The sequence below is a fragment of the Cygnus olor genome, chromosome 5 (assembly GCF_009769625.2).
Source record: "Cygnus olor isolate bCygOlo1 chromosome 5, bCygOlo1.pri.v2, whole genome shotgun sequence".
NCBI lineage: Eukaryota > Metazoa > Chordata > Aves > Anseriformes > Anatidae > Cygnus > Cygnus olor.
In genome coordinates, this window is record NC_049173.1 from 3,490,979 (window position 1) to 3,635,157 (window position 144,179).

Genomic DNA, 144,179 nt, shown 5'->3' on the forward strand with positions numbered 1-144,179 from the left:
GCCAGGCTCATCATCTCAGCCCCAAATTGTTTGGTCCCGAATGAAAGAAGTCAGAAGAATCCCCAGGAGTTTGTCTCCTCCTTGGTGAAGGAGGATGTGGTGCCCAGGGCCGAACACACGAGGCAGCATCGCATCTCTTCCCAGGGCGCGAGGGCCAGGAGGGACGGGCAGGTCTGCAGGCTCAGGTCCTCGGATGTCTTCAGCATGGGCCAATTCTTCTTCCAAGGGAAATACAGCCAGGGATTTTGGGGAAAGGATCCTGGTGCCACGGTGGGCATCCCTACAGACAGCAAGAGCTGCCCTCCTGGTGGCCAAGGACACATGGGACGAAGCTGGGGAGCAAGAGCTGAGACTGCCACAGCCATCCGGCGCGGTCCTTCATGCCCAAAGGTTACAAAACATCCCCCTGAGGCTGGAATAAATCCTGGCTTGCAAGAGATAGCTACTCTCCGATAAGAGACGCCGAGCCAGAGCGAGCCACCTCCTCCCTTGTTAAGCTGAGCCAAGGGTTCATCACCCTGCAGCTACCAAACTGCAGCTCCTCTCCGTGCTGCGTGTGCCTAGCATCACGCCGTGCCCCCGAGCCCATTACACGCACACCACAGGACCAAAAACCCACTGCAGGGCTCTTCATCCACTCAATCTTCTCTTTCTTTCCAGGAACTGGAGACATCCAAGCTGCTGAAGCCCCAGGCTGGGAGGTTTTTCTTCCCAGCCTCGTCCTCCACAATCAGCTGCGCACAACAAACAACCCCCCGGGCTCTCCTTCCCCGACCCGTGTCAGGCTTTAGTTTCCTGTTGACATTAATCCCTCTGCCGCCGTTTATCTTCTAGGCTTTTTCTATCACACGGCCGTGTCCTTCCGATGTTCCAGCTGCCAGGAGCGGCCCCCACGGCGTGAGGTTCCCAGAAAGGAGGCAACGTGCCCCAAATCAGGGTCCTCAGACGCCGGGTGTCCCTGAAAGGTCCCGAAGCACCCGCTGGACATCTGCCTTAGCCAGAGGGAGCTGTTGGCTTGGATCCACATGGTGGAGAATTTGGGTAAATCCTGGTAAATTCTCCCCAAAGCTAATTCATCCCAGGGCTAAAAAATGTCCCCCAGCTCCTCAGTCTCGCAACCGCTATGCCCAGGACCCCGCTCTCATCACGGATATTCCTCTGCCTTGCCCGTGGTCAGAGCCCAGCCTGCACCTCTTTATTAGGGGCTCCTATACCAGGTGGGCCACTGGACAAACGGCCTCCCGCCTGGCCATTGCCAAATTTTGCAACTTTTCCAGCAAATGTACTTTTCCCTGCCCATTTGCACCAGATTTCAGCCGGTGTTATCCTCCGGATGCTTTGCAAGGTGCTGTAACTTTGCAGGTGGTCGGTGTAAATCATTTTGTTAGAAACTTTTGGTGGAAGATCCTGTGTTTTGATGAGGAAGACCCCGAAATCAATCAGTTTGTAGAGATTTTGGCTAAAAGTGACTTCACGGGGTGCTTTACTGCCGTACTGATTTGCACTTGCCCAAGAAAAGGGGTGACTCCAGCCCAAATGTCCAAATATCTCTCCCCCCCTCCTCTCCCATAATATATAACACATTAAACCATTTTCTATTGTCCATCAGATTTTTGGAGCCTTTGTCACTCCCGTTCTGGCTTTTCTCCACCTCCAGAAGGCCTCCTATTCATTGGGCTTTACGAGTACAAAGTACGGGCTGGGAGGCTGAATTTATCTGGGGGAGCTGAGGCTCCGAGCAAACCCAAATGTCACGCAAGGCTCCCTCAGCAGCCCCGGAGCTGCCGACTCTGGGGTGCCAGAAGAAACACCCAGCATCTGGTGCTCGCTGCTGGTCAAGAACAAATGAAAATCCCGAATAATTCATCCGATGGCTCCCACACCATCATCTACAGAGCTGCCCAGAGAGCGGAAAGCTTGGAGTGGAAAGCGCCTGCTTGGACATGATTTACTGGGACGCAGCGGGGGAAAAAAAAAAAATCCCCGAATCACACCACCGATTATTCCCAGCAGCTTTTCGGGGCCTTTCAGGGCAGCTGCTGTGACGGGAAGCAGGGCTGCGGGAAAAGCCACCCCACACCCTGCCCGGTATGTGCAAGCTGCAGCCCCGCAGCCGGCGGCACCGTGCGCGCCCTGCCCCGGCGCTTCCCCTTATCTCTGCGGCCCCGGCTCTCCCCTCCCCAACGGTCTGGGGAGGCTGGCTCCCTGCCCGTGGGTTTTCCCTCCGTGGGTGCAGGGAGCAGCGAGGCCAAGCCCTGTCCTGTTATTCTGTGTTTGGGGATCCACAGCCGGGGCATCCCTGAGATGTGCCCGACCGTTCCCACCTGGACGGATGCGCTCTGGAGCGGGTGGGAATCGATGGGAGCCGGGGACAAAGCCCAGCAAGAGCAGCCCCATCTCCTGCCCCATCTCCTGCCCCATTCTGGGCTTTCACCACATTGTTTTTTCTTCGCTCGAATCCCCCCAACCCCGTGCAAATTTTGCAATGAGCTTCCCAGGGCACAGTTTGACCCCGTGGCATTGCAAAAATCCCCAAATCGTGAACTAGGGCAGCAAATCCAGCCCTGGGAAGTGGCTGTCTGGTGGTGCTCCAGAGATACAAGGATGGGGATTCACGGGGATGATTTTCCCATTGCAGAAACCGCAGCCTGGGCCACCCACCTCCTCTGTCCAGTACCGGGATGCTCGGTGCTGGCTGCAGCTCCAGCCTGCCTTGTGCCAGTGTCCCGGTCCCCACCCTGCAGCCCCAGAAGGATGCTCTGGAGATGGATTTATGCTTCCTCTCCCATCACCCGGGGGAACAACGGCAGCCTGGGGTGGGCGGGTAGGGAAACCCAGACCCCCCGCTGATGCTGAGAGCAAACATCCATCACCCGAGCCCCAAATCATTCAAAGCCTGAGGAATTAAGGACTCGGAGCCAGCCGTGCCACAGCGGCGCAGGGAGCAGGGAGTTCCCCAGCGCTGCAAAGCCCCAAAGGCCAAACAAGCAGAGCAGCAGGCCCATAAATCCCACCCGTCCTATAAATCACACCCTCCCCATAAATCCCACCCCTGGCCGGGAAGCTCTGCAAAGCTGGCTGCGAAGGCTGGCGGAGGAAGGAGGGCGCCGAGGACGGATCCGACGGGGTTTGGCCGCCCTTGCTCCCGCGCTGCTGGAGAACAAAAAGCTCCCGACTGAGTGCTTTTATCAGCACGCACGTCACGGAGCTGCGAAATCGGGGCTGATAACAGGCGCGTGAGCAAAGACACAGGCGCCGTGCGAGCACCGGGGTGTTTGTGCCGCAGAGAGGTCGGCTGACGGAGCCATCGTGCGGCTTCGCCCTGCAGGAATCACCCAAATTTGCCCCCAAACCCACGCTCGGGGTGCAGGGGGAGCAAGCCACCATCGTCCTGTGCGACTGCTTCACTTGGGCACCCCCAGCGTCCCCCAAACTGCCCTCCTGCCTGGTTTTTAACCAAGCACATCCTGGTGGGTTTGGGGTGGTTGGGAAGAGCCTCCCCGGGCACGGGGTGCCGAAATTCCCTGGGCAAATCTGGGCACAAACACCGCAGGCAAGGAAGCCGCAGGGATTTCTCCCATTTTACAGAAAGGAAAACTGAGGCTGGAGGCATCCAGGGCTGGGAGGATTTGGAATAACAGAAATAACAGTAGAAAATAACACAGGTGCTAGATTGGGATAACAGTAACCCCAAACTGCTTCCTTTTGCAGGGAATCGAACAGAAAACCAACACACCTTTTAAAGAGGATTATTGTGGGGACCTTTCACTTGCCTCCTGGCCACCCCAGGTGCCCGGTGTGGCCGCAGCGAGCTCCAGGGCTGGATGATGCCGAGGCAGCTGGATGGCTTTGTGCTTGCTGGCTTCGGTCCTCGCCGGAAAGGTCAGCAGCGATCGGGGCGGTAATGAAGTTAGCGCTGGAAAAATAGAGACAGAGCAGATCGGGGCGGTTTAATAAGGTGGGCGTTATTGAATCAGCCGGGTGGGATGAACTTCACCTCCGGGCAGCGCATCTGAAGCGCCGGCAGCTCCGCAGGGAGCAGCGGGGGGCGTTCAGCGGGACCGGGCATGGGGGGGAGTTGCAGGGAACCCACCAAAACACCCCAAAACTTGACCCACCAAAAAAACCCCAAAACTTGAAATTACAGTGGTCTGCGAGCTCCTAGAAGGTGCACAGCGGTGCATAGACGTGGGGAGAGGAAGTCCAGGGGCAAACCCCATTTCCTTCACCTAGGGCACCGTGGAGGGACTGTGTTTCCATGAGGTTTCTGGCACAACCCCACAGCTCTGTGAATCCGGGACACGGAGGGACCTGTGCTGCTGGCTCATCGGTGCTCGTGCTGAGACACAAGGGGGACCAAAGGTGAGAGGAATTCAGGCTGTTTGGCCCAGAGAAAGAGAGCCTCGATAATATCTTCAGGCAGATAAAAGAGGGTTTACCTAAAGAAGGAGGGAGGAAATGCTTGGTTCTCTTTTCCACAATGGAGAGGCAAAAAGAGAGGGGAAAGCGCCCAGAGAAAGATTCAGGTGAGCTCCTAGGGGAGTCTATTTTGTGTATAGGGGGGTGAAGGACTGAAGGGGGTGGGGGGCATCACCATCATCAGAGGTTTTTAAAGCTAAGCCAGAAACCAGGTGTTTAGCCTGGCCCAGGCAGCAGCTCTGTGCTGATGGGACTCTCCCACCCCAGCCCCTTTTCAGACCAGTAAACCCTCCCGGTGGCTCCCTGCTGAAATAGGAGGATGCTGGGGCCGCCGTCCAAGCTCCTGAAAGAGCAACAGCTTTGTCCTCTCCAAAGACAAGCTCAAAACCATGGCCCTCACAGGTAAACCTCCGTGCTGAATCCAGCGCTGAGGAGGCAGCACAAACCCTTGTGACCTCAGGACGGAGAGCACGGCGCTGCTAAAAAAACCACCCCCGGGGCCAGCCAAGACACCAGAGACGCAGCCTGGAAGGCAGCAGAGCTACAGCAAACGCTCGGGGGCCCAGAGACTTCATCGTGCCGTGGGGAGCTGCTCTGGGAGCGCTCCCGAGGTGTGGCAGGGCGATGCCGATGGGATGGGTGGTGAGGGCAGGCGGGTGGCCGTGTCACGCATCTGCTGCTCCCCGGGGAACGGAGAGGCCGGGGGGAGATGGCGCCGCGTGCGCTGCAGCCCGGTGAGACCTACCTGCAGCTCTCGCACAGCAGGCGGAGGTCTCGGTGCAGAGTCAAGCGTGGTCACTGCGGGAAAGGGCAGAAACCAGCTGGGTCGTGGAAAAAGGAAAAAAAAAAAAAAAAAAGCCACCAGAAAATCAGGTCAGGCTCTGAAGGTGGCTCAGCAGGCTGCGGGGAAGCTGTCGGGAAGGAGAACAGCACAATGCCGTTGGGTGAGAGGTGTCCCCGGCAGAGAAGTGGCTGGGGTTGGGGTTCCCCTGTGATGGACGTCATGGTTTCAAGTAGGACTGCGGCACAGAGGTGCCCCAAAACAGCCCAGGAAAGCACTTATCCCTTCTCTGGCTCCCCAGGGCTCTCCACACCAAGCACCAGCTGCTGTTGGGAAACCCCACCTGCACTCAAGAGCCCAAATCCCAGCTCAGCTGCTCCATCCCCATCCCCACCACCGGTGGCTGCTCGGGCAGGGATGGGCAGGTCCCAAACCCGGCCTCACAGCCTGGGCAGGGGACGAGCAAAAGCAGTGGCGCTGCCCCACGCCCAGATGGAAGCGCTGCAGCGGCGTGCCGGGATGCGCAGAGGCAACAAGATATTCCCAGGACCTCACTTGTTTTCCCATCCACACAGAAACACGGAAATGGAGAGGAGGAGAGACCTATTTTGGCCGTCTGCTGTGCTTTTCCTCCCTGAGGGGTTTTAACCGAGGTCCTGTGAAGCCAATGCTGTTTATCCCGGGCTTGCAGCCTCTAGCCCTTTATTCTGCTCATTTTTAAATAACACAAGCGTTGGGCTCCATCAGATCCTCTGGGAGATTTTATTTTTTTTTCCTTAAAGGCTGAGTCCAGGAGATCTGGCTGCCAGAGGATTGATTTTTTTCCAAGCACAGAGGCCCCTTGCCTCCCTCCAGGGCTGTGGTGCAGCCAGGGTCTGCTCACATCATTCCTACTTATTTGGGGTGCTGGAGATGCTGCCGGCTGAGCAGGCAGGTCACTGCAACATCAGTTCCCTGCAGAGAAGCACCGCTGCCTGCCCTCACCTCCTGAATGATGACACGGAAGGATGTCAGTGCCTGGCCAGGAAGAATAGTGATAGCAGCACTGGAAAGAACAAGGAAAAGGAAAATCATAGCAAGAACCCGAAGTTCAGCAAATCCCTTGGAAAGGAGTCAGTGCCTTGCAGGAGCCACGGAAGGATTTCAAAGGACCTGTCGCCAGCACCATGTGGACGACCAGCCTGCAGAGGGGTGGCCATAAGTGACGTGTCCTCCCCAGAAGGGACCCAACACGGACACGGAGCCCCCTGTCAAGTGGAGACGGGGGGATCCCAGGATCCCTTCCTGCGAGATCCTGGGTCCTGGGAGCAGGGCTCGCATCTCAGCTGGCGCAGGACCGCCACCTTCTGTGCCCAAACGGCCCGGGGGCAGAGAGTCACAGAGCCACAGGAGCTGGGAGAGCTCCCTGCCTGGGTCAGCCTGGAGTTAACTTTCCAGGCAAAGCTCTAGGAAAGGAGAAACGCTCAAAAGGCCAGCGCAAAGGCTGGCGCGGCGCTGCTCTGCTCCATCCCAGAAAGCCAAACAGATGGGGCTTGTCCTGCCAGGCAGAGCGGTTTGGGGGGAAATAAAAAGGAGAGGGAGATGCTTCCCTGCAGAATAGCTGTTCCAGAGAACGTGGGTGACATTTCCAGCAGGGCAAGGCATGCTCCACGGTCATGTCCCAGCTAATACAAGGAAGATATGGGCCCGTCTCCAAGCGCTCTGGCTTTGGGCCAGCCGCTTAACTCTTGGCATCTCAGTTCCTCGGCTGAAAAACAGGCGAGCTGTTCTGCCTGGCCTCTCCCTCAACCCCTGGGATCCTCGGGCTCTGGGGGGTGAGGACAGGAGGTACACCTACAGCCCCACACAGTGAGGTGGCCAGAGCAGGGCCTGCTGGACATGGCGGAGACACAAGTGATGGAAAACAGCCCCCAGCTGGCTGTCAGAAACCCCGTCCTGTGCTCGCAGGTGCTACAAGCCTGATTTTGGTGAGGTCAGGTTCAGGAAGCATCATCTGGGTGATTTATGGGTTGCTTTCTGGGGAGCTGTTTCCTCCTGCTCATCCAGTGCTGGGGACTCCCCAGTGCTCGGGACGCTGGGCTCCGGGGCTCAGACACGACCCCATGCTCCTGACCCACCTTCTCCAAGGGAATTTGGTGTCAGCAGTGAAGGGGATAGCACTGAGAGCTCCTGGGACAGCAGGAGGCTGCCTCGGGGAGCTTTCCCTTCTGGATCAGGTGAACAGGCAAAATGCCAAATTCACCACAGGCAGGGTGCGAAGTGCCCAGCTGGACATTGGAGGGGACCACGAGCTCCTGGGCAAGCAGGAGAGCTGCCAGGCACGGCGGGAGGTGACGTGCGGGTGGCCAACCTGCCACCCCATAGCAAGTCCCCTGCCCTCCTTGACCCCATCCCCGCCAGGGTTGGGGGATTTGGGGGTTCACGGAGGCAAATCCAACTGCAAAACGCAAAACCTTATGTCAGGAAGAAGTCCCAAGGCATCCTAAACCAGAAGCATATTTGGGGAGTGAGTCAGTGGAGGGGGGAAGCAAACAGAGAGTTGCACCCTTTGACTTGATGAAAAAAGCATATGGCAACAGCCAGGATTGCGAACAACACTCCCGCTCCGGCAGCCGAGCCAGAATGCAAAATCATGACTCAACCATCGGGTTTGATCCAAATCTAAAGGAAAATCTCGTTCAGGAGGGGTATCTGCAGGGAGAGCCGGCGGGAACCGATTTAGCAGGTTCATTAACTAAATTGTTTGGAGGGAGTAAAATGATTTTGCAGACGCTTTTAGGCTCATTTTAAAGCCCTGCTTTAAAACACGGCTTCAACTGTGGAGAAACAAGTGCGCTGTGCCTGCGTACATAGTGCACGGAGTACATTTACCCGCGTTACATTTACCCTCACATCCTTTTTCCAGATACCGCCGACTCAACTCGCGAGGACCTCAGCGCTTTACCCAGACACAGCTTGCAGCCAGAGCTCCTGCTTCCCCCAGAAGTATTCCACAGAAGGCTACGAACACGTCACCGTAAATCGTAAATCCAAGAAGGCTGCGGATGCCATCGTGATGACGACACGCAACAAAAAAATTGGCAAAACGCTCGCTGCAACATCCTTACACTCTTGCTTTTCCTTGGGCAGCTGGATGCTGCCCTGAAGCTAATTAAAAGAATAGGAAGCGCTGCAGAATATGGGAATAACAGGACTGCGCCTGCAGATGTTTTCAGGCACCGCCACTTGGCTCGGGCCGCTCGGAACCAAACCTCACCGCAGGGAGGGCAGCGCGGGGCGGCGAGTCCTCAGCGCTTCTTTCCCAAGCCCTCGTGGATGCAGATGTCAAAAGCGCGACTCGCGGTCAGCCCAGCGACTTGGGAAGGGAAGGGAAGCGATCCCTAGAAAGCAGCCCCGCGGTGCCGGGTGGGAAGCTGGCGGGACGCAGCGGTCCCTCCCTGCTTCAGCCATCAGCATCCCAATTTATGCAGCTCTGGTGAAGGAAGAGACGCTTGTGTGCTGCTAGGGCAGGATGGCAGCCCCACTGCTCCCCTTGGGAAGGGGCAGTGCACCCGTAACCATCAGGACGGGCTGAGAAGGATGCTTAGGGTCCCTGGGGACCCCGCAGGGTGCCTGCTCCAGACCTGGGACCGAGACCCCCCCCGGTCAGGCAGCTCAGCAGCTCCCTTCCCTCCGCCTTGCGCCCACAGCTCCTGCCAGGAGCATCAAGCTGCGACGTGTTCAGCACGTGCCGGCTGATAGGCATCAGGCTGCTGCCAAGCCCTGCCTTGATTTCATCGCTGCCGCTCCTGCCTGCTGCTTCTCCTGCCTGCCTCCCACCGCCGGCTGCAGACGGGTCCCTCCCCGGCACGAGGAGGTGGCAGGTTTCTTCCGTGACAGCAGAGCAAGCATCTTCAGAGGGAACATCTCTGCCCTCTTTTTTCTGCAACCACCACAAAGCAACCCCCCTCTCCTTCCCTCAGTGTGCTCCGGTAAGACGGCAGCGGGGAGATGAGCAGTGTTTGTTTTGGAAGTGACCCGTCCTCCTTTGCAGCTAGGTCTAACCATTTCCGTCCTGAAAGCACGTCTAGCAAGGCTGAAAGTACTTTCAAGGTTATTTTTAAACGCAAGCATCAGTTAAAAATAATTACAGTTGTGAAAATCATTTCTGACAGGTCCCACAGTATTTAATATTCTGGGAAGTTAGCACAAGAGGACGCTGGCAGTTTTAGGCTGGAAACGTGCGTGCTGCTCGTCTGGCCCTTTAGCACAGGGATAAAAGGTGGAAAGACAAAACATTTTCGCATGTTTCAGAGGGCTCATCTTCATCTCGCAGAGATTTTTGCCATTTTCAGGGATTCTCAGTGGGAAATGCGCCCACGTGGGCAGCCGGCATGCCGGAGGTGTTTATTCCACCACCTAACACGATGTTAGGCACTCACCCAGGCACAGTTACGGGGACTCGGAACAGGATCCCAACGTCACCGAACCCGAGGGCAGCTCTTTGTTTCAGCAGGGCTGGGAGCTGGCTGGTGGGGACGGAGCATGGGCAGGACCACACGGGCTGCTTGAGGTGGCCTGCCATGTTACTGGTGATGTATCAGGAAAAATCTGGATTCATAAGGCACTTGGTAAAATTCGATCATTTCTACTTGAAACAGATATTATAAATTCAAAACCCAAGCTAAATGATACTTCGTATAAACTGCAGAAAGCAGTTAAACCCCCAAAACTGCGATGTTCTGGTGCAGAAACACGCTTGAAAAGCCTGTTTTAAGCTGGAAGTCAAAGACCTTCTTACCAAGGGGCATAGCGAAACATCAACACTCTAAGTACAAAGTACCGGACTACCCTGAGATGAGGTACTGACTTCCAGAGAGAAACTGAAAGAGCCCTAAAACCAGCAGGAACAAATCAGATGTGGGGTCTTGAGTGTGTGGTTACAGCCACAGCCCGATGAGAAGTTTGCGCATCCCCTCTCCCCTCTCCCTCTCCCTTGTCCACGCTTACGGTCGATGAGGGACCAGGTACGGGCAGAGTAGCTGAAAGGAATGGTATTTTATTTAAGAAACAGATTTATAACATATATAAGGACATACTTAATATCCATATATATATATATTTATATGTCCTTAATATGTAAGGACATATTTAAGGAGCAGATCTGCGGCAGATGCCCACAGAACTGTCAAATGAGAACTCTCTGGGTAAGTCACTGAAGGTTTCAAACCCACAAGATGCCTCCTGGGACGCCTGGGGTTTGCTGGGGACCCAGGGACTTTTTGGAAAGAAAGGACTGCAGCTGCCGCCTGGCAGATAGGGCGGTGCAGTGGAAACAGCTGGCGTTGGAAATTGCTTTCTAAAGGGCCCAGAGAGCACTGGCCTCCAGGATGACCCGAAAGCTTGACAGCCAGGCATTTCTGCCCATACATTAGACGTCTCCTCTTAATTCCTGGGAAGAGGAGGCCGTGTCAAGGCACTGTCAGCGTCAGAAGCCTCGCATGCCTTTCTAAGTGGTTCTGTAACAGCATGTGGAGCAACACAGAACTGTGACATCTATACAGCAAAACGGGGGCCCCAAGGGGGAAAGGGGAATCCCACCAAGTCTGGGGAACCCCTCTTTGGAGAGGCCAGCCTCGATCTGCTGCTCACTGGCAGTGCTATGAGGACAAATGCTGTCAGGCCCCGAGCGAAGCTGACTGATGGCAGTGACGGTGAGGGAGAACACGCACACCCATCCTGAAAGCTAAACACATCCATCTGTGCTCTGCTGACACTCGGCTTTCGGAGAAGTCTCCCAGATCATGACAGCAATACGTGCCCCTGGGATTTCAAGCGCGTTGCAAAGCTTCCACGGCGCTTTTAAGTCCTGAGGATGCACAGGCCATGCTGAGACAAGCACTGCCTCGAAGCAAGCTTCAATTCCAGGGGACTGAAATCGAAGCAGAAATGAAAACGGAGGGCTTCTGAAGAGGTTTGAGAGCAATGAGTAGGAGACAAACTGTACTAAAAAAAAAAAAAAAAAGAAAAAACTAAAAAGCCCAACAAAAAAATAACAACAACAACAAACAGAACAAAAAACTGTGGAAGAGGGAGGGGAAAAAATAAACCAGAAGAGTTTGCTTTTGTGGAAAATAATTATCAAATTTAGTCCAAATGCAGTGTACAAAAAGAATGCCAGACTGATGTCCATCCAATAAACCAGAAAATAATTGTCACACAGGTGACATTTGGAAGATTTTTAGGCTTTTCACAAGGTCAACAAAGACAATAGATGTGGACTCCTTGTGAAATAACCAAAAGTGGTCACTACGATTGCAGATGAAGAGCAGCCAGTAAGATAATGCTTGGAGAACTGAAAATGACGTATGGAAGCATGTTACTGGGTCTTGGTGTGTGAAAGCTTCCTGAACCCCTCACCGTTGCTGAAGGTGCATGGTGAGGAACAGGGACATGGCCCTGTCTGACCCCACTGCCGCTCGGTTCCAGCCCGGCTCGAGCAGAAAAATGTGAAGGCAGAAACCTCAGCTCCAAGCTACCAACAGAAAAATGGGAAATGGAATGAAATTTGAAATAAATTCCCTAGGCAGAGGGCGCACTGATAGACATTAACTATCTAACTGCAAAGAGTTGACAGGGATTAATGAACTGAAAAAAAAATAATAAATAATTCCCACCCATTTAGCTACGGGCACATTCAGCTCTGCTGACAAGTGGCATGGGAAAGGAGCACCAGGACAACCGAGTCATAAAGGAGGAAGAGGCAGCAGCCAGGTGTGATATAGACATGAGAACGGGACACATCTTTCAGTTCAGCCTAGTGCTGAAGGTAGCCAGCTAGACTGTCACGGGAAAATAAAACAAAGGGTCCCTGGCACCAGAAACAGTGGCAAACAAAGAAAGGGGAGCGTATACAGGGGATGTGATGTTAGGGCACAGCCACGGCAGTAGAGTTAGGAGGAAAGGGATGGAGTCCAGTGCTAAAAAAAAAAAAAGCGCTGACCATCTGCAAAAATGACCTCGTAGCAAAAAACCCTCCAAGTGTCAAATTTGGACAAAGAACTCAAGGACACTTTTCGGAAAACAGCTCAGTATCTGTCAGAAGACGGACAACAACGCAGTGTGTTTCTTTTATCTTAGTTTCTCAAGAAAAAGCACCAGTCAACACAGCTTGTAAAGCTAAACATCGTTCTTGCAAATGAAAACAAGTCAGTAATTGGAAGCCAGGACATTCCAGCTCTATATTATGCTGCGGACCATCTGACCAGAAAGCTTTAAGCATGAAATTTAGACTCTAGCATGCAGAGACGTGACTCTACTTGAATGTGTTGCACCGCAGAAGAGAAACGGGGCAACCTTTTTTCGAACGACTTCAAAATTCAATTACCATACAGCATTTCATCTTAGCAAGAGGATAAGAGATGTTTTCCTGAGAATTAAAAAGATGAAAGTCTGCCTACAGCACGCTTAATGTGTTCGCATGCACTTTAGAATAGATTCCCATTTATTCTTTAGGTATGCTTTCTCTTTGTAATTAAGCTCAGAGATTAGTAGATGCTTCATGAAGTCACAAGTTGGAACAGAATCATAATCCACTAAATCAGAAAAAAATGCAACGCGATGAACAGGTCCTGGTCCTTCCTTTGCCTTCTCGCAGCAGCTCGTGGGGGACTTTGGGGGACTTCTCCCTGCTTTACCCAGAGGTGCACAGCAGGCACGCAGGGATCTCACCCCTTATAGGGAGAGCAGTGAGCAAGCACCAGCACGTCCTGATGCGGGGGAAACTGCTATCCCATAAATCTGAAACACGTTCTGGACAACGGCAGAGTTCGCACAGACCACAAGCATTACAGGAATTAAGCCCCTTTTGTTTACAGCACTGAAGAAGAGATCTAACGTCGATGCAGTGCTATAAGGGGATAGCACAGCAGTGACATTATCCAACTCAAAGTACTGAAGCACAGACTGTACACATTTGGAAATGTTTTGCGTGCTCTAAATATAAAAGGAGATTCTCCTTTTATGTTCGAGTTCTCCTATTTAGGAAGAGTCAATTAAACAACTTATCTGGAAAACCAGTAATGTAAACAAAAGCCTGCTTTCTGGAGCAGAGGTGTCAATCTTCCCTCTCTTAAAGGGTTGATTTTAATTTTTAATGATTACTCATCAACCAAGGTAAACGTGCCAGACACTAGAGTTACAATTCACCGAGGCCAAAAGGATTTCTTTCCAGAGTTCCACACTGATGCTTTGTCCTTTACAGCACCCAGCCACCCACCTTTGTTCAGTTTTATTTCACTGCATTTATGGTAGTGCTGTTTCTGTCACCTTCTCTCCCCCTTCCCCTCCCCTTTTAGTCTTTATCTCTTTATAATTATTCCTAAATCCATACCCTCAACACACAGGCCTAATTCCTTCCCTACTGCACCATGGCCTGGGGCAAGAAACAGCCTGAGCAGTATTATTTGGGAGAACAGCCGCCCTCTCCCTCCTGGATTTCAGAACGGGAAGCCTGGGTGGTTTCCACATCTCTTAACCGCTGGCTGAGGCTGTCTGCTGTTTTGGGCTGATGTTAGCATCTGTTTACATTGAGAACACAGCTATTCACCAACACCACGGCCTCATTTTTTTTAAACATTAGTTTAGATTCTGCAGCTTCTAAATGTGCCATACAGATCATAAATACCTGAGCCAGAGGCAGCTCTGAGGCCGTATATCTGACACTTCTTCTCCAGAGCCTCGCATGTTTTTAAAATCTCAGCAACGACCTTTTAGTGTTTCATTTGGAGATTATTTCCTTTCATCACGACACTTCTCTCTTCACAACTCCTGAATTACTTTCAGATACAAATCTAATCTAAGTTCTGGTATTCTCAGGCCTCACCAAGTTTATTTTATGCTGCTCTCTTTCCTCTCGATAGGTTCCTTGTACATATATATACACACATATATGCATACAACTTTATACAAACACACACATATGTACATTTAATAATGGCAGGCAAAAGACAGCTGGATCCTCTGCACACCAAGGCTAATGTGAGGTCAAAACCTTCATATATTCTGGAAAAACGCTTGGAGCCTAAAAAGCAAAGGCCTAGCAAAGCAGTTACTTACCTTTGAGAAGAAGGTGACTAATGTCATTTGTGTGAAACCACAAATATTTATTTTAATGAAAAAATACTTAAAGTGTGCCACAGTGTCCATATATTCATTTGAATAGTAGTACAAAGATATGTATTTCTGAGAAAAAGTCTTAACACTGTAGAAAATAAATGTGGTTCTTAAATTATGTCAAAAGAAACCAGTAAAAAAGTAATGTTTTATACACTGGAATAAAATGAAACAGTTAAGAGATAATAAATTATAATTACAGTTTTTCAAATATTTGCTTCATGCTTTTTCAGCATTAGTTTCTAAATGTGTCACGTATAATATGCTCTCAGAAGCCAGCAGTCAGAATGGTCTTTCAATGGTAATGTGGACAATAGGATGTGGAGCTGAATAAAGTCCTAGAAAAATGACACCACCGTTTGTTATTTACTGATACATAAAACATCAGAACATGGCAGTTTTAGGTTTGTAAGGAACGTATATTTTGTTAATGGAAATTAATTTAGTTTTTTAATCAACTTATCTTTTATACTTCAATGAACTAAACAGCAATTATGGTCATTAACAAGTATGTCACCCAAGCACACTGCACAACTGTGCTTACGTGATGCTACACATTGTATCGGCTCTTTATACAGTCAAAGTTAACAAGAATTTGGAATAATTTCAGGTCTAATTAAGCACTGCAAAATGTTTAAAACTATAAAGTGCTTTTAAATACAAATCATTTTTGCTCTTTAGAAACAGGAAAATATCCAAACATGCACTTAAACCTGAAACCTCCATGCCATATATACTGCAGTTTAACAGTAAGACATCAGTTTTGTGCCATTCGTTTTAAAATTTCCTTTCCCATCCCTCCCCATACCCAGTCAAAAATTCAAATAGCATCTAAATTGGATTTGTCGGTATCATCTTGGTCGTGCTTGTACATGAAGGTTAGAAGGAAAAGAGCAATATCCAGAGATGACCAATAGGCAGTGTGTGATGTGACTGCAGACCAGTATCTGCTCTCCACAAGACCTTCCCTGAGCTCGAAATCAATCCTGTGCTCCAGTTCCACTAGAAATTGAACGAGAAACAGAAATGTTGTTAGAACTGTATGTCAGTGGAAGAAATCCTTGCATATTTTTCTCTCAGACTTAGGTTCTGGTTTTGCTTGCACACAATCCCTGTGTTCACATTTAACAGTACGCTCATATAAATCAGCTGCAATTTTTAAGAACACATACATACATTTTAATGTACATGCATGTAGCACAAACCTGACCTATGAGTGGTGCTTAGTTCAGGAAAAAAACAAAAACAAAACAGAAACCAAACCAAAAGCTTGGAAAAATCCCGTGTTTTTTTTAAGTGTCTGTTTTCCACATAGTAATGATGGAAATACATTTATTTATGCTCCTTGGGATAACTACACCGAAGTATCCAGGAAATGTTGGGACCCCCTTGGGAAACTTTGTCAGAATGTGGATGGCTCAGAACTTTCAGCAATAAACAAATTTTCTGCATCTCTAGCAGCTGTACAGGGAGACTACACGCAATACTACATGTCCTTTCTGAAATCGAGCAGTTCCTACATTGCACTAGCCCTTTTAATTTCCAGATTATTCCAAATATATTTCAGCAGTTATCCTTTCATTTCAATGGCTGCTTTGATTAATAACACATTCAAAGTAATTTTCACTGTGTGTTTAACTGGGCCAATGGCTAACCTATTGTGAAGGCACTTTAGTGGTTAGAAAATCTCTACAAGGAGCAATAGAATGAAAAGGACAAAACTAAAAGCCTGCTTAGCTACAAAAGCCAAAACCCCATATTGAGTAAAAAATGTAGCTATTTATCAAAGCCAATTTCAAGGAATTTTAATTCTTGGCTCCAAGACCGCATAAATGGAGCATCACACAAGTGCTGCCTCCGCAGTCATGGCACAGCAGCATCAGGGAATGACAGGCCTTCATATTTTCACAGCAGCATTTCACTGCCTTCCAAACGCAGCAAGGAGAGGGAGTCGGAGCCTTTGCATACCAGGAGACAACCACAGTCATTTCCACTAAGATGCGTGTATTCAAAATCAGTCTCTCTGCAGAAAAAACACCCCGACCAACCCTGTCTCCATTACAGAAGCTTGGGAGGAAGCCAAACCCCACTGCAAGCCGCGCAGCCGCTCTCTCAGAAGCGAACACTTTGGCTGTGGATTGCATCATTCTGCTTGCAGCCTCGCTGGCCTCTGCTCCACGTTCTCCTTCTATGGAGCAGGGATGGGGCTGCAGCAGAGAGGGATGCAGGAACTGTGCAGAAGGCCCTGAAGTGCCACCCCTGCAGAAGGAACTAATCAACAGCTCCACAATACTCGCTGTCACGTTGGTTTAATTTCCTTAAGTTTAAAACAAAGTTTCTGTCCTCAGTACTGACTCAGGAAGGTTATCTGTTGAAAGTAGCAGCGATCAACAGCCTGCAATGTATCATGTGAATGCTATCACAAGATACAACAGTGCTAATACTTGTGACTGCTTAGATTGCAAAAAGCCCCTCCTTGCAATGAGAAGTTTAAAAATAAAATCAAGTATGAGTGTCTGTAAAGGAAGTACCTAAATTTTTCCAAAAAAATGCATCTGCTAAAATTGCTCGCTATGTTCCGGGTGGTTCAGGCTAGGATAAGGACAGCCTCTGTTTCCAGTCATAAATGCCTTTAAATATAGATTGCTTCAGAATTGCAAATATATGGGCAAGCTTAAATAAAATCCATTTCATGATACATGGTAAGTGGGATTCTCTGCAGGAATAATTTTGCTTTCCCTAGTGATAGTCTAGGAACTACTGATGTACAGATCTCATCAGCTATAACTCATACACACATATATGTGTGTGTATAAACAACAGACACAAACACATAAACCTCTTTTAAGAGGAAAAAAGATAACAGGGAGAACAAAGTCAGTCCTTGGACAGCCTTCATAGAATCATAGCATGGCTGAGGCTGACAGGGTTCATCTGGTGTACCCCCAGCCCCAGCAGGGCCCCCCTGAGTAGGGTGCCCAGCCCCACGGCCAGGCGGCTGCTGGAGATATCCCCGAGGAGCCCTCAGCCCCTCTGGGCAGCCTGTGCCAGGGCTCCGGCACCCGCCCGGCCCAGCAGTGCTGCCTGAGGGGCAGGGGGAGCCGCCTGGGCTCCGCGCTGGGCCCGTGGCCTCTGGGCCTGGCTCCGGCCTCTCGGCTCCCTCCTGTAGGTGGTCATGGACATTGCTGGGATCCCCCCGAGCCTCCTCCTTTCCAGGCCGAGCAGCCCCAGCTCCCTCAGCCTCTCCTCACAGGGAGATGCTCCAGGCCCCTCAGCACCTCAGGGGCCCTATGTTGGGTTCTCCCCAGCATGCCCGGGTCTCTCTTGTACTGGGGGGCCCAGAACAGGACCCAGCACTCCAGGTGCGGCCTCCCCAGTGCTGGGCATGGGGCAAGGATCTCCTCTCCTGACCTGCTGGAGACACTTTGCCTCATGCAGCCAAGAAACCATTAGCCTTCCTAGCAACAAACGCACATTGCTGTCTTAAGAGATTCAAAAAGAACAGACTCAATTTTTATCATTTTAGAGCAAACCAACAAAATTAAATAGAGGCATATGTTATGGCATTTCCAACCTCCCACAACACACACATGCAGCCCACTGAAGGTCTTGTTCCCACAGGGTATGTAAGGGGGACTAGTCACTAACATGTGGGTTCGAGAAAGCCTGAGCTGCTTTGTGAGAAAGGCGGCGTTCCAACAGTAGTGGCCCTCTTGTCGTCCCCCTCTGCTCCATCTTTCCCGGCCTCAGGTGTCTGTGAGGTGGTTGTACTAGATCGACCAAATCTTGAAAAAAGCATCCCTCCAAGGCCCTTCCCAATGCTCGCAGCTCCTGCATTCACCAGGGAGAGAAAAAAAAAAACAAAAAACACAAACACAAGCACAAGAGCATCTAAATCAAACTGCAAATTAAAGTCACTGTAGCACCCATCAATTAAGAGCTGAATGACGGAAAACACTATTCATGCTTTTCTAGGGTGGGAACAGCTTATCTGACTTAAGCGTACACTGCTTACCATGAGACTAATCTAGTGTGCAAGCAAAGGCTATAATTTGGAAACTGTAGTTAAGGGAACAAAAATACAAAATAACACTTCTGAACTTTTTAAGGATGTGTTGTAATTCCTCTTTCATAAAAAGCTGAAGACTAAGACAAAAATGTTTTATAACAATGGTAGTACTTTCTGAACATAAGGATCCCATCGGGACATTTAAGACACTCCTTTCGGTAAGGGGTCTTATGTTGACATAACCCTTACAGAGATTTAGAAATGCTATATCATCCTTCAGAAGGACTATTTTGGTTGCTCAGGAAGAAGGGTATAAAAGTTAAGAACAAATCTGTGTTGTTTTCTCCTGACTTTGCTGCCACCTTATGGACAAGACATTAAAGTTACTATAGTAAAACAGCAAAAAGCAGTGTACTGTGAGAGATCACTGCTTTGGAACATTGTGTATTTTTACTTAAGGACTAAACTGCTTTTATACACTCTATTTATTAGATTAGAAAGATTCCTTGCACTAGGTTATGTTAACCTTCTTCCAAATCTCACATATAGAGCTAAAGAAAGTCCTTGAGTCAACAAAAACTGCAAGTGTGTGCTCAAATATAAGCTCCAGTGAAAGTGAATTTAATCTCAACTAAATCAGAACTTATTTTGAATCAGAAAGCCAGAAGGGGACAGACTTCATAACTAAGCAGCCTGAATTTCCCTTGGTAAAATGATAAATTAAATAGAACTGTGATACTTTATAAGGATTGATTTTTCTCCTATTTGTCAATACCAGAACATGTAGTCACAAAACAAGCTTTAAAACATTTTTCCATGAAGTACAGTGCAAACTATTAAACCCCCAGGATGTTACCTCAATAAGCCAGACAACAATAAGGCGGCAATAGCATAAACTCCCTGACCCACATCCTCTCCCTGCAAGGCTTGACTCCAGTGTATTATGTAAACTATCTTTACTTCAAAGTAAATGTTAGTTTGGATTAAAACAAGCAATACACCTACACAGAACAAACACTAAAAATAGCCAGGAATAGCTTGCTGACAGTTGCACCTTAAACACCACACCACAGAGCAGTGAAGCTATACAAGAAGATGCTATATAAAAAAGAACATAAAAAGCAATTACCCAATATACTGGCTTTGCCTATGTTTGTTATAGACTCTCCATAGTGGCGTCGAACCATGACTGGTGAAGTAGTTGGGCTTGGTACAGTTGAAGCACTTTCGCCATCAGTTACTGAGGTAGGTTCTTTTGTTGGGTTGAGAAAACTTGGCTTCATATGCTCATAAGGTAGAGGGTTTGCAGTGTTGTACCAGTGGATCTGGACAGGTGAAATGTTGCTGTAGTGTTTCAGAATTAAAGGTTCTAACCTATAGGCCTGCAAGAACAATTCAGAAAAGAAAATTCTGAGAAAATACTAAAGAAAATTCCCATACAGAGTCTTCTCCAACCTCAAATCCAAAATATCTGTAACAAGTAAAGCTTAGAAAATGACAGAACAATGGCATTATATTCTGGTTCACTTATTTTCACCGCCTGGGAGATACATTAGCTGCCCAGTTGCTTATACACACACATTTGCATATTTTTCTGCAACAGCTTTACTACCCATTTACTGACACAAAAACTGCTATTAACAGATGTTTGTCATTATGCTTAGAAAGACCAAACTTTACACAAGTTAAACTGATCCTGCACAATGAAACAGAGTGGAAAACCAACTATGTGAACATTTTGTTTGATAAATCTTCATTGATCCCTGTGCAAACCATGAACTGGAAGGGCGTTTGTATGCCTATTAAAAAGTCACTTTCTATCGATTCTTTGTTTTTCTTTGTTTACTTTTCTTGTTTACTTAGCTATAGAAAAGGGTTCTGCATTTATTTATCTTAGAACTAAGCAGAGTTACTACTTGCAGAGTGGGCCTGCTGACTGCATCCTGACTAGTCATCCTAGGTGTCCCAAGAAAATTCTGTTTTTGGAGTTGCTAGAGCTGAACAAGATCAGATGAGCAAGAACCAGTGTGTTTGGAGCTGAAAGATATCCAGCTTCAGGTAGAGTTTAAAACCAAAAGTATCCCCAAATTACTATTCTACAGTAAGCGTGAAACTCCCAAATCAGACTTCCATCAAAGAAGTTGCCGAGGCAATACAGATCAGAAGCCCAACATCCTGCCTTTGATAACAGCGAATACTGTCTGCCTATAGAAGAGCTTAAGGACAGGGCAAAACTACACCAATACTTCCTTCCCAAGTCCTATCCCACCCTCTAACAATCCGTTATTATTCAAGGATCCCTTGGGAAAACAGTCTTTGATTTTCTTCAGTACCTTGTAAACTGCTTGTGTGCGTTTCTTTTAACAGCAGTAGTCTCTTAAGACATATGACGTTTAATAGAAGTCAGTAAGTTAAATAAAAGTTGGAACTAGAGTGAGAAATTTCATGTCTTTGCAAAAAACATTGGGTATTCTCACATCTTACCCTTATTAATATGAAAAAAGAGGCATATATGATATTTAAGGCAATTATTTGTAGAAAATATTCAACAGTTATACAATACTAATTAAGACACAGTCCTGTGCTGTAACATACTTGCGTTGATTCACATGCTTTGAAGATCACATATTACCACACAGCTGATGCTTAAAAACACTCAAGGCAAAAGCTTGCAACTGCAATTACAACTCACCACTGGATCTGTTGGATGAAAAATATTTAGTAAGCGGTTACAAATTGTTCTGGGCAGAATATGATCTTGACTACCGCTGTTTCCTGGACGGATGCCACGCAATGCCAAAAACACTGCTAATGGAGATCCCATACAGAAGAAATTCTCAACCTAAGGAGAGATTTCATCTACATTAATAAGGGAAGTAATGCTTTCTAACATGGCTGGATTTGATTTCTGTTTTACAACCAAGAGACTTGTACAGTATTAGTAATTCAAAACAGGGAAGAGCACTATAACATACATAGTGTAACATAACAGGTTAAGTTTCCCATTTCCCTTTGCTGTCAGAAGAGAGTTATTACATGTTGTGGTGCTGCATAGTTCAAAAACTGAAAAACAAGTTGGATAATTGAACTGAAACAAGTCTACCAACACTGGAAGGGGTAAAGTGAGAAGAATTTGGAAGACACTAAGGAAATGTGATGAGTTTCACAAGACCGAAGTCTGATTTCTCTTTCCAAAGACTACCACAGCTCCTTGATCTTACCCTCACCAAGTATTCCACGACACATTTTGCTACATACACCATCAAGGAAGTAGAAATGCAAGCTAAACTGAGTATTAAAGACAACACACAGAATTCTCATGGTAGTCACACACACATGTGCAGGCTGGTGCAACCTCTTAAAAATATCTGGTGTTCAGTGAACAGAATGGTGCTTGTCAAAAGTGCCACCACATCACGCGTTAGGAACCACTACCTAGGTACAGCACGCCGAGCTACCCTGCAGGCTACTCCCCTGCTGTCCAAAGCTACTGTGACTTGCTCCGAAAGGACTGCCTTTAGCACTGAGAGGCAAGCTGAGTGAATCCGGACTGCAACCACTAACCCATCTGACAAAGGTCACTGAACATGCATCAGTGGTAACGACTTCTGGTCACTACCAACCTGGGCCGGGATTCAACAGTGACCTAGAGGTGAATGGCTTCGTATCCCATTACCAATCCTCAGACATCGTCTCCTAGAAACATCAAATGTAAAACTCTGTAGTCAAAAGTATTTTCAAAAGTCAAAGATACTTTTTAACCTTTAGAATATTTTCTTATACGAGAGATTAATTTTACCATTATCAGAACTTCACTGTAACTTTCCCAATAGTGCCAGTTTGCAAGGCACTACAACCAAGCAACTATCAATGCACTGCTGCTGAACTGGCAAGAGAAATGACTTAATTCCCGCTAAGTGCACGTGGAGAATACTTGGATTCCCACACGCCTTCACTGTACGTCAGCACATGGAGCGAGGGTGTGGAAATAATGGTCTGTTTCATCTATCAGATTCCAGCCCTGAACAAAACATTCTTCCTCCTCTTACTTGGCACTGGTACTCCACCTCTTCCATCCAAAAGAACGCACAAGTCCCAATTCAATAGAAAAAAAATCTAGGTCTTCAGTAAAGCTATTCAATGTCATATGCTGCAAAGCACTGCTCATTGTCATCTATATTATTACTCTAGCCTAGTTCAAAGCAGCTCTCCTTTCAATTAAACTTTACAAAGAGCCTTACATTTTTGCAGTTTGGACAAAAAGCTTTCTCATCTTTAAATACAATAGGAACAGACATTCACTGTGTAATCCTTTAAACTGAGTAAGTAACTTCTAACCCGGTCCATCTGATATGCCTGTATACTGCATTTGGAGTACACGATTACGGTCTTTCTGCTTCAGAAAGAAATCAGAAAGTGACTGCCACCTTAATGCTTGCTAGGAGATAGTTTAAAGATGTTTTCATGAATTCACCTTAGGCAAGTACAGACTAGGTGAGAATCTCAAAAGGTAAATATTTGCAATGGTTACAAGGTACATGGCTTTTATTCCATTGTTTCTACTGGTAAACAGAAGATTAACAGCACCCACAGACAGATGACATTTTCTTGGACCACAGCGTTCTTTGCTATGTATTTTCTTACGTGTGCAAGCCTTTCAACGTGATCTTCCAGCTCTCTTATTTCCTCTGGAAATGTTTACAAAGACAAAAGTACCAAGCGGAGGGTACTTTAAGGGGTGGCAACAGATCAATACCAAAGCAGCACACACTAAAAATCGAAAGTAAGTCTTCCAAAAATAAAGTCCTTTAAATTGCAGCCATTAGACTCCTAGCACTGTTGCAAAGTGGCTGAAGAGAAGACTACAATCTGATGAAACCTGCTGGGAACAGAGGACTAAAATCTTTCTAGAAAGCATCTATTAATTTTGATGTTTCTCCATGAAGCAGGAGTGAGGCACTTCACATATACTTCACTGTAAATGTTTAAGAGCAGAGAAGCAATTTTTAAGAACACGACCTTTCAGGATAGCACTTTTCTGCCGGTTATGATTCATAAGCAGAAGTCATAATTAATTTTTATGTTAAGCAGAAGCTGAGCCAAATACTCAGCCGTTCAACTTAAGACTGACGTTTTTTCAGAATGAAAAGAAAAATAAAATAGCTGAATGAGACAACAGAAGTGAGACAGCTCAGCCCTTTTGTGCATAAATGAGTGTGGGGGTTAGATGAACATGTTCAGTGGTGAAGTTAAAACAGAAGAGACAGAAGGCAATTACAGTTCATGTTTATGTTCTGCCTTTTAGCCTGGAGGATCCCAAATTTCTTCACACAGAGAGGAAATACAGACCTCTCCAGCAGTCTCTACCCATTCCTTTGCGCGGGAACATTCTGCAGCCTTAACAAAGAGAACAGACTTCATCAGTATTACATGGGGAATTTGACTGGACAGTTGCGTGTTGAATTACTCTGGCACATTTTTATATTCAGTTTAAAGTCTTCCTCCTCTCCAATAAGGTTGCACATCAGCATCCTATTAAACACTCATAATTCTTGTACAGGTGGTAAAACACTAGTATCTTACATAAATTTGTGATTGTTTTTGTCAACATTGACATCACTGTCAGATGATGCTACATAAAAACCACTGGGTGAAGTACTAGCTGGAGCTTCTTCTGGAAGAGCTTCTGTAACCATAGGTGAATTAGAAGTGCTAAGGAATCATGAATCACTTTGGGCCAGCACACTAACAAGTCCAGATTTAAATTAATTTCCATCTCAGTATTAGGGAGCAACTGAGGTACATCCTGCTCTCCCCTTCCATATGGTGACTGAAAATCGCCTTACAACACTGTTATTTTCATGAACCACAGAGTCATAAAGAGGTAGGTATTGCACCATTCCCCACGCTTTTATTTTCTGGCTAATCCTTTTCATTACAACCATATGTACCCATTTGGTTGTGCAATACAGCCTAAGGAGATCAGGGACCAAAGAATCCAGTTGCCTGCATTGCACGGACCAAAGTAATTTGTGGATCAAGCATTTGCCCTGAATAGTAGTAACTCATGACCATCTAGAGCTCAGGTCTGGCACGAAAGATCCAAGGTGCTTACTAGTCAGTACCTCCAAAGCAGTTCCTTCTCTTTCAACAAGCTAGTCATCACCCTCAGTTAGCTGGACTGGCTTGCTCATGAGCAATCAATCATTGTTCAATGTCATCCTGTAGAAATCCTCCCTTGGCAGAGGCCCCTTGCCACAGATTCATAGAAAGCCTCCTTCTTCTCCTGGAGGTCTCCTCGCCTCCCCTTGAGGTCTGTCTCCAGCACAGTACTCAAGCAATGGGAGTCACCAGTGTAAAGCACTGCTTTACACTAGGAGCACTAGCATAAAGAAGTCAAACGTCTTTCTTTTAGTAAGGGTAAGAAAAAAGGACGCATAGCGTTGGAAAAATACCTAGCAGCAATTTGGATTGATACAGTCTTCTCTTCTTCCACCTTTCTTTTCCCCTCCCTTCCTACTCCCTCTAAAAAGCATCTGTTCAAAGAAATCTTCAGTTTAAGCAGAGCTGAGTGAAGAGTCTTCTTTGCACAGAGCTAAAGGAGTATCAGTCTGGCTCCAGCTTGTTTGATGGTAGAGATAATAGCACAACATGTGTTTTTAAGCCGTGATAAAAATGAGAAGGCTATGACAAATTGAATTATGGTTAGTTTCCTCTTTTTCATGGCTCAGGATTGACCTTGGCTTCTGGAAGTGCTTCTGAACTCAGAAGGAAAGAAAAATGGCAAGTTAAGAACAATGATCTATTTTCTTCTCATCTATCATGTGACATTTTTATAATTTAATATTTTAGGATATAGTAGAGCAAATACAAAGTGTTGCGTATCCCACGAAGAAGCTAGAAAATGTCTTTTCCCGGTGACATGAAATCCTAGCAATTTACAGAGCCGATTAGGAAGCAATCTATTTCATGAGACTAAAAGTAACTTGTCCTAACTGTCAGACCAGAGTAATTTGGAAGGAAAATCCACTGCTGGAGGAAATTCAGTCAGATTTACTCAGAGGTGTGACATGTTAGAAGTAGTCCCCAAAGAAAATGGGTTAGTTGACAAAATAAAACTGAAAATTTTTAAGATACGTGATTGTTGTAATTTGCCAAATGACTTTTACCTTCCCACATGGTTGTGCGTGTATGTAATGTAACAATCTATACGTTGGCTTATGTATTTACATATAAACATATATATTTGTAATAAAATGTAATATATGAATGTAGTAACATGTTTACACACATCCATACACATTCAAACTCTTCTACCAACATTATGTCTATGGACGTGGAAAAAAAAAAGGTAGAATAACTCAAGTGCACTTTTAGTACAAGCAAAACATTTAGTAAAAACCTAGACATACATACCTTAAATTTTAAGACAGGTGTTTTCGATATGGTAGATGCCTTTAAGCCTTGTAACCTCTCCTCTATTTCTTTCAACCTAGAAAATAAGAAAATCTTTCTGAGATACAAAAAATAAAATAAAAAACAGCATTAACTTCTCTGATCCAAACAGGCATTCCTGGAGGGTCCAACAGTTTCATCTGTTAGGAAGAGAGTGACCGTGCTGTTTGTTTTTTCCTTTGAGGCAGTCCAGTCGATTAAGATCAATGCTTGTGAAATCCTGTTTCTCTGACAACAGGAGGAATCAATCAAGACATGACAGTTTCCTTGTTCATCACCCCCAAGAACTTGGCTATCTGCCTTCCTCAGGAGCAGGTGTCTCACGTCCTGCTTCCTTGGTGGTTTTGCACCCAAATCAGCTGGTTTTTGTTTGTTTGCTTTGTTTAACCAGAGTAACAGGAAACCCCATGGCCCAAGCATTATGGAGTTCTATATTGTGGTGGAGTATCTGGAGGACAGCATCCCACATTTTCAACTATCATGAAAAAAGATCATTTACTTGTTCTTCTAGTCAGCATAAATTCAAAAATAATAACAATAAAAAAGAGCAGCTACAATATAAAAGGCCTCCTATATAGGTAGAGCATTATGCCCTCTTCAGAGCAGGAAAAAAAACAACCTCTTCAAGTTCTCCTAAAGCATTTTACAAACAAAAATGTTAAGCTTAACCTCTGTCATCCTGATTAGGAAGAAACAAGTCTGGAGCTAAAGCTTTCTGAAAAGTGGTACTCTCAAAAAAGTTAGTATGTTTTAATGAATACTAATTCATTAAAAAAAAGAAAAATTTGTTAAAAAAAACTAATTCATTAAAAAAAAAAGAAGGCATGTGGAATTCTTAACTATTGTGAACTGCTGTCGAAGGGTTCCAATAAACAAACTCGTATGCTCTGTGTATGTTATTCTACAACGTAGAATATTTATACATGCTGTCACACACCCTACTCAGGCATAAGTACTTCCAGAAATCCATTACATATTTGACAACCTTACAACACTAGATATCCAGAAGTCAGAAAATATAGAATTGGCATCCTGTAGCAGTTAAGACTGCACGACGCTAACGTGGTTCATGGACAGGAGAGCCACTCTTATCTATTACAGAAGTGCCTGTGTGAAATGGTACTTGAATTACCACGGATGAAACCTGAAACACTTCAGTGAACGCCTAAGGAGCTGTAAGTGTGAAAATGGTAATTTTTCACTACTCACATGCCAGTAATATGCCTGAAAGCTTGTTTTACCACTAGGCAAGATTATTTGGTCTCTTACTTCCCTTCTCTCAGAAAGGTTGCACTTTATCCAGCCTTGCAGCTGTTAAGAGATGTTCTATACCAACCTCTAATTACACGCATACTGATTTCAAGTACTGCAAGAGATCTGATACTATATTAATGCTTCCCAAGTGCCACCAGTACTAAGATAGGTTTCAATAAGGCACCAAAAAGAACCGTGACCATGATTTATCCTCGCCTTCCCACTGAAAGACTGAAGCTCAAGCTCCTATTATTAGATTCTCTATTTACAAGGGCCTCATAGCACCTTGAAATCCAGGTTAGAACAGGGAAGGGACCTTAACACTGTGGAGACATCATGATGATCTACAACGTCCCCTAATACGGAGAATCCATACCAACACTTGTAAGGCACCAAAACCAAGATCCAATCTGCCACAATGGGCAGTGCTGCTTTGCATGCAGAACTGCATTAACCTTTCCAAATGGTAGCATGCAGAAACTGGTAAATGATCCGCAGCAGAGCAGTAATCCCATAAGCCCAATCACAGTAATCACAACATCTGTAATCCAGCTGGTGGAGCTCAATTTCCAAGCTGAGCTTTCCTTGGAGAAAACTTCTCATTTTCCTCTAGAAACATAGGAATTTCACTACTCAGCTTGTGAGTATTTCAGCTCACTGTCCACCTGCGAGCTACTTTGCTGTGTTTCTCAAGTCTCTTGAGGGCTAACGGCCTGACCGTCTCCTTTCCCTCCCAGCTAAGAGCAGCTCCCAGTGCATGCAGGCAGTAAGCAGCAGCTACTTGTTTGGTTTTGGTACAGCCCACAGGATATAGGTTCAGAGCTCTTATTAGCAGCGCCACTATCTCTGACTGCTTAGTCCTGAGTTTAGCATTTACCACTGCCATTCAGCATCATCACAGGAACAGCAGCCACAGAAGATTAACAGCCATGGTAGGTTCTGGAAACACCCAAAGGACATCATTTAGAGATGTGGTTTTTTTTTTTCCTTTCATAATCAGAAGTGGATGCATTACCGTTGTTTGGTTATGTAAAGTTCTTCAAGTAAACGTTGCTCCTCGTAACTCATCCAACTCTCTTCGAGCTCCTCCTCCTCCTTCTGCAGCAACTGCTCGTAAAGCCTGACGGGGTTCCAGCCAGTCATGATGTCATAGGTGATGACACAGCCCAGCGAGTGGGACACGATTGAGACTTTCCCTCCTTTCTCCTCAAACTCTGGATTCCGAGAGCAGAAAAGCGTGTAGAGCCGGTTCAGCTCCTGCTGCAGCCCCTTGACAAGCTGTTTTAAGACAGTAGGGGAAGAAAGTTTAACAACATCATCGTATCACTCCTGTTCATGTATGTTGAATGCTACATAGACCAGCTTCTTGAGCATGCAGATAGAATAAGCATGATGGTCTGTTTGCATAGGTTCAGGAGGTGAACAAAGCCTTAGGGTTGCTTCAACTCTGTTGCTGTTCTAGAAACAGCCCTCAAAATGCCCACCTGCAGAACAGAACAAATGAACCTGAGGGGCACCACCAAGCCATGTGCCAACCCTAAAACTGCTGCACTGCACAGCCCGAGGCATGATCACAGAATCCTTTAGGTTGGAAAAGACCTCTAAGATCACCAAGTCCAACTGTTAACCTAGCACCACATCACGTCCCTAGGCACCACATCTACACGTCTTTTGCATACCTGCAGGGATGGTGACTCAACCACTTCCCCGGGCAGCCTGATCCAATGCCTCACAACCCACTCTGTGATATTGAAATAAACCCTCAAACGAGTAACAGCTGTGCTTGAATTACTCCGCAACATCCTCACGAGATAAGCAATAGGTCTCTGTTTTCACTAGCAGTCCATTAGCAAAGCAGTGACTGCTAACACACCTGTATTTCCCTCACTGCTTGTTTCTCCCCCTGTTTCTCCCTCTCGGCAGTATGTTTCTCCTCTGTCAGAGGTTCAGCTCCTTTTCTCACTTAGGAGGCTGGAAGGAGCCTGGGCCATACGATCTGGAACCAGCTTGCATTTCTGCGACAAGCCCTGCACATAACCCTAGACCCATGCTCCCTTCTCTATTCATCAAAACGAAGTAACAGCATTCCTACCTTGCTGCGAGGGACTGGGAAGATAAATCCACTAAAACTGATATGCTCAGACACTAAAGCGACAGCCTAAATGGGTTCTGGGAAAATATCCCAAACTGCTTTTGGATCTTTGTAAAGCATACTTGATCTCATTCAGTCTTTCATTATTCTGCCCACTGCCTATCTACAAGTAGGCTTTCTATCTTACTTCTACTCCTACCATACTACCCCCAATGTATTTTTTCCAAAGGAATCAGAAAGAAATGATGCTGATAAAGAACAAAAAGCCTCATCCCAGGCAAAAGGAAGATAGGGGAGGAGAAAGAGCACAAATGAGACAGGCAGAGCCAGAATTTGAACATTTGATATAAACAATGCTAAGAAACCGAGTAGGTATTTACTGGTTATAGGCTTTTGGGAGATTGTGAAAGAAAAATAGGAATGTAACATAGTTCTCAGACATCATAAAGTAATCTTACGATACTACCGAAATAAATACATATTGGCCCTAAGTTAATTGAATATCCCAGAGGTTTATCTGCTTCAAATCCTATACTAGTGTACATATGCATAAAAATGTTAAGATTCACAGAAATAATTTTTAAAGAAAAATGTAAAAAGCCACAAGATTTAGAAATTTGACAAAAAAAAAAAAGGCAGCTTTACTTGTGCTATTCAACATGGTAACTGAGAAATGCTTCCCGGCTGTGGCACAGAGGAGGACAAACAAGAAATTGCAAATCATTTCCTTGTTAGCAACAGGAAATTAGAGCTATAGAACATGTAATTTGAGCATGATTTTTCAAGTGTCTGAATCATTACTGAATATAAATATGAATGGCACTAGGACTGTCAGTGTCTGGTGCACTCTTTACTGAGACAGAAACCACACAAGCCCTATCCCTCAAAGCGTTGTGAAATGATTAACAAAGCCTTGTGACAGCTCAGAGAGGAAAATATCAACATTCCCATTTTCAAGTCTTTTCACTGTGATGCGTTTGGCACTATGCAGACTTTGGGTGCTACTTTCACACATGAACAAACAGGCAGAGGTTTTTAGCAAGAGCTGAAAATAGAAATCAGGACTAGCTTTGGCTGGCTGGCATTTTCTCCATTTAAAAAAAAGGTTTTGATTACAATCCAGAACAAAATAACAAATCTGTTGAAATCAAAGCGGTTCAGGATTGTTGCCAGGAGCTCAGAGATAAGAGGGAATGCTGCTCTCCAGTGTCTGTGTGGTCGGCTGTTGTGATCCTCCGAGGGAGCCGACACACTTTGTCCTGCCATCGGGGACCTCAGCAGGGAGCCCAGGACCCCCAGCCACACAGCAGGTGCTCTGCCTGGAGCATGGGCTCCTTGTTTCAGAGCAGGCAGCATAGAAATGCCAAGCAGACTGGTGCTGGACTCGTGGCTTCCAGGCACTCTGTCAGTATAGGGGGAGACGACTAATGCCATCTCATTTTAAAAATCCTACACCATCTAAACCTGAAAGTCCTAAGCAATACATGCCAACATGCAACTTTTTTTTCTCTGATGGGAAGTTAAAAATAACAACTCAACTACTTCCCTGTGTTGCTTGTTGCATAAAAGCTGTTGCTCCCAGTGCACTGCCCAGCTTACTCAATTGTCCTGTACCCTACTCTCCTCTACCGTAGTCTTATTTCAGAGGAAAAGCAGATACCTTCCAGGAAGGATCTTCTGTCGGCCTGCCCACAGCCCATAGGCACAGAGAGCACAAGTAACCTGCTGGCATCACGGCATTTCTTTATAAAGGTTTTGTTCTCTTGCCATTTTGAGGCGTAATACAGCAAATTCCTGGAAAGTCCTGGTCGGACACAATATCTAACCTTGCTTTTGACCGTCCTGCTCCTTAAAAACATGCTGTTACTGAGGAGATAGGCAAAAACATGGACAGCAACGAAACTGTTCGAGGATTTCCAAATAGCAGTATATTTAAGTTTGCAAGCCAGAGTACAAGTATTAAATTCAAACTAGATCATTGGCCAGATATTGTTTCTAAACTCCAAATCACCGGTTACCTAACTTTGTTGTATAATAGATCTGCTGTAGTAAAGCCTCCAGGTTTTGAAGCACTATGTATGAATGGTTTATTTTTCTGCTATGACAAAAACAACTCTGATCAGACAACTGATCCTTTTGATACACAGTAAGAAAAAAAAAACGACAGAAGGAAAAGAAAAAGCAAATTCATTTTAAGTCCCAGCTACAAAATTATTTAGTTAAGCAGTCTATAAAGTTAAGATATTATTTAATCCTGAGCTGCTTTCTTAGTCTTAAAAAGCACACAATACCCTGACCTGTAAAACAAAAGCTTGTTTTGAAAAGGGTTTTAGCCTGGCAAGTATAACATGAAGTGCTTTCAGATCTGTTTTGTAGTTATAGCCTGAATGTATCCTAACCCACCATTAAAAATTATTTCTATAAATATCAATTGTCCTTATCAAAATCAACATTTCATTGTAATTAAACACGAACACAGCCACCTATTAAATTTTCTCTCCTAAACTGCATCATTGTAAAGCTGACTTTTTCCCCCCCATCTACAGCTGGTCATGTTTTTTTCCTCCCTTTAAATGGTTTATGGGAATCTGTTTAATGAAAAAAAGAAAAAAATAAAGAAAAAAAAAAAAAAACAGGTCCCCTTTCATCCAGCCCCCCCTGCAAAGCACAACACTTGAGTGGCTGCTGCATGGTCTATACCTCGCTGTCAGGTTGTAAGCGGAGGGTGCATCGTCCAGAGCCTGGTCTCCTGCTGGCAGAACTTCTCCTGCTCACACTTGAGCTATAACCGATGGCCTCCCAACACGGAAGCCCTTTGCCCTCTGCTTTCTCCTGTGCTTCTGCCAACCCTAAGCCTCACTGCCTGTTGCTCCATGCATCCATTATGTGCTTAGGAAACACCTGCTGTTTCTGCCTGAAAACAGGAAAGTAGGAATCATCCAGGAAAAAAAAAAAAAGTGAATAGTGAAATGCAGCATGAACCGACCCCTCTCTGTTTCTATCTCCCCTCTTGCCTCCTCCCTCCCCGTTTCCACCTTATTTTGGTGATCAGTGAGACTGAACATTGACAAAGAGCCATTTCTGCAGCCCCTGCAGTACTGCTGTTCTTTGCCAGCCCCCCCAGAAGGGCTTTTAGTAAGGTTTTCCCCACAAAAAGGCTAGAGTTTCCTTGAGTTTTTGCCCAACCTGTATCACCATCTCCTAAAGGCTTCTTGCACAGACTAAACAAGCTCAAATATCTCACACAAAAGGATAAATGTGGCAGCAGCCAAGTGAGTCAATTTTTTTCCATGCAGCTGCTCCCACAAACCTTGCTGGCTGCTTTGACTGCTAATCTGCTGGCTGCTAAGCTCTGCGTTACCCTCAACTCTTCCAGGAGGGACCAGTGAAATGCAGCAGGCTTACGTGTCTGCTATGAGCAAATCAAACCATTGTAACAACGGGAACACTTCTTATTTCTTCATGAACAGCCACATCAAATCCCTTCATCCCAGCTGAACCTTCCACCACATCAGTTTAGCATCAGCCTGAGGACACTGCAATATTTGAAAGAAAGGTACAGAAAATCTTCCAACGTTCCTATTTTCCTTTCCAGAAAAGTCCTTTCTCTTTGTTCTGATTTCTGGGGAAAGAAAACCCGAGCACATTTTGCAGACTGATCGTTTCAGTGCAGACTGGTGCAGGATTAAAATGCTATGAACCTTGCAGATGCATCACTGCAAATGCTCACGTATAACCAGAGAAAATAAAACAGAAATAAAGAAGGACTTTACTACACCTGAAGCCTTTAATAGAGTCAAATTTCAAAGGCAGATTTTATAGGCAGTCATAATCAGGCAAATTAAGCAACCCACAATCCTCAGACTTGGTAGAGCGCCCTTATGTGTCATTACATTTTCAGACCTGCAAAAATAAAGACACTTGAGACACAGCCTGTGACACAGCTTGACACAGCAGTATCCAAGTCATGGATGCATTTCCTAGATGTTTTATTCTGCTCCCAAAAGGCAAGAGAGAGACCTGATTTCCAGTGGTTGAAGATTTCAGTAACACAGGGTGAATGGAGAAAAACACCACAGGACGACTGAGCAGATGCCGCATGCTGCTACTGCTCTGCAAGGCTCTTTTGGGAAACTATTTTATTTTTGCTTCGTGAAAAGTAGATCGATTATTAGCTGCCTGGAGCTCCCTTTATGAGCTGAACTTGTGCCAGCACATCTTCCGTGTAGGAAACTTAAGCTGACAGGATCAAGTTGCTCAGAAGTCATCAGCTTATATGCTGACAAACTGAGGTTTAAGTGCTCTTCACCCTTTGCAAACTTAATTAAAAGCCAAGCAAAGAATGGTCTCTCTGCATACGTGTTGAGAGCCAGAGTGACAGTCATGCAATTTGAGGGGAAGACAAAGCTGAGACTGACAATCAAGGCAGGGAATGGGTCACTGGGCCTGCTCTCATCTGGCCATAAATCCCCTCTGCTTTTCTGCTTTCCAATTACATGCCTGTCTGGCATATCACTTCCAACACATAAACCAAACCAAACCCAAACAACCCATCCCAACCGTTCAGGAGTCCTGGTGGCAAGGGCATGTGCTTGTAAACACAAGATGGGAGCCTCGGCCAGACGAGACACACCACTGCCATCCCGGCAGAGGAAGGTGCTGTGGCAAGACTGACCGTATGGGCAGAAGGATCACGTCTCTAATCGCCTCTTGGACACTTGGGTACGCCTGGATTGCTGAAGCATGAAGGGCAGTAAGTAAATGTGTAGGCAGTGAGATATGCAGAGCTGCTGTCTGTCTCAGCTGAAGCCCCTCTGTGAAGGGCATTAAGAGTGTCCTGTGCTGAGCTGGAAAAAAACAAGCCTCTAAATCCCCATCACCAGCATCCAAAACAGCTGTTCATTCCTCTTCTGATGGAAAAAAGCCTTGCAAGACCCAAGCGTAGATAAGCATGCCGATTTCTTGCAAAGCAGAAGGAAGTTGGCTATGTGTGTGGCAGACAAAGGCCTGGACCACCCCGAGGAGGCAGCAGGAAGAACTTCACCTCCCCTGCATGTCCTAGTGGGCAGATTACTGGGGTAAAAGTGGGCTTTTCAGTGCATTCCAAAAGTACCAGGGTAGAAAATGACATTTTCTGTCAATATTCAGGAAATTATTTTTTTTTTTTCCAGGAGAATAAGGACTACAAACCCTCTGCTGGCACCCTGAGCACAGAAGTGACGCAGAGATTGCACTGTTCTTACTCAAATCCTCAATGGCCTGCTCGTGGCTGAAAATTGAATATAGCACTCTAATCTCAACCTCTTTGATCTGTCAAAGACAACAAAAAAATTGCCCTTCTCTTGGGCTCTCCTGATTGTCCTCTCCTGGCACTGCTCTCAGCTCTGAGCACCCCCTTGTGAAACTTTCGGAGTGCCTTTCTGTCCTCTCCACGGGACCCTCACCACTGGACATCTTCTCACATGAACAGCTTGAAGCCCAAGGGAAAAAAAACACAACAAACAATAACAGATAACTACATATTAAAAGGGAGTGCAGGAAACCTGACCTCTGCACCACTCCAGCTTGAACAGCATGAATGTTTCTGTAGGCTTCGTGGGAAAGGAATCTGAAGCAGATCTGAGAACTGTGAGCTCTGTGAGCAGTTCCCTCCAGACGTCAAGAGACCTTCAAGAAGAAAGTGCAAATTTGTACAAAATTCAGCAAACAGGCAATAAGAAAGCGTGTGGGCCAACTGAAGGTGGAAGAAGGTCTTTAAAAGCCAATGAAAATCTGAAGCTCAAGGATAGATTGTAAAGGAACACGAAAACAAAAGCAAGGAGCATTTGCTTCACATGAACAAAAACATGCCAGCACATACCGCAGAGGTGGGGAGGCTGCTGACCCTCCAGAACACAGGAGTTGTCATGCTGCCTGGCGGCATCACGGATGGATGCCAGAAGAGTGTCACAACAACAGATGAGAGGCCAGAATGAGACTTAACTGTGTGAAAAGACAGGAACGGCTTCGTGTCTTAGCGACGTTACAGATAAAGGATCCACAGATCTGCCCAGACCCCAGTCTCTTTCTCACTACCCCTCTTTTTGTTGAAAAGCTGAGCCCAACCCATTTCTAGCCAAGTCACCGTAGTCAAAGCTAAGTTTAGGTTCTGGCAGATCCAGTAACCTACCATTTTATGAAGCTGACAATCAAATGAACTAAGCAACCTGTGAAAGTGCTGGCAAGCAGCTCCCTATTAGGTTCAAGGGAATAAGCAAAACCAGTGTTGAAATAGTCCCAGTTAAAAATCTCCTGCCTCACATCCCTCTCCTTCTGAAACATGTTAAAAAAATGCTTTTTACTGCTGAAAGGAGTGAAGCAGAGAAGAACATTTCAATTACAAAACCTCTTATCAAAGAGGGATGAAATCTCTAGTAAAAATTAATACTAGTTCCATCTTTGAAGAGTACAGTCATTAATCCCCTTTCTTTCGTAGGTGTGTAAGAGCAAAGTGACAAGCCACTTCAAGGTGGACAGTGCAGCCTGCCCAGGGGAGCAATGCTATGTTGACTGCATGTCACTGCATCCCCTGGTCTCCTAAAGCCTGTAACACTCCTCCACGTCCCTGACCCTTCATTTCCTCTCGCCAGCTGGTGAGAAACATTCAATGCCCATTGCATTCTTTCCCCTGCACGTCGGCTGTGGCGGAAGTAATCCATAAACATCTACTGATCTTCTGAGGCTATTGCAATATTTGAACTAACATTTTAAAGGTCTTTCAGTGACGGATGCAGATAATATTAAGCCTGTATTGCAGGAACTTTCTGCCAAGACATATCAATAATTCACAGCATTACAATTAGCCTGGAAGTAAGCAGAGTGGAGATCAGTAAAATAAGCACTTAACAATATAATGAAGGTGACAACACTAAATTTGCTATGCATCAATTAGGCTTTTTAAACTCTGTCAGAACCATTTATTATTAAAGAAACACAGAACCACAGCAGCACAGATGTGACACAGTCACCCACTGGACACACTAACAGCCCATATTACGTTACCATAAATAGCACCAGCAAGATCAGAATCAGTGTGAAATGACTGTTCATTTAGAAATAGGCATGCGGGCATCAAAATATCAACTTAGTTTCTTTTGTTATTATGTCTGTAATGTTTAAACAGGGACTCTGCTTTCCTCATCACGGAGCACCACACAGACGAGGAGCTGCGTAGCACAGTTCACTTGCAGCCTCACACAAATGCCACAATCAACTGGGAGGGCTACAAACAGCCCCCACACTGAACTCTGAGACCAGGCTGTCTGAGATGTTCACTGAATTATTGATACGTGTCTAGTATCACATTACATGTCAAAAATCCAAAAGGTGCTTCTGACATTTTCCTACCATGCTGCAGAAGAAACAATACCTGCAATCAGAGAGGGGGTTATCCACCAGGTTCCCGTAATGCCTCACTGAACAATCCAGCTGCATCCGAAGCAGCTGTCTGCTGTCTCATATGAAAGCTGATATGACAAGGTTTTTCCTTTTTTTTTTCTTTCCTTCAGTGGTTATCCACTCGCATATCCCTCCGCAAGAGGTTTAAAGAGCAGTCAAAAGCTTTAAAGCAATGGCCACATTACTTCCAGATGTGGGGAGAAATCCTTTGAATTAGAAATAAAATTAGTATCAAAGTATAGTTAAGCGTTGTCAGGTGGATAACAGCTTTTGTTCTTCTCTAGGGTGAACTCACTGCATTGTTCAATTCATTTCATGGGGCACAGCAAAGTTTAATTAGCTCCTTTTGAGACACTTCTAAGATGTTTGGATGGAAAGCTTTAGGAGCACCAACAGCATCCAAAGACTCAGGTTGGTGTTATAAAGTGGTGTGCAGGAATACTAATTCTGAGCAACATGGGACTATGTGAATACTTGAAGACAAAGCTTACTTCCAAGCTGGAATGAATACTCTGAACAGAGTGACCACTGAACATGGTGGGGAGATGGACACCACAATGCTGGTTTTCCACAGGAATGCTCAGCTTGAGAATACTGTCCTTAATCTGTGCAAAGTCAGGTCACAGGAAATAAAATGGGATAAGAAGGAGTAACTAAAAAATACAAGTCTCATTTCTGTAGCTAAAGGCAAAATAAAAGGTGAAAAGACATACAACTATTTAATGACTAGGGGTTTCCACAACTCCTAGCTAAGTGAGCAGGGATGTGATCAAGAGGTCACATCCTTGACAACTCAGTGGCAGCACATGAACTCTGTAGCTGAGCAAAGAAGAAAAACTGCATCCAAATATTTTGACTACAACAAAGATTCATTTCAGAAACCTGTTCTTCAAGGTTTTAACATTACACCTGTAAACAGTGCTTTTTGGACAAATGCTCGCAATTCAGAGTGTACAACTTCGCTTTGAGAAAGCTGTAACATTTATAAATGCAGACCGAATAAGGAAGGGTAATGATCAACCGGGGCGTATTGTTGGGGTGAAATGTTTCAAGAAAATTCATAGAATCACAGGATGGTTTGGGTTACCCTGGCCCAGCTGCAGGACCTTGCACTTGGCCTTGTTGAACCTCACGAGGTTCTCACAGGCGCATCCCTCAGGCCTGCCAAGGTCCCTCTGGATGAAATCCCTTCCCTCCAGCACCACACAGCTTTGTGTCGTCAACAAACGTGCTGAGGGTGCATTTGATCCTACGGTCCCTGTCATTAATAAAGATATTAAACAGTACCGGTCCCCATACAGACCCCTGAAGAATGCCACTTGTCCTTGGTCTCCACTTAGACATCGAGCCGTTGACTGTAACTCTTTTGAGTGTGACCATCCAGCCAATTCCTTATGGGTTATAGGGTTATGTTTCCCCTCTTCCAGTCCACTGGGGAATTCAATGGACTGCCACGACTTCTCAAATATGAAGGATAATGGCTTAACAACTTCATCTGCCAGTTCTTTCAGGACCTGTGGATTCATCTCATCAGATCTCATGGACTTGTGCATCTTCAGGTTCCTTAGAGGGTCTTGAACCTGATCTTTTCCTACCGTGGGTGGTCCTTCATTCTCCAAAAATTCACTTGATTTAGTGAAGAAAACAACTTTTGTAATCAGATCTAAGTATAGCCACAGCAGTTATTTGTCAATTCTCATACCTGAGGGATGGTAATATACCTGCAAAACTACAGCTCTTCTGGGCAATGAATTCAATTTTTCATGCATCGTTGGCCAGCATACTTAACCTTTACTTGCTAATCCATTTCCCATAAGATGCCAGTAGGCATGCCAAGCCTCTAATGCACTTTAAAAATCTATTTTCGAGCTGCCAGAGAAGTTTTCTTCGCTTGCCACAGAAGTTCACACTGGTCTCAGTTCCACAACAGACAAGGAAACCTGATACACAGCTGAGAACCCAGGAGCCCTGAACAATGAACTTTGCATTAGCAAGCAACAAGAGAGCACAGCTTTCATTACACTTATTTCTAGTGTTGGAAGCTTAAAAGGCTCATAGCAATTTCAAAACCACTGCTGCTATCAGGAAAGTTATTATTATTAGGAAGTTTAGGTTTTACAATTACGTTGACAGTCTAAAGTACTTAAATGTATTTAATTTTAATGAAAGGTGGCATCAGGTCCTCTGGTAAGCTTTGAAAATACCTTCCACAACCCCTAGTTTAACCACGCAGACTGAGCATGAAAGCTGCAAAAACACTACCACTGCTCCATATATAATGCAGTCAATAAAGAAAAAACTATAATTCCTATAGAAAGTAATCCTAAAACCTCCCTACAGGGCTTTTCCAGGACGTGTGGCAAACAAAGGATGCTCATGGGGTGATGCAATGTATATGTTTTACAGGGTACTTTGTCATTTATTCAAGGCTTTTCCATTTGATGAATGGGGCCACACAGATGAAAGCTCACATGCCTATGCAGACATGGCAAGAATAAACAACAGCTTCCAGTATATGAACAGTCACCTAACAAACAGGTAACCGTCCTGCTTTTCTTGCAAGGTCAAGTGTATACCTCTATCAAAACTGGCTTGGGCATGTTTACAGATGCTGCTGGCCCCATATGACTTCACATGTGACAGAAATTTAATGACGTCTACAGATTTTGCAAGAGGTAAGAAGATACTCAGCTCTATGGAGTCCCATTGCTCAGAATGTGCAGATGTACGAAAACACTGTAAAAAACCCTCTCATTTCTAAGCTGCTGATTTCTGCTCTAAACAAACTACACTGATTGAAGTTTTTGCTGTTTTTCTACTTTTCTCTCTGTTAAAACTCTGTATTTTGATTACCTGAAGTGTAAATGTTATTTTTTTATGTTCATAATTTCTCTAAAATTACATGCCAAACTTAGGAGTCCCTTAACAGCAAGGATATACGAGGATCATCCTGCTGGATGTTTTCCAGATATTTTACACACATACTGATAGGACAAAAGGAGAACCTACTATCCCTAATTTTACAAAATTAAAGCCTCATGTCTTTCAGAAATGTTGAAGCTGCTGGTTACTCCTCAATGATACTAAAAAAAACACCGTAAAATATTATATGCTTGCACACATGGTAATATTTCTTATTTTCTACTGTAGAATAAGAAAAGACATTTCTATTGCTCATCTGAAATAGATGCCTGTCTGCTCCTGTCTCAAATCCTAGGACGAACTCTGCCAAATCCTGGTTATCTTCTCACAGATAGCTCCCAACAGGAAAACAAACCTGAATTTTGCCTACCCCTTGGATACAAGGCCAGCACTGAACTGGAAACTTTTCCTGTCTCAGAACCAATAAGTGAGGAGTGTCAGGGGTACAGAAGGAAGATCCCAGAGAGCTGCACTTGCTGCCCACGCAATACCAGCAACTACAGGTGATCTATACTTGAAAAGTTTTAGTATTCTTTACTTAGTGTCTCAGGAAAACAAACAAACAAACAAACAAGCAAACACTTACTTCATCCCTATAAAGAGGACTTGTGTAGTACATGATATCCATCGCACTGCTGTTCAGCATGTCCCTTAAACCTCGTACTTTATCCGGAGTAATGGAGTCCACAGTGTCTGAAAGAAAAGAGACTTGAGTTACGTGCAGGAGAATGATAAAATCCAAACAAGGCACATGCAGAGAACACAGCATGAAACTTCTGGGGGACAATTTTGAAGACTGCAGCTACTGGAATAACAAAAGAATCAAGTAATGTACCTCCATCCAGGGTAAGTTTTGACCTCCATTCAACCGGAAGAAATTCAACATGGGTTGCAAGATTGGAAAAATACTTCTCTTCTATTTTTCTTGCAGTATCTCGCATCCTTACAAAAAGAAAGAAAGAACATCTTCCTGTTAAGACTACTATTGGTGCACTTATCAAATAAAGTCAGTGCATCCACTCATTTCTCGCATTGCTACTTTTACTATAATGCATGCTTATTAACGTAGGTAAAACAAAATTGTGAGGTGAAGTAATTCAAGTACTTAAAGTATCATATAATGGAAAATTATGTGTATTACATGCTCAACAGAATTTATGAACTTTAAATGTATTTTACTATGAGCCTAATAAACCGTCCAAATTCAATTGAAAGACATCTGTTAACGCTGGTTGATTCGGGCTAGAATGTGATCTAAAAATTAAGAATTCTATCACTGCCTTGAAATCCTGAATCCACTGAAATCAACCATTTAGTCCGTTATGTAAGGAAGACAATTCAGTGCTTTTAAGCACAATGAAAACTATTAACAATATTGCCTGAAAAGTCAGAATTTTAATTTCTCATATCAAACTGGAAAGCTTTAAAAGTTCTCAGAGCGAGAAACGGGATCACTCATTAGGATTTCAACTTACAGTAGCAGATGCAGAGACTGTGCTTTTAAATGACTTTTCATTTTTAAAAGATATCTCAACATGCACGTTGGTGGACACATCTCTCTGAAGGGATATAAGAAACTTAAAAATACCTCAAAACAAAATATATCTGAACCTCTCTGCTGTCTGGGGGAGAAGGGGAATACTGGCATATTATATTCCTTTAAAAATGCCACTTTACTACTGAGGCATGAAAGACCCATCAGCAATGGATGAAAAATAGCATGAAATTCTAGAAGAAGATAGTAAAAAATCCATGCACTCTATCAAACACATTTAACAACCAGAGGAAGCGTTGTATTTTCCCTTCTTTCCTTTATACTATACTTAGGTCCCAATGACATTAGCATTTCTGAAGATGAGCACAACAAACTAAATCTGACCGAGGGGCAGCAATGCTGAGTTTCCAGCAGCTGGTTCCCAGTTAAAAATCAGAATTTTGTTTTGAGGCAAAACCCAGAGTTCCAACATGTTTTATTCTATTTTCAAAGCAAACCCCCTTCTAATGATTGCTGCAACCAAATGCATGATGACATTAATCTCCCATCAGTACTTCTGCAAATCCAAATGTGCTTCAGGTAAGTTTCACCCCCTGGCTGAGACATGTTCCTTGAATATATGAGTGCTCCTGTTCTGCTGCAATAGAAATGCAACAGTTCAGCCTAAATCACTACCAGCACCTGAGACAGTAATCGCTTCAGCTGCTCTGTTTGATGGGCAAAACTGTCTGCTCTGAAACGGTATCAGCACTACACAGGGATCCTGTACGGACAACTCGTGTCAAATTCCCGTCCTGAGTTTAAATCCATCCTTACGTCTTTAAAATAAAGCCAGCAGTACACAGCAGGTAGCTGAGACATGAAGTCGGGAGCTGCTCAAATCTCTTCCACAAGGTTGCCACAGGAGGTGACAATTCAGATGAAAAGGAAGAAGCACTGACAAAAGTCATTCTGAATTTCCCACTATAGCTGTTGCCCTACACAGATCCGGCTCACTAACAGGATTTATGTCATGCAGGAAAGCTGAAAGTGGATGTGGCCAGAGGAATGGACGCAGAGAGGAATTTCAGCTCCTACCAGCAGCTCGTGAGGGCTGCAGAGGGCTGTCACGGTGGCTTTGGGCGAAACACTTTCTACTTTTTAACTTTAGCCACATCAGCTTCACAGTGTGGGAGAACACGCTTCACCGAGGAAGGGTTGAAAGCCAATGCCTTGCAAAAACATTTTCTACAAAAATAATTCTTATTTTTTTAAATCATTTTTTTTTCTTCTCCTCAGGTAAGGAAAAGCACATTATGCTAAGAAAAGGCAGGTCTGTGACATACCAAATTTTTAATTGAAGTGGGCAGTCAAAAACATTTTCCCATCAAAAAGTAGGTGTTGGTTATGAAAGAAGGGAAAAAAGGGGAGTATCCTTTGACACACTGTGTTTCAAAATAGTTGCTGATGGCGTGACCAAGCAGTCAAGAAATGCAACCAATCAACATCTCTATTATTAAAGCCTGGTTTGATTGCACTCCTAATTTCCTAGCATCTAGTCCAGTGAGATGGCAAAGGTTTACACACAGGATGTCCTTTCTGTATAATGGGGGAAAAAAAAAAATCAGCAAGAAGACCTGCTTAAATCAGGGCTGATGAACCTCTTTGCTTAGGGCTATGCAAGCTTTTTTGAATATTTTTTGCATGTCATATGTAAAGCAAGCAAACAATAAATAAATAATATAAATACACACACACACATACGTAGTGGTGATTATGTACATCAGATGAAATAATGAGTCAAACCTCACCTAGGGGAGTAGATCCTAAAAAGGATAAAGGAACAGTGCTCCTTTGCCCTAAACAGAGCTTTCAGCGCTCCTCACGAGCAATTCCAGCATGCCTTCCAAGCAGTGTTTGTACAGGGAGAGTGACTGGTACTGGCTTAGGAAGGGAATTGTTAACATTTCTGTGCAGGTGTGTGTGGGGACTACACAGGCACAAAGTGACCCAGCCCTGCAAAGCACAGACCAAGCTGCCCCACCACCATGCACACAACGCGCCTCTGAGGACACTTTCTCGAGAGCATAGCTTCAGCTGCACAGATTATCAAGAAGATAAAAAATTCAGTAAATATATATATTAACATTCGTGGAGTCCTTGTGTAACCGAAACAAAAGAAAAACACACCTGTTTGAATAAAATCAGATAATTGCTCATACAGGGAAACTTAGGGACCTAAAATCCACAAGAAAAGTATTTGGCAATGTTGTCAGTTCTTTAGTATTGCTAAATCTGCTAAATTTTCTGTGCAAGAAGAAGGATAGTGGCCAGCTAACATGAATTCAGAAATAGCAAGTTTAACAGTAGATCAGCAAATGAGCAGCAATCTAAAGCTGCTAGACTTAAAAGCATTAAAAGCACAGAAACTTTATATGAATAAAGCACAGATTTCTACACTGCAGTGATTACTTCGAATGAAAGAACTTCTGCGTAACTTGGTCCTAACAGTTCAGGGAAAAACATGTGAACTATTTACCCATTACTGGCTGCAATAAACATTATGAAGAAATAACTATTAGAGCTATTTACAATCCCTGCTTCAAATACGATGGCCTTCTTTTATCCTGCTGGTTATTAATCTGCTGATTTGAAGGTTTTGTTTTTAAACACAGATGGGCGGCTGTTAGGTAATTAACCCCCAAACCTCAGGAGGCTACGGGATGGCGCAAGTCACCATCAAGCTGTGTCACGCCCAAAGCAAGGAGGTGGGCAAACTGGAACCCTCTATCAGGAAACAAAATGTTCCCTGGAGCTCTTTGCCATGGAGTTTCTTCCTGTTCCAAAGGGCTCAGGTCTTACTAAAGCTGTTCATGGGAAAACTGATGGAGGATTTTTAACTGAAAGTCTTATTTCTAAAGCTAGACATAAGAGTTTGGAAAAACGATGCAGCTAAGAAATTCTGCCAAAGCTTTTGGGAAAGCTTCAAGTCTCCCCCAAAAACTGGGCCAGTTTTGTGTCCTTTAGCAAATACAATATGCGATTTTAACTTTTACCCTCCCACATCTTGATGGTTCCCCCTCCATCAGCTGTGGTTGCCCAGACATGGTGCATCCTTTGGCAGAAGGGTTCCAAACTTCGGCTAAAACAGATTATGGACAAACACTCAAATGCACTTGGGGCATACTAGAAAATCAAAAGACAACTCTGTGTGCATCTTCCTCCTGTCTCGCAAAACACATTCTAGCAGAAGAGGTGGTCTATTCCAACAGATTTCTGTTAGCTGCCACATCACTGATGTCAGACCAAGCATTCAGCAATTCCATCTCAGTGCTGGTTCAGGTGTGCTCCTCCACTGCGGCACACTGCACTGCGTGTTAGCCTTAAGGAGCTGGTTAATACTACAAAGTCCTGACTGTTTTCAGATTACAAATTATACGGTTACTAAAAAAGTTTAATTTTTTTGCCTACCACTAAAAATTCCTATGCCATCCAGTTCAGCATTACTAGCCAAATACTGTCAGAAAGAGGTGCAATTATTCTCCCCCCCATTATTTTACAGCGGCAATATCACACCCATCTCCTGATCCCAAGAGTCACAGAGGCATTAGAACACATTAGCAGGACAATTCCCAGTGCAGCACATCTCATTTACAGGGAATGGCACTAGACGGCATCTCCCACTGATTTTCATCAACAGCTTTGTATTTCAGATTTTGACCAAAACTGTGGTGTAATTGCCAAGCAGTGTGGCTGTGCTCACATACAAAACACCAGAATATACACCTGCTATATATAAGCACATCTGTTTTGCTATTAAGTCTTTTTTTTAAATACCTTCTTCTGGCTTAAAAAAAAAATCAGCTATTTTATTAGATGGCAAGTCCCTCCAGCCACTTGCTAAATTAACAGGAACCGAAGTGATAAAACCTCATCTAAACAGGCAGAGAATTATTCCCCTTTCCAATACAAACAGAAGTTGAAATATTGACCCCAGAGCAACAATTACTTAAATATATACATCCAAATGCATGGTAACAACTAAAATTTATGATTTTTCTAAGAGAAAAACCATTCGAGCACAGATACAGTGCATGCCTTGGAAAGCGTTATGACCTATTGCTATTTTGCATGCAGGAAGTAATGGTCTGAAAATACTTTGAGACTCACGATAAATAAAATGTGTTTGGCTGCCTATCTCTGATTAAAGCAATGTACTAATACTCCCATATTTTCATAGTATCCATCCTTATATAAGTATAATCCAAGGGTGAACTAACATATTTACAATTATTGCCTTTTTTTTTTTTTTTTTTTAACTCTTACGCTACTCATTTTACTGCTCCGTAGCATTCAAATAGTACATAAGAAATTGAAGAAATCGGAGAGCTACAAACAAGTTAGCTTCGTCCAGTTCACAAACTTTATAAAATCACTTTGATATCTGGTAATGGAGCAAAATAACTGAAGGGTTGAAAGTGTTACTCATTTTATTTCTAAGTCATCTTCGCAAACTCTCTTCAGGCAGAAAATCTAAAGCCGAGAATGACGGAACACTCCTGAATTCAAGAAGCTTACACCAGCCAGCTTCTTACTCTGAACTCTTGATTTAGGAGCTAGGGCAATGGGCGAATGGCTGGGAAAAGAAAAACCTTGAACAGTTTTCTTTCCTCTTTTCAGTGTGAAGGAAATCCATGCTCTAAATGTGTGTACTCAAAGTAAAGCAGGAATAATACATAATTGTATACATACTTTTATGAAAATTTCACAAAAAAAATCTTTACTCCCAAAATGTTACACTTCGCATTTCTTGTTCATCCAGGACAGAGATCCCCTTAAAGTATTTGTTCTGCTGCTAACCCAGAAACAAAGCAAACTAAAGCCATTCTTGGGTCACACACCTGGTAAATTATGCTCAAAAGCATTCCCATACTGGTTTCATTACTCTGGAGCTCAGCACAACAGAGCACAGCACTCCCTGCCTCTTTGAGGAAATAATATCACAAGTTTTTGAGGACACTTGAGGCTGGGTTGAACTAAATTTGGTAAATTGAAGCGAGTAGTGGGCATGAGTAATAAAAACTGAGTTTAGCTCAAGCCAGAGGAAATGAAAGGGACGCTGTGTTCAAAAGCTCAGCCGTGTCTCAGAAATGCAAACTCGAGTTTTATTCAAGGCAGATTTCAAAGAGCACCTGCAAGACATGTGTTGTCTTCTGCCTCTGTTCGTCAGGGATTCATCTGCTCTCGGGCCTTAACTTACTCAGACCGCTGCTCTAGGATATACGGAGACTCATTTTACTTCAGAGGAAAGATGAAAATTCTAGGAGGCAACCAGAATGAACATAACCATGATACACGCTTCATGCTCTTCAATAATAATGGGACTCCGGATGACCAAAAGAACCCAACCTTCTTGGTTATGACTATGGGATCCCCAGGACAAGACTGCGGAGGTCCAGGTCCTCCAAATGCAGGTGCCCCCCTACCCAGCAGCACAGCTTGCCAAACAGCAGCAAGGATGTCCGTCGGTGAGATGCCGCCTTTGGCAGTGAAGCAGATCAGGCACTCCCTGTTCCCGCTGCCATACCCTGCCTCCTACCCTGTCCATCCCATCTTCCAGATGGGGTTCTGGGTCTTTGGGTAACTGCAGCGATCTGGATTACGATGGGGCCGTACAGTCAGTTGTGCTGCTGTGGGTAGGGAAAGTGTAATGCTGGGCAGAAAAGAAGGCTGGGGAGAGGAAGGGAGCAGGAACAAATGCAGAGATGCGCATAAGTCCCAAGCAGGCTATTGTACCTTTGGTCCAATATGCAGTTGTGTTAGATAATTAATAAACATACACAGAACAAGCTCTTACAAGAGTATTAATACCCTAACCATCACCTTTTACCTCTTGGGCTGAACTCATTTACCTTCCAAAGAAAGCTCAAGTTGAAACCGGTACAACAACAGTTACCACCTGCATGCTTAACTTCAGAGGAACGTGCAATTATTGCCAGCACCGAAGAATGGAAGACAAACACGTAATATGTATGTAATGAAATGCTAGCCTTTAAATGGAAAATAACCAAAACTACCCAATACGTGAAAAGCTAAAAACATAGAAAACGTTCTACTAGGAAATCTTGATTTAAGATTCAAGCAGCAAATATTTAATGCATTGAAAGGCCTCTGAGAGGCTCTGCAAGGGCTTGTGTACCACTGGAAATTTACCAAAACAGCTATTCTGAGGTAATTATAATGATAATCCACAATTAAAAAGCTTTCTAATGGGGCTTGCAATAAAAATGTAATTGGTGATTATGGAACGCCAAGATGATGTGCTTGTGCAGACAGCGATTTTTGTGCTACGAGCAGCAGCACAGGCAAATACAAATTTTGAATCAAAACAGAAGATTCAGACAGAGGCAGACAGATACCAGGGTTGGACAAAGAGCAGCCAAGAAGCAGCACAACATTACAGCTATTATGGAAATACACAGAACAGTTACTCCATTCATTTTTTAAGCACAGGAGTTTATAAAATTGAGAGGGTCAGCTTCTGGTAAAACAAGAGGATTTTTTTTTAAGGGAGGTTGGAAACATGGATAGCAACATTCCTAAATTCTATTTAGTATATTTAAGGACACCCCTCTCCACCCCTCCCAACACACACAACCTTAAAGCACAACTTCAACAACATGAGAGACGAGGCTTCAGTGCAAAAATATTCCATTAAGTGTGAAAGTATGTATGATTAAAAGATTATCTTCAAATTATCATCTTTTTAAAGTTAACATTGTACCATACCAGAAATCTAATGTCAGAATACTGCATCTGATGGCAAATCAAAAAAACTTTTCATATGACATAGAAATACAGAATAATTTTTTTTATGGAAGAAGATATAATAATTCCTTTTCTTCTGGAGCATCTCACAGAGCATTATTCTGTCCACGTTAGCTCAGCTGAATCATTGATCCAGCCTGGAGGAGGTACTGTCTCTTCTCAGACGAGTTCTGCTGTTAATATCAGCACTGACAGGAGCAGCTTGTTGTACCAGCTGCTCTGCTACATTTAGATAATAAATGTGTTTAACTTTACTGTGAAGAAACAAAATCATGTCACATCTTTTAAAGACCTGTTCATTCAAACATTGATAAAACGCATCTTTTCCATTTACCTACTTAGAGGACACCCTGCAACCCTAGCATCAAACCACATTAACAAGTAGACTGAACTCCATTTCTTAATGAAATTAGCGCATGCAATTTTAAATTACCCTGGAAGCAGGGTTCTGTTTTCAAGTCTGTGACCAACAGTATCTGCCTAATGATGCAGATACATCATGAGCTGTACCAATTCCTTCTTGAGGCAGTAATCTGAGGACAGCATATCAAGTGAGCTCTGGTAGGGTCTCTCAACCCACCTGGGTTACAGAGAGAGTATTCCGTGTCTGGGTTCTCTTTCTTTTCTCCTTCTTTTAATACCACTTGTTCAAGTGTGACTATGGTTTTATGCTATGAACTGAAGCGTTGCTCTCACGCAGGCTGAAATAAATGCAAAAGTTTTATACCAGGGTAGATCGAACCAAAAGGAAGCAACAATATAGGTACATAGCAAAGATGAAATGCAGAAGAGAGGTTTTTAAGGGTGGGAGAAAAGGAAGGAACCCGAGCAATCAATCCCCATCCAGAGATCCTCCAGTCCCTCCAAGCACCATACCAAAAAAATGCAAGGCGTTGTGGAGTTTGCCTCTTCTTTCTACCCACCAGACTACTGGAATAACATAGTTTACAGCAGGCTCTACATTTACTTGCTTATTAAAGACACCAGACAGACTTAGAGCAAAAGCAGCTTTCTATTTCCAAGGGACACACAATGACTACCCCAGGGTTCCCACACAGGTAACATCCATTTCTCAAGCGACACACAAAGCTGTGTGCAGCCCAAGACAGTGATGAGCTCTGGGGGCTGCTAATGCTTTCTGCCACTGCTGGTGGTACCCAGGTATTGGTGAAAGAAGAAAGGAGGGATGGTGACACTAATGGGCAGACCTAAGGCTTAAGTTCCAGATTTAGCATGGCTGCAACTACAGGCTTCCCATGAAAGTCTGCCTACTTGAAGCAACACTGAATTATTTTCTCTTTAGATTCTACTTTAAAGGGTCAAAAAATACTTCTGCCTGTCCTTCTTATCCTTTTTCAAAGGCAACATTTGACTTCTTGTGTCCCTAATGCAAAAGAACATTAAAAAAAAAAAGCTAAAAAGAAACACACACACACACATCACAGATGAAAGTGCTAACAGAAAGTGTTAGTACGGCTTGTGAGAACTGCCACTGTGTCGGCCTGGCAGACATTTCTTCTAAAATCTCTTCCTAGAACATATGGGATCTTCTCCACCGATAAGTTTTAAGCTATTAGAAAAAAAGATTTCAATCTAACATGATGCTTTCATTTGCAGATTTTGTACAGACTACACAATTTATGCCAATAATTAGAATTTTAAAAGAATATGCAGTGCTGTCTGGTATTTCTTGAGGGTATCTGAGACCAGAGTGGAATTTACTGAAGCACAAAGAGTCTTGCTTCCTTTTTAGATAAAATATTTCATAGAACGGGCTGCCAATTAAAGTGGGACTTCTTATGGAATGGACACCTATGCACTGTGTCTTGAGCTGAAATTAATCCACACATACAAACCCTGTATGTATTTTCAATGCAAAATGGGGTAGGAGGAAAGAAAAAGACAAAATGACTCCAAGGTGGAAGTTTTATTTCTGGTAGCTGTTAAAACAACAACTTATATTTAGGATGTTTGCATTACCAGTGTAATTGGCTCCTACAAAAATGTAAGTTTTTACATTTATCTTGGTGACTAGTTTCAGATTTTTATCAAAAAAGGTTTCTCTCTCCGGTTTTGCTTGCTTGCTCTTAAACACCACAAATGTAAGAGAAGCGAAGTGCTACACAAGGAGAGTAGGGAGTAGCAGGTTGTTGCTTTGAGATGACAAATGACACAGCAGTGAAATCAAGAGGCCTAATCTACTGTACCAGAGGACACTAGAGTGGAAAAACGAGCTGAATGAACACAAGAGCCTGCTGACACGATGGCACACACTAGAGAAACGGCACCTCTGTCACTCGCGTACTATTGAAACGGCACCTCTGTCACTCGCGTGAGTACTGACCTACATAGTCGTTCATTTGCCACGAAATCAGCAATCCTAGTTCTACATGTGCCTTCGCAGGAGTCACTGGGTGTGTTACTATTGCTGTTAACTTTGATGGAAAGTGGAACTATTTGGGGCACACATACTAAACCACCTGCACAACAGAGATCTGCAGTTAACACTTTTAGCCTCCTCTTTCAGCTAATGAAGCATTCCTTAACACCACCTTGTTCCCACAGTGCTGTCATCAAGACTTTACAACTCCTTCTAATATTCAACAAAGGTATTTTCAGGGCCAGCATTCTCAATAACTTGGGAGTTTCTCCTCCTATTCACCAGCACTCTGAGTGGCCTTCTGAATTAGCTCGGATGTCAAATCAAAAAACATTTGCAAACCAAGCTTCACAAAAGACTTTTAATGAAAAGATCCCGTAAGCATTTAATTATGTTATACTTTCCATCAGACTTCTGTGTTCAGAACTCAGTGAGTAGACTCTCAGCAGGAGCTTCCCACTGTATTAAGTAATTCGGCACTGGTAGGAATGCCAACATTCGTTCTAGCTCCTCATTTTCCCTCTCTTACCAGCATGCATTTCACTTGCTCACTGTTCTGACAACCAGCAGGAGCAATGGAGATTCCACTTCTTTTTGATCAAATGAAAATCTCTCCCCACCCAGTTGGCAAAGTCACTGAGCACCAGTGCTAGAAATTCACTGACCGGTCCCCTGAAAGTCATAAGCATTGGTCATGAAAACTGGATGTATCTTTGCTCTTCTGGCTTGCAGCTACTCTCACTAGGCCCATACAGTTGAACTGACATAGGAAGTAGTGCACCCACAACATAAAGACTAATGACTGAGGGAAAGAGGGAGGGAAAGGAAACAGGAAGAGATACAGCTTAAACCGAAGAGTCTGCTGTCATTTATAATGTCAGCGTTTCATTCAGGCTAGAGTTGCTACTGCAAATAGTATGAAGGACTCACATAGCTGTATTTTTGATGATCCTTCCTTGGTCCATTTTCTGCCCAATACCATGCACAACAAACACAATGTGACTAGTTTGTGGTGGCTTGTCTTCTAATGTAGCTTCTTCTACATAGCCTCTATGTAGCCTTGTCCCACTACTTGAAGCTGTAGAAAAAACATTATCCTAGATCAGTTAAAACATTATCCTAGATCAGTTACATTCTATGAAGTGCAATGGTCTTACATGACAGATGCTTAACTTGTCTCAGACCAATACATTAAAGTATTCTGAAAATACAATTATACATAAAGAATTAGCATGTACTTTTTAATAATCTGCAGTTTTAAACTCCTGAGAGATTTGAGCAACTAGGTGCAATTAACTGTATCACTCGATGCATTAATAGGCTATTTCCACTGTAAAGACAACCAATTTCAGAGCTGTTTTCAAAAACAGCTTTTGGAAAACATTTGTATAATTGTCCATCCACTTTTACGACACAATGCTCTTCTTCTATGTACCTCAACCATTAAACTTCCTTATATTTCCACCTTATTTCTACAGTGTGAACTATCATTGAAATGTCTTGCCAGACAATCGATATGCATTGTCACTCTTTCTCCGACCCCATTAAGAGAATCGGCTGAAAAGCTTTACAATTTTTCACTCTGACAGGAAAAAATCTACATTTTATTCCAAGCCCATCCATCCTCAGATTTCCTCACTCATTCCCCAGCTCAGTAGCCAAACCAAAAATCAATTATGCTGGCAGATATGGGCATCCTCTCGCTGTCCTGCTGATGGCTTATGAAACCCACTGGCACAGCGTGGCTTCATCCCCCTCTAGTGACAGACCCATATAGAAGGCAATAGCCTCGTATGAACGCTGGCTGTGCAATGGGAGAGAAGTATGAATCCAGCAAGCCCTGCAGATGGCCATACAGAGGAAGAAAGCATCATTCCTCACGTGAAAATCTGAAACGAAGAACTTGGTTTTCTTTTAAGGAGGAGGAAAACACAACAAAAATGCTAAGGGCGGTTTTTACACAGGACAGATTTATCAAGTGGGCTTCTATTTGATATTTCTTACCCCAAACTGCTTAGGACAGAGGTTGTTTATTATTTATTACACACTGCCCAAATCGTGTTCTGGATACAGACTATTTCATTTCTTCCGTACTTTTGTGCAACAGCATTGAATTATATTAATTCTTGGCAAACATTAATTAAGTATCCACCCAAGAGCCCTGTGGGTTAAGAGGGCATTAATTACAGAACAGAGACACGAGATTAAAGCCATACCTATTACTTGATCTTGTCTCTTCAGAGACAAAGGAAGAAAACAAAAGGAATTTGTGTATTTTCTTGTTTTTGTAGCTGTCCAGCACTGCACAGGAACGCTACTGCAGAGAGGACAAGTTCCAGATTTCCAGATTGGCAACACTCTGCCTTTCCTTTGAGGAGGAACATCTTCTCTTCCAATCTTCTCAGTCTCGCTGGCTTTATAACTGGTAATTTTGAGCTAAACTAGCTTGGATTTGTACTGAAAATACCTTCTGTCTAGGTGTAACTGCTCACCCCTCCTCGCAGTTCATAGGTCTGTCTAATGAACTGAAAAAGGCAAGAACTGGCAAGAGGGGAAGCTATGATCATGTATTTAAGGAATGCATCACAGTATGCAAGTAATACAATGGCAAAGTTGAGATTGCAAAGGGAACTGTGATTCTTATACTGTGTCTGCTAGTCACTGCCACTGTTGTATTATAGTAGTAAGTATGTGAAAACTGCTGCTTCTAAAATAATAATAAGAAATGTAATACAAATATGCCACAGACTATTCATGTATAATTACAATTATGCACAACAACCCAAGGCACCTATTACACTCTTCTGCAAAACTCCAACAGCAAAAATGGGCCAGTCACATATTATAACTTCAAACTGGAAGTCTCCTTCTAGTCTTAAAGTAACAATCTTAAAATACCGGTATTTAAAGTATTCTTTACAAACCCCGAGAAGTATTACCTTTGGAAAACCCCAACTTTTGTGTAACAGTTCTTGCAATTTTAGATGTTGTTGCATCACTGTAAAGATACACTTCATCCACACTGTGCCAGTCCACATGGTTGCGACTCAACTTTAGACTATGAATAGCTGCAGCAAAAAGGAACAATATTTAATTTAGATGGATAAAGGGAAAACAAAAGCCCATTCAAACACAGAAAGAAGGGTAATTCACACACACTTTAAAATCTAGATCTCCATTACGCCTACATCCACACTACTTCTTACCTTGAACAGTTTTTACATTTCGGATTAATCTCACCAAGACAAACAGCAATTAGGAGACCCTCTCTGAGGACATTTCACATTATTCTCCTGCCACCCTCAGTTTGGGCTGTTAGGCTTCCAAAATATATCCTTAACTGAAAACAAAGAACAGAGGGGGCAGGGAGATGCACCCCAAAAATACTGCTGGCTGGTGTGATGACCAGGTAGCTGCCCCATGCACTCTTGCTAGAAAAGCTCAGCTGCACTCCTATTTTCTCTGTCCTGTGACTGCTCAGTGGGATCCCTGGTTTTGACCAAGGTTACAGAGCACTACAGCAACACAGAGGCTTTCAAGGCTCTGTTACTAGAAGGCTCCACTGCATCTGCTAGCCTTTCAGAAACGTCTAGGAGATGGAAATGCAGTTCAATGAGAAAGCCTCTGAATGAGTAATTTCTGGCACCGAACAGAATCTAGCTCTTTCAAAGGCCACTAAGAGCTCTATAGAGCATTTGTGCAGTTCCTGTGTTTTCCAGATTTGGAACTGATTGAACTCTGGGACCAACCTCATGACACACTGCCTGATTGTCGGATTAAGCACAGCAGGCATGTTATAATGCAAGGCAGAAACTCTCAGCTGAGCTTGGAGCTCGAGTGAGCAAAACCGTATCACAGCTCTATCACTAGCACTGCAGATTTCACCTAGGTTTGGAAATCTGCTGCTTAGGTCTCATCTAACGTGGGATACGCAATACTTGGAAAGCTGACAACTAACAGCAATAGCCCTCTGACAATAAAGGGTTATTTAACTATGTCATTGGTCTTGCTAAAAAGTCCAAAGTCATGGAAAACACCCAGAGGGATTTTATTTTTTTCCATAACAAGTGGAGCTCTAGCCTGTCCCCTACTTGAAGTCACTTGTATTATTTGTACTCTAAAAACATTCTGAGAACACTTGAGCCATCATGGTTTCATATTTTAACTCTCTTGCAGCACAAACCAGCCACATTAAACTAAATGTTGTGACCTTTCTCCTATAGCATTTTTCTTTGCCTAGGCAGACAGAACTAACAGTGTGATGAAAAACTAAATCAAGTCTCTAAGAAACAAGGGGATTAGAAAAGGATGACCCCTTCTGCCACAGTAAATAACTGCTACACAAAAAGTAACTACAACTACATGGCTGTTTGACACTGGCAGAGCAAAGAAGAAGGGAAAACAGCCTGACTTTGCAGAGCAGACACGTCAGCTCAGGCTGATGACTGGCCAGAGCAAGAAGCAATCTAGTGAGAACTCAATGAATGAGCAAACTGTTTCCTAAACACCCCTACAGGCAAAGAGATGAGTCTATGTCCAGAAATCTCAGTTTAGAACTGGAAAGGAAAGGAAATTCCCAACAAAACTTCCTCTTTCAGGCTTGGAGTCAAAGCATCAGTCTGTGATGTCCTGAGAGGCAGGGAGTCCAGTGGCAAAGTGACTTCCTTGCAGATATGTCTGCAAACTCCTCTATCCCCAAATCCATGATCGCTGCAGACTTCTTATGCATCATCCAGCAGGTCTTTAACAAGCTTGTTCCGCTCACATTCTATGAAATCACGCAGTATGTTCCTGGGGTAGCTGACAGAGGAGGGCTGGAAGCATGATGCCTTTGGAGATCACTGTGTTCAAGGTCCAAACCATGCCCAGCAAGAAGCAGAGAAGCCTGTGACTGAATTGCTTATTATCACCACTGGAAACGCAGTGGTTTGGGGAGGAGTGATCCTTAAATGCTGTCTGCAGTCAGGGCTGGTTTGTTTTTTTTCCTTTTTTTTTTTTTTTTTTTTTTTACAGCACTTGGACTCTGTATCCTTCCTTTCCATCTAACACCAAAAATAACATTTTAAAAGGTGTTTTGTCTTGAAAATCAAATTATTATGAAAATAATGATTCTTTTTAAAAAAAAAAAGAGAGAAAAAAGATGCAAACCATGCTTCCCAGGTATGGGATACCAAGGGCTGCCATCGCTATTTTGAACCTGAACATGGGTAAGAGAGAATTCTTTTTCTGAAGATAACACTGATTTACATTTTGTTTTCAGACACAAAGGCTGACTGCGATGTAAACCTCTTGCATGTTGCAGAGGTAGTTAAAGTGACAACTCTGGAGCTGTTCACACCAAGAAATGTCACAGTGTCAGAAAGTCACCAAGGCATGTCACAGTTTGCCTGAGGAAGCAGAGGGTATCAAGCTGCAGAATTCAGATTAGGCACTGAGTACAGCACAGGGGAATGCTCTTCATGCTCATTCCTCTGCCTTCTGGTCCTCCAGCAGCACGCTTGCTGTGTTTGTGGCTTCATTCCAGGGCACCAGGTTAGGATGTTGCTGAGCTTCACTGAGATCTGACTGTGGCTAAGGCATCTTTGAAAGGCAGGCACAGAAGACAAAGAATCTCCTCGTAAAACCACAGGACAGGAACCTCCCTCTGGATCTGACTTCTTGCAGCTTTGTTTTCACATGAGCTACTTCACTGACACTAAGAAGATGCACAGCTTCCTTAGCAGGAGTCGCTGTAGATGCACCTTCCCCAGTCGGCAAAACCCCTAAGCAATCTGCACGCTGCTCAGTTTTCTGGTTTGGTAAAAAGACCAAGTCCATAGAAATGAGACCAAGTTTTGGTTTCCTCTGTAGCCGGAAACAAAACTGTTTTTTCAGGAATACCAAGCAAGACAGACACCTAGAGTTTGAATACACAGAAGGCACAGCCCCACTGCAGGTGCAAGACAGGCTGCTGCTAGACAGAGAGAAGCAAAGGTGAAGGGAGATGGATTAAGAAAGGCCTTCTCCCAGCTGAAAATATCGCTCTTTCCTATCACAGAAATCTCCAGTTTCACCAAGACAGATGAACATAGATGGAAAAACCCCTCCACAAAGTTTAAATATGAAAATGGAGAAACAAAAAAAAGAAAATACAAAGTACATATGCCTACAGCCTTGAAGAACCTGGTCTCAATTAGACAGCAGAAACTCATCTGGAGCCAAAATAGCAGGAGAATAACTGAGGAGCAGGAAGCTTGCACTGTTTTTTTCATGCCAATAGCACAAAATCCATGGAGAAGCTGGGGACGTGCACACTGCATGTGCACTGCCAGTGCAAACAGCGACCTGGCTCCAGTGCTCGAGGAGCTGAAGGCTTCCAGCAGAAAGCACTGGCAGACAGGCACTAGAAGATGCCATTTCACAGAGCCAAGAGTTTTAAATTAAATATCTTTTAAGGTAAGCACCTGTTTTTCACTCGGTGCTTTCATCTACCTGCCAAGACTAAAGCACGGGGTGATTCTTTTCTACCAGTTTCTATGCTCACGTCAAGATCAATAGAGGAAAGCATCTTTGAAGTGCTAAGAGCCCCACAAAGGCACTGTCATTCCAGTTAGGGCTAAAGACCAGAGAAGGGATACACACTGTCTGAAATCCCTTCCTGCCTTCCCTCCTCCTCCGAATTTATTACTAAATAAATCCGTGTTGCAATCAGCCTCAGTTTCTGCATAAAAACTGGCCAGATCATACACGTAGCTGAAAGCACAATTTGGCCACTGTTGTTCTTTTTTAAACAACTTTGAAGTTCTGGTATGTAAACCTGAGGTACAGTTGTGGACTTTAAATCATTCTTTTCACTCAGTACACAAAAGCACATGAAAAAGGCTGTTGCTTTTAATCAAATTGGGCTGTTTCACGTTGCTGTCCTTTTTCTATGGCACTTTACCACCTCCTAATTCATGAACACCACTAATTGCTATAAAAGCAACTTTAATTCAAGCCCATCCAACAATACACCTGAACATGATTTGGTGAAAAATACATAGAATAATTTCAAAACTACAAGGACAAACTGAAAGGCAGAAGTCTTTTCTTACTGTTTAAGACAGAAGTTATGCTATTCACCTTTAACAGATCTGAGTTCCATGTGTGAGAAGAGGCAGGAAGAAGTTGACTATGCACCGTGTGGATTTCAGGCATTTGCATTTGGACTCAAGTTACCAAAAAATATCATTATAGGAAGTCAAAAGGCAACTATTAATGCATGTCAAAATAAGTTCTCATCCTTCAATATATTCCTAGGAACTAAAAGAATATATGGTATGACAAGAAGATTTCTAAACCTACCATGTGCATTTACATTTTAAATCGAAGGTGCAGTTTTCAGAAGTCTATTTCCACAGTCACTAAGAGTTTAATCTTAGTTTAAGCATTACCATGCTTTAACGGTGCCGGAGAAAGATCAGCGACAGGTACTTTTGAGCCTCCTGCAATCATTAATGGCTCTACTCCCACCTTCTGAAACAAATTTGCACATCAGCTGCTGCAAAGTTCACAGTTCTGTGACACAGCAGCCTTGATCATGTATCCTGTACAGCCTCCCTTTTTTATATCATGTGTCCAAAGTCTTATTTCATTTCAGTATACAAAAGCTGCAGTAAAAACAATTTACAATACAAAATTAAAGACGCATGCATTATTCAAAAAGTGGCAAACAAAATATTATCTAGTATAAAACTCTTTATTCAGTTCAATCCCCCATTCCTTCTCTGACATAATTTACCTTAACACCAGGCCTGTAGAGATTCTCAAGAAAGTTGCTTGTAGGTTATTGAAAAAGCCAAACCACATAGTAAGAGCATAAAAGTTTATAGTTTTTATCAATCACAAGCAATTATAAAAAAGACTATAGCATAATACTGCTAGCATCTACTTTCTCTACGATTCACAATGCTGCTACTTTTCTTCTAAGACTCATGATGCTTTTTCCTTCCCTTTTGAAGGAAATGGCATGAGCACAGCTCAAGACATTGAAGCATGTAATTCTAACACATTTCACTGATATGAGCAAACTAGAATTTAAAGCTTCCTAAACCAGGAGTACTACAAGAAAAAAAAATAAAAATCTACAATTACTGTACCTTGGGAACGCTTTCGCTTAAGACATGCAGCATCTGAATTCTCCTTATATCCTCTCCATTTGAACAAAGAAGGGAGGGAGAAGGGAGGGAGGTAGTAGAGAACTAAAAGTAAAAACACTGAGCTTCAAAGTAAAATTTTTAAAAGGGGTGTCATTTCTTTCATTAGTGTTAACATTTTTAGAAAAAAAGTTGGTGCATTTATTGAAAAAGTATATACATTTAAACTGGTTTTGTAGCAAAATTGTCAGGTCACATTAGCCAAATTCAATTTTGTCACTCTTCATAAATGGTTACAACATCACAACAAAGCTAAAGGCATTAGTAAAAGAAAGCTGTGACACAACACAAGCAGTCTCCCTGAGTGCCTTTGCATTAACATGTACAAAAGCAGAAACACACTAGTTGGTACAGGGTAGAACACAAAAACCCTGAAGTATACTCTAAGCATTTAAAAACAAACAAAACAAAAACAACTCAATTTTAAGCACAGCTCTATTATTTTCCCCAAAGAGTGTAAGAGGATCATTAAAAGTTAGATTAGACAAAAAATCCTACTGTCCCTGTTTTGTAAGTCCTCAAGAAGCTGCCTGCAGCAGTGAAATGCAACAGCATGCACTTTGCCTCCGACAGCCCTCCATCTGCGAACAGGAGCTTCCCCTTGATGGTAAGGCAAGTCCATAACTTTTATTAGACTTTCAATTGTCTTATTTCACTAAGAATACTGAAATACTGCATAGCAGACCAGAAGATTCATTTTCCTGGACTTACCTTCACATCAGTGCTGTGTGATTATGGAAGAAATACTTTAATGTAAGTGAAAGCTGCTGCTGAGCAAGTAAAATTATGTGGTCAGGAAGCTGCTTCTTTTGGCACTTACACAACAGGAGAAAAGCCCTCAGTTATAACAGATACCTTTTACATCTTGGGGGCTTCCTGAGCAAAGCTGACAGTGAGGTCCTACAAATCTAACTCTTCTGTGCTAATGCTCTGGGATCCCTCATACAAATAGCCTTACATCCTAAGCAAACCAAGTAGTTTCAAAATGCTGTAGCCTCAAAAACCTAACGTAGTCAAGAGGGTGTGCTTAAATCCAATGAGAAATCAGAGTTTCCAGTTGGGCTTCTGAATCCATGAAGTCACTAAAGCTGCAACAACTGGAAATCAGTCAGCCTGCTGGAGAACAGGGAAATTGCAACTGAAATGACATCTGCCCTTACAAACATCAAGAGTAAGTAGTACTCTATAGTCCAGCAGCTTTCACCAGTGCCAGTGGGTGATATTCCATGTTTGTGTCAAGGGCTTCTCATGCTTCTTCCTACCCTCAGCTAACAGCTCTGTCAGCAGATGCATTAATACAGATGCAGGTTAAGTATATTGCTGTTGCACATCTGTTTTCTACAGGAGAAGAAAACTAGGCTCATAGTTACTGCACTTGGGACCTGATGGATTAATTTAATCTACAGAGTATTTTACTTGCTCTTGCAATACAACTCACAAGACGAATACACACAGGAAATTCAAGTCAAGTATAAGAAAGAGCTTTTTTTTTTTTTTTTTTTTTTTTATGGTGACAGTGGTAAAGCATTGGCACAGACTGCCCAGAGTTTCCTTAGATGGAGATGATCAAAACCCCACTGGAAACACTCTGAGCAGCCTGCCCTCATCGGTCCCGCTGCTTTGAGCAAGGGGGTTGGACTAGATCTCCACAGATCCTTCTGATCTTGACGACTTTGGCTCTACAAATAAGACTTTCCCTCGTAAAGGTTAACTTAGTCAGCTGCAACAACAAAAAAATGCCTTTTTTTTTTATGAACAGGGAAAAGCGTATTTGAAATCTAAGGCAGAACGGAGCAACTACTCCAAATGCAATTTTTCTATTTTTCGTGGCATCTAACCACACACTGAAAATCCATAACAAAACACAATAAACTTAGGCACTTTCAAAATCAATGCATTATAGAATTTGTTCTGATTCTGACTCATGGGATTTTTTTCTACATTTCTTATAACCTAACATAGAATCGATCACAGAGTAACTTCCATGGAAAGGACTCGCTGGGGGTTGTCTGCTCCAATCCCCCACAGACAGGATCCACTTTTAAGTTTAATCCAATTTCAAATTTGGATCCGGTTGCTCTGGAGATTTCCAGCTGAATTCTGAGCATCTTTACGGATGGCTATTCCACAGCCTCTCCGTGCAAATACAATCATCTACATCTATTCCTATCTCACTATCACATACATGAAACTTTCAGCTTCACTTCATCCTTATTAAATGAACACATCTGAAGATGACAGGTACATAACTGTACATGACAGCTGATCAAATATTCTTTAAATATAGGTAGCAAACCTTAAAGCTGCTAGAGAATATTATTTATAATAGGGACCAGTCTATGATGCACCCTTAGAAGCACTGCTCAGTGGCCTTGAATGGAAGAATCACAATTAGCTGCCACGCTAACCTAGTGCAGTAGGAAGCAATGCCTGCTCTTCCTTCCCCTTTCTTCTTGCTGAGCACCTGCTGTCCAGCACTGTCCCCACTGTGCAGCAGACAAGATTGCAGTTTTACCACACACCAGGCAGCTGTGGGTCCCATGGACTGAGCCTCCGGCTGAAGGTCAGCCTGCTCCGTGTTCCAGAAACTGCTCTTCCATCCCTGATCACCTCCCTGCACTCGGGCAGTGGGCTGCCTGCTGACAGCTCCTCTGTGCCATGGGAGCTCATAGCGAGGGGCACGTGTGCTCTGCCCACACAGCAAGGCAGGAAAATCAACCCTTACGCTGCAGAACGTCACTGCCTTTACTGTGGTTGGATGTTGTTAGCAGAACACGTAGTCTAAGAAGCTTTGAGAACCTGCCACGATCCAAGTGCATGGTCTTGTTTTCTCTTTCAGTGGCCTTGATATCACGAAGTCACCAGAGAATGCTGCTCCTCTCCTTCTTTGGAGAAGTCCTGAACTCATCAGCTGCCTGAGCACGCACAAAAAGCAGCTTCTAAATCTTACATTATTCTGTGCATTTTAAGTTTACTGACTGCTAACGAAGTATTATGATACCCTTTTTGGACTCCCTTCTAGATGCTTTCATCTCAGTTACTGCTTTGCAGAACAAGTGTTATAATATTACAATACAATATTTATCTCAGAAATATTTATAGAATTATTTTACAACAGTAATATGTTTAAGTATTACAACTGGGTATATGCAGTACAAGAAAGGTCTGTATTACTGCAGAAAGACAGAGATATCTATTATCCATTCTCAGTGTGATCAAATAAACACCCCAGATATTTTCATATTTTAAGTGTCGATATTTACATTTTAAATTTTGAACCAAAGATTTTAGATCAAAACATCGCCTTACATCTTGTGCTGGTATTAATTTACATCTGTTTGATGTTTTTAAACATTTTTAGAAGTAAAGTTAATTGACTTAAGTTGGAAGTTTGAAGAATGAGTCTTCCTTAAGAAAGATATGCAAAGCTAATAACATAAGAGAGCCTAGTGTTACCTGGATGAAAAAAAAAAAAACAAAAAAACAACAAAACAAGTACTAGATAAATGAATTTGAGAGCCAAACATCGTCTGCCTATCAACAGAGAGGCAAGACAACAAATCAGACCTGGAAGCCTACATATACTGTTTCATCAATGCAGCATCTCATTTAGGGGTGTAACGTGTCAGACTCAATCACTTTTAGCAAATTGTTGAGCATCAAACGTCAAGCTCTACTCCCCACTACAACTACTAAATGACAGCTACTCAAAAAAAATAATTTAAAATTCCTTAAAGTAATGAGAAGCCAGAAGATACTTTCCTGAATCTGCTGATATTATATTTGTGATTTGCATCAACTCCAACATAGGCTGCAGACATTCGTTTTCACAACAGAATCGACAGAGAAATGCAGCCAAACCTCTGGTGCTCATCCTTAGCGTGGTTTCTTCTAGCTGTATTGTATTTATGTTTTGTATACAATTTTGCATTTTCTCTTTTCCTGTAGCTGTATTGGTTACCCTGTCTTACAAGACAGAATAGCAATACCCCTTCCTGTATCTATCAACTATTAAACCAACCCTTAAAACTGAAAAACACATCTGGAGTTCGGCCAGGATTGAAGCAGGCTCCAGGGTGATGAGATGTGAAACAGAGGGCAGTCAAGCTGTGGAGGAGGGAGGTGATGCCCTTGCAGCATTTGCTTCCACTGGTATTCTGGTAGCATTCCCCTGGCCTGGTTTGAGGCATCTCAGGGGGCAGAACGTCCTGCATAGTCAAGGAGGAGAGAGAAGCTCGTGCCCTCACCATCCCTCCTCAACGTGCACACATCTGCCTGGTCTGTGGTGCCTGGGGAATCAGCTGTCACATCCCCACTCCTCACATGCACGGTGCACTTCAGAGATCTCTGGTAACTGGCCCCTCAAGGCATTACAGGTGCTAACACATTCAGGGCTAAGCATCCCTCCAGAAATCTCAGGAATTTGTCTCATTTCTATAAGCAGCAGGAAGAGCTCTGGTACCTGGGAACCTCATCTACAAACTCCCACAGAAGATAACTTTCTGGGAGCCAAATCCAGGCCAACTGGATATGGCAAAACTAAAGGTCACATTAATCTGCTTGGACAATGCCAAGAAACAAGCACAGGCAACACGCGTAGTGCTCATTGCCACTTTTTGCAAAGCTGAACTCATCTGTATGGCTGATTCCACGCGAACAAGGGAAGCAGCACCACTCAGCCTGTGCTTAAACGGGGTCATTCCACTGCCAGCGATGTGCTAGCAGGCTACTGAAAAGCTGAGGGTGCTGAACACCTGCTAAACTTGCTCACAGTCCTGTTCTCTCCAGGAAAGGATTTCAGAGGACCAAAAAAAAAAAATGCAAACGAACTGTACACTGAATCTTAAATGCTAGCTTACAGGATATTGTATGCTGCCCCAATGTAGTAGGCTGAAAAGGATTATCAAAGTTATCCAAAGCAGGAGCAGCAAAACGGGAACCTTCTCCTAGCTTCTCAGCCTGCTGCCATTGGTTACGGCAAAAATTGGGGAAAAAATCAGGAACCACCAAGTTTGTCAGCTGAGTATCAACACCGTTCTCATTGACAAGCTAACTTTTCATTATTTATGATGCAAAGCGGCATGTTCAAATAATAAAGTAATTATGTGTAAGTAATAAGAGGCTTTGTTACAGCAGATTGCCTTCGCTTTTGCTGAGGAGTCACGTAAGTTTGCTGTTTTTTCACCATTTACAATGTTTTATCACAGCATTGTGAACAGCCATTTTGCCTCCCACTGGTATTTACAGATCTATTCTAACTTTCATTAGTCATAACAGCTCATAACAGCTACATGGAAAATTTGGTGGGACCAAATGTGTTTAATACAGGATGCAATTTAAGGAATTTAAGCTGAATTCAGCACTTCAACTAGTTACGTTTACTTCACCAAAGACCACGCAAGTCACGAAGCTTCTCCCAGTGCTGTGTGCAGATGGCAATCATAGATGCCAGCTGACCAGAGATGTTTTTAGAGGTACATCATCATGACAAAATCACGTTTCACACTTACTGTTTAATAATTTTTCTGCAAGTCCCCTATTACTACAAAAAATCTATTGAAAGGTTTTGGTGATGTTACACATATTCTATTTTCAAGTGACTCCATACAGAGCTGTTATTTTTTACTTTAGTATTACAAAAGGCTCTGGTGGCTGGAGTCTTTCTCTGGTCTTTTATATTTTTGTAAATAACAGGGACTGTATCTTTCTCACTCCTTTCCTCAATCTCTTCTACCTCAAATCTGAAAATTTCTGTTCCATAAGCCAGACTTTTGCTGAAAAAAGCCCACCTGAGTTCCATTCCTTACACACTGAGGTGCACCCAAGTGCAAACAGACATTATTCCTTCCTCCCATCGGAAGTTAAGCTACCAAAGGCTGGAAGCACTCAGCAGCCATAAAGATGTGCTTTCCAAGCAAAAGCACGCTGCCCTACCAGAACAGCACTGCACTCACAGGGAGGGTACAGCTGTAATAGCAAAGCTGAGCTTTGTTTCAGTACACTGAAACACTAAATATTAGCACATTTAACAACAGGTAACAGTGCCCTTCAAAAGAGGGTTTTTGCCGGCACAGTTCTGTGGCTCAGGGGTCACACAATTTCATGCACCTACCTGACAGAGCTGTTAAAGCAGAAGGCTACTGCAGACTTGGCCAGAGGGAAAGAATTTTTGAAGTGGTACAAATAGAAAAAAATAATTCAGAGTTTTTGCTAGCTTTGAGGGGAGTTAGGAACTTAACTGCTTTCTGCATTACTAACAAATCTCTTTAAGTCAAAAAACACTCTTCTGGTTTTCCCTACAGTTATTAGAGAAGAACCTTGAATACTATCTTGCTTCCAAATTATTAACAAGGTTTTCCTTGCGTGGTCGCACAGTTCCCACAGAACTCCTCCATGTTCATGGCCAAAACACGGCCACTCCTCCATTCTCTAAACATTTTGTACAAAGTTGTAGTTTAAAGAAGCTTAAACATAAAGCTGCTTTGTAAAGAATAACACAACCAAAAATGCTACTAAAGTGTACTGGAAGGGCTCTGTACTTGCAGCTCTTTTTTTTGTGGAAGTGGAACAAGTGACAACCAAAACACAAAAGCAAAGTGTGAAAGCCAAAAATACTGAGCTTTTGCTGTGCTACACTTACCCAGAGCAACCAGTTCAACTGCATGCAATAGACAGACAGTAATTTCAGAACACTATTCTTAAAAATGTTAAATGCATTTGACTGAGATTCCCAAGAACACTAACTGGGCATCCTCAGCCTGGTCATTAAAGTATAAGGACTTCCATAACAGTATGAATGCCTAAGATCTTCTATAGCTGAAAACTACTCTAATAAAGTCACAGATTGAACTAGAACAGAAAATGATCCACAAATGTGATCTGTAAAACTGATGCTCCCTTTAGGGCAGAATTAGGAACACGGGACAGAGAGCTAAGAGCCAGTCTGCATTCAGACACTGACACTCTTCTTGGCCCATAAAGAGTTTTCAGTTTGAAGTAAGATTTCAAACACTAACCACAGATACGAAGCATTAAGCAAAGTGGGAGCAAGAAGTTTATCCATGAATATAATTTTACGGTGTTCAACATGTGTGCTAGCAGGAAATCCTACAACATTAAGATGCACTGGAGAAGGGGACCACAAACTGAAGTCTATAATACTGCTCATTACATAGGACGGAAAAACCATCACAGATCATGCTCTTATGTAAGACCCCAGCTGTCCAGAAAACATACTACAAAAGTGATCTTACCTTCCTTTCCATCAACAGGTTTTGATACTTCCATATCAAAGCTCTCCTGCAGCTGCTGGCCTCTGAAGCGGTTGAGATGCTCCTGCTCTATTAGGTTACTTTCCTCCTCTTCCAGAGGCTGCCACGTACCGTCAATAAACCATTGTCCACGCATTACAGGAATCTTTTCTGTTTCTAAAAATCAAACAAGAGGTTCTTTAACGCTACAGATCACAAACTGAGAGCAGATAAAAGGGAAAGGGAACTCGGTGGTGTTTTGATGAAAAAGTTACACTCCCTCTGCTGGGACCCCTAACAAGGTAACCACAACTGCCTTGAGAAACACCACTTCTTCCCATGGGGCTGAGGGGGTTTGAGGATGTGAAGGATGGACAGAAAGATGTACATTCTGCAAAATTTATTCAGGGTTAAGTTCAAACAACAGCCCAACTTTAATGGGATTATACTCCTCTGTACCCAGTTGCCCCGTATTTAAAATGTTTCTCCATACAATTTGACTGATACGAACCAGGGGTTTCAAAGTCATAAGGATGATGCAGAACGAGGAGACAAAACCACACAGCTTACCCTGACTGCATAGAGCTTTGCTTCCTTTGGGAATTGCACTTAAAATAACTCAGTTCGCATATCTTAGCATAAAGGATGTATTTAAAGTTATTTCTTGATGAAAATCAGTCTTTCGGTGAGGGTCGTTTTCAGTCCCTGTCACTCTAGTTTCATTTTCAGCACTCTGAACAAGGAAGCTGGGTGCCAAGCATTTGCTGTCCACGTGACAAGACAGAAGTCTCTCAAAAAACACATTCTGGTATCTATTCTTCACCAAACCATGACTGATGCCAAAACTAAACACTGGGGCTGCGGGGAGCAAGAATTCTCCTATTACACGGCTCCCTGCAAGTGTTTTGAGACAATACTATCCATTTTAGCTAGCTCAGCTCAGAATTTCTCCTCCTATACCTGGAAAATAGAGCAGAAGTGCAGGGTGTTTGCACCATGGCCATGTACCTCCAGCCTCGTGGGACTGGCACAGAAACCCAGGGGGCTGGCCAAGACCCCTGGGCGATCCCACCACCGATTTCCCGTGCACACTCACGTGTGCTGCTGCATCCCTCAGACATAAAGGGAGACTCAGCCAAATGCAAACATTTAGTGTGTGCACGCTAATGCACAAGCTCAGCTCTCCAAAGAAATACTCAACCACAAAAGGAGAAGCTTAGAAAAGGGGATGGGGGAAAAAAAAGCTAGGCTTTACTGCCCAAAGAACTGTTCCTACTTGGAAGGTGAGAACAGCTGGTAACAGCTGAGAGAGAAATAGATGCAAAAAACAGTAAAGGAACATTAGCTGGGTAAAATGCAAACAAAAATCAAAACCCGACCAACCAAAAAAGTCAATACAAAGCACAAAGACTTCATGGTTCCTGAGCAAAGGACAGAAAGCAGAGATGCCTGACCTGGCACCAGGCTGGCAGGAGCACAGCAGGGCTCAGCAGAGCTGCCAGCAGATCTCTCACCTCCTGAGCCTTGTGGAGCACCACGCTGCGATGTCCCACTAAGCTGGATGTAGGGTTGCTGGATGCAGGTTCAGGAGCCTCTGCACTGCCCTCTAATACAGATATACCCCTAGCATGCCTTGTGCCCGTGGACGCTAATACACAGCACAAGTATTTCAAGTATTTTTCATGCCAGCTGCTCACAGGTGAGAATGTGTAAGTAGCAGAGATTTGCAAGCACCTCTGAATTGTTCTGAACTCTTCGTCCCTTGGACCACTGCATCTATAACCTACGAAAGCAACAGGAAAATCTCCTTGCAATAATCTCCCCACATGGCAGGAACGCTCCGAATATTCCAAAAGCGGTTTCAAAACCTTTCCCGTAAAAGATTTACAGGCAAACAGCATTTCTCCAAATGCTGTTCAGATGTTGCGACCTCCCCGCATCACCAGCTCTGCACATACAACACAGACCACAGAGCTGGTTGGCCTGACCAAAACGCAACCAGAAGCAGCACAGGACTCGGTTCTGCCATTCAACTTCTGTTTCTCCAGCTAAAACAGCTCTTCCCAATAGGGCTGAATTGTTAGGCCCTGAATTTCTAACACTGAATTTCTAATTTTCATATACTGATGATCCAACCAGGTGAACAAAAAGGACGGGGTGCTCAAAGGGCATGGTTAACAAAAATGAATCCAAACCGTCAGAAAAACAAGAGGTGGCTTTAAACTGCGGAAATTGACAGTCACTACAAATGACACAAATTTCAATTGTCTATGAAAATTTAAACTGGTTTTGGAACCTACCTCAATGAAGTGTGAAATGTCAGTATTTGAAATGAGCTTTCTCGACGTGAAAGCTTTAGCCACAGCAATGTTACATTGAGCTGCACCAAGAACAAAAAATGAGTTTAAACAGTAGCTGCTCATCGTGTGCTTGTCTTAACCTTTGCTGTGTCCCCCTACATTTTACACCTGTCAGATATCCACGTTCTTCAGCAGAGCTAACACACACACATCCAGTTAGGCTGCTCGTACAACAAAGCACTGTCTATAGCAAGAAATGAAACGCACATAGGATGCGAGTGCATATAAAGGATCCCATTGTTGCTGAACCAATGACACAGCCATGTCAGATGTTGATCCTTACTGGGAAAATCTGCAAGCAGTTCCTTAATTCTTGACTAAGCATTCTACGAGGCTCCATTCATTGAATCCATAGAAAGATTTTTTTAAAAGCCACATGAATACTATTTTATACTCGGCACCGAATGAATACAAGACGCCTCTTTTTCATTTTTGAAGGGTTTCAAGGTTTTCACATGGGAATTTCCACCTCCAGATTTCTAAAATTCTAAGCATTAGCAATTAAAATAGACATTTTCAGGTTATTTCTGCCCAAGAAACTTTCCCACAATGGTTCTGTAAAAAAAAAAAAAAGTAGATGTCAGCATTCAACAGCAACTCTCAAATAATAGATGGGCAAGAGCCTCCTCCAGAAAGGCTCAGCCAGGAAAAAAAAAAGGCATGATTGAAATAAGAAAGAATTTATTGTAAAATCTTTACAGTATAATTTAGTTTAGGAATAAACTAATATATCTGGCTCTAGGGCTGGAAAGGGCATTTATCTGGAAAACACTTCATCTATAAATCACCCTCAGATCCAAAGACAGATTATTAGGGAGCTTTGTTTTCAAACCAGAGCTTTAAAAACTGAGTAAGGTTATTCGGCAGTCCAAAGCTCAGTGGGATTTCAGGGAGACCCAGGAGTTGCTGCCCCGCTGCCTTTGAACTGTCTCACCCTGCACCTGCAGCCACGGTGCCTCGTGCCTCGTTCCATGGCTCCGGCTGGCTCCTGCCATGGTGGCAGGTTTGATCGCTGCTCTCCTGCTGGGAAGCCTCCGCTGGAAAACCTCTGGGTGCAGGAGGCAAGCGAACGACGCTTCCTTCCATCAGGAGCATGGCTTGGTCACTGTCTGTCAGAACCGAAATCACCAAATTTATCGCAGACGACAGTGAACTGTTCCGTATTACCTTTCGTTAGAAATAGGGAAGAACAACTTCCCATTAATATCTGGGTTTTGAAAACTGAGCAATGATGGCTATACCACAAGAGTAACGCCGGATTTCGGTTCGGATCAAACTAAGGGGCACGTGAGCTACAAAGCAAGAGCACTGTGCTAAAGGCAATCCCGTTGCATGCCCTGGCTCGGGTGGGGAAAGGAGGCGATTACAACACAGCAGAGACTGCTCGCTATCAGCTGCTTGGCTGTGGGAAATGGCAAAGGTGCGCCTCGGTAAACAACGCTGCTTCATCTTGGACAGGTGCTGTTATTTAAAGATTACTCTGATTCCGCCAGTGAACTCAACGCAGGCTATTACATTAATCACCATTAGAAAGTGATGTACCAAAATAGCCGGTTTGAGGCCCAGTTTCACTCATTCCTATCCACCCTCCATAAATTCATTCGTCTTCAATATTCAGATGATTTTAGAAAGCTTAAGCTAAAGTCTCTCAGTGCTTTTTTCTTTTATGGAAGAATGAAGTGAATGAAATACAAGGCTATTTACATCATAATACGATTTTTTTTCCCCCCACCAATACAGAATTCAAAATCTGTAAGATGAAATGTTATTTATCTTTGTCCCTACAACCTTGATCCCTAGGAAAGGATTTGCCTTGATTTCTTTACTGCCTTAAGTCTTACGCCATATAATCTGGAGCTGGCGACGCTCCAAACTGAAAGATACCGATACCTTTGGCTGGTTAGACACTTCTTTACACAAGGAGTCCTAAAGAAGTTTGAATGGCAGAGATTAGGAGCTAATGAAAAGCACTTTATTTTAATTAGTCATACATATTTTACCACTTCTGGAGAAAAATAGTTTAAGTGACTGCAACAAAGGATTTTTAAACGAGTCCTTTTTTTCCTGAAAAGCCAAATACAAGAGCTGTAATTATGTGAAGAGACAAGAACACATGCAATTTACACCCTGAGAGTCACCTAAATCCTCTTAAGAACAAACTTGTGTGGAAATAAAAACTACATGCAACACATAGTATACGTGCAGTAATCTATATACGTTATACGCCAGCTCTTCTTTTTTGTGAAGATCTTTGAATTGTGTGACCACCACCCAAATATCAATTGCATGAAAAAAGCTATGTAAATCCTTCAGGATACAGTAGGAAAAGTAATAATGGAGCAGATTTTGTCTGCTTTTTTCTTTTTGTACTACTTCTACATGAACATGACCATTTGTATTGCTTAAAATGGCAAAATAGTAAAAAATACCTAAATTTAAATAGTGTACAGCATGAACTTTGGCTCATAAACCTCTTTCACCTCACCTGATGAGAGCCAAGAAAACCTGCAAAACTAAGACCAGACAAGCTTATAACTAAACGTTCACAGAGCTTAAACAGGAAAACAAGAGGAGGTCTGTTTCAGAAATATCAATACAAGCCAGCACGCAACCTGGAGATGCACAGATGGAATGAAATCAGAAGAAAGCAAGATGCAGTGAGCTTTGTTTTGTTGCTTCGAAGCAACTTGTTCAGGTCTGATGGCAAAGTCAAGGCACTTCTAGCTCCATCCACACACCAGGCTCCAGCCAGCTGTAACAATTTACCCACAAATGAGATCTAAAAGGTTAATATAATCTTCAAAGGCTAAAAAATAAAAATTTACATTCTGCTGAATAAGACAAAGCCAAAGGGTTGGATAAGTAACACAAGTTCATAAAGCGTGGTCAGCTCGATATGCAGGACTTCTGCTTTCCAGCGCAGTAATTTCTGTTCCTCCAATTTGGCTTCCTTGCTACCACAGTTGTGATCTGCAGTGCACGAGGATCATATCTGCACAAACTGAATGTAACTGTGAGGCTACAATGTGTGACATCTCAGCTGAAAGCTATTGAAATAATGAAGGGAGGTGCCCACACACTAAGGAGGGAAAAAGGGAAAAGAACGTGTTTTTTGTTTGTTTGGTTTGGTTTTGTTTGTTTGCTATTAACAGTTCTTTTGAAAAGTGCTGAACATTGCTGGGAGTGCTGCACTCCAAGACTTGCAATGTAATACATATAGGAACCTGCACGTTGACATGAGCCACTGAAATAAATGTATTCTACAACAGTATCCACGATGCTATTCTGAACTTTTTAGTATTTGCTATTCATTCCTACTTTATCAGGCCTTAGAAATATATTTTAGGCACATTAACTATTGCACAGCCAATTAGACTTCTCACTAGTGTGAAAGAATAAACTCTGGTATTACCCAAGCAGCACCAGCATACATCCTACCCACTCAACAGCCCTCGCCACGACTGCCTCTCCAGTAGTAATGATGGTCCTACTTTTGCTAATGCAAATGCACAGAGCACAGTTTGCAGGATAGTAGCTCTTCCTCTTACTTAGTTCTCCTGAAGAAAAAAAAAACATATAATGAGAACAGGAAGCTTTATTAGGAGAATAGATGGTTACAGAAACTGCTCATGAGATGGAAGAGCCCTGTGTTTTACTGCTGGTGACCAGACTGTGCGCACGGGGTGAACAAACAGATGTAATAAAAGACAAAAAAATAGAATTTTATTATTTCCATAATCGCTAGGTAAGGGACTTTTTGCTACAGCTTAGTGTTCTATAGCTTTCTAGCTATTTCCCAGTATATCATTTCAGAACAGAGCAGGCTCCTGATATTTAAATAAATGGAACCATTCTTTAATCACGGCCAGGATGACCTTCTTTTGTTTAACTCCAAACACAGCAATCTGCTCTGCTCTTCCAGAAGTAACAACATAACCTAAAGAGGAATTCAAGGGTAAAATCCTGGCCTCAGAAGACTTAATAAATGTAGCTACATGAATTTACAGAGACAGAATTTTACTGAGCATCCAGATCAAACGAGACTTCATTTGCAGAGTGGTAAAGGATATTATTCTGCTGGTCCATCAAATAATTCTAAATTGCTTTACGGAGCCAATTTCAAGATTACAGGTGGAAGTTACTTTTGGGTTTCACAGAGACTAAACATATTAAGAGCAATCTGATTGGCATAGAAGGGATTTTCTTTCCCGACTCTGATCTGCAGAGCAGCTACACATGCAAGCTTCTGCACTTGCTTCAATGTCAGGCTCTGCTAGAGAGGAACATGGATTTTGCTCAGCTGTGAACGTGAAATCACCGCTGTTTTATCAGGACCACACAAAGTACTCAAGCAACAGCTTGTAGTTGCTTTACCCTGAACCATTTTTAATCGGTTTACACTACTGAGCAACCCAAAACAAAAAAGAAAGGCTGATTTTGGGGCTGGTTCAAACAGCAAGTACAGAAGAAACCCCTCAGAAAGAGATGAATACTTTCAAAGTCACCTCTCATCTTGATCGCTGTATATTACCCCAAACTATAGGGTGTACCATGTTTTTCAGGAAGGACTTTTCTGTTTTTATATAGCAGTTTCATCATCATCTCTGCAATCACTCTTTACACAAACTTGAACCCAATGGCTTAATACGAAATCCTAAAACCCACCTCACTAGCCATGTCAAAGATGTGCAGGAAACACTCATCAAAAAAATTTGGACTGTTGAAATGTGAAACAGGGTTGCAGTTTGAAGTTCAGGGTCTTATTTTTATTGAATCCTAATCCATTATAATAGCTTACCAAATTTCAGTGCTGATACTCTGAAGTGAGGCGCTTCCACCAGCAGCATTTGTTGCTGCAGTCAGTACGTTGTAGGAGCTGGTCCCTTACCAGCCCTTTTCTAACCCACAGCAGCTTGCGTTTTTTGAAACAGCACGAGGTGAAAGCTAAACTGAACCGCAGAAGAATGACTGTGCCACATGACAAACATGGGAGTAACTCCTAAAAGAAGAGCACATGCTTGAATCCCACTGAAAGTCATGGGACTTTTGCACAATCGCACCCTCAGCTCTAAGTGTACGTGCTCTCCTGGGAGGTGCTCTTCAGTCTGTCTTTGTTAGCAAGCTCTCTAGCACCAAGCAGCAATGATTATGTACGTACAGTTTGAGCAAGCAGGTTCCTGTACAGGAATACCTTTAAAAAAAACATTAGGATTTTTCCTGTGCGTGCCTGAGACCTACCAGTACCACTAATGAACGAGACGAACGTATTCAAGGGCACACTAACCCTTTCTCTCAGCTCCTTCCCTCTTCCTCCTCTGCAGGGATTTTCCTTCATCTCAGAGCTCACTTGCCATGCAATTTACAAATTTTACAGTCTCTGTGCATCTCCATGCCAAGCACGCTCCAGCGTGGCTTCAGCTACTTGCAACCCACACTCAAATACCTCACACCACCCTACTGACCTTCTCTCTGGCCAACCATTACTTTACCTACACCTTTTTCAGCCTTACGTACCACTGACAGAATTGTTCATGCTTCTAATTTTTATTTCTCGCTCTTCTGCAAATTTTTCTTCCATCAGTTCTTCTGCTTATTAACTCCTATAGTGTCAGATCCTACAGATATTCTCTTGCTCCTGTCAGAACTGGAGCAGGCTGCCCAGGGAGGTTGTGGAGTCTCCTTCTCTGGAGATAATCAAGGCCCGTCTGGACGCCTACCTGGGCAGCCTGCTCTAAGGAACCTGCTTTGGCAGGGTGGTTGGACCCGGTGATCTTTCGAGGTCCCTTCCAACCCCTTCAATTCTGTGATTCTGTGAGAACAAAAAATGAGCTCTGTCCAAGTTCTTTTTCCCCCTTAACGTATTTTTTCTCCCTGAACAGCCTCTCCCTCTCACAGACATACACACAGAAATTCAATCCATTTTTAATCTGGTCCTGGCACCTCCAAATTAGGTCCCACCTTATTTCTTTGATATCTCTACAGTTGAGTCAGTACTCAAACCTAAATGAAGTCAGAACGGAACTCCTGATCCTTCTCATCCTAAAAACGTGTTCTGCTTTCTCAGTTACAGTGGATAACACCCTTCTGTCCTTCACCAAGAACTTCTAACCAATGCATTCCCAGCATCTCTGCCTTCCTGCTGGAGGAAAAGTGATGAACAGCATTGAAGGGCAAGCACAGCTCACTCTGTAAGCTGAGTCCATCCTTAACAACTCAGCTGTAGTTGATACCATCCACCAGAGAGTGGTTCTGGTCATCTATGGGAGTAAGAGAACAGATTTTTGTTTAAACAGTGCTTGCAAATCACAAAAATAAAACCTGCAGACACAAACGTAGCTTGTTCTCAAAGACACATCCAAGCGAAGTGCCAACATCTCCCACCTTTTTTTAGAAAAGCATCCTCGAAGCCCCACGTTACCCCTTTTGAAAACAGGAAAGGCACCAGAAACCAGAGCATATGTACACACAAATGTACTTTGTGATTTGATACAAATTTCAGATCTGCAGTACTCAGTGTTTCATCAGCATGTGTTAGGCCTTCTGGGCAGGAAGAAGCTGGCTGGACCTAAGCTAACAAAAACTTTTGGAAGGAAGGTGCAATGAAGAAAAAAGGCGGAAGAGTAGAACCCAGGAAAGATTTTGATGAGCAAAAGTAGAGCTTTACCTTGCCATGTACACTATCAGTATTTTATTAGCAAGTGAAGAGTAACATACCTGGGGAGAAAAGCAAGAAAATAGTATTCATGTATTCACCCTTCAAATGAAAAAATCCTTTACATAAAGGAAACAGCAGCCAACTTCAGCTGGCCAACACACCAAAAGCAATGTTCTAAGCATGCTATAAAGCAACTAAAAAGCGTTCAGCTGCTAAAAACAGATTAAAAAATAAAAACCACGTACTCATATGAACCACTCTTGGTTCCAAACCCTCAATTTTCATCTTGCCTCATAAATCTGTTTTAATACTTTTTCTGTGTTTCGGAATAGAAGACAAAACCCATAAACCAACGACACAGCCTCAGAACAGCAGGCATTGATTAAAGTAGCCAGGCAAGAGGTCTAATGGGACCCGTGCCACAGGATGGGTTCAGGGTTGCCAGTGTGGAAATTTGTGCTGCCGGGGGAAGGCACAGCACCCGGCGCTCCTGCCCAGAGCAGGCAGCAGAGAAGCACTTCGCAGCTCCAGCATGGTGATTTTTAGTGTTGGCAGCGCAGTCCTAACAACGACCAGCGGCTGAGGTACAAAAGGGTTTGTATCTTGCTGCTGACCTCTACCTCCTACATCAAAACAAGCACATCAAAAAAATCTGCTAACAAAACAGTCTTTTGCAATCATCCAACGCCAAGCATTAGCTACCGTACTCCAAGATTTTTCAGTGATCCTGATTCTAGGTTCAGAGGGACGATAACACTCCCCTGGCATTCACATCTCATTTTGCAAAAAGCTCAACTGGCAGAGGCTTTTTACAACCTGCGAACCCACTACCTCTTCTTCCAATTTACAGAGCAGCTCAGAGAGAGCTCACAGAAGTATACAGTTCTCAGAAATTTCTTTCAGCACAAGCTCAAAGGCATCTGAAACAGTTTTTAGCCTGCCCAATTCCAGACTAAGTATACAGATTTTAAAATCAAGACCAAATGACCCCCCCAGCACTCACAGAGGGGCTAAGCCCTGTAAAATCTGTGTTTAACCAGTACAACAAAGTTACTCTTACATCTCCAGTCAGGGATGATCCTCGTGAACCTTTTTTTTTTTAATACAGTAAGTGGTTATGCTATTTAATAGACTTCTTCTGCAACTATTAGGTATGAAAACATGCGTGCTATAAAAAATAACAAACAAATCCCTTACCAAACCTGCGTGCAAGAGGAGAGTATTTTATCCTTCCCTAAAAGACAATCATCCAAAGAATCCCCAAACGGCTGTAGAGATACACATTTTGTTGTTGCTTCTCCCCACATACCGACAGATTTGGACAGAAGTCCTACTTCAATTTTAAAAGGTACCACTGCATGACAGACATCAGCCGAGGTGATGGGTGTCCCCAGCACAGTCAGAATTCAAACTGGAGAACACGCTGGGATGGAGACGACTACCTGGAGAGTGAAAGCGGACTAATTTATAAGAAAACACTGCCAGAACTAAATACATGCAACTTGACAATGTAACCATCAAAAAGCAAGGGGAAAGCAACTACCAGACAGGGCAACAGCCGCATGGGACAAACTTGTGAGCCAAGGACAGGACAGAGACACCCAAAAGTCCTCAGTTTGTGGATTAAACAGAGTCACCCAGGCTACGTAAATCTAAAGAAAAACAGGTGTAAAGCAGCCCTCTTCAACTGGGAGGGCAGAAGAGGTCTGAATAATGTAAGATGATTCACACAGAAGACCCTCATATAAAATATCACTTATATCCGCAGAAAACAGGAAGTCCAACTCCAAGCTACTCACTTATCTGGAAGCCTACAGTAATAATTTCAGTCCTCCTGTGCTGTCTTTGCAAGTTTTACAATGCTAATTAAATAAATCCCAGAGGTCACAAGGTAAGGATAAAATTCTCAGTAATTAATCTGCTCAAATTGTAACTCAGTCTGATATTCCTGATGTTACAAACGAATCCTGTGACGAGCTGAAGATTTCTGAAGAGTGAAAAAAATGCTTCAGCAAATGCCCAGCTAGAATCAACATCTTCCTGTCATTGAGATGACACAATAGAATTGTCAGGGCATCCAATATTGTTGCTGCGAGATAGCAGCCCTCCCTGAAGTACGGTACACATGTGAAACAGAACAACAAAACGGGCAAGTATAAAGATAAAAGCTTTTGACCTTTGCTCTGAACCGAAAATGTGAATCAGCAAAAACAGATAGCAGTTTCTGTACCCTTTAGCGTGCACCTCAGCGTATTTTAAGTCAGTTGTACTCATTGTTTTTCATGCTCGTGCAATCAGAGAGCATGTTCCTCCTCCTTTACTCGCAGTCTTGTCTAGTGTGAGATCTGGTTATGCCATCAGCACCTCCCGCCCATATCACAGGGAACCAATATAGGAGCTACCCTTTGGATCCAGAACTGCATGCACAGTATCAAAGGGGAGTCATTGGGGAATAACAGCCACACCAAGGTCTTCAGAAGCGCGAGATGAGACAGAATCCTTGGGATCTGACCTTGCCGTCTTCTCGGGCCTGGGCGCAGCAGAGAACCAGGCAGAGAGCACCAGGCAGCAGCGCAGCAGAGCCACGCTGGCCAGCTGCCTACGGGGGCACGCAGCGCCTCACCTGGGAGGAGAGAACGGGAGAAAGGCGAGAACTCTCACATATACAGGGCAGAGGCAAGGAAACGTGCGAGCAAAGGAGGAGTTAGGCCAGAAGACGCTGACAGATCCCTGAAACACCAGAAGTTTATCTTAGCCTTGCAAATGAGCGGACCCGATAAGAAGAAAAGACTTGAGCACTCTTTAATCAGCTTTCTGGGGACTAAAAAATATCCCCTTCGTTAGTCTTCTCGGGACCATGAGTTTGTTTCTCTCCTGCCTAGCACTGCTTCTGGTGCTAGCCTTTGGGGATCTCTGCTTCCAAGCATCGCCTCTGCACAGCACATGTTATTACTTGAAACATCTGCTCCTCGGGCTTAAGGAGACTGAATCAGCTTCCAAAATGGACGAAGCACAGGGTCAAGAAATTAAACCTTTAAGCTGCTGATGAGTACAGCCTCTTGCTCTCATTAACGGGAGCAATCCTGCCTCACCTGACGGCTCTGCTCGCTCGCTCCCCTCTGTCCCTGTGGCACAGCCAGCAAGGGGGACAGCAGCAGTTTCTTCATCCCCTGGATTATCTGCATCATCTCTTCCCAGTAACTACGTGGCAGATGCAGCAAGCACCAACAGTTGGGACTTCAGGGTGGTAACACAGAAAAAAGCTGCACTTTCCAAACAAGGAGCTGTGCCCAGGCTCTTTTTTAACACAAAACATGCGTGCACTGGGAGCTCTGCTCACTCCTTGAGCTCATTATCCATCTGCTGGGGCAATGATTTGAAAGGCAAAAGCGTCACACCGCAAGTGAATTGTACCACCCGGTATTGTCTTTTATGGTCTCCCTTCTGTAAAGATGCTGAGAAAGAAGGAAAACAACCAAAAGCCCTGGTTTTCAGATCTGCACCTTTGAAGCAGTTCTGCTGCTCCTCTGTGATTCTCCTGTGAATATGCAGAGGGGACCAGAGAAAACTGCCTTGCCTGCTTCCAAGTCCATGCCAGGACAATGTCTATTGCTTGCTCGGCCAGTCCGCATCTCTCACCCTACTCCATAACATTTCCCTTGGCCTGGAAGGAACACAGTTGGAAAGCAAGTCCAGCTGTGACTCGGGGACAGAGGGTAAACGGTGTCACTGCTCATCTGCTCCAGGAGAGCAGATGCATGCTTGTCCAGCAAGACCTCAGGACACATTCCTTCCAAAGGAAGAGGCCGAAGAGCTGAGGTGCCTGCTCATTCACCTGTTCCCCTAGGTCCCCTCTCCTCCAGCAAAGGCGACAGATGAATGCAAGGGACAGAGCCTCTTGAGGAAGCGTGACAGAAGGCGTACATCACCACCTCCTTTTGAAGCTGAGGTGGTGAAGCAAACACCCCTCTGTTGGAAAGATAAGAAATAAGAACTGTGCATCTGAGATGCCTGTTGCATCCCCTTGAAGCAGAAAGGAGAAGTCCCACGTCATGCTCCCTGCAGAACGATGCGCTTGGGGGAGACAAAGCATAATACTGTTACTTTCCTAGCAGAGAGGATGAGAGCAGTAGAGAAGCCAGGTGTCTCTTCCATCATTCTTCATCAAAGAAGAGGGATCAGAAGCATGCATGTGGCGGGGAGACTGGACAAACAATTGCTCATTTTCACCCTGCTCCTTCTGAAGAGCGGGCACGCATATTGAAGGATGGGGGGAGTAGCGATGGCAAATTTCCACCCTCACTCACCCATTCCCATTTAGGAAACGGGAAGCATAAGCCAGAGGGTTCACAGTCACCTTCCCTCCCACTTTCTTCTGTACGTGTCAAGAAACAAGAGGATGCTCAGATCTCCCATTCCACCATCTCTGTATGCCAGGGTGTGCATGCCCAGATCCCCCTTTCCTTCAGATGCTTGTGCACAGTGGGGAAAGAGAGGGAAAGATCCCCGGATCCCTTTTCAGATGGAAGTGTATGAAAAAGCTCCCAGTGCCCTCTCTCCCCCATGAGTTTGCATGCGGCATGGGGGTCACCCCCAGTGCCTCCTGCCCTCTGGGTGCTTTAGGGGGATCCAGTGCCCCCTCTCTCGAGTCTGTGTTGAGTGGTACCCAATTTCCAGGGGCATCCCGCCCTCCGCACTGTGTGTCCAGGAGGGCGGGATGCCCAGCGCTGCTGGATGTCTGAGACTTGGCCTCCTCGCCCCACTATCTGTGGGACAGAGCGGTCCTTTCCCCCCCATCCCTTGTCCCCAAATGCACGTGGGTATCAAGCAGCACCCATTCCCCCTCCTTGTGTGACAGGGAGCACTCAGACCCCCCATTCACCTACGTGCGTGTGTTGTGGGGACAGAAGGGCCACCTGGTAAACCCAGCGCCCCCGTGCGGGCAGGGCATCCCTTTTTGGGGAGGACAGCGGGCAGAGGCAGCCCTGTCACCTCTCTTCCTCAGGTGTGGGGCAGAGGGGCCCGGTTCTTGCTCCATGTGGTGTCTCTTGGGGTGGCGAAGGGTCTGTGGCTCCCCAAAACGCGCATGGGGGTGAGGGGGCTACGTCTCTGCTGCGTCCCCCACCCCCAAGGGGCACCCACGGTGTCTGTGTGCGAGGTGTCCCCTCCGTGAGGACACCTGGACCGTGTGTGCGAGGACACCTGGGGACCCCCACCGGTCTCTGTGGGGGACACACGGTGACAGCCCCCACAAAAAGGCCTGCGTGAGGGGAACCCCGTGAGGGCCCCGTCCCCCCCGGTGACAGGGGGGACCCCGGGCCGGTCCCGGCCGCACTCACGGTTCCAGTAGACGGGGTAGCACTCGGCGTTGGCCACGTCCACCTCGTACAGCCCGCTCCGCACACACACCGGCTCCACCGCCTCGCCCTCCCGCGGCTCGGGGCCGAGGGCGCGGAAGGCCAGCTCGATCCGCAGCGAGTCGTAGCCGATGAAGGGCTTCCACGTCTTGCGGTCCTCCCGGTAGAACCAGCGCACCTCCTCGGCGCCCAGCTCCCGCACCACCTCGTAGCGGGGCCGCCCGCCGCCCGCCGCCGAGCGCGGCCGCTTCCTCTCGGGCAGCGCCGAGGCGGCCAGGGAGAAGCCGCTGCCGCCGCTCTCGCTGCTCGCCAGCCCCGCTCCCTCGCTGCCCTCGCCGCCGGTGCCCGTGGAGTAGCGCAGCGAGGCGCCGGACTCGGCCGAGTCGAACTCGCCGCCGCCGGCCGAGTCGCTCAGGCTGAGCTGCCGCGGCGGGGCGGCCTCCGGCTCCCCCTCGGAGGACGAGGTGGAGAGCGCGGCGCGGAGCGGCCGCTGCTGCTGTTGCTGCTGCTGGCGGTGGTGGTGGTGGCGGCGGGGCGGGCGGGCCAGGGGATGCTCCACGCCGCGGCTCTCCGCCGCCGCCTCCTCCTCCTCTTCCTCCTCCTCGCCGCGGGCCGGCCGCCCGTAGCAGCCGCCGCCGCCGCCTTCCCCGGGCAGGTCCCAGGCGCCCTGCGGCTCGGGGTAATCCATGCCGCCCGGCGCTCGCCTGGCTTCTTCTCCTCGCCTCACCTCGGCCGCCCCCGCGCCGCCCGGCTCGCGGCTGCCGCAGCCGCCGCCGCCGGCTCCGGCTCCGTCCGTCCGGGGGCGGCTCCGCATCGTCACGCGTGCGGCGACGCGGCCGGGGGCGGGCGGAGGCCTGAGGCGGAGCGGGGAGCACCGGGCGCGGCTTGGGGGCCGCGGGGCGGCGCTGCCCTCAGGCGCCCGCTGGCCCCCGGCTCTGCAGGCGGTGCTCTGCGCGGCCCCAGGGCTGTGGGGCTGTGCGCAGGGCTGGGTGCCCGTGCAGCAATTCTGGCACCCTCGTCAGGGGGTGTGAGGGGCAGGTCGCAGCCTGGGGGTGGGCTGTGGGGCTCGCTACTACTTGCTGGTGTTTGCCCTGTGTCTGTGGGGGAGACGGTGTATGTTTTTTGAGGCCCTGGAGTGTGTCCAGAGAAGGGCTACGAAGCTGGTGAAGGGCCTGGAGCACAAGTCCTGTGAGGAGCAGCTGAGGGAACTGGGGGTGTTTCATCAGGAGGCTCAGGGGAGACCTTATTGTCCTCTACAACTACCTGAAAGGAAGGTGTGGGGAGCTGGGGGTCGGACTCTTCTTGCAGATAACTAGTGATAGGACTGGAGGGAATGGCCTCAAGCTGTGCCAGGGGAGGTTCAGGTTGGCAATGAGGAGACATTTCTTCTCAGAAAGAGCAGTCAGGCATTGGGACGGGTTGCCCAGGGAGGTGGTGGAGTCACCGTCCCTGGGGGTGTTCAAGGAAAGGTTGGACGTGGTGCTTGGGGACATGGTTTGGTGGGTGGTAGTGGTGGTAGGGGGGCAGTTGGACCAGATGATCTTGGAGGGCTTTTCCAACCTTAGTGATTCTATGATTCTATGATTTGTGTGAGGACCCTCCCCAGCCATATCTAATGGGGTGTTCACCTCTGTGTGTGCTTGGGGGGGTCGCACCCCGTGGCAGCAACCAGACCCTGCAGGCGAATGGGTGACAGCCACGCTCAGGGAAATGCTGCGTGAAGTGTCCTCATGGGGGATGCATGTGCAACCGGGGATCACCTTCGTGCAAGGCCCCAGTCCTCCAAACGCTAGTGATGACCTCGAAAATGGGAGGTGTTGGGGCTCACCTGCGCTCATTGGTGTGCCCCCAGTACGCCCCTCACAGTCGGCTGGAGAGGGGTCCAGATGTATATGGGTGCTGCATGATAAAACACCGGGCAGCCTGTGTCAGGAACAAGGATGAGGGAGGGTGCCAGGGCTTCACGCCTGTCTGAGACCACTCCTGGCGACCAACACACACCCATGGTTGGATCACTTCTCTGTGTGCAAGTCCCCCCCCATCCTTTCTCATGGCCATTGTGTGGGTGAGAAAGGGCGAGACTCCCAGAAACACACCCCAGCTTACTGGGGTGGGGTCACCTGTTTATGAGAAAACCCCCTTTTCGCAACACACCTGGGAGCAACAAGGTGGTGCGAGGGTATGTGAGCGATACTCCTATCTCACCTACACCTCAGAGGAGGAGGGAGCTGATACCTGTGCTGTTGTCACATCTGTGTGCACAGAATCCCCCGCTGCCTTACACACCCACCCAGGCATTACAGCCAGCAGGTCACCGTGTTGGTCTGCAGCCTCCAGCCCTCTGCTCCCAGCAGTCGATCAAGAACTACCCCCCAAAAAAACAAATGCTGGTGTATGTGTGTGTACGTGTGTACACGCAGCCAGTGTGCAGGCAGGAAAGTAGTTGGCAGAGTTTCACATACATCTCCGTGCCCCCAGCCCTAAATCTCTGCGTGTGTCATTCCCCTTCTTGATTTACAGCAAAACCTCTCATAGCCCTGCACATCGGTTGTGGAAAAACAGGGTACAGTACATGTGTTCGCTGATTCCCCCATCTCCTACTGGAAATGGGATTTCACATGCTTAATACACCATTCCCTTCTGCTTGGCTCCATCCTACAGTCTCCTGCAGCAACAAGGGAACTTCTGTGTATTGCGTGGCATTGTATCTCCCAAAATAGGCTTGTGCCCTACCTCCTACATCCGCTGTCAGCAAGGGAATCCTGTTAATGGAGTGTGATAAAACAAAGAGAGGCCAGATTAAGTTCAGGAAGGACAGTTGAAGCTTTTAAAAATGTTCACTGCGGGTGAATGCATCTTGAATGCATCGGCAACACTTTTCAATCCTAAAAGCTCCAAGAATTTTGTTAGCATTCAGGAGCCTCCACCACAGGAGCTTTCTGCGTGCTTGTTCTACCTTCTCAGATGGGGAAAGAGGAAAGAGAGGAGATAAACAAGGTACAAGCAAGAAGTCACCAGAGGAAGCTGTGCTAGGGCATTTGACTTCCCATCGCTCTAGCTACAGGGATATGATGTTTGTTTAACTTACCGTCTGCATTTCTAACGAACTCCACAAGGTAAGCTCTCCATGAAATCTGTCCCAGATTTTCCTCTGCAGTTGGGAAGAAGAGGGTAATGCTAGTTACCTTGTAGATTGTTTTGAAGACACATCTCATAGGATTCTCTTTTCATGCTTTTTTCTGCCAAAGCCAGTGGGATTTTACCATCTTTTGTCATTCAACAAGTGTTTCACTCTTCTTATGTCATCCTACTCAAATTCTCCCTCCTTTTGCTTCTTGTCTGAGACAACAAGGAAAGATTGCCCAAATGAGCAAGGGGCACATTAAATGTTCTTCACCTTATTGATATAATTCTTTGAGATGATTTGATCTGTGATTCCGTGGTTTATTTCCTGATATGCATTTCTGGAGGTGTATGTCTGCTCTCCCTATGCAGACTATTTTCTTGTGCATAGTGCCTCTGTAGACAGTAGGCAAAAAGACTTTGTTCGTCATCATCAAGCTGAACCACAGCATCGAGAGTTGCAATTTGACTTTTCCATTACAGCCATCTTGGAGATCAATGGAGATACATGGCCTGAAAACTGGTTTATCAAAGTGCCATCAAAGACACACACAAAAGTCCCATTATTGTTCACTTTGAATTTGTGGGAAAGGTCTTGCAGGGGTAGGCTGGTGCGAATGGAAGTTGAGAGCCCAAACCTCTCTTATTTGAGCTCAAAAGAGGATTATTTTCCTCTTTATGCTGTGTGCAACTCTCAGCTCACAGGCGTAGAGTAGCGTGAAAGCTTCTGACATGACACAGGACTCAACTTCCATCACCACAGATCTACATGAAATAAAAAATAAATGTATAAACTTCCTTTATCACGAGAGGACAGAGGTTTCCTTATAGTGGAATAAATGTAGTAGAAGAATGTATCTGTCTATATGGAAGTTTTAAAGCAAAGGTGCATTAATTTTGAAGTGTGATTTGTATAACACTGTGAATTTCCATGCAGACTAAAACCAGTGGATGCTGTGTTCGCTGTATCATGGGACCTTCACAGAAGGCTTCTGCAGACTGTATATGCATACATATTTTCTTTCTGCAGAGTTCATACAGTTAGCAATTTCCATTGAAAATATAAAGCACTGCAAATCACCTCTGAATATCCTCCAATTTTAAAAAATTACTTTAAAAAATATGCACACAAGAACTGGACTTTGAATTTCACCATCAGCTCCACTAAAAACAAGAGTCACATATGCTGCTGCTTTCCAGGGTACAGACTAAACAAGAAGTACTTCTGAATTTACAGATTAGGTCTACATGGTCCTGCACTGTGCTGGATAATTGTTCCTAAGCGTATGACTTTGCACTTGCCTGTCCTAAGACTTCCTTTAACTAACCTCATTTTACCAGGTAGCTTGGACTGCTTTTGTCACTCTGCTGTCTTTGTTTTCCTGACAAGCTACTCCTGTTAATGCAACTTTAAACAGGGTAATCAGTTTTGAAATTATCGCGGTTCACAAATGATGCAATCATCCTGTGTTTTCTTCCAGATCCTAAATAAAATACAATGAATAGCACAAGTCCAAGTGCTTGCAAGAGTCCATTAGAAACAGTCTTTATTCATTGATGAATCCTTTATAACAAAGCCATTTTAAGGTCTTTCCATTAGCTATTTTTAAGCCATTTATTATGCACTCATATTGATTTTGTATATATTTTTTTCTTCAAATCTGGATACAGTGCAGCACTGAGTCAACACAGTTACTGCTATCAACTGTATCCGTGATTTTATTAAGGAACAAGGTGAAATTTGTTCTTTGACAGGAACCATTTCCCATGAAAACTGATGATTACCTTTTCATTACATCCCCACTCTCCATCTCCTTATTAATTGGTACACACCACTTCATTATACCTAGGTCAGGAGAGGTGTCTGGCAAACCAACATGAAATTACGTGGGCTTGCCTCAGTCACACTCTTCAAATATTGACACGACACTGATTTTCATCTTAGAAATGCTCTTCTGGCCCATTTCTAAACTCTCACATTCTCACCCTGTGTGAGAACAGTCGCCTGAAGAGCCAGCTCTTAAAACCCTGACGTGCAAGTCCTCTAGACCTGCTGCTTTTAAAATGTCAGTTGTGCTGTTTAATGTTCTTTTTTAAGTTGCTTGCCTGGGAAGCATTTCATCATCATTATATAATGTGGAAATGGCATTCAACTTTGTCCCAAATGCAGGCAGGAAATATTTATCAAACACTTCTGCTTTTTTAGTTTCACAGCTATCCAAATATATTTGGATACACTGAGAGTGTTAGTAATTGGACTCTGCTAAAATATTGTTCATCAAATTAAGCAGGCTTCCAAAAAATCTTTGCTTACAACATGATATTGTCTGCACAGGGGACATTAACTCTCTGGCTCCTTTAGAAGGGACGTTGGTCAACTGAGCTAAAAATCCCCCTTGGCAAGAGTTTTGTCCTAGTATCAGACGCAGGAGGCTTGTCTCTTTATGTTTATCTTTTCCTTGAACACCAGCGGGTTTGGTACAGCTCCTATGCCAAGGTCAAATGTGCCTTTCTCTAGATCTGAGATGTTCTTCCAAGGCCACGGCTCCATGTCACTTTTTCCGCTACTGCAAGCAGCAGCAGAATATCCTGCTAGCTGTAAAAGACAAGAATTAGGGGGCAAGGAGGGGGTCATTTCTGAGACATCAGACACTGTCTCTCTCAATGCAGCATTGTTCAATTGTATTGCCTTTTTTTTTTTTTTTCTTTTGCCTTTGTTCCAGGGTAAACAAAAGGAAGAAAGCAAAGTAATGACCACTGGCAGAAGTATTTACCCTTTCAGACTTTGTTCTGGCAAAGTCCTAGTGCATGCTGAACGTTAAGTGCTCACCTGTGCATTGGTGAGACTCACAGAAAGCCGTGCACAGGCAGATTGCTGGCAGCGCTTGCAAAGAAAAGGCTGAACATGAGCTGTGCCTGAGCTCAGCGGCTACATCTCCTCCTGCCTCCTCCTTGTCTCTTCTTCAGGGGTACAGATTTTGCCCTTCATACAGGAGTGAATCAGAGCAGGGTGAGTGCCCCATCCCTGGCAGTGCCCAAGGATGGGGCTGGGGGCAGCTTGGGCTGGTAGGAGGGGTCCCTGCCCATGTCAGGGGGCTGGAATGAGATGATCTTTAAGGACCCTTCCAACCCAAACCATCCTGTGCTCATAGAAGTGGATAGAATGCCTCACCCAGAAATGTGATTCCAATCCAGATGCATGTCCTGCACCAGAGAGAACCTTTCAAACCCAGCTTCTCCTCCTGGATCTTTGGACTTCATGATCTTGAAGGTCTTTTCCAACCTAGATGATTCTATGATCCCTCATAGAGCACTGATGTAGCCCAGCTCCACGGCTGCCAACAGCTACCTCCGTGTACATGCTGTCCTGTAAATGATGCCATCTCATTTCTAGGATATTTCCCTTCCTCCTGGAATATTCTTCCAAGAAAGTTTGTTTTGCCACATGTGCCTTTGCTCTGGGATTTGGGCTGTTGCCAGTGTTAGTGGGGTCACTGAATTTCTTTCTTCGTTGCTAGAGATGGTGAGTAAATGGATAATGTAGAAAAGGTAAAGGTAACTCGGTGGTGTTTTTTCACCAGTTATACCAGGATGCAGAAAGTGCCCAAAGTGTGGGCACATGGGAGACAAGTTGTTTTTTTTATCTCGAAGAACAATAACGTTGACAAAGGTATTTCTGACAAAGATTTATTTTGGGGGAAGTGGGGGGTGGGTGTTGTGTAACTTTGTGGTAAGCATTGACAGTGGACTTGACCAGACCAAGGCTGAAAACAAGGGCTCTGTTTTCATACTGTGCCAACCACTAGGCCAAGAGACAAAGCACAAAGATCCTCTGGAGGAAACCATCACAGACCTGTGGGAAAATGAAGACCTGGTTCCTGTCTGTAGGCACTGAAATAAAAAGTAGGAGGCCACTGTCTGTCCCACATGTCTTGCACCTTGCAGTTGGAAAGATACACACAGCACAAGCTGGAAAAGCCACTAAGAACAGGGAGGAAATAATAAAACAAAAACAAACAAACAAAAATAATCCTTTTTGCTGCATATAAAACCAGGTTGGTGAGTGGCTGAAAAGTAAAGAACAAGAGGTGGCTGCAAGTTGTCCAAAACTTCTGCACGTAGGGGTTGTAAAGGAACAAATTAAAACAAAAAACAAAACAAAACAAAACAAACAAACTCATTCATTTGGGAGTGGGTTTGCCAGGGCTGGGAGCTAGGAGGATTTTGTGGGGGTGTGCTAGAGGTCGCAGCTGAGGATCTCGGGAGCAGGATCAGCTGGGGAATAAGGAAGCTTTAAAGCCCTCTGTGCCAGAGTCACAAGGTCTCGAGGGTTACACACAGATGTTCTGTCTCGTAATAACACCAGAAAATGTCGCTGGAGTGCCAGGACCTTGGGAACACTTGGCACTAGGCATGCATTTGGGGTCACTGTCAGTGTGATGGGGTGTGAAATCCTGGCTTCACTGGGACCTACATGGGTTAAAGTTTCAGCTGCTCTCCGTGGCTTATCCTTTCCCCTCCCAAGCGTTTGTTAATGTCAATTGATCACAATCCGCTGGCTGTATTTCTGGCTCAAACTTAAGATAACTGTTAGGCACGATGAATCATAAGAGATGCAAAATGCATTACCTAGTCCTCACGGCACACGCTGTTCTAGGAAAGCATAGTAGCAATGCTCATCACTGCATCCTTGATAGAGGTCCTAAAGGGCATATTTGACTTCAAGCATGAGAACTGTGATGGAAACACTCATGTAAAGTCAGGTACTGTCTTAAATACCTTACTGAAGCAGAGTCTGATCCAGAAGCCCTTTAAGCCTGCACCTATTTGCAGAGATGCAAACACTACGTCTTGGTGAGATGACACCAGATAGTAGGCAAGTGACCTTGGATCATCTTCTTCATATTGCTCTGATAGGAATGTCCTTATGACTAGTTTTTCAGTAGGTGAGATGGGATCTTTGCCGTGTGTGGCCGTAGCACATGTGGAAATGTGCAGGAGGGTTGTGGAAAGCTGCTATGGTAGCGTGCAATGTCCCTGTGTGATCATCTGGCCGGAGCTGTTTGCCCATCAGGTGACGGCTAGGGCCAGGCCTGATGCCAGCTATAAATACACCACTCTGTATTCATTACATGGAAGTGCTTTCTTCAGAAGCCTCCAACTCCTGCAAGCCTCAGGACACTCTAATTTTGCTCTTTGCTGAATGTTCCAGCTCCTTTGTTCTGTCTCCGTTGCCAGATGTATTCGCTTCTCCTCCGACATGCTGCTAAAAGGTCTCCTCCTTCACGTCGTGCCTGGCAGGTGGGTTGGACTGTGGTTCTGCAAGCCTGAGAGGGACTGAAGGCCAACTGCTCCTGTGGTGTGCAGGCAGGAGATCTCCTCTCTGTTCGTGGTGGAAGTCTTGCTATAGCCAGGAACACAGGGCCTGGCAAGGAAAGGAAGAAAGGGGCCTCGAGAGTGAGCTCTCCCCAGTTAAACTCGTTTAGCCTTCACGTTATCCAAGATCACTCTTGCCTTACAGGCTGAAATGAGACAGCCTGTACTCACATGGCACAGGGGGATCAAAAAGGCAAGGAACAAGCATCTGACGTGGAAAATCTGCCTCTGGTAGAAAATCTGACTGTGTCAGGAAATCCAACTACAGTGGAAATTTTCAAGAATTTTTCCAAGGACTCAGGTTATTTGAAAGGCCACGTGAACAAATTTCCTCCCCATTTCTTTGCAGAGGTAGACAACCACCTAATAATGAAATACACCTTTTGCTTCCCATCAATTTGTGTTCTTTTACACCAGCCTGCTGTCCAAACATTTCCCATTCATATAGAGCATGGTGACATATAACAACATGTCCAGCACCACCTGCCTGGGCCTCGTGGATGGGGACACTGTGCGGATGCTCCACGGAAAGGATTCCTCCTGCTTCCGACCTGTCCATCTGGCGTAAATGAAGTAATTGAAGTCTTTCAGAATATTTTCCCATCTTCACTAGGTTTAATCATATCAGTTTCAAGAAACTTAGGGAAAAGCTAATTGGTTTTAAAAGTCCCAGCTCACTGCAGCCCTCTCAGCCCAGGTGAACTTTGTGAATGGTTAGCAGCCTACAGTCCTGCTTTTACATCATGCTTGTAAAGCAAGCTGTAATGGGTGGATCTGCAAAACAGTGGTGCTTGTTATGATCCGTGCCCTGTTCCCCACACAGCCACTTGCACTGGAAAACAGGTGCCTGCCCTCTCCAATTAGCTCGGTGCAAGTCTGGGATTTGGGGTGGGTGAGGGATGAGCAAATGACTTGTGTCACTCTCACTATATCTGATTCCACGCCCTCATCAAAGGGTTGGCTTTCCTATGGGTCTTTATCACCTGAACATTACACGGGATTTGTACTTCATAAGGGAGATTCTGGTAATAGAGGCACATGTCCAAAGCTGGCGTCAGCACTACAACTGCCTTGCTGAGTAGCACGAGTAATGACAGGTTTAATGACACAAATGTCCGTACTCAGATGGCAGCATCCCGTGCCCCACTCTCTTTTTACAGGGATTGTAAATTAGCCTTTTCTGGTGGGGGGAATAAAATCAGAAGCACGTTCTGTAGTGCCACCTGCCCTGGCCTGAGTGGGCAGCCCGCACTGCAGATCATGACTTGGGAAGGTAAAGCCCCATCAGACAAAATGGATATGCTGCAATTAAACCTTGACAAAACTGCCAGCAGACGGGCTGTTTGTTTGTCACTTTCTGTTCTGGTTCTTAACAGATGAAGAGAAGAACATTTTGAGGAGGGAGGGTATCTGGATGGCAGGGACTTGGCTTTATCCACATCCTTGAAGTCCTGGGACCCATGCAAGTGTCAGGATGCTGGTACTGGAGCTTTCATTGCCTTGTGTCTGAGACAGACCTCAGTGAGAGTAGCCCAGAGAAGGTGACTGTCCTTCCTGCTGCTTTTTGCTATGCCCTGAAAACTGCTCAAAATGAGGGACAACTTCCGCTGCTCCTACTATTTTGTGAATTTTGTTTTCCTTTTCCTTCTCCATCAATTGCATCTGCTTTCCTTCTTTCCTTTTCTAACCTGGCAGAGCTAGCCAAGAATCCACATTTTGCAACTGTTCTAAGTCTGATGCTGGGAAAGCAATATCCAAGGAGAGAGCGCAAAGCTAGCAAAAATGTGTTAGGTTTGAGGGCTGCTGCTAAGATGAGGAAAGTGTCTGTTTCTCCAGCAGCCAAATCACAAATGAGAGTCAAAGTCAAGCAGTAATTTCTATTTTTATTGGTCATTTCTCTCTACTTTACTTTGCATTCATTGTATCTTTTTGTAAAAAGAAAGCAAGAGCCTATCTCTTATATTGCCTGCAGAAAGCCAAAGATCTTGGCTTTTTTTGTGGCACATGGTGGGACCAAAACCAGAAGCAAGGACATCAGCATCCCCTTTGGGGATGAGTTACATGGCAGAATAAATGCCTACGGGATGGGCTCTCCCTAACAATCAGACTTCTGTAGGATTTTGTTGCCTGATGTGATCACCTCATCTGGATCAAAGTACTAGATTGCTTTTTTCCCTTGTTGCCCTGATCATTAAACATCCTTGCTTTGAAAAGTGTCTGAGGACCCTCACCGTGTGCTTTTAGGATGAGGCCTGTTGAAAATCCTCTAAGCTATGGTGTCCCAGCAGTGGGCTCTTGGCCATGGTTTTGGATACATCTACACAAGCAAACGCAGACACTGCAAATGTGCAATCCCTTCTCCTTTATCAGTCACTCCATGGCAATCACCAGTGTGAAAGGCCTTCTCCAGGTGGTTTCCCTTATTTCTGTGGTATGCTCCCGCTCATTTATTCCACCTAAATTAGTAGCAATGCTATACTTACAAAAAACAACCCCCTGCCCTGTGTCTTTTTCTTAGTGCCATGCTGCCTCCCTTTCTCTCACATCCAGCTTTTTCTTTTTACGGGACTTGAGGGCTCTTTGGCTTCTGGACATACTGGCAAACAATACCCAGCTCTGTGTTCCTGAACAAAACACTCCCCACGCAGCTCAGCTCCCACCAGCCTTGGCTTCATCTCGTGTTTTCAGCATTGCCCCCTTCCTCCTACGTGAAGCTCGCCCCTTCCTTGGGTTCACTCCGTCAGGTCAGCTCGAAAATGCTGTGCTCGGAGCAGCCAGCAGAAGCTCCTTGTTTTCACCTCTGGATGCTGGTGCCTGTTATAAATCAGTCAATAGTGCTCGATTGGAAGGATTCTGACTTTACATGAATTCATTAGCGAGCTTCTCTAAGGGTTTGGTTCAGTCAAGTCAGCAGGAGCCTTTCCAGGGGCTTGCATGTGCTTTGGGACCAGCCCCTCATGGTTTACTCATTTTACTCAGACGTTGGCACCTGAGGCCCCTCTAGCTGCCCTCTATATCCCGAGGGACCTTTTCTGTCCCCCTCACCCAGCCCTGCAGTGGGTTTTCCTCTGTCTGTGCAGCAAAAGTCAGGGCAGGCTCTTCGCAGCCAGCCCCCATCCACTGACCCCGAGGCACGAGGCTGCTGGAAGGGTCGCTCCACACCGAGCAGCCCAGCCCTCTCGCCACCCTGCTCCTGCTCCGTGCAACCTGCTCCTTCCTTCACCCCACGGCCACCCAACAGGGTAACAGAGACTGCCTTAATGTGTCTGGAAAGATCACTCTAGGTAACAAGTTTGGGGAGTTCAAGCTTCCTTCTGGGCTGATTTCAGCCCAGCAGGTGAAACATTACTCAGTTAATTGTTCTTTAAGCTCTGAAATGGTTTTTCTATCATGCTTTGATTTGAAGTTGATGATATTCATTTATTTCGGATCATGCTTTCCCTGACTTTTAGCAACAGCGTAGCTGGAAACCCAGAAATGCCTGGTCAGGTTGGAACATACCTACCATGTCCCAGAGGCTTTAGTGGCTCTTAATAAACATGATTATGAATGATTTAAAGGCCTTAGACAAATCAGGGCACCACAGTGCTATGTGTGGTGCCAAACAAAGAGGTGCAACCATGTTTGTCCCCAAAATGTGCAATCTCTGCTATGCTGTTGGCAGAGGGTAAAGCGAAGTATTGAATGATGGCGTGGCTTGTGGAAGACACAGGGGTCTTTTGTAGGGTCTGGACATGAACCCAGCTCAGAAGGTATCTGCTTGCTCTCTGAGCTTTCTGGCAGTGCAAACTTTGTTCAAACAGCAGCTGTTCCTTCTCTTCCATCTGTCCTTAGGGCGCCTCTTAAAGAAGGAGCGGGGAAATTTCTCTGTGATGAAAGCAGCACTACATGAAAGGGCTGAGGCTCGCGTCCCCTGCAGCCCCGTTCCTGGCCCATCCTGCTCCTCTCTTGGCAGAAGGAGGGAGGTAGTGCTGGGGAGAGAAGACATTAGTGCAGACATTTCACCCAGCTCCAGGAAGGCACAACTGGGTCCATGCTCTGTGATAGGCAAGTCCAGACATTTTTAAGTACAGCTAAGCTGGCTGCATTTCTGTGCTAGATAAATGTTGTTTGTGAATTGATTGATAAAAATCTGCCAAGTATTTAAATAAGTGCCTTAGGAGTCTTTTTTTTTTCTTTTCTTTTTTCTTTTTTTTTTCTTCTTTTTTTTTCCTTTTTTTCTTTTTCTTTTTTTTTTTTTTTTTTTTTCACTGGAGTTTGCTAGCTTTTCCACAGCAAGACCATCCCAAGCATTTGGAGCCCGTCTGCAGCAACTGAGCATCCAGCATTATCCAAAAGGACGTGATAGGGGGATCAGAGATTTAAACTTCCTACCTCCTGTGGCTCCTTACAAGCAACATTGAAAGTGATCTTTTCAAATTTACCCTGCAATGATGAGACACTTTTTTTTTTTTCTTTTCCCCGTCTTGTCTCCACATTTTCATGTCCAGATTTACTCACCAGCAGCTCATGGAAACCCAGCCCTTCATTGCTGCTGGCAAAGTGCTGATTTTTCATGTCATGTAGCTTCTGTGAAATACCACCAGGAAATAATACAATAAGTGATTTAGAAATTTTAGTAATAAGTAGTAATAAGTCCAATTACAATAAACCACCACTTATCGGAGTCTCTCACACAAAATTTGTGCTTTTCAGATGCAATTCTGGTCTCTGCAGGAATCTAGCAGCTTTGACAGAAGAAAGGAAATGTTTAAGCAATTAGGAACCTTCTTTTTGCAGGATGTTTTCTTTGCAAGACAATCAACATCCTCAAGACATCATCTGCAGCATATAAGACTGTACGTAGAAGTCCTGAGGAACTGGAACTGCACCCAAACCCTTGCTCTGCAAACAGCAGATACCTTACTTTCACTGCAAAACTTGAACCACACGTGATTTCTTGAAGATCAATGACCGTAAACTGAAATTTTTTGTATTAGGCAATGTTAATCGGATTGAGGCTGATCTAATCAAAGATGTGAGGAGTCGGCTTCGGCTCTGCTTGGCAGCATGAAGCCTGCTAATCCAAGTGCCACAGATGCTGAGACATTCCTTCATATGGTATGAGCCAAGCCCTGCAAACTGCCAAGTGTTTCCTCTGAAATTCATGGGAACCGAGAGTGCTTGGCACCTGGCAAGACCAAGCTTGCTGCAAAAACCCTTTGGAGAGGACAGGGTTTACATACCAGAGCCTGGTGTAGTAAACTGAGTGTGGCCCCAGCCTTGCCATCTGCCAGCACGAGCCGAGAGCCGAGCGTGGTGTAGGACAGCTTGTAAACCAGGGTGGGGAGTCTGCAGCCCGAGCGGTTACAGACTGGAATTTCATTCATACAGCATGGATCACATGGCTCATTTTGCCATGATTTTACAATAAAATCTTAGCTAACGTGTTAGCAAAGCCTATTTTGCCCTGAGAAAGGCAGAGGATCCCCACTGTTATCGCTGAAATACATTGGATCCATTGCACAACTCTGCTCGGAAACGTGCAGGGGTGCTCAGCAACTACTTATCCAGCCTGTGCCTAGACTTGGCATCGACTCTGTGCACCACAAGAGAACTGAACTTGATTAAACCTTCACACCAAATCCAGATGGAGAATGGGAAAGGGCAGATTTCCCTTCTCCACGTCTGAGTGCCATTTTCAGGAGCACACAACTTTTTGGGCTCCAAATTCTGGATGTACAAAGGTAAACGTGCTGATGAGACATGCACCCACGTATTAAGAGATGGTCCCCACAGCTCTGCAGAAGGGTAGGTCAGGTATTGTGGAGTTGTGGTTGTGACTAGGAGAGGATGTGATCTCAGGGCCAAGACCAATGGCAAAACAGAGACTGAAGGGCAGAACTTCCTTGCCAAACCTTTGCTGATATTTCGTGTTTTGAAGCTCATCCCTTTAGTTATTATCCTGAAGCCAAGTTCACCAAAATGGTCATGAACGTTTTTTAATCATTCCTGCAAAAAAATGCTTCTACAAAACCAGCTTACCTGACAGCTGACATCCTTTCTTACCAGTGATTTTTATCTCTGAGTTGAGCAAAGTACATGACATATGCTTTCATCTGATCTGGAGGCAGGCTGAGCAGAGAAGGAACTGGTTGGCCATTGTGAGATGGAGAGATTACAGGAGCATTGCATCAATCCTGCACAAACAACGAGTTGGCTGATTGAGCCCGTGAGAGGCAATAATCAGGGCTCACCCCAAAATATTTGGTGCACCTGGTTTGCTGGGGGTGTGATGAAACCTTTTGCAGGGAAGTGTTTATGAGCTCCGAGACTCCTTTTCTTCCAGTGCCCACCAGGGACCTGGTGTGCCATGCAGATACGCTGCTCAGCCCAGGACTGTCTGCTCTGGATGCTCGCTTGGGGGCACCCTGCTCCTGTAGCACAGAGCAGATATTTTGGGGTGGGTCCTCATGGAGTCAGTGTGAATCTACACGGTGGGTTCTACATTACTTCAATTTTTCCGTCATCTCACCTACTCTAGTCCCTATGAGCTGGATAATGAAATTTGACCTAGTACTGTTGACTGGTAACAGAGGGTAGTTCTCTGGGGCATTAGAAGGCAGTTTAAGAGATTGTTTCCCTCCTTACACATTTACTGCTTTATTTCAGCTGTTAGGTCCTGTTAATTTTGCTGTTTGTAGATCCCAGTTTTTCAGGGGAAAACTTCTGGATTTTTTTATTGTCATATGATGTGAAGGCTCAATCCATAATTCCTCCAAACGACAGATGTGTAAAAGGAAAGTTGCCTCTTCTGATATTAGGTCCTTTCATAATGCAGCCATGATCATTTTACAGTAACGACTGGTCCAAAGGTCCAGCAGGGACATGACCTTTGCTTTACTTTTGAGACACTCAAAATAAAATTGTCCTTTTGAGGATGTTTTGTAGTAGGCCTGGACCGGCTACAGGGTGATGCAGGTCTCAAACTTAAATTTGGTGCCTGCCCCTAGGCCTCTGCGTCAGAGATCAGTCTTGCCCAAGGAGTTAAGTAGCACCTGGGGTGGTGTTATATGTGGGTATGCACCACCATCCAGCTGTACTTAATGAAGCAAGGCAAAATCCTTGAAAAAACAAACAAACGAAAACCAAACCAAACAAAAAAACAAAACAACAACAACAAAAAAAAAAAACTGAGATCAGCAGGCAATTTCTGTTTCTCATTGGCTTCACTTCTTTAAGACGTGACAGAAACACCCTATCTTGGCTTATTTCTCGAATTACTGGTGTGCCACATTCATCTCAGTGCAGTCAGCTAAGGCAAGCCCATCTCTAAACATCCATAAAATAATTTTGCAAGCAGGATTCCTTTCCTATGAACCAAAGAAAGTTACTGGTTGACGTGTGGACTTTAAGTTTGAAAAGAATAGTTAGACACCTTAATCTGACGGCACCCAAGCTTTTTTCTGGACTTCAGGTTTTGTCAGTGTTAGGGAAGGACCTACTGCTCAAGTCATGTTCCTCTGTAGAAAACGCAGCATTTCTGCTAAGTGTATCAACTCTGCATATCCTATACTATGCAATGCTGCTGTTGGGACGACATGATGTGGAGCAGCCTGCTGCCTGTAGGACTACTCAGGTACCTGGCATGGGACACAAGCTTTGCCAAACAATCTCTGTCACAGCACTGGTACAGGTCTACAGCCAACAGACCAAAGATAGATGAGAAATGATGGTGGGAAGCAGGATATATGAGTTGTATTAGGGCCCATGGACCATGCATATGACTTGTGTCCCCTTTGCAGTTGCCTCCAAAAAGAACCAGATGAAGGAAGTGTTTTGTGGGCCATCAGCTGTTTGTTTTTCAGTTGAAGATTTCTGATTAACTCAAGTCTTGCAAAACAAGGGGCAGCAAATACCATATGGGAGCTGTCACATCCTGGCTTATGACTTGTGGTGCGGTGTAAGCGTCTCCGACAAAGCACCATCCAACCTTGGCCTACAGCCTCCAGCAGCAAAGAAGTCTGGTTTTGAAGCCTGCAGCATTTTTCTTAACTAACTTTAACCGTGATGCCATTGATGGCTATCTCTCAAGTGGCTGTTCCAACTACATCTCGTGTCAATGCACATGTACCATGTATTTATTTATTATATGCTTATTAGTGTACAATGTATGAGGAACCCTGGGCTTTAAAATGGAGACTGCACAGATGCCATTAAGTATGAACAGATTGAATTGGGCAGGCCCTGGAGTAGGGTAGTTGCTGGCCAGGATGACATTCAGCAGGACATGGGTAGAACATTGTGGTTTTACACATCAGCTAATAGCTACACCAGAGCAGAGCAGCACCATGAGCACCTGTAAGACCCACTGACACTCTGAATCACATTGAATGAGCTTGGAAAAGAGAAAAGGGATAAAATCTTGGTTCTGTTGAAGCAAAACCAAAAACAAACAAACAAAAAACCTCACAAAAACAGCCAGACTCTCACTAGCTTCCCTGGAGCCAGGACACTACCCTGGGACTCAACATCCTGCAAACTGTTCTGTGCAGACTGACCTCTGGTTTTGTTCAGAGCTTCGCTGGCTTTCCTGGGGCAGCAGATGGGCTCTGAGACCTGCTGCACAGAGCAGGGCTGGAGCAAGAGCTCCTGCACATGCAGTGTCCCTGGCTGAGCGGGGCCGTGGCGAGCTGTGGCATGGCCTGCTGGCTTCCCAGACCCTGCAGCCTTCTGAAGCCAGCGGGTGTTAACCAGCAGTCAGGGGAGTCCAGTCCTGAGCGTATCGCTGAACACTGCTTCAACATCCCTGCAGCTTTCAAGGGTGACAAGCAATGTTAACTCCCCCTACTTGGATTCCACCTTTTTCAAGTGTCACTTGGTGGAAAATAAAGTACCCTCTCTAATGCGTGGTGAAAAGGTCAAAACTGCTGCCATTTGGGAATACAGGGCTTCCAACTAGGGCTTTCCTGAGGAAAACATTTCCCAGGATTTTTTGATGTTTCCAATCCTGGAAAAGTACTGTTTGGGCTGCCCTAGGCAGATCAGAAGGCAGAAAGAGGAAGATGTCTCATATGGCCACGAGATGGCAGCTGGAGCCTGGAAGTTGCTTGAAGGCACAGGAGCTCCCAGAGAAAACTCACTCGTTTGCCAGCCCAGTTTTAAATCGCCCAAGACACGAGTCTGCATTTGGGAATATGCACCTGCACTGCTCCGCTTTGAACATTTCGCATGTGTGCTCGGAGTGTGTGAGCTCCGGAATATCTGATTACCCCTTACATTTCCCAGCTTCTCCGAGCCTCCCTCAATTAGTCAGTATAAAAAAATGGTTTAACCAATGTAATCCCTGTTGATAGGAAAACAGCAGTGCATCTGGTAGTACACTGCGTTATGATTTAGTTTACTACAAAGCCTAATTCAACAGAAATCTGCAGCCAGATGCTCTGCCCACTTCATGCCACGACCACTTCTGTCTGCAGTTTCTCCCAAAGCTGTGCTCTTCCACTCGCTGTGTTAAATGGCCGGCTGTGTGTGTTTTAAGGGGAGATGGGGCCTCATTGCAGGAGACCACCTTTCTTTCAGCTGCACTTTAAACCAGTCCTAGGATGCCCTTTGTCCCTGCAAGTTGGCCTAGCAGGGCTTGGGCTCTGCGCAGGCCTGTCGTGCCGAGCAGAGCCAGGCCTGAGGTCTCTTGGCCTTGTTTGGGTCCTCACAGAGACCAGAGAAATGTCAACTGGAAAACAGGGTTAGGGCAGAAATGAATGATCATACAATCACAGAATGGCCTGAGTTGAAAAGGACCTTAAAGATCATCTAGTTTCAACCCCCCTGCTCTGGGAAGGGTTGCCAACCACTAGAGCAGGCTGCCCAGAGCCGCATCCAGCCTGGCCTTGAATGCCTCCAGGGGTGGGGAGATCCTGGTAGGATCCTTTACATGGATGGATCGTAAGACCATAGAGAAAGCATATGTGGTGATCAAGGTACTGGTTTGGAAGTCCTGCTGTAAAGCCATTTGGTCAAGAGCCAATCTGCAAGAAAAGTGCCCATGCCTTTGGCTGCTTTCCCCAGAAGTGTCAGCATGGTACGCTCGATCCCAGCCTCTCTTGGCTGCTGAGTATATGCCAGTGTGACATGGGTATCCTGTTATTTGCATAATGGAAAATACACTAATATTTCCACATTTTGGTGAGATCTCCATGCACTGTGAAGCTATTGCTGCCCATCTTTGACCCATTCCAGTATTTCCTCATTGAGCTGCTGTTTTCCCAGCTGAGGTGGTGATAATAATCATGCTGCAGACTGCTGCAGCACCGACCGATAACATATGAGCACCTGCTGCTTCAGAAACACCTTGAAAAAGAAAATATATTCAGTTATGATCTGTGTCACGGTTCACACAACTGGAGCTAGAGGAAGGTGGGATGGACCCACACCCCAAGGCTAGGGCAGAGCTGCCCCCTGTACCGGGTACCCCCAGCCGGCCCCACACATCTCCTGCCGGAGGCAGATGTACCTGCTCCTCCTCCCTGCTCCATTGTGCTTGTACGTGCCACGAGCAGATAGCTCCTCGGAGCTGTCACGCTTCTCACTGCAGCGGGAGGGATTTCTTGGCAGTCGGGAGTGGTAGGAAACGGCCGTGGTGGGGACGCCGAGCAGAACAAGGAGGAAATTGTTATCGGCCGCGGAAAAAGGTGAGGAAGCATCGCAGCAATTTTTGCACTTCTTGAATGGTTTGGCTTGTGAAATGGGAACTGCCACTGCTTGGGGTGAATTTGTGGAGAGAGCTCTCCTCTTTCTTAAGAGTGTGAGCTTATTTTACAGGACAGGGGAACACAGCCAGATAGGAGCTGCTAGCTTCTTTTTCCCTGACCTACCGTGAGTTATTTACAAAGGTTTAGACTTCGTTAAAGCAAAGATGAATTTCTGAGCCTGCCAGTTAATATCTTGCAGCTGCTCTTCTGAGGCCCTGTCCGAAGACCAGCAATGTTACCAGGCACCTTCCCTCTGACATCAGGGGGCACTGGGATGGGGTTTATGCATTTGGCAGAGGTTTTCTAGTACTGTATTTAAACACTGGAGAGAGCAGCAATGATTCAAGTCAGGTTGAGCGTTCAAGACTGGCTTAGAGCTTTCTCGAGCACCGAGTCTTGTGGATTTGCATTTTGTATGTAACGGGGCACTAACCTTGGGAATTATGTGGTCCTCATGAGACAGGGATGATTCCTGCTCTACTCTCTCCTCATCTTCGAAACTGTTGTAGCCCAGTGACATCCCTTTGCTGTCCCTGGGGCTCTGAGGAGCCAAGTCACAGAGCTCATATGCTGGTGGATTCACACTGCTCCTGTTCCACTGGTTTCTGAGCATTATCCATAGCCACAAAGCTAATTATCTATGGGCACGAGCAAACATCATCTCCTTGGGATGATTTACTTGTGCAATCTGATGCATTGTGCCTGTGTATCTCCTTATGAAACTCGTTCTGCAACCAAATGCTAAGATACCAATTAATGTACCACGCAGAACAAACAAGGAATTAAGAGAATAGGAAAGTGATCTTGCAGATCACATCAGGGATGGTGAAACACAAAGATCATAAGCCAGGAGGTGGTTAAAGAAGATACAGAAGTAAAGAATTCAATGGACAGGAGATAACAGAGGTTTGCATCACGTGAGGATTAAAGGAGTTGTGTAGAGAAAAGTTAACCAACATAACCCTTGGTCATTGCAGAGGGCAGTATTGCCCCGCAGTACAGCTGTTTGCAGCCACTAGTGGCAGCCTTGGGTTGGGATGTCGCTTCTGCAGCTGGCCAAAGGCTTGCAGAACTACCAGCCCATCCTCTGTCCCAGGGTGCAGAAGCTGGGCTGCTCTGGGCCATGCCCAACCAGAACAGCTGTGCCCCGTTGGGCGGAGGCTTCAGGATCATAAACAGGGCTGAAAACTGGGGCATCCCTGAGGGTTTGTTTCCACAGTGATCCCCAGCTGTGCACGCCAGGGCTGTGATTTAGAAATTTCTTCCCGGTGGGTGTCCAGGTCCTTCTCTTGCTGTGCACTCTCAGTTTCTGAGTGCCCGTGCACAAATTTCCAGGCATGGCATGGGATGAACACACAGAGCCAGGGTCTGCAGTGAGCGGGGATGTGTTCCCCAAAGAGGCGTAGAGGGGCTGAAAGTGAGAGGAGCAAATGGAGCCATTCCCACCTCTCTGGGAAGGAGGTATCGGTCGCTTCCTTTTCTGAAGCTGTGCCCTCCGGTGCTGCTCCTCCATCTCTTTCTAGCAGGAGTAAGTACGAAGATAAAGTGGTGCTTTCTCAGCAGTGCCTGCAGCTGGAGCAAGGTTCCCGGTGTGGAAATGGGACCCCTGTCACGGTCCCTTTGGCCATCAGAGGAGAGTGCGCTCCTGCCACCTCATGGACGTCTCGGAGAACAGAGAGGAATTTCTCCACAGGAAGAGGGGATTGTGATGAATTTTTCTTCAAATCTATTTCAACAGTTGAGAATTTAGCTAAGTATTAAACAGATTAATTTTTTCTTTTGCCTTTATGCAGGCTTTTGATTATGCAGTTGCCGTAATGAACTCAATGTGGTTGTTTCCGATTTGGCCCTGTAGCATCTGGCAGGGAGCCTCCGTCTGAATGCGAGTCTTGCTGCATCCAGATTTGATTCCTTTTCCTTGGCACAGCTTTCCCTCCTGCTGATGGAAGCTTTAAAGAAAAAAAATACCATGACATCTGAAACACTGCCAAAAAACATCAACATGCTTTCTGGCTGCCATCTATTGTGCAATGCAAACCTCTTAAGATTTAATATTTCTAAAACTGCGGTGCACCTGCTTGCAAGAAAAACTACCTTGTCACATGATGACATGTTTTGTTAAATCACTTTTTTTATTTATTAGCTTCAGAATGTGGGTTTCTTCCCATTCTCCCCTTTTTACCTCCTCCGCCCCAATATTTCTCCGTGAAATAATGCTTCCTTCTCGAATTGTAATCTGTAATTATACGATGCATTTCCCACCCTCTGGTTTTGGCAGATGCTTGTCTTTTATCTATGGTGAGAGCTTCGGTGCGCTGGGTGCATTTGGTTGTCTCCTGCCACTGGACCCAAGCACCGGTTAAAACCCAGCTTGGCCCAACTGGGAGCTTGCCAGTGCCTGCAAGGTCACTTTGGTTCAAGCAGATCTTCACTACCGGCTGCTGGACTGAAGAGGGCTCTGCTGCCTGGCCAAAGCACAGCTCTCCGGGCTGCCACTAAAGAAAGTTTCCTCTCCTGTTTGATTGTTTGATTTCTATTTTTTTGGGGGTTGTTTTTCAGGGTAGATTTCAGCTCCACAGGTGCTTTGCTGGGGTGGGAATCTGGGACAGAGCTGGATGGACTCAGATGGGCTGGGAGAGCTCAGAGGGGCGAAGCCACCCGAGAAGCACGTGGGATCTGTTCCTTTTGCTCCCAGCTGGTAGATCAAAGAATTGTTCAGCAATAACTACCAGCAGGTCGCCTTCCAGGTGTCGCAGAGGTATGGCATGTTGCTCAGGTTACACTTACCCCGTTGCCAACACTGGAGCAAGCACAAATTACGTGTGCTGGCTTCGGGGACTGCTCTCAGAAGACCTGCCCCTCGTTTTTAAAGGGGTGGCAGCATGGTCTCACCTCTACCTGCCTTTGTCCAGTGTTTCTTAAGGACCTTTGTGCTTCTTCCGCCCTCGGAAAGTGGCACAGAGGGGGGAGTTCTCCATAAATAACCAAAAACCACGCTGTCTTGCTTTTTATCAAGCCACCTGGCCCATGAGAAAGGTGGGACAGTGGAATCTTCTGGGTTGCAGCCCCTGGGGATCCCCAGCACCTTTGTGGTCACTGATTTTTCCATCACATCTGCGATGTGCAAACCCTAGCAGCAAACTGATTCAAGGAGGGGTTCACACTGCTGCTCTGAGCCTTGTGTTGGCGTTACCGGCCCCTGTGATATTTAACTGGAAGGAGAGGACACGAGCAGCCTCATCCTTGCTCCTGGCTCTGAGCTGGCGCAGGGGTGGGTGACAGCTTGCGGTGGCAGGCAGATGCACCCGGCTACCGAACCACCTGGTGCTTTCAGCAGCTGCCGAATAAGCGGAGACCCTTGGAAAATTTGTCAATATTTATCCTCGCTGCATATAGCAGATGAGCGTTAGCAAATTACAGGCTGTGCCACCACAGACAGGCAGGCTCTGGTTGTGCGGAGCTGGGCTTGCCAAGTGTCCTTATTGATGTTGCCTTCATCAGCTGTGCTCGCTAGTAAATCAGCCACTTCAGCTCGACGTTTGCCTCTGTAGAGGGGCTGGGAATTATCTCAAATCACTGCAGAAATTCTCGTGCAATCCGGAGTGGCGTGGCAACATGTAGGTCACTGTAGGAGCATGTAAGTGGTCTGCAGTGGTCTGAAAAAGGCACTGGACCTCTGGAGAAATGCAGCCTGTCCTGGGGCACAAGGCCATTTCTTTGAATTGGCCAAATTCTCTTTGTGGACAGGCTCTGTAACAGTGGACAGGCTCGCACTTTCCCTATAACCAACTCTGGCTGCCCCAGAAGCCTTCCCAGCTCCTGCCCTCCCCACACACATGGAGAGCATGTCCTGCTGCTGCTGCTGGTGCTGGGACAGGCTGCTGGCTGCTTGCTCTTGCCATCCCATAGACACAGATCCGAGTCCACTCCATGGCCTCATTGACCCCGAGTCAGGGCTTTCAAGTGATAATGAGCGAAAGGAAGATCTCCCCTCCCGCCTTTTCCGTCCTCCCGTTGAGCAGACACAACATTTTCTTCGTTTGCCACAGAACAGCACAGGTCCCAGTTCCCATATTGTGAAGCCCTCTGCCATAAATCAGGCTGATAGGTTTATTCTCTACGTAATGGGAAATTATGACAAATGCAGCTGTATAATCTAGTTAGTAACTCACCATAATGACTACTTCTAGGGTGATTTATGGGTTTTGTCATATGTAAGCTTTCAGAACATTAGAGATTACATTTTTCACACTTTTTGTTGGAATCTCAGTTTATTAGACTTTACTGCAGCATTAATCACTTGCAGTACAACCCCAGACTTCACAAACGCATCGGATCAGCATGAAAAAGGCAGAGAAAACAAGAGCTGTTGTGAATTAATGAGCCGGGTAGCGTGTCTCATAACCAGCAGTGAAACAACCTGTGTTCTTCTTCAAGCCGCCGCAGAAAGCCCCGAAGTCCGTGAGTCTTGGACGTGATGTGAGCAGGGCAAAGAAGTGAAACACCACAGCCAGGCTTGAAACCCCAAGGATCTGCGAGGCTGAGTCTATCCTAATTAATGGTGAAATGATGTGTGAATCTGTCCTAAGTGTTCAAATAAAGAAGATTGATTCCCAGTTATAATACGGCTTATAAGTAAAACACTAGGATTATATAGGGGAGATGTATGTGTCGTGAAACAACTGATAAATCAGGCAGACAGTTCCAAGGTCTACTGTGAAGGTCTGGGAAACTTTCAAAGTTGCCATTTATGGAGTTTGGTGTGGGATACACTGGACTAAAAGGCCATCGTTACCCGAATTGCTTTGGTTTATGCTGTTTTTTTGCAAGAGGCCCATTCAGATAACGCTTTATAATACTCCAGGAAACGTGTTGAAAAAGTCCCTACAATCCATCAGGAACAAGCAGAGGGGAGGCTGGGGGTGATGTGACACATAGGCACGTAGGGCCCCATTACAGTGCAGAGGGAACAGGCCTGTTTTGGGGTAAATCAGCATAGGTTAGGGAGTTGCAGCTCAAACCTCTGCTTGCAGAAGACTTGAGGTGCACTGAAGGTCCTGGGCACCCATCTGATTCGGGATGTGGGTGGGTGGGTAAGGTGATCTGCAGGTGGTGAGGAGTATCTCTGCTCACCAAGCACCTGGAGAGCTGCAGACACCGATAACTGATAGCAGCATGGGCCAGGGAGGTGACCTGGGGCTGCGGAACGAGTCCTGGTGTCCCCTTTCTGCTGCTGCTTTCTGCTAAAGGTAACAGCCTGTTACCAGGCTCTTCTTGCCCAGGTGATAAGCGGCTGGTGAGATTCAGTGCTGCATGTCCCTGTCTTTGTCTGCTCTTCTTCTGCGCCCTGCGCCAGGCGGGATGGGGCCCAGGGTGGAAGGATGTGGGGTCTGAGAGCTGAGATGGGCAGCCAGACAGAGCAGCTGAGGTGTCCCAAACCCTCGCAAGCCCAAAATACAGCCCTGCCCCACTAGTGCCAGGAGGGGAGACTGAGCTGCAGCACAGTGTGCTGGGATGGATGGATGGATGCCACGGTGCTCAGGGCAGCAATCTTCAAAGAGAGGTCCTGATCCCATGTGTGTTGTGGTGTCAGGTCTTTGCTGGGAGAAGAGAAGGTGTAAAAGGAAACTACTGAGGCTGGTAGGTGTCCTGGAAGCAGGCCATAACCCCTCCTCACGGGTGCTTGCTTGGCCTTCTGAACGCATGGCATCTTATCGGGCTGTGCATTGACAGCTGTCTGTGGAAATGCTGACATGTGAGAAACCATCAGTGGGTGGGCAGTGCTGCCTCGTACCGCCAGCAGCTGGGCTGAGCCTTCTTCAAAACAGGCCCTTAATACGAATCTTTGCTGTCAGGAGCAACAGACTCCATCCCTCATTAAACCAGAGCCTTTTTTTTTTTTTTTCTTTTTCTTTTGAGGAAGACAAAGAGCCACTCTTGTTTATTTCATTCTCATTTTCAATTTGTCGTGTTTGGGTAGTTCAGGACACCCATTGCATGAGAAGCATGAAACATTGCATATTGCCAGAGTGTGGCATCTGTAACTAGATGGAAATGCTGGTAAATATCCTTTGGGAGGCTCAGGGACGTGGCAGCCAGACGCTCATGTCCTGCAGCGCTGTGCAGTGGCAGACAGGAGACCAGCACTGCACAGCCACAGCAGATCTTCTCTGGCAGGTAAAAACAATTTTGCTTGTATATGTGGACTGTATATAAAAGACATAAAAAGAAGCAAAATTTTGCATTTTTTTTTTCACATTTGGCTTGATACAGGCTGGAAGACTTTTTTTTTTTTTTTTTTGTGATTTTGATGCACCCGTTCCAGGCTGCAGGCAGCGATGCTGGTCCTGTGTGGATATGTCAGCGGTGTCCCCATGGGAACCCAGAGACAAGGCAAGCAGGAAGAGCATCCCCATGATTAAAGGGCTGCAGGTGCTCACTCCAGCATCGCCTTGAGCCCAGGGGACCAGACTGACCCACTGGAGCCTGCCCTCTGCGTGGTCGAGGGGCTGGACAAAGTCCTGTGCCAGCTCGGCCCTCGTCTGTCAGCACCAGGGCATCACTGTGGTCACATCCCAGACTCTGCCTGCATGGCGTGGGAGAGATCTTAGCCTCAACACAAGCACACAATGGCTGGTTGGCCATGGGGCTGCCCATCCTCAGATAGACTTTCCATCCAGAAGTGACCTATGGCAGGAGGATGCAGGATGTGGACACAGCAGGAAACACAAGGAAGCCCTTTGCAGCATCAGACCCTTTAGGTCTAAGCCATGTAACAGGGGTCAAAGCCAGCTCAGAGCTTCTCAGCCTGTGCCCATCAGACCTCGGGAGGAGGCTCAGGACAAGGAAGCGGAGTGGGAGAAGATCTGAAATGTGCTTCTTCGGGTGCTGCCAGGACAGGCAGCCACACACACACCTCCAGCTCTCTACTGGCAGCAGGAACCTGAGGCCTTGCAGTGCCCTGCTACAGCCAGGGCCTGGGGGGCCAAATTCACCCGTGCCTCAAGCCGGCCCTGCTGGATGCTCTCAGCCCTGATGCAGTCTGGAGGAGAGATTTGCACCCAAATCTCCATCTCCTGGGCTGTGCTGCGCAGTTCGAGAGCACAGGGCCAGACCGGGGTGGGGGGGGACACCCTGCCACCCCCCAGCAGTGGGGTGGATGTGGGGTGGCCAGGGCAGAGAGGTGCCAGCCTGGCCTGAGCCTCCGTCCCTACACCCAGCTGGGGCTGGGGCAGCTCCTGCTCTGCTGGACCATGTGCAGCTCTCATCCTCCACCGCCTTCAGTGCCTGTCCCCACCGGCCCAGGTGACATCTTCTGCAGGAAGGTGTAGCTAATAAGCCCCGTGCAATATTTTGTCTCTGTTTTCTATGCAGCACAGAGCAAAATTTAATGGGAGGAGTTTTCGTTAGGCTTGCTGGCATCTTGCTATTGCTCTCCGAGAAGCCTGCTTCTCCCATCCTTCTTCCCCTCGTCTTTTATCTCCAGTCTTTTATCTCCAGCTCGGGAAAATGGAGACAACTCCCCATCCCCAGCTCCGAACACCAGGGAGTTCAGCGTAGGCGGTGGCACGATGCTGTTAGAAATGGTTTCTCCCCATGCCCATGCTTCCACGTCTCCACATGCTCCCAGCCCTGGGTGCTGGGTTGTCTTCTGGGGGAAGAGCACAAAAGATGGGAAATTGGGGAAAAGCCAGTGAAAAAAATGCGTTTTTGCTCACGTTGCCGTATCTGCTCCGGGGTCAGGGAACTGCCAGCAAAAAGAGCCCAGATGTTTCTCAGTCTGCACAGGCAGGCTCGCCAAATGCAGGTTAGCAATACCAAACTGCACGTTTGTGACAGCAAGGATGCCCTTGTTGCAAAGGCCCTGGCATAAAATACACGCTGTGAAACGGGAGGTCGGGGCGCCGAAGTGATTTAAGAGCCTTTGCCCTGACTCGAGCATTTTAAAGGGGTCTTTGCATTTGTTGGGTTTCTGGGTTCTAATATCAATGAGAGAATTAAATCATTATATTAAAACATCAAAACACTAATGCTTTGTTTTCATTGGCACGAAGCAAAATGATCTAACTCAAAAGCCATGAAATATCAGCCTTTTTTTTCGCCGATGAATAATAAGATCTCTGGCTGCTCGTGATTGTAAATTTAATAATGTCAGTGATTTGAAAGGTTTGAATCCTAAACGTGAAGAAATGTGTTTTACCCCTTCCATCCACTGCCTCTCTCCCCCCTCCCCTCCCCTCCTGTCAGGAAGTTTTGGGGCAAATAGGCCAAAATGCATCGATCAGAGCCCGTCGGTCTCGTGTACCAGGTGAGTGCCAAACTCTGCTTACCCAGCGCAAGCCTCCATCTCCCAGGTGGTCTGCATTTGCTTATAGCTGGGTCCTGTAAGCAGATTTAATATTTCATAAGCACTGCTCCATCTCATGCCTATATTATTGACACCACATGGAAGTCAGGAAATTGGTTCTTTCTGGGAACAGTTTGCAGAAATATGCAGCCTGTCAGCTCCTTTCTCATGGGGTGCATTAACAGAGGGGCTTGCAATTACAAGTAATGAACCTTCTCCAGATGTCTGCAGTGACTCAGCTCCAACTTTATCTTCGATGTACGAGATGGACTTGACAAGATGGATTATTTGTGGATATAATATAATAACTTTGCAAAACGTGGAATTCCCAATTATTGCAAGAGAGGCTAAGCATTCGGTAGGAGAGGAACGCCAAGGTTTATCCGCTGAATAAACAACAACAACCAAAAAGGAAATAAGCTGTGCCATTTCCCCCTCTTGAAACTACAAATGTTCCCATGCTGTTTTAATTCTTCCTCTTTATGATACCGTTTATGTTACACACATTAAAGTTAAGTCATGTCTTTAATAAGATGGAAACTGGAAGTGAGATTTTGAAGGAAAAGGAGCTCGGCGTCCTAAATTTGCTCTGCACTTGGAGAGCACAGAAAAACAACAGAAAGGATGGGATATACCAAAGAAAGCAATTTTAATTGTCATCTTCCATGGAAAATTGAATCCAGTCGTTCCCCACTGCTGTGAGTGCCAACGTACTGTGCTATATATGGCTGGGTGCTTATTTTAGCAATTCAGCTGAACAGAAAATAGTGTAACCAAAGTGAAATTTCTTGGGTAAAGCTCTAGCTGCAAATGATGCATAGGGTTTCTCAGGTTATAAATTTTAAACTGGGTTATTCGAGGCCTGCACTGAATAATTGGGACAAATCTCTTTTACTTTGGGTATGATTAAGAGCGATAATTTCATGCTAATGCCCTCTGAAGGCATAGTTGTCAGGCGTGGATAAAGGGATGCTGAATTATCTTTCTTTTAAATCACACGTCTCCTGGTACCCAAGTTGTAAGACCGGGCTCTCCTTGGGGAAGTATTTGTATATCTTCTTGGGCTGAGCTGCAGGTTTGTTTGATGTGGATCTTCAAGATAAAATTACTGCGCTCCAGATGTTACAGTTTAAATGTTTGTACATAGGGATTTCCTTGGTTGTTGAAGAGAGGAGACTCAAAACAGACTCGATCATTCATGCATCTATTTCTAGCACATGCTTTGCTATGTTTGAGGAGGCGAATGTCAAGAGGAGCTTTTATAAACAGGCCTTTCTTTCTTGGAGCGGTTTGTTTACCGGCTAATGTGCGGAGCGGGCTTCTTCAGCGCTAACAGCAAACTGTTGATTTGAACTATCACGCCTCTCTCAGCAGCTCCAAAAACCTTCCTTTCTCCTTGGGAAGAGAAAATAAAGGGGGGAATTCTGCTCTGTAACCGCCGTGGGAGGGATGTGCTCTGCCTTTTTGCGGCGAGGGAAAGGCTGAGCTCTGGGATGCTGGGCTCTGCCTGGCCCTGACCTGAGCAACCCCAGCTGCACCCAAGACTTTTTCTCCCTTCCAGGTCCCCCTGGGCTCCTGTCATGCCTGGCCTCATGCTGCGTGTCACAGAGGCACTGCGGGGACTCAAAACTGTGAAACAAAACATGTCCAGGACAGTGAATTTCAAAATGCCAAACGCTGTGCCATCAGCCAGCTGATCAGAAGGAAATACAGATGTTATGGGTTTCTCTACGGGAATAGCTCACACAATCACATACCTGCAGGAGACGAGCTCTTGGCACTTGGTGGGAAAGAAGAATCTGCTTGGGAAGGAGCAGAGAGCTTCCCTGTGGTGGGGCCGCTTCCCTACTGTGACTCTTCATGGGTGTCCTCAGCAGTTTGGGACAAAAACGTGTCTCAAAGGAGCAGCAAACATGTGTTGAGACACAAGCGACTTCAAAGGGAACAAAAGCACATCAGTGCGGTTGATAATTATCAGAAGGAAAAGCCAGCCCTTTGTAAATAAGGAAAAAAAATACACAAAAAAACACTGCAGGACCGGGTATCTTCTGACACCGGTTTTGGTGGCATCACATGCAGCACTGGGGGAGCAGGGCTGGGGCCGCTGTCCTCGCCTCTTGTCCTGGGTGTCTGAGAGGTCCACGTAAGGGGGATGGAGGGAGCCTGAGGCTAGCTCAGCAGTTGCTCTTCTCATCTGGCCATTTTGGGTGGCCTTGATGTCTCAAGTGATGGCTTTGTCAGCATGGAGATGCAGGGTTGGGTAACTTCATCACTTCCATGTATCTACAGACCCTGCTGTTGACAACAGATGAGAAATTTGGGGAAGAACAGACAACTCAGTTAAACATTGGGACAGAGAAGAGGCAGGGGCAGAGCGACAAGGAGCAAGGTTGCGGAGATCTGCCCCGAAGTCGCTCCCAACCCTCCGTGCCCCTCAGAAAAGAGGGAAAGGGTCCATTAAAGCCCTGTTTGGGGTGAAAGCAGAGAACACCTGCACCCCTCCCCTGCTTCCCAGAAAAGAGGGAAGGCATAGGGGTGCGAGCGCCATGTGGAGCTGCAAAACATGTCCCCTCGCCCTCCTCTTCCACGCGTGCAGTGATGAGAGATGAGGAGAGCCTGGTGCATGCAGCCACCTGGTGGCTTCCACCCAAAGCATCTGGGGCTCAGGCTGCCTCCTCTCGGGCACCTCGGCCCCCGGCTATGGTGGTGGTCTGGGATCTGCCGCGGCTCCGCATCTGCTGGCGAACGCGGCCCGCGCCGCCGGCCCCAGGGTGCGAGCGGGCGGCCCCGTCGGATGTTTCCCAAGCTGCTCGGGTGTTTGTAGTGAGAAAGGAATGTTCTTCCTGTCCCGCCCCAGCCCTGTTCAAAGCCCTGCGTTTCCCAGCCAGCCATATGAGTCCCTTCCCAATATAGTCTTCCCTTCGGCTTTATTTGACTTTTGCAGGGTTTTTGTTAGGCTGTGGAAATGGAGACAGCTCGGGAGAAACATCTCCCTACTGTCCCCTGCAAGGTGACCTCGTGTGCCTGGTGATGACCATGTCCCAGAGAAGAGCTCACCAAAGCCAGGCTTGTCCTTGCCTGTTGGTGCTGCAGGGATCGTAGATTCACCCATGGACAACGGCAAGAGGCTTTTTTCTTTAGTCTGGCTCTGCCTTTTTCTTTCAGCTTGTAATGATTTTTAAAGAAAAAATATGCACCTTCGCTATTCTGCACAAACTCCCTCAATTATCCTCTATACAACATCGCCCTGCAGTTCCTGGTGTAACAGCACTGGGGGTGAAAACCTTTGGTGCATGCAGGTGCTGACAAAATCAGTGGCAAAGTCACAGCCTATACTGCAGCAGCCCAAGAGCTCTTTATGGTAGTTACATGACATTATGTGTGTGAGATAGAGAAGGCTTGAGCCCTTTCTCAGTACCCGTTCTGAAGCAGGAGGGTCAGGAGCAGACTCGTGCTGCTGTCCCAGGTGCATGACAGGCAGCTTAGCTGCAGGCTTCCTTGCCTGAGCTTTAGTCCTGCAGTTGCTGGATGCATTTCTGTGACCTCCACCCAGAGCACTCATCTCAAACCATGCCCTTTGAGTGGTCCGACTGGGGGTGGTGAGCTCTTTGCTCACTGGCAGGAAGACCGAGTGACAAAGATCATCCAGAAGCTGTTCAGGGTGAGCAAAACCCTCATGCATGGATACAAAAATGGTGCCCGCTGTGAAAACCCCGTTTATTTTCGGATGGGAAGCTGTGTCTTGGGGATGCTTCAATCCCACAGCCTGAGGACCTGAATTCTGCCCCTGGATCAGACCAGAGTGATGCAGGTGAGTATTGAAGAAAGTGAACTCTGCAGTGCTTTTAACACCTCCCACGGTGCATATTGACAGCTGGCCTGGGCATGTGGCCCTCCTGGCTCCATCCACGCTGACTGCTCACTCTCACCACCAATTGCCATGTGGCACCTCAGCCATGAGTGGCAATCTGTGGCTTGTAGGTCCCCAAAAGGATGGTTTTCTGCTCTATATCTGGCTTTTCACTGCTGAGTGGCTTATTTGGTTCACACCCGAGGTGCAAACTGGCATATATGCAAAACAGGCAGCAAGAAAGCAGAATAGTTTCTGGGCTAGAGTCGGTCATGGCATGGTGGGGAGGAAAGGAGGCAAATAGTGGAAAAATGGCTTGGCAGTATAAATGTAATATTTAGGGCTAAGAACTTGTGAGGGACAAACAGGTACAATTTTTCTGGTATACAAGAAGCTGTGCCACTACAAATAGGGTAACAAAATCACCCGCGGCTCTGCAGGCTCCTCTGCCCAGCTCTCAACTCCTGGAGACCAACAGCACCCTGCGGCACGAAGGGTGGTCCCAGGTGGCCCCGTGGCTGTCCTCGGCGGTCCCCTTTGTTCCCCGGCGTATGGCACTGGTGGAGCAGAGCTGATCCCAGCCATGCAGCCGGAGCAGCGGGAGCAGCAGGAGCAGCAGGGCTCCCACCGTCCCGTCCCGGAACACTTTGTCCTTGGATGCTGCTCGCGGTGCGGCTGCGAGGACAAAGATCGACGAGCCAACATAAATCATTGTTTGAAGTCTGCAATGACAACATGGAGAAACATTAATGGGATCGTTTAATAAAATCCACATTGTTTCCATCGGGAAGCTGTATAAACAGCACTATCAGGGGCTGCCTAAGCCAGCCCTTGAAGGCCACAAGTGCGTGCTGCTCGGCTCATGCTTGTTGCACGCAGAGGGAGGCAGGGAGCTGGATCGAACAATTGATTAATCAAACGGTAGTTTGGCTCACAGGGGAGCTGGGACACAGCTCTAACACACCCTTCCCTTCCGCGGCGAGCTGGCCACCTCCTCCTCCAGCCCAGCTGGAGGTGAGAGATGCTCGGAGGAATGCGTGACGCCTCTCGCCTGCGTTTACCCGCTCGTCCTGCCGGCACCCATGGGTCCCACCCCATGGCTGGTCCCGGCTCGGAGAGCCCCCTCACTGCTCTTCCTGTGAAAATGGGTTAATCAGTGCCAGCTTCCCGCCTTCCTACCCCCTGTCATTTAGGGACTGTCCCCTTGTCCCAATGTGCCGTGTTTGGAGCGAGGCTGGGTGCAGGTATGTTCATGCGTTTTGGTTTTGAGCCAGCACCCGGAGCCATTGCAGCCAAATCAATCTGACAACCTTGTGTATAATGATCCAGGGGGATCAGGGAGGTCCCAAAGCCTATCCACAACAGACATCACCCAGGACAGTGGTCTTGCCTCTCTGCCAAAATCCCCTGAGGCTGCCCAGAGGAGCTGTGGCTGTCCGATCCCTGGGGATGCCCAAGGCCAGGCTGGATGGGGCTGGGGGCAGCCTGGGCTGGCAGGAGGGGTCCCTGCCCATAGCAGGGGCTGGAATTAGATGATCTTTTACGGTCCCAAACCATTCTGTGATTCTATGTTTTTCTCAGCACCAGATGCACAAGTTGGCCAAAGGTCCTTCCTGGAGGTTTTGGTGGTGCCAATGTGCTGACTGCTGCCTTGGCTGAGGGAGATTTTTCTGCAGAGAAGTGAAGGCTGGGGGAAACACGGACTGCGTTGTCCATATTTTGCAGAGGGATGAAGCTTTTTTCTGCATTTGCTTGGGCAGTGCTTTGATTTTTCTGGTATTTTTAGGAACTGCAGATCTGAACTTGATTGTTCTGAGCAAAGCCTTTAGACGGGCAGAGCTGCCAACTCGTGGGATTTTACTGCCAGCTCTGTGGTGTTTCTTAAGTCCCAGTGCTTGGCGTCATGTGACGAAGTGAGAATTTCAGGGTTTGTTCAAAACGTTTTCTCAAATAAGGTGTGAAACCTGAGACACCTCCAAGACTCAGAAAATATAAAGAACAAAAAATATTTATTTATTTTTTTTAGGTATACTGGTTTTTGAGTGAGTGTTTCAGGGAGCTGGCCCTGATTTTAAATGAGGCAGGTTATGCTGAGAAAGTGTAATTTTAGTAGCAAGGTAACATCTGCGGGGAGAGGGCAGCGCAGGGCACGGTGGAGCCAGACCTTTTTTTGGAGCAGACCAAAAATTCAATTTGCCCATTTCTTTCTAGCGGTTATAAAGCCTGTGGGGACCACCATAGATGCAGGTACCTGAAAGAGGTGCAAGTCCAAATACATCTGCATTACCTCCAGAGGACTTGGTGACCTTAACCCTTCAAAAATTCAACTTGCCATTTAGCAAATCTAGCAATTCTTCCCGTGAGTCCTTAAGTGGAAATCTGTGGCTGTTGCACCTTCCAGTGAGACTGAGAAGCTCGATTTATGCAGCTTCAACTTGTTTCTGCCTCCTGTAATTTGTTGATCTTGTGCTGGTGCCCCCCGTCCATGCTGGATTACAGACCTAGCAGGGGCAGATGCTGTGCTGGCACTCAGTACCCATAGCAGCCCACCAGTTCCCATGGGGCTTCCTGAATTTTGTTAGCATTTGCCTTCCCTCTCCTTGGCAGACCACTTTGTGATCCGATTTGTGGCTTTGTCAGAGCCCATCATGGGGTCTGGACAGCCCAAGATGTCTCCCTTCTCTGCTATTCTGCCGTTTCCTGGCTGACTCCAAGCCCAAGAAAATTGCTCCGCATTAATCTTTTTTTTTTTTTTTCATCTGTTGCTTTTTTGTTTGTGCAGCAGCAACTTGCTGGGGTTTCTTCTAAAGCTATGCATGGTGCTCCCAGATGTCTTTGATCAGCCAAGGCAAAACATTTAGGTGTTTTTATTTTCTTCTGAAACTTACTCTTTTCCCTGAGTACAGCATGCAGCCCTGCTTGCTGAAGGGGCTTTCTTGTGACAGCACCACTTTCCTTCCTACCTGACAGCTAATGGCTTGACAGTTCGATTACTGAAGGGAAGGATGTCTTGGAAGGGAGAATTTGCTTCCACTGGTGTGAAACCCTGCTCTGATGGAGCCAGGTGATTTCTGCGTTTGGATCCAGTGGGACTGGGATTTCCAGCCCTATCCTCCCTTGGGCTAGGGCACAAAAAATGGATCATAACATAGCATAGCAGTGAAAAAAACACAAAATAAAACAAAACAAAACCCACAAATGACCCAACAGCCTTCCTGCACTGTCACAGTTACAGTTTTGCTAGGTTCACTGTTAGCTCAAACACAGTCCCAAGGGACTGGGCAATGCCGACAGCAAGCTGAAGCCCAGTTTTCCCCAGTACACCTCCTCGGCATGCTGGGGGCACAGGGCAGAATAAGCCGATCTTTCTGAGAATTTGCTGGTTAGTTTGTTAACTGTTTGGCAGCCTTCACCCACCCAAAATGACACCACAACTTTGAAGAGCATAAAGGAAAACAGAAGAGAGAAAGAAAAATCTTTGCTGAATCTAATTAGTTGAATCTAATCAAGGGCTACAAACATAACCATGCTTGAATTATAACTGCGTCATTATTTCTTGACTGTAGGGCAGAGTGAAAGAAAGAATATCCTGAATGAACACACCCTGGACTGGTTTGGATTTCTTTCCCATTTCAATTTAATTCTGATTTTTCTGACCCTAGCTCCTGGGGCTTGGGATGCGTCCAACAGCTCTGTAATGGTGTTACTCCACCTGCAGCCTCCACTCCAGCCTGCGTGTCTGTCTGAGACTGCGTATTTTGTGAAATTGGAGCAATATCTGAAGACCCCCTCCAGGACCAGATCCCATTGTGCAAGAATTTGCACCAATGCCTACCAATGAGGTGGTTTCAGCTCAAAAGACTCGTGGCTACATTTTGTGGGGAGGCCCTGGGCATGAGCTGAGATTCACCTGCTGCCTTCAGTGCGTTCTTTTTGCTTCACCCTCCTGCTAACACAGTGACTTGGATCCTACAGCACCACGTGCACCCCCATTTGTCACTAAATCCCATTCTGTGACTACACTAAGGGCAAAAGAGGCAGTAAAGGTATAACTAAGGTCTTAGGACTAGTTTAAGACTATGTCTAGAGCTTAGAATTGGGACAAATGTGCAGATAGAAAATACCAAGTGTGATCCCTGAGTGTCACTTCTGGATATAAGGAAAAATTTTTCGTGTTGAGGGCAGTCCCCAACCTCACCCCAACCTCACCATGTGCTGGGAACATGCCTGGATAGCTGAGCCCCAAGATCAGGGTGCCCACACTGGTAGGAATCCCTTTGCTTCCTCTTTCTCTCTTCTGCCCTTTGCTGCAGCCTACAGCAGAGACAGACCTGCAAGGCAGGACAAGGCAGGGTCTGAGGGGTCTCCACATCGCAGGGCAGAAGATATTTCTTATGATGTGCTGGTGTGGGATGGAAAACTTGGGCTGGATGGGCATGGCCTCAATAATCAGCTCAGCACAGCATCCATGGCATCCTGGTGGGACTGGGGCACAGCTGCACCAGGGAAGGAAGCAAGCCCTGGGAGACTTTCCACCTTCCTGGGACAGACCCCTGGGCTCTGAAGCAAAGTGAGGGGGTGAGAATGTGAATTCATGGCAATATGTGTAAGGAGCTATAGGCTGTCTTCCTTCCCTCAGCAGGATCATGGCCCTGGGGCACCCAAAGCTCAAGGGCTTGCTTCTACTTTGCTAAAATTGCCAAAGCTCAGCATGAGCAGCAAAACGAGCTGGAAAGCAAAGCCAAACAACCTTCAATCAGAGAAGGCTTTGCTGATAAGGAGAGACCCTCTCTGGGGCTCTGGTGCATTTGGGGAGGGAATAGTGTATCACAGACTGGAGAGGAGTCACCAGTGCTCTGCCTTTTGCAAGCAAAACAGACATCAGACTAGCAGTGCTATGCAGAAGACATGCAAAGTTATCCATCTGCTCCACACAGCCCCAGGAAGACCTCGGCTGGATATTGAATCCAGCTTTTGGCACTGCACTTGAGAAAAGATGCGGACTCCTTGGAGAGGGTCCAGAGGAGAAGAACAAAGAGGAACAGAGCTCTAGAAAACATGACCTGCAAGGAGACACTGAGAAAATTGCGGTTGTTTAGTCTAGAGAGGAAAAAACTGAGGGAAAACATGATAACAGCCTTCAAGTATTTTGACTTTCTTCACTGGATAGGAGATAGGAAGCAGCCCTTGGTGCCTGCTGGGGATAGCACATAAAGTGTTTAGGTTAAGGGCAAGGGTGGCTGAGGTCAGGCTTTAGGAAACATTTTCCGAGGGTGAGAACTGGGATTCCTTGTGTGGGAGGTGGTGGAAACTCCATCACTGGAGGTTTTCAAGAAGAAATTACTTAGCTATGTGTCAGGGCAGGCTAGGTGGATGAGAAGACCCGTGGGGACTAGAAGACCTTTTGAGGTCTCTCTGGCCATATCTGTCCTAGGCGAATTCAGAAGCTGAGCCACTTCAGCCTTGTCCACGTGGACTATATGAAGAGTGCCACCCTGCTGGAAATCACATCCACTGCTTCGGCCACTTCTCACACGAGCGCCAACCCCAGCAGCTCTGAGGAAGGAGCGAGGACAGGGCTTCCCAGAGCGCTGAGCCGTGGGCCAGCTGCAGTTGACGGCTCCACGAGGAATGCCAAGGCATGCAGAGATGCTGGACGTTGCTGCTGCGGAGCCGGGTGTTGGAGGAAAACAGTCGTGTCAGAGGCGGGAGGTACCGTGGGTGGTTTCATTGTAGTTGTTTTTGTAATTTATGGCTGGTGAGCCTGGAGTCTGGGAGGAGTGTTCCTTTTTATGCTCTTTTGTGTAAATCCAAATAAATAAATTCAGGGAGAATCTCTTAGGCAACCAGGGCCCAGCCAGCATGTAGCTGTTAAGATTAATATCTGCCTCTTGAACCGTGCCAGAAGACCAGAGAGGGAGCTGGCAGGGATCTCAAAGCACTTTGTAGGTTCTGAGTGTGTTGGAAAGTCTGGCGAGCTGCACGGTGCTCCGGTGGGAGCTGAGTCCTTGGGCAAAGCCAGTCGCAGTGGAGGGTGAAAGATGGGACATTTCCTTCCAAAGCGCTTACCTTGAGCGAAAGCTATGAGCGTTTCTAGAAGGAAGGGCCATCCCAGCTCTGGAAACCATGCTGCTTTGCTCAGCACACCACCAGGACACAGGTTCGGGGACATCACCCAGCTTAGTCCCCAGGGATATGCTGGACAGGGGAGCAAAGCCCACCCCAGGAGGTGAGCCGGGGCTCGCTACATCCCCACCACGGTTTTTAATAGATGGGGGAGGACACCAATGGAGCGGTGCGTTGGTTTATTAGCAGAACAGCCAGGAGGCCAACTTCTTTTGGAGGGGAACAGGATGCCGCCAGTAAAATGTCACCGCCCAGCTGAAGGAGCGACAGGATAATGAATAGGGGTGAGCCCCGAGGAAGTTTTGGATCCTGAATGCTCTCAGACGCTGCGTTCAATAATTTTATGACACGGGTGTTCAGGGGAGTTTCTCCCGGAAACATTTGTTTTATAAATGGGTCATTTTCTAATTACATTCTGCAGGGCTGAGCAGCAACAAGAAAAAGGAAGGGAAAAAAAGGAAAAAAAAATAGGGAGGGCCACAAGACTTGCCAAAGCTGACTTGACGCACACTTGCTGCAGCTTCCACTTTGATGTGAATGAGAAACATCCACCGAACGCTAGCGGTGGCCCTGGAGGGACATCTCCGATGGGGAGCCGGTGGGACCTGTGCGATGGGGTGGCCGAGATGGCTTTGACAGGGGGGTGCCCAGGGAAGGGGGCCCTCCATGGTGGGCAGCCATGGTCAGTTCTCATGGGCTTCCCACCCAGCCCCGTTCCCCTCCCACGCAAGCCAGCTCTGTGGTCTCTTTCGCTCTTGATTGAAGAGCATGTTTGCCAATAAGCCCCGTCGTGGGGCGGTGAAGGAAGAGTTAACCACTTCCTTCCAAAAAAACACAAAAGGCCACCGCTTCCTGACATCCCAGGCTCAGTGCAGGGCGAGAGGAGCAGAGCGATGGAGGACCGCGGGGTGACCCTCACCGGTGCCTTCAAAGAGCTGGGGGAAGAGCTGGGGGCATCGCTGGCTGCAGAGAGGGCCCCAGGCTCCTCCTTGGGCTCGTGCCCTGGTTCACGGGACTTGGCCTGGCTGGGTGCTGCGAGGCCAGGCGTCCTGCGGAGCCGGGCGGGAGCAACTTTAAAGCATCGCTGGTAAGAGGAGAGCGAGGCGCGTTACAGGATGCGGCCCGTCTTCCCGCTGGAAGGGAATCTGGTGGCCACATGTATCTACGTCCTCCGACTTGATGATGATGATGAAAGATGTCATGCTAGGAAGCTCTGGAGATCAGAGACACGCAGACCACATACCGGCATTTCAACACGAGAACACAGCTCCCAGCGCCTGCCGAACCTCGGAATTTGCACCTTGTAACACTAGAAATGGACATCTGTAGACGAAAGAAAAACCCTTGTGTACACACAGATTTTATGAAGCCGAGGGGGGCTCTTTTATCCCTCCAACACTGTGAGGGCAGCCCTGCTGCCAACTGTTCCCTTTTGGATGTAAAATGCGAGTTTAACAGAGTTTGTGTGTGTGTGTGCCTACGTGCATGGGTGCACGCGCACATTATTCCAGGATTAGAAATCTTTTCCAGGCTCAACAATAAAGGGTGGCACATGGCAACTATTGTCCCCGCTCAGCCAGGACGAAGTCGGGGGAGGTCACAGATGTCCTGACCATATTTAGCTCTGAGAACAGGATTAATTTAGTTTAGCTTAATTTATTTTTTCTTCTTCTCCTCTTTTTTTATTATTTTTTTTTTCCTCTCTAAGGAAGAAGTTGCTGGCTGGCTGACAGGAATGCAAGTCACAAGTTTCAGGACCAGTGAAGTTGGTACTCGTCCCATAGAAAGTCTCAGAAAATGGCTGTTTCTCAGGGAAATGGGAATCTCCTGGTGCCCTCCTGGGCTGAGGTCTCAGTGGAGGCAGTCTAGCTCACCAGCCACCTTTGATAATCAGGGATCGATTTCATACAAAATCATGGTTTTAGGCTCGACCCAAGCTATTGTAGCTATCTTCTCCTGACCTGCTCCCCCATGGATGTCAATGTGGTGGGGACGACGCTCCCCTGAGTGATCCCTTCTACGAGCTGTGTGCAAGTCTGCCCCTTTAATGAAAATAAGAGGAAGGGAAAAAAAACCTCAACCCAGCGACCCTCCTTCTCCTGGCCAGATGAGCTGTTCCTCAAAAACACCTGTCTGGTAAATTAGAGTGGGAATTGTAAACGCCAAGCGCAGCATATTTTCCTTCGCCACTAATATATTGAAGTTGCATATGGTGCCCTAGGGGAAAGGCAATTGTTTCAAGTCAGCTTTTCAAATCGTGAGCAAATCCTAGGGAGAGAGATTCGCTGATTTACAGTGGACCTTGAGAACATATCACCATCCCGTGCCTCGGATGGGGAAAACACAGAACAGGAGCCGGGACTGTTACCAGCCAGGAGGGACAGACAGGAGGACCCGCTGTGCGGTGGCACAGATGGGGACATGGGGAGCAAAGCCCCCGGTGCTTGGGCTGGGGCCAGGGGAAGCGCTTTAGCCACACACAAATTACCATCCCGTGTCCAAAGGAAGGGGAAGCAGCAGAGAGAAATGAAGGGGTGCACAGGGGGAGTTATGTCCCCCCTCGGCCATGCACAAGGGGTGCGAGGGAGCTCGGCCAGCAGCCCCACTGCCCCAGGGATGGGAATTCTCGCACAGCAGCCCTGCAGGGACACACAGAGGCGAAACGACCCAGGCTTTCAGCTCGTTTCAGAATAAAGGTTAATGCAAATAAAAAGCATTTAGGTAAGTGTTTTGTCATTTGGTCCCTTCATAGCTGGAAGAAGTGATTGTTTCAGATTTATGTGCTACGTGTTGTTTTTCTTGGCAGCGTGCAGAGTCGCGTGGTCTCAAAAGGCTTGCAATTTTAGGGATACTTTTTGATATTTAAAGAGAACCTTTTGGCTGAAGTCCACCAACTGCCTATAGTCACAGATACTAAAACTTCTTTCCAGTGACTGCCACTAATCACACAACACCTTTGTGCTTAACATCTTGCCCTGGAGTTGACCCAGGGACTAATGGATCCCCATCCTTGCATGGTTCTCCAAAAATTGGTGCACAGACAACTCCAGCAAGGCCAGAGCACCCTCACAAGCTGCTGTCTCTAACAGGCCCTGACTGCCGGGGTTCAGTGAAAAAAGAAAAAAAAAAAGTATATATACGTATATATATATATAAATATCCTTCATGTATATATATATGTGTGTATTTATATATATATATATACATATATATATATATAAGTAATACAAAAATCTGCTGGCCATGCCCAGCATTGTGCAAATGTTGACACAAAGATGAGACATAAAAAGAGTTAGCAAAGAGGCAATGACGAGAAAATGAGTTCTTTTTCTGAGCATGGGACATCAGTGGGGTTAAGCTGGGAGCGGAAGAGAATAAGTGAAAGGCTACCTGGAAATAAGAGTAATAAAGCAAAGGTAGAGAGGAATGGAGGGAAGGACAGGTGCAGTGAAGTTGCCAGCCTTGTTGTTAATGTTATTACAAAAAAAATAAATAAATAGTCCAAAGGGTTATTTCTTCAGTTTTGGTTTATCAAAAAAGAAAAAAAAAGAAAACTAACGCTTTGTAGGTCAAGTTTATATATTTATATATCCCAGTTGAAGCCACCAGAGAGAGGAAAGAACTTGGATGCTGCTCCCACCTGTCCCCTGCCCCGGTGAAGCAGGGCCACGCTGCCCTGCTCCATATGCTCATTACCAATCCCGCTAATTTTATTTCTGATTATTTATGTTTTTTCATGAGCAGCCATTAAATGTTCATTTGTTAAAGGCTTAACACATTCCATTACACCACAAAATTTATATTTGTAACCAAACGATGTCTCAGAGTGATTCAGAATTAAATTAATGTGACATGGACTATTTATCAATATGGCAGCTTGGCTGCTCAGGAACCAGGAATGATTTAGTAGCGTGTATGTGTGCAAACCTATGGGCTCTGCCCTGGTATTTCTCTCATACTGTAGAGGAACTGATAAAATAATCCTCCAAAGTACCTCGACATATGGTTTAGATCATCAAAGAGAAAAATACTTGTAAAAGCACAAAGAAGGAAACCAATAAACATGTACATCTTACCAGTTAACTCCCTCTGTAGGAAATGTAAACCATGAAGGATGGTGGGTTTTGAGTCAAATTCTGTCATTTGTGTATTTTTTTAATTACAGTAACATATTGGCTTAAATTACAGCCTGGCCATTCAAACAATGGCCTTGCAGGACGAAGGGCAGAAGCTGGTGGGGATCGGCAGGGCTGTTCTGATTTCTCTCAGCAGAGCCCTGCCCATTTCATTGCTGCCCCTCTGAACCTGGGAGGTTTTGACACTACTCCAGGCCTCACCAGGTTGTTTTTTCTAAAAGAAGAAATTTATGGTATAGTGCTAAGTATTGCACCCTTTTTTAAAAATAGCCATGTTTTCCTTGTATGTAAAATTTAACGTTTCTTTTTAGAGAGGAACAAGGCTAAAATCAACATATGTTTTGGCAGACTCATGTCTGTTATCATGACTTTACCAATTTCCTATTTTTTTTAAGGAAGACTCCATTGCAAATATTCATATATTTGGGATTTGCTCTCCCATATGCCAGAGCTTATGCAATGACACAGTACTCATGTTACAGCATATTGAGATTATTCTTTAAAAATATGTACAGTTTTGCTACCTGGTATTTAGGCTGCAGCCTATTTTCAAGTATGTAATTAAGTAAAAATAAAACTCTCTTTGCATTTTTTTTTCTGGAAATTCCAGCATTAAAATAAAACAGTAGATGCCTGAAGTAAAGCACATCCAGGCATCTGAGACACTACAGCTAGTACACCTGTATTAATAATTTCCTGGATTTTCCAAAATAAATTGGATGATAGTTGAGCATTCACCAAATTTAAAGTCTCAGATGATGCTCACAACAGCAGGCCACTGGGTTCATGAATTCAGGAAAGGATAAACCTTTCCTCTGGTGGAGTTATCTGTCTTCATTTGCCCACACCTTTTTAGCCATGTAGAAATTTCTCTCACGTAATTATTTCTCTAACACTACCTGTTTCCAATATTTTCATGATCTACTCTTTGGAAAGTGTGTTCTTGCGTTCTTCACTGGTAAATCAGCCATTTCCCAACAAATTTCTTGGGATTCTTTTATATTTTGTCAAGTCAAATTTTATGGTTATAGCAGTGCAGAGGTTATTTATTGCTTCCTTGAACATTCTCCATTTCCTAGAAGACACTGTCTGTCACCTGCAGTAACGTCAGGGAAATTTATGAAGCGCATCTACAGCTCCATTTGTGATGATGTCACTCTCTTTAAGAGGAATGACTCCTCCACTTATTGTCAATATTTCAAATTGAAAGTACCAAACTTAGCCTTAAATAGATTCCACTTGGATTTCTTTATCATCGATCACATAGATAAGGTCTACCTTTTTGTTATCCCACAGTCTCAGTCTTCTGAAAGAAGGAAACAAGCTTTCCTCCAGGCTCTTTTTGCATGGCTCACCTTGGGCTCAGCCAGGAGACCCTTCCTTCATACCTCTCCATCACTCCCCAGAGTCCAAGGCAGGTCCAAGACACACACCCCTGTGTGCAGTCTGCCCCCAACCCATCTTTTGTCTGCTCGTTTTGGAACAGATGTCATTGCATCTGGTAAGAAACCACACTGCTTTCAGGTCACCTTCGTCTCTGGTTTTTAATGTGAAAACAGCTGGTCTCTGAAAAAGATGGGAAAGTCTTTTGCAATGAAGGGGAAAATAGGCAAAGAAGGTTTTTATTTGGAATTTATGTATTTGCCATCAAATCTATTGAAATATGCACAGCTGTCCTAGTCAGCTTTTATTCACCCTGAATAACATTTACCAGAAGACCCCAGAACTGAAGCATATCAAAGTCTCAGAGTTCAGGAGCACAGTTTCTACATTTACTCATTTCACACCAACAATGAGGAAAATACATTAGCAGCTGGAAATCCTCCTGACCTGGGAGTTTCACCTACAATTAGAGAAAACTGACAACTGTGTTAACCATCTGCTATTTCTTTTCTGAAGACGATCAAACGCTTCAGAAAAATGCTCCTTTGTAAAGTGTTGTCGGGGGAACAAGTGCATGACGTGGGTCTGTATTTATCTAGGAAAGCAAATAAACCACTTGTCTTGCAAAGGGAATTAAATGGAAACTCCCGAGGACACAGATCATGTGTGAAGTCAGCCACAAGACCTGTTTCGGGATATACATGGCCTCAATGTGTTTCTCTTGTAGTTGTGTTTTTCTTCACCACACACTTGATGTGACTAACATGCTTCAAACGCTCTGCAGTTGCTCGCTTTCCAGCCAGGCCACCGCTTCAACATGTGCACCTTGAAGTTTTAAAATCCACAGTCCTTTTTCACGTTTTTATTTTTGCTTTGTGCAATAACTTTGTGACCACTTCTTTTTGTAGCCTATCTTTCTGAACAAAAGTCATGCCACCCAGGAACAGCCGGTGACTGCCAACGCTTGACCAACCCAGCTGGTTGAAGACCAGAGTGCTGTAAGAAAACAGATGGGCACTTGCTGAAAGGAAAAGGATGGCATGCAATTTTGCACCCAAACATCAATTTTTCAAATATTTTTTTAACAAAATCATTTCTTTTTTTTCAACAGATTTGCTCTCCTTCCCCCCCAAGTCCTTGCCCAGTTCATTGCCCTCACCTCCTTGTCTGCCCCCAACTGTTTTTTGCTCTAGATACTTTCACCTCCAAACCTTGCAGCCGTTCAGCCTTCACACTTTCAGGCTGCTGTGGATGAAGCCTGTGTGATGGTGTGGGATATCATTCTGTCTCATGCTTTCCATGAGATGAGGGTGTTGGGCTGGGATTTCCATCGTTGTTTCAGCTCCCTTCCTCCGCCAAGGAGCTGAGCCCCTTCCCTGGGGTCAAGGATGGAGGTGACTGCTCAGCCTTCATCTTCAGCAAAGGCATTGATTGCCTGGAAGGCAAACACGAGCTTTTAATGATTTATCTGCAAATCCTGCAGATGTCCCATATCTGCGTAACCAGCCACAAACCAGGCAGCCTTGTAATGCAGGCTGGTGATTGCACAGGTAGCGAGGGTATGGGGTCATCTCTCCAGCCCTGAGAAAATGCTTGAGCTGGGGGTATCTACCTATCTACCAGCTGCTCTGACTCTGGCTGCCTTCAAGGATCACCATGTCTCCTCCACAGCCCAAGAATGTCCCACCTTGGCTGTACGGGCAGGTGGGGTGCAGAGGGGTCCTGGTGTAGGGATGTGCCATGGGCGCCCAGCCAAGCAGCACCCCATGGCACCCCAGCTGTGTCCACAGCATGTGGAGGTGAGTCTGGGCATGTGTCTGGCCAAGCCAGAGGAGCACAGATGAAACCTCTTTCCAATACATAATAAAAGGAGAGTGAAGCCAGCTGGAATATCCTGTACATTAAGTGTGATGACTAACTATAGCAGATGTTGGTGCATTTGTTAAAGTTTCCACCAGAGAAGGAGGGACTGGAATATGAGCATTTGAAAATCAAAGGTAGCCCATGAATTAAGGAGAAGCGGGAGATGAAAGGGGCCGGAGCCATGGGGAGAGAAGGGGGCTGCTGGGTTGGTGAGAAGAATGTTGGGGGAAACTGTGGTCAGGGGTGAGGGGATGGGGGAAGTCTGCAGGACCCGTGAGGGGGGTGTGTGTAGGGCCCCTTCACCAGCAGGGAAGGGCTGTGGAGCCTTCAGCATCACAAAGATAAATGGCTCCGTTCCCAAGGGTGAACGAGATGGAAAATCACACGCACGGCTTTGGGCAGCCGCGGAGAGCAGCACTCGGGAGCCATGCATGCATCTCCCACCCTGAGCCACCACCAGAGGAAGTTCTGAGCAGCGCTACCACAGCTGTGACACCACAGGCACCAGAAATCAAGGGCTGCTCTGCCAAGGCATCGCCCCTCTCCTTCCCCTGTTATGGAATATTGGTTCTTCCTCCTGAGTGGGTATATGCATCTTGGGGCAGCTCTACTACACCCACTATGAGTCCCAAAGTCACAACATCTTATGTAAAGAAGAAAGGATAAATGCACATAATCAATAGGTAAAGATAACTGAGGCACTTTCTAGTCAATACTTACTCTTTTCTGAGGAATTTCTGTCCCGTCACTCAGCCAGTTTCTAAATGATGGAACACGAACGTTTTTGACTGATCTCTTTCTAAAAAAAAATAGTTGTTGTCATATTGTTGCTCAAAAAGGTAAAACTTATTTTAGAAAACAGAAAACTTTTTCTGTGGCTTACAAGAGACCTACATTATGCTAATTTATCTGATTTTTTCACGAATACTATCAAGATTAGGTTTGAATACTTTGTTTACAGAAAAATATGCATTACAGAAACTGTAGCTTCCAGGGAGCAAGATCGGCCATATAAGGAAAATGAAAATTTTATAGAGAACTAGTAAACTCTGTTTATTCCTTCAAATATTGTAAATAACTTGATTTTTGTTTGTTTGTTTGTTTGTTTTAAATGCAAACTAAAGAGCATAACTATCATTTGACTTTTGCCTTTTCTTCTGCCATTCAAAGATTTTGCAAGCAAGCACTATTGGCCAATACTACAGCAAAATTCGAAGCGAAGTCTTATCCTCTGGAAAAAGGCTAGTACAAGTGGATTTGGAAGCAACCGAAAAATAATTTATTGATATGGACATACACTTATGCAAACTGCTTTTTTTTTTTTCTCTTTAATGTTAAAATAATTATATCATGACGTATCAGCTGATATATGAAGCAATTTCGCTCAATATTTAGTAATTGCCTGCTGCTGATCTTTGTGGGATCTGTTCACTTATGTAACAGTTTCTCGGATTTATTCAGCCATGTGTTCCTCTGCACACAAGGCAACAAAATGCAAAGTTTAAATTCTGTATACACAAAAATGGTGTATACACAGTAATGACTAGAAAAATATATGTAACTGATCTAAGTGTTGCTGACAAAAATACCTTCTCATTATTATTTCTCTGTGTTATGTGACACAGTTGGTGCTTATGTAAGAGTAGTTTAAGCAATACCAAAAAAAAAAAAAAAGCCACCCCAAATGCCTTTATTTATTTATAGGAATTACGTGAAGAGAAATCCATCAGCAATGTTAGCAACTTAGGTCTCTGTCATTGTCACTGTTATCAAAGATAAAAGGCAAAGAGGATGATCAGCTCTGGTTAAGACAAGTTCTTCTTTTAGCCCAGTTGGCTACCCTAATGAAATAATTTTAATTTTGGATATAATACGATATTGCCTTAGCTTTTCCCTGGCAAATGAGATGAACATCAAGTTTAAAAAAAAGGCACAAAGATTCAGCTTGGAAAAATGGAAGTTCTGGAAGAAAGATTAAAATACATGAAATATCACTGGCTTGGCTAGCAGCAACTGAGGGAGAATGAAACAAATATTGGAATGACATAAATCCTGAGGAATTACAGAGTTATAAGGAAGGGCTGAAAGTGAAGAAGGTAAAATTTTGGCTGTCTAGCCACAAAAGTTTCCTGGTGCAGATATCCATTAGCGAAGTGGTCTTACGAGGAAATGGTGAAGGATATATAACGTATGACATTTATAACTAGACTAAACAAAAACTATGCAGTCCTTCCTTCACAGACGAGTGCCCCCAAAATCCTCTCCTTCTTCCCATGCAATCCCATGCACTGTGCATGGAGCAGCCACATCCTGCAGGAAGCAAAACCCGTTGGAGCATTGACTTTCTTTCTTGAGCCACAGCCCAGCCAAACCTGGGCTTTGAATGCTGCTGAACTCTGGCTGGGATGGCTTGGGCTTGAGCTGCAGTCACAGCCAGCCCTGAACCAAAATATGCCCTGACTCAGCTCCCTGCTACCTAGCCAGGCTTTGGCAAGAGGTAAAAAACCTGCTGATAAAGGAGAAGGGCTGATCCCACACTCCTTGCTTCTTCTGCACCAAAGGTCTTTATTGACATGCTGGGATGACGTTGGGTTTGGGTCATGCTGGAAAACCCTGAAAGTCTTGGGATGTGCTCACAGTTTGGCCTTCCATGCCAGCAAACATGACTTCAAGCCTGCCTTTATGTCACATGTCATCCAGTCTCTGTATTTAACCACCTGCTTCCTCCCTCTTGCTAAGATTTCAGTTCCGTCTGGTGCACAGGCTCCTTATACCCCATCACGAGCAGACCTGGGCATGCTCATGGGTAGCACATCCCTCGAGTGACTCTTCTTCCCCCACTGGGTGAGCAGCTGCATCTGCTGGTGTGATGCCAGTTGTGCTGTGAGATGGGACCTTCCCCTTGCAGCAAAAGGTTAGAAACTTCATTTTCGGATATATCCTTGCATTTCCCCTGTGCTGCCTCTTTTGTTCAAGGCTTGGAGCAGGACTTAGCCAAGGAGAGGAAAAGAGCTATGATGTCCTCCCCACTGAAAGCTGTAGGTAGTGTGACAATGGAAGGTGGAAGAAATCTACAAAGATAAGCCAAATTCAGTCCTACAGCCCTGGTTCCAGTACTCTTCTTGCACAGATCTGCTGCCCTTTAAAGATACTACAACGTCTTTTATTGTACCTCAAGGCCTAAAGTTCCTTTTTGTCCGAACTTTGGATATAAGTCATTTTCTCCTACCTCTTGGAGTTTTTTTTTTTTATGTCAGAAACCAGACACAACACTTTCTGAGTAGAATCAGGCTCTTTGAAGCTATTTTTCTCTACAGTTATTCTGGCCTGTATTTAGAAAACCTGGAAAAATACTGAGGGCAACACTCATGACGTGGCCGTATGGGAGTGGGATGCAAGGGTGCACCCGGCTGCGATGGCTCATGTGAGCCTGTGTGGGAATGCCGGGGCAGTTTCATCTTCCCAGTCGCTGTGTGAGGTCAGTGACCAAGTCCAAAATAGTGGGAAGCGGAGACATGCAAACCACTTCATCGGTCAGCTACAGCTTCCATTCCTTCCTGCTTGGTCAAGGAGTTTCCATGACAGAGAAGGAAACTATGCCACTCCGATAGCCAAAACAGATAAGCACACATATCTCCAGTAACTCAGCAATACAGCAAGCTGGCCTTCAAGAATTGTTTTCATTCATGGCTACAGTGAAATTTCAGCTTCCAAAATCATCTCTGGACACAAAGCAGAGGAGAAATCATCTCTCTCTGACACTGCCAGTTCAGCGTGCAGCAAGAATAGCCTTACATATCTACCGCACATGTCTCCTGCAAGCAAGGAGAGACAACCAGGCCCGGCTGTCTATTGTCTTGCAGTTGCTCAGGATTTTTTTTTCCAGTCAGAAAAGAATTGTATTTAGTATGGTGACTCCTCTGTATCCCAAGGGGAAGCAGTGGGAAAAATGTTCTCATTCCTCACATACTATTGTGTTGGGTTCCCTCTTTAGCATGTACTCATGAGCTGGTGGGACATCTCTCCATGATGCTGGCAATTACAACCCGTTCAAGAATGGATGGGAAAAGTTCTCTGCTACTCAACTCCATGGGAGGACTGTTAAATAAGAGTTAAATACAGAGTAAGGCTTTCTAGCATCTGGAGGGAAGTCTGATGGTAGCTTTCAGACAGATGCGTTTCAGGTTCTCTCTGTATGATGGGGTCCTCAAACAACATCTCTTAAAACTGATGGAGACGGCTGGGTGGTGTTATTTGGTTGAATCCAGTTTCCATGTTCAGGAAAGCTCCCTGTGAAATGGCTATTGGAAATCCAGTGTCTGTGTAGAGTAAAAGTGTTTATATTAATGTAGGATATGCCTCAAGTAAAATGCCAGTGGAAGTTCTCCTGCTGTCCTTAGTCAGCCATGCCATCCAGAACTGTAGAGTTTATCTGGCTTCTCATTCCTGCTCCAAAAAGTCCTTCTTCTGGATCTCTTCCCACCACTTTAGCACCTTTAGGGTCAGCAGTACTGGGGCTGGTGGTACAAAATTTAACCCCCAGCTGTGCTGCTGGCCATGAGCCAGTCTACCAAAGCCCCCCGGGTACAGGCACCAAGTCCCTGTCCTCCCTGGATGGAAAGTCCTAGGAAAGAAACCATATTCCTCTGTGGATGCAGCCCAAGAGAGAATTAATCCTGGACCATGGTGTTCTCTTAAACACGAAAAACAGATCATCCAGAAATTTATGGCTTTCTGACATTTTGAGTTGGCCTCTCTGAGCCAAGTGGCCACCAGCCTAAAGGTAAACATTGGGAGATTAGTTAATGCCTGTCCTAGACAAAAATATCTGCTGTCAGGGTTGCCAGGTGATTTGTTTAATTGGTAAAATCTTGTTTCTTAAAGCTATTTTGTGTGTGTGTGTGTGTGTGACAAAGAATAGCGAAGATCTAATTACAACATGATGTCAAGAGGCTGCCCTGCTCATGTAGGGAGTCCAGGGCAGAATGGGTCCAACCTGCCAAATCCTCCAAAACCAGCCCCAAGTCCCTCATCCTTACCTTCAAACCTGCCCTTGCTATGTGGCCAGTGCCACTATTGCTCTTCACTGCGGGGACAGGGCAGTGTCCTGCGTGGTGGCATTGGCCTGGATGCAGAGGGACAGAGCCCTTAGCCCTTTGTGTGGTTGGAGTGACAAGCCCTTCCCCAACTTCATTAAGCATCTAAATTACCAGCATTCCTGTCTGATGTTAAGTGCGGGCCCTTTCAAGAGTGGCAGCTGGGTCAAGGTGTGCAGGCTTAATGAGTTAAAACAATTTGGGTCTCAGCAAGGAAACGGCTTTTCAGCCGGGAGGTCTCTGGTGTGAGGAATGTGCTGGGTTGTTTTTTTTGGCAAGGGTGGATGAACCCAGGTGTGTGGGACAAGCATGGGAAACATACAACGGCACCAAAATACAGCCTCCTGCGGCCATTGTGCATTGCCTTCCCAAAAGGAGATGGCTGGGCATGGGGGGCAATAGCCCAGGGACCCTCCGATGGCAAACACAAGGCTCGATCTGGTCCTCACACAGGGGACTGAGGGGTTTGGTTCAAAGCACAAGGATTAGAAATTGGAGGAAGACAGCCCTTGAGGGATTTTTGCAGTTGCAGCCAAAAAGCAGTGGCTTTGGAGCCCTGGATTATGGCAATATGCCTCTGGGGCATGATAACGCTGCATGGATGGCACATGGGCCAGGGAAGAGCCTCTGATCACTGTTTCTACAGCCAGAATATTAGCTTTGGGGGTTTTGCCTTTTTTCTGGCTTGCAAAAATAAATACCACCCTTTTCCTCCCTGCTTGCCCCTGTTCTCATAGGAATAAATTCAACAAGGACTAGACAGAGAGAGGGGAGCTGCTTCCAGATGACTTTCAAGGATGAGAAGGGTGACAGTAAATGGGGTGTTGGTGGCAGGCAGATCTTATATATGGCACCGGGGATCCTGGCAGGCACCAAAAAAGCATTGTATTGAGCATCTGAGTATCTGCAGCATGAATAGAAAAGAAGGAAGAACATACTGAACTCCCTCATTATCATTGTTTCCCTATGGAAATACAGGAGAACAGCTCTGATGTCTCCAGCTTCCCAACCAACTGCTGTGTCAGCTGGGAGAAGGGGTAAGGGTGAGGGTTTGGGGCTTTTTCCACCATCTTCTAGATTGGGCCCTGGAAGCGCAGAGCTCAACAGGAGAGTTTTAAAAGGCTCAAAACCTCAGGATTTATGCTGCAGCAGCAATAAAATCCACTGGGGTGTATGTTATAGAGGCAGCTAATACACACCTCGGGTGGTGAAATGCATTAAGGCCATTGCTGCGTGGATTAATGTCCCCATAAAACACGTCCCGTCGTGCGACATTGTTGTGAGCAGAATGAAGCAATAACTCTGGGACGCTCCGGGCGAGCGTCTGCCCCAGCTCCATGCTTGCAGATGCATCCCCAGCCCTGAGCTGGAGGCTTTTGGGGCTAATAGGAAACATTTGCTCCAAAGCTGCCCCTCTCCTCCCATGCAGCACAGCCCAGGGACCCTCCCGCACCAGCTCCTGCTCCATCCATGCCTGCCCCACCGCCAGCATCGCTGGCATCCCGGTCCCTGTCTGTGTGGCCAGCTTGAGGCAATCCTTTGGCAGCCTCTGGGCAAGCCCCGGCTGTGGCAAACAACAGGTTTGGCAGTGCTGAGGGTGTAAATAAAAGAGCCTGACTCAGCCAGGGCTGCTGAGTGGATGCCGCGGAGAGCCTTGAAAACTGGAAAGTATTATATCATTTATTAATAGGCATTGCTGTTACACTCCCCACCAGAGTGTGCATGTCCCCGATGACAGAAGTGCTTACTGGTGCTAATGAGGCAGAATGGAGAGGAAAAAATGGCCCCGTGGGTCGGGGACTGGCTGGGGAGCTGGGAGATGTGAGCTCAGCTCCTGGCTCTGCCACCGCCTCCGCAGCCAGCCCCCGGTGCACTGCAGGGCCCTGCTGTGTGTGGGGCTGCTCTGCCTCCACCTGTGGGTTTGGGGCACGACCCCACAGTTAACAAGGGGGAAAGACCACTGGGGATTTGTCCCCAGGTCTCATTTATTCCTGTGCTTCTCCTCCAAGCCTTTCCAGGACCGTCCCCCCCTCCACCTCCCTCTTTGCGCTTTGCACCATCAAATGCAAAGTGCAGATTGCAAAGGGGAGCTGTATGAACAGGGGTTGTAAAGAGGAAAATGCCATCCCTTGGCCATCCAGGGCTAAAGACACCCTCTCAGCACCCTCAGCTAACACTTTTCAGTGGCTCACCCAGAGAAGAGCGTGCACTGGTGTTTGCCTTCACCTGCTGTGTTATGGTTCAGCAGATGAGACACCCCTAGAAATGCCCATCCCCACTACAGACCTGACCCGTGCCTAAATCATGTGTCTGAAGCACACCACGGAGCATTGCCTTGTGCACCCAGAGAGCCAGGAGAGCCTGCATTTTTCAGATGGGTTTGCAGAAGCTCACAGGGTGCTTGTGGCGTGCTTTTTAAGGCTTAATCCCAAGGGAACTCTAGGGTCAGCAGAGAGCCCCTCTGTCACCTGGGGTGGCCATGAGCAGACTGGGATGTGGTACAAAGTGTTTGGAAAAGCAGTGAACTGGGCGGTGTTCATCTCACAGATGCTGCTGGGACAGGCTCCAGCAGCGTGGGACCCCTGGGCACCCGCTTTGGTCTGCCCCAGGGCCCCCACCACTCTTACTTTCTACCTCTCTCCACCAAATCTCCCCAGTGGTGAGCACCCAGTGTTCGGGGTGGGGGGGCAGAGGACATGGTGCAAGGCTGTGTTCTGCTTCCACAGTCAAAAGTTTAGCTGGTGAAGGCTCCTAAAGGACCACACCTTGACCCACCTTTGAGCACCAGAACTGCACTACAGGAGGTGAGAGTTTATGCTTTCTCTGCTGGAGACATCCCAAATCCAGGCTGGCACAGACATGCATGAAAATGTCATGTAAAACAAGCTGGGGAAATCAAATAATGAGCAGGCTGCATCTCCACGTTTCATTTTCTCCCCTTCCTCAGAGTGGCAATGTCTGCTCAGCACATCTTGTGAGCAAAAAGCAGCTGAGCTAGAGCAAAAATAAACTGGAAAGCTGAAATAGCAGGAGTGAGTACAGCTACAGCACAGCTTTGTGTAAAACTTCATTCCTTTCTGGTAGTAAATAAAAATAGTGTTTTTTGTTTCTTTTTTTCTCAGTGACTCACAGCACAGACATTGCATGGAAAGGGCACTAGAATCAACAGCCAGGGGAAAAAAAATACAGAAATGGAAAAATGATCATCACAGTGCATTTTTCCCATTCCCCTTTCATCTCTTACACCTGTGTTTGACTTCAGCCAACCTTACATAAATCCGTTAAACATCTGTCTAAGTCACTTATGAAATAAGCTGAAATGGTCTCAGCCAGGCTAACAGTTCATCCTGCTGGATATCTGTATGTTTCAACCCAAACAGGTTTGCAGAGCTTGCCAAGCCAGGCTGGCAGCGGGCTTCCCATCAAACCCCACTCATTCAAAATGTTAAAAATTGTTTGTGCCAGAACTTCTGTGGGCACCACCTTATGAAAGCCCCTATTTATATCTGTGAGCTTAGAGGCAAAGAAGGTTTGCTTAAGTGTAGTGGCTGACTCTTATAACATCACACTCGGCAGAAGTCTGTTTTGCAGACTGAAGGCACCTAGTAGGGAAAGAGCACCATGGGGTGGGAAATCAGGATCTTGGGTTAATCTTGGAAAGGTGCAATCCTGCCTAAAGGTTATAGCATGTGTGAATGGTCACATTCTCTGAATGAAGGAAGGAGCCTTAGGGTGGAATGGATGTTACCCTTGGCTACCTGAGGTCAGGACTCATAGCTGTGACCTTAGTCATGACTTTGGGATCATACTAAGCAAGGCTGTGCTGCTGTTCTTCCCCTTCTGTGTTTCACTGGTGATTATTTCAGGGATCTGCAAACCTCTTGTCAGCTTCCAGGTCTGCTGCCTGGAAAAACTCATTGTCTACTCATCTATGAATTGTCTTCTGTTTCTGCAAAGGTACCTGCTGTTCACCAACATTTGTAGGATGTTTGTCATGTGGGTATTGTTGACCTCTTTGCTTTATTGTGTGCATTCACAGTAATGCTTCTTAGAAATCTAAAAATCTTTTTTTCTCTTCCCTTGAGCCTATCTGAACACTTACTTGATTCACAGTCCTAATACGTGACTGTCTCACACAAATTAATTATCTTTGTAACAGCTCCGTAAAATTATAGGAGTCCTATTCTGTAGATCAGAAAATAGAAAGAAGAATTCAAATCACTTGCTTGAAATCATAGAGGAAAATCTTCCAGACCACTGCTGAAGGTCAGTTTATTACTATCCAAAAGGTCATCAGCAAACAAGGAGAACTGCAAGAAGAGGCACTGGTAGAAGAAGATTCCTTTCAGCCCATGTTAAAGAGGTAAACTCTATCTCTTCCCATGATGACTTCACTGACAGACACCCTGTTCTGGACACTGCTGTGTACGATTGCTCCTCTGAGCAAACAAAAGCAATAGTAACAGCTATTGTGATTGAAACTTTTGTCCCAGTGCTTCATTCTACTTGATATCTCATAAAGTTAAAAAAAAAAAAAAAAAAGATTTTTCTTTTGTAGAATAGGAGCTTGCTTTCTAGGGAACCTGCAATATAAGGGGAAATGTAAATAATTCATGTATTTCCATTTGTGAGTGGGGAAACTCCCCATCTTCTCTCTTGGTTGATCTGAGCACATAGTTACCTCGGTGTTTGTTGGGAGAAAAGGTACACACTCTTCATGATAAGCTTTTGCAGTGTCTTTTCTTCCATGTCCCTGGGTAGACACACAGTATCTGCTCTTGTTTCAGACTTCTCTAGCCTTTGGCACACTCTTCAGTGATTTGATATCACCTCCTGCAGGTCTGAGTACTCCTGGACTGTGTTTTCCTAAGCTCTGCATGAGAAATACCACAGCAGAAGGTGATGTGGAGGTCAGAGTCTGAAGGCAAGTGGATTTGCTTATTGGTAAGGTCAACCTGAGCTCAGGCTTTGCTGATACACCTAGCAGAGCTTTGTGCACTCCCTTCTGAAGTGAACAGCATCAGAGCTTTGTCTCCTTGTAGAGGAGGTGATTTAACATCATGTGTTTTCGTCTGAGAGTGAAAGCTCCAATCAGGTCTTCTGTGCTCCCAGACAAGTGGGAGGACTGGGTTGTTGGCCCAAAGTTACCTGAAATCACTTGCTCTGAGGTGCCTATGGTAGTTGAATTAATCTCCATCTGTGATGAAATACAAGCAGGAGTGCTTTCCCTAGGGACAGTTCAGATCTTCACCTCTGGTAGGTGTCAGTAACTCTTCTTTGAATAAAGTGGATGCTTGAGGGAACCCAGTTGCTGCTCCAGATCTCAGGTTAGCGCCCACACAGAGGGAACCCAGGTCACACTCACCATAGCCAGGGGCCATAGGCATGTAAACAAATGAAAATCAGACACTTTTTTTTTTCCTTTGACAATCAGAGGAGCCCGTAACAACTTTTTATTACTGTGTGTTCAAAAGGTACATTCCTATACCCACAGTCACACTCACCCGATACATAATAAGGGTTACTTAGTAGGGTTCAAAGAAGGATCAAGGATGTATCTCACAAAGACAAACGTCAGAGGATTCTGCATGTTACACAGATGAAGAGCAGGCAAGAAGCACCTATGAAATTGCGTTCAGCAACCTACACAACACAAATGGGAATAGTAATGACAAAAATACTAGAAAGACTGGTTATTTCCAAAGTGTTTTATGGTGTTTTCCTTGGAAGCACCTATGACTACAAGTCACCACTAGAGATGAGACACAGCAAGTGAAGGACTAGCGCTAGTCCCATGTGGCCATTCCTGCAGGAGCACGTGGAGATGACTGGATAATCTTAAAGAGCTCAAAGCTGAAAAACTGCAGTGTTGTATAAGAAACTGGAGGACCAGGATAAAAAACAGACTCAGATTTTTAAGAAAGATTTCTTAAAAACATGACAAAGGGTAGAATAACCTCACTGTGAAACACTGGTAGTTCCGACTCTGTTGAGAAATCCCTGGTCTCGATGTTCTCCCAGGTAGCGTGTTCCCAGTGGCTCACCCATCTTGTGTTTCTAACAAGGATGTTGCATTCCTGGGAGATGAGAATGCTCCAGGACTGTCCAAAGGGGTTGTAGGTGCAGGAGGCAGAAGTTCTGGGATGTTTTGCTGCCAAGCACTTCAGCAGCCTGAGGTGAGTCACCATGTCCTTCTGGGCCTTGTCTTCCCTCTGTAAAGAAGGGATAGCCTTTCTTTAGTTTCCCTATTTTATTTTATTTTATTTTATTTTATTTTATTTTATTTTATTTTATTTTATTTTATTTTATTTTATTTTATTTTTTACACAACAGAGAGCTTGATTACGGCCTGGAACATGGTATAAATAAAACAGTGAAACAAAGTGCTGGTAGGGGAAAGATGGAAAAATTTAGTGAGTATGATGTTGGGCACTTGACATACCTGACTGAAGACTTTCTGTCTGTGCTGGTTGGATGCATGAAAAAAGCAAAACTCTAGCCAGCACATACTGGGCAAAAAAAAAATCTGCTGTAGACTCACTTTCACTGGCAAAATGTCCCAACCCCATGAGGTGACACCATGGGGAATGCAGCTTCCCCCTCGGTGCCACCCTCTGCCAGGGTGCAGGAGAAGGCTGGAGCATTTTGTGATGGGCACTTAAGCATTGCAGAGGATGTGTACATCGGGAATTTGGCAGGGTTCCCATTGTTACAGGATAGACCTGTTTGTCCCATGTGGTCAGCTGGGCGCCAGAGAAGATGGCCCTCTGGAAAAACTCTGTCCATGAACATCCTCTACATTTAAAAATATGCTTCTCTTCTCAGCCCATCTATAATGCAAAGTGATTTTTCAGCCCATCTGTTTAAAGATTAGGCATTGCTGCTGATAGAAAGGGTCCTGCCAAGGAGATGAACTGAGTGACATGGTGCAGACAGACCTTTTCCGTATTCCGCCCCAATTTCCTTCTGTCCTACCACTCTCTTGATTTGATTACTTCGCAATTTCAGTCCCGCAGCTCATGAAAGGGCAGCCTTCATTGCAGCAGCACCTGGCCCAAATCCTTGTAGTGTGGTATGGCTGGGGCAGGCTCTAGGGACACCAAAACCAGTTCTTCTCCCTCTGGAGTAGGCTGAAAGCCCTTGCTCACCATTAAATTGTGCACCCAAAGCACGGTGTACAAAAAAAGAGGATCAAAGCAGCACAGAGAAGTCTGGGGAGCCAAATTCCCATCTAGCAGAAGCTGATGTAACTGCTGATTGCCACCAAGTGCCACCAGCTTCTGCTAGCTGAAAATTGGGCCCAGGCTGTCAGAAGCCCCTGTGGCTCTAGACAAAAAAAAAAAAAGTAAATAAATAGCCTGGCAAACAGCGTGTTCAGGTACCTGTCTGTAAGCATGGCTCAGATTGCCGTCCTTGTTCACCATGGAGAGTACCATCAAATACCACAAGAGGAGAGGGATAGGGTGCTGTTCATTCTGAGGTCAGACTGCAAGGGTGAAGCCACAGTGTGTGGGCATTTGCAGAACTGCTCTTCTTCAGATGGCAGGTGGTAAATTCTGTTTATACCCCAAAAATCATGTACAAAGAACTTTGTTAAGTAGCTGCTTCTGAGGCTCTTGGGTAGCTGAAGATGTCCAGGGCTGCTCAGAGCTGAGACATGGTTAAGGGGACCCCTTCTTGGTGCTGTACTGAGCTGTGTAGGAGTTGAGGTGGGAGCAAAGGAGCCTCCTCCCTGCTTGATGTCCCCAGTTTGTTCTGGATCTTGCTGAAGTTGGTGGGAGAATGATGTTCCCTTGATATAGGGCAGGTACCCGGTTGCCTTCCCTGTACTCTGCTGCACAGGTGGACGGACCGCACCACTCTCATGCCCTTGGCATTGTGCTGGTTTCTGGGAGGAAAGGGAACAGAGCACCTCCAGAGGGATGACCAGCAGACTGCCCAGAGATGGTCCCCAAGGTGGGTTCAGCTGACAACTGAGCATAGTCTACTCAGCATGGCCTCTTCCCATAAGAAAAGTTCTTCCTTTGTTGTGAGGATACCTGTTTGGGTGCAAACAGTTAATAACAAGGTGGCAGTAGCTTGCATCCACAGGTCCTGGGTTCTGTGGTATGAGGAGCACTTCATTCCTGTTATGCTGATCTTTTCCATCTGCTCTTTACTGCTTGCAAGGTAATCCCATGAGAAAAGTAGCTCAAGCCTGACGTTTTCAAGCCTCATCCAAAAATTATGTCAAGCATGAACATTTTATCATTAAGGGCACTAATACTTTGCACATATACAAAATTTGTCTTCTGATTATCCCCAGCTTGTATTACAATGAATTTTGTAGGCACTTAGCCAAACTCTTTACCTTTTGTCAGATATATGACCTGCTGTTTCAAAGAGATGGGAGGCTGGTCCAAAGCCTATTAGATCAAGGGGAGCTGTTATGCTGGTTTAGCAGAATTTGGATTGGTCCCTAAAGGCATCACAGATGATCTGAATTACCAGAAGTGATCCTAGGCAGTTGCAAGTAGGTAGAGATCAGTTTGCAACTACCAAGGTATCTGAAGAAGTTGGATCAGATTGTTTCAAATCATCTGATGAGAATTAACTTGACTTAATCAAATCACAAGGCAGCTGGAAAATCAATCTAGACTAGATGGAATAGACTTACCAACTACATGGAGAGCTAAATATACCAGAAGAAAAACAAACAAGCAAACAAACAAAAAAGAAAGAAGATATATTGGCTGGAAAATGCCGCGAAATAAATTCTGACCAGAAACTAGGTGTGTATTTTTTTTCCATTTGTCTAGAGTGAAATATGGTGAGTTATGTGGAGTCTTTAAATGAAACTGGATGTCTTTCCAAAGGATATGCTCTACACTTCCACGCTGACCTTACTAGCCTGGGCTTTATAATCTCTGCTTTACAAAGCCTTACTTAGTTGATCATAGGGACTCCTTCTTAATGTACAACAATGAACTTGCAGCATTCTGAAAACAGTGAGTACAACTTTAGAAATAGGCAAAGCTCCCATTCCTAATAGACCAAAATCTTCCTGGTAGCAACCAAGTGAAGAGTCTGCATATATATTGACCTGGCAGATGAGTTGAGCCAGTTACCTTGTCAGGCAAAGGCACTGATGTGTCTAACTCCAGCTACAGTTCGTATGAGCCCTTATCCAACTAATATCTCTATTACAAATTTAGCCCAGCTAAAGAGCAGGTGAGGGGCTAGATGATGTCATCATATCCCAGTCATCCTAACTGAGTATAATTTTCTTTTCTTCCAAAGAGTTTGGATTACTCACATGTCTTTCAATATGCAAGTCCCATCATCCTACCTGTTCCAAATTTGTTCTTTTTGTCACCCAATAGCTCTTGGAAAAGGGTGACCTGCAGCATATTCCTGCCATTTTTTAAATGCAATCTGTAACCCAAGAAGCATTAGAGCAAGTTCATCTGTGCCCTGGAGCAATATTTTAATGGTATCAGGTTTTAATTCCTTCATCTTCCCACCTTCCTCAACCCTGGAAGCTAGACCCAAATTTCCTGTGTAATTTGCAGCCCATTGATTTATGCTGCCCAACCACATCTCTGCTATACCGGTTAAATCACCTCTCTCTTGCCAAGTTAAATACTATATCTCTCCCATGTTTGGTGGTAAACTCCTGCAATTAGCACAGAGGCATGTGGCATTTGACTGCTGGTAGACGCTGTGCTCGTTGTCCCGATCTGGTGAAGCCCCATGTCTGCTTGGAGAGGTGCCTCTCACTTATTATTCTTTATTGTTCTGGCTGCTGGAAATTCAATACTTTCCCACAAAGCCTTCTCATCTGCATCCTCCCAAACCTTTGAGCCACCTACAGTGCTTGTGGTCTGAAATAAATACTCAGATGTTTTCCCAGGCAACCAGTGGTTTCTTCTCTTCGCTTTAGCTGCTTTCCCTTGAAATGGAGGCTGAGATGACCAAGGCAGAGCAAATGACAGAGAGAAGGACTCTAAGAGCAAACCAGTGTGTCAGACCATAGGTCTCACTGGTCCAACATCCTGTCCCTGGAAGTGACCAAAAGCCTCAAGAGGCCTGGGAAAGAGTATGAGGTTCAGATGACCTCCACCAAGAGCCTACTCAGCTTCCAGCTGTTTGCACATCAGGGACTTTCTGAGCCAGAAGTGACTGCCAGTAGCTCCCCTCAGAGCTGCTGTTGGCTCCTCAGTACCTACACCCAGGCCTGTCCGGGGCTGCTGAGGCACCCAGTCCCCCCAGCACAACTTAGGCAGTGCCAATCGAGCTGGGCTCTCCGTTGTCCTCACCCAAACACGTCTGTGATACATATCTATAAATCCTCCCTCTGGTTTGGCTCTTTTGGCACAACCCGCCCTCTGGTCCTGAGGCATGAGTCCTACGCTCCATGCTGGTGGTGGTGGTGAAAGGTGAAAACGCTCTTTGCCATTGCGCTATTCATTTACAAATTGGCCAAAATTCGTGCCCTCATCAATCCTTCTTTCTACAATAAATTCCCAAGTGTCCAACAAAGTTAAATCACATCCATTCTTCACCACCAGGCATTGACATGTGCTGGCATCCCCCTGCGTTTCAGCAGAAGCTGCCATAGATGGATTTCCTTCCTCCTCCCCTCCCTCCGCTCCTCCAGCTCTTCCCACCACTTGCGATACGGCACCCCGCAGCCATCACCACATGCTCACCCCACCCCTGTGAGCCTCTTGCAGGGAATTCGAGCCCCCCGACACCTAGGGCACTTCTCTCTCCCCTTGCCTTGCGACCATCTGTCTGCATCCAGCAGCAGAAGTACCACACACCCGCGCGCTCTCCCACCAACTCAACCTAAGCCCCTACCATCTGGAGATGATCTATTTGTCTATTTAGAATCCAAGCTCTCCAGGGCAGGAACTGTCTCTAATTGTGTTTGTGCCGTACCTACAGCTGCGTTGGACTGAATACACCCACTGTCATCTTCTCCTGGAAACTCAGTTCCTCCTGGGAGTGTCCAGCACTGAAAAGTAAGACCACTTGGAAATCCAAGTTGCTGGAGGCACATGCCAGAGCTCCTTGGTTGCACTTATATTAGACCACAGGCAAATTCTTCCAGTGACTGCAACAATCATCCAGCCCAATTTTTACTGCTGAGCTGACAAAGGGGGACTTAAAATCAGTGAAATTCAATCATGGCCCCGCCTGGTGGAGCTCACATCTGGCTGGGGCTCTGAATGTGCCCGTCCTACCAGGGGCCTGCCTGAGGACCCCAAATGCAATAGCACCTGTTTTGGTGACCTCCAGCCAATGCCACTGGGTGGTAAATTTGGGAGTCCCCAGTCAGATTTTGCAGGCTGAATTTGGCCTTCAGTCCAGCACTGCAGAACAGCTTCATGTGTATAAACCTACTGTTCACAACTAGTATATAATCTGCCTCGTGCTTTCAGGATCATGAAGACCTTAGGTGCTTTTGCTCAGAAAAAGTGCAAAAATTAATTGCTTTTTTTTTTTTTTTCCCACTTGCTATTTAACAGCTTTAATTAAAACAACTGTAATTGTATTAAGGCCTCTTCTCTGAACTATAGCCTGTTCATACCACCCCCTGCTCAGAACATATTTTTTCAAGCTGTATATTTGCAATTGCACTGAGCAGGTGGTGGTGTTATCACAAATAAACGAGGTGTTGTCACAAAAACAAACAAACAAAAAAGTTTTAGAAAAAGGGATAAAAAGACTTGATAAATTTCTGGTCTGATTCGAGAGACAGCATGAATGTGATACCACAGAAAGTCTCCTACACACGGTTAAAAACATCCTGGTTCAATAATACTATTAAAATTTTAAAAGTGCATCTATATATTTTCCCATTTGGCTAACTCCGGAACACCATTTCTGCTTGTTTTGGCTGATTTTTGTTCCTGCATTTGAGTGTAAAGGAACAGTAAGGAAGTTTATGAATGAGGTCCCACTCGCATTCCAGGCTCAGCTATGTACGCGGGCTGCTTTCTGCCGAGATCCTGGGATGAAGTCATTGCAAAACCACCTAGTTTGCCCAGTGTGTTAACTCAAAAAAGATTGAAATGGACAGATTTGCAGTTACTGCAATGCAAACACACATACAGTAGTTTTCCTGCATGCCAGTGTCGGCCAAACTTCAGCCCAGAAGGCTTGCGAAAGGGAGAAAAAAACTCTTTCCACTATGAAAGGCTGTTTATAAAATCAGTTTGATCAGCTCAGGAATGAGCTGAGATAATGTTTACCCACACAAACACAGAAGATCATGCAACTGTCTTAACATCCCGAGCTAAGATAACTACCCAGCTGAAAAAAAAAAAAAGAAGAAAAAAAGTTAGAACAACAGGAAATGAGTCATTTACTACCAGTTGCTCAGGTATTTTAAAGAGCTTCCAGAACATTTGCTTTTGTGTACCTAAGAGGAAAAGGTCGCTGGTGGCGGGGGAAGGCCTGACACGAGACATAAAAGTGACTTTCCTTGCTGAAAGAGTAAAGGCAGGAGAACCGTTCTGTGACAAGAGGATATGAAATACCCTGCAATTCATCAGCGAGGAGAATCAAACGCCACCCGAGCGATCAGCATTCTTGGGGATTACGATAAGGATTACGGTGAGTTGTTAGCAGGGCGAGCGAGCCACTGAAAGATGGGCTTCCCGAGTGCCTTGGAATAAATGGGACAATTAAGGCTTTGGGGGAGTTAATGAGATTTTTTCTTGAAATTTCGGAGCAGCTGGCCAGCCCATGTGCAGGCAAAAAACATTTATTTGAGGAGGGAAGAAAAATAGGTAGCAAAAACCAAAACGTTTGCATTCCCTAAAAATATACTCCAAGTCTTGTGAGGGGGAAATAAATTATCTGCAAAGCTATCCTGCTGTCGGGGAGAAAAATCTGAGGCATTTTCCAGCCCCGGCTGCCCTCTGCGCGGTGGTGAGCTGATCCCTCCGTCAGATGGGTCTCATCACGGCGGCATTCGGTGCCTCTGAGTCTTTCATGTGTTTAATCTCACAACCCACCTGTGAGGCGAGGAATTACAGTGTGGGAACTGAGGAAGAGGCCCAGACGTTTCGAGGGATTTAGCTGCCCAATTACCTGGCTCGGGGTTGGAGTGGGAATCGCCAGGAGAGAAGGGTGCTGCACCTGGGTCTGCCAGGCTGGAGTTGGAGCAGCTCCCTGCAGCAATGCCCATGTGGAGCCGGGACGTGGAGATCTGGGCATGTCCATTGTTTCTCCCTTGGTTATTGTTAAGAAATATTTTGAGCCTGGAGGAAAATAAATAAATAAATCGGAGAGACCGAATGGAGAGCGTGAAGGTCAGTTCTCTCTCCCAAGGCTGAGCAGAGTCTCACAGCGCTGGCAGTTATGTTGATTCCCAGTGAAACCATTTGCTAATTACCAAGAGCCATGAAGAAGTGTTACTGCCTTCTGAGTCACAGCTCTGCTGCCTCCCCGTGCACCACCACTGCTCACAGCTCCCCTGTCCCATGCCTCTTCCTGATCTGGGAAGGGTTCTGCTAAGGGGTCAGCGCAGCAGATATGCAGGGGGATGTTTGTCCTGGGGGTGTTTGTCCATCCTCTGTGCCTGAGTCTGTGTTGGCACGAGACACTGAGCACTAGCAGCTCTGTTTTCAGCAGAGGATTAGCAGCAGTGTGAATGCACAGGGCCACGCCATGCCTCTGAGGTCTCCAACAGGGGACAGTGACTGCATCCCCCAAATACCTCCTCCTGTACAGTGGTTATGGTAAAAGAGTCACAAGCACAAAAGGAGAGATGAGAAATAACGGAGCTATTGACATGGTTTTGTTGGTAGGAGTACCTGCTTGGGCATGAAGACGTTTGTTTTTAATTATTATATGCTGTTGTTCATGCAGCTCAGTCTCTGCATACTTTTCCTCTGCCACAGTATGACCCAGGAAACACATTTCACTCTAAAGGAATTCCAAGGCAGTATCAGAAATTCCTCTAGATCTTAATTTATAAGACAGTTTTCCCTGTGAAGGGCTACAGTGGGTGTTGTATTTTGATTTTTTGCCATGGCTTTGCTATCAGCTTCTGGTAAACCATAAAATAAAATAAAATAAAACCCAGCTCTCTCAATCTGCAAAACTGCATGACAAAGTACAATCAGTGTCTTATAAATCCACACTGCTATCAAGG

The 144,179-nt window shown here is 45.6% G+C and overlaps 1 protein-coding gene and 1 long non-coding RNA gene across 6 annotated transcripts in view; both read right to left on the reverse strand.

Moving 5' to 3' along the window:
• Positions 1-14,328: 14,328 nt before the first annotated feature.
• DDHD1 (DDHD domain containing 1) lies at positions 14,329-80,785 on the reverse strand. Of its 4 annotated transcripts, XM_040558411.1 has the most exons (14): positions 79,983-80,785; positions 77,156-77,266; positions 65,632-65,805; positions 58,322-58,423; positions 53,144-53,272; positions 51,135-51,282; positions 40,358-40,464; positions 40,109-40,215; positions 28,087-28,349; positions 25,779-25,854; positions 21,055-21,204; positions 19,492-19,744; positions 18,002-18,184; positions 14,329-15,355 (listed from the first exon to the last, which is right to left on the reverse strand). In XM_040558411.1, exons 1-14 carry the CDS (start codon positions 80,686-80,688, stop codon positions 15,174-15,176), a joined length of 2,691 nt encoding a protein of 896 aa, XP_040414345.1. In that variant the 5' UTR covers positions 80,689-80,785; the 3' UTR covers positions 14,329-15,173. The 4 variants fall into 4 exon arrangements, with proteins under 4 accessions (XP_040414345.1, XP_040414348.1, XP_040414347.1 ...); XM_040558414.1 differs by lacking the exon at positions 77,156-77,266; XM_040558413.1 differs by lacking the exon at positions 58,322-58,423.
• A 61,668-nt stretch (positions 80,786-142,453) lies between these two features.
• Positions 142,454-144,179, reverse strand: part of LOC121071402 — an 8,856-nt gene continuing 7,130 nt past the window's right edge. The window contains exons 2-3 of one of the 2 annotated variants that reach the window (XR_005820570.1): positions 143,114-143,283; positions 142,454-143,037 (exon numbers count right to left, since the gene is read on the reverse strand). This is a non-coding gene — a long non-coding RNA (uncharacterized LOC121071402). Of the gene's footprint in view, positions 143,038-143,113 lie in introns of those variants that run through there. The other variant, XR_005820571.1, reaches the window with a different exon arrangement.

Bases quoted from the DNA above. Each gene is read 5' to 3' on its own strand.
- DDHD1 (XM_040558411.1), bottom strand. From the start codon at position 80,688: ATGGATTACCCCGAGCCGCAGGGCGCCTGGGACCTGCCCGGGGAAGGC. The intron at 40,465-51,134 runs GTGAGTCCTTCA...TCTTTTTGTAAG, and splicing joins ATCATCAAAAATACAGCTAT to GATGCGAGATACTGCAAGAA. The intron at 21,205-25,778 runs GTATGTATGTCT...ATCTCTCCTTAG, and splicing joins CACCTGTCTTAAAATTTAAG to GTTGAGAATTTCTTCTGTAT.